The 144,179-nt window shown below is 37.1% G+C and overlaps 2 protein-coding genes across 3 annotated transcripts; one reads left to right on the top strand and one right to left on the bottom strand.

Annotated features, from left to right (window-relative positions):
• Window positions 1-28,412: 28,412 nt before the first annotated feature.
• On the bottom strand, window positions 28,413-57,208 carry SLC25A46 (solute carrier family 25 member 46). Of its 2 annotated transcripts, none has more exons than XM_072597377.1 (8): window positions 57,154-57,208; window positions 53,691-53,733; window positions 52,390-52,447; window positions 50,767-50,844; window positions 50,192-50,292; window positions 36,891-36,947; window positions 35,500-35,557; window positions 28,413-30,763 (listed from the first exon to the last, which is right to left on the bottom strand). In XM_072597377.1, exons 1-8 carry the CDS (start codon window positions 57,191-57,193, stop codon window positions 30,185-30,187), a joined length of 1,014 nt encoding a protein of 337 aa, XP_072453478.1. In that variant the 5' UTR covers window positions 57,194-57,208; the 3' UTR covers window positions 28,413-30,184. The 2 variants fall into 2 exon arrangements, with proteins under 2 accessions (XP_072453478.1, XP_072453477.1); XM_072597376.1 differs by lacking the exon at window positions 57,154-57,208 and adding an exon at window positions 56,131-56,573.
• A 24,308-nt stretch (window positions 57,209-81,516) lies between these two features.
• ISOC1 (isochorismatase domain containing 1) lies at window positions 81,517-140,830 on the top strand. Its single transcript, XM_072597374.1, has 5 exons — window positions 81,517-82,396; window positions 107,472-107,591; window positions 107,697-107,900; window positions 108,102-108,218; window positions 140,247-140,830. The coding sequence occupies exons 1-5, from the start codon at window positions 82,088-82,090 to the stop codon at window positions 140,391-140,393; spliced, it is 897 nt and encodes a 298-aa protein (XP_072453475.1). The 5' UTR covers window positions 81,517-82,087; the 3' UTR covers window positions 140,394-140,830.
• Window positions 140,831-144,179: the final 3,349 nt, after the last annotated feature.

The following is a 144,179-nucleotide window of genomic DNA, read 5'->3' as shown; positions in this document are numbered from 1 at the left end:
CATTTCTAGTACCATATTGAATAGTAGTGGTGATAATGAACATCCTTTTTTCATCCCTGATCTTATTGAAAATGCATCTAGCTTATCCCCATTGCATATAATGCTTGCTGAGGGTTTTTAGGTAGGTACTGCTTATTATTTTATGGAAAGTTCCATTTATTCCTATGTTTTCCAGTGTTTTCAATAGGAATGGGTGTTATAATTTGCCAAAAGCTTTTTCTGCATCTGTTGAGATAATCATGTGGTTTCTGTTAGTTTTATTGTTGATATGATCAATAATGTTAATAGTTTTCCTAATATTGAACCAGTCCTGCATTCCTGGTATAAATCCTACCTGATCATAACCCGTTATTCTCATGATAAGTTGCTGTATTCTTTTTGCTAAAATCTTATTTTAAATTTTTGCATCTATATTCATTAGAGAAATTGGTCTATAATTTTCTTTCTCTGTTTTGACTCTTCCTGGTTTAGGTATCAAAACCATATTTGTATCATAAAAAGAATTTGAGAGGACTCCTTCTTCCTCAATTTTCCCAAATAGTCTATAGAACTATTGGAATTATCTCTTCTTTAAATGTTTGATAGAATTTACTTGTGAATCCATCTGGCCCTGGAGATTTTTTCCTAGGGAGTTCATTGATGATTTGTTCAATTTCTTTTTCTGAGATGGAGCTATTTAAGTATTCAACTTCCTCTTCTGTTAATCTGGGCAATGTATATCTTTTAAAGTAATCATCCATCTCATTTAGATTGTTGAATTTATGGACATACAGTTGGACAAAGTAATTTCTTATTATTGTTTTAATTTCCTCATTGGAGGTGAGTTCACTCTTCTCATTTTTGATGATGGTAATTTGAGTTTCTTCTTTCATTTTTTTAATCAAACTGACCAAAAGTTTATCAGTTTTATTGGTTTTTTCATAAGTCCAACTCTTTGTATTATTTTTTAGCTCAATTGTTTTCTTAATTTCAGTTTTATTAGTCTCTCCTTTGGTCTTCAGTATTTTTAATTTGGTATTTATTTGGGGATTTTCAATTTGTTCTTTTTCTAGCTTTTTCAGTTCCATGCCCGATTTATTGATCTCCTCTTTCTTTATTTTATTCATGTAGGCATTCAAAGATATAAAACTTCCCCTAAGAACTGCTTTTGCAGTATCCCATAAGATTTGGTAGGTTGTCTTAGTATTGTCATTCTCTTGAATGAAGTAGTTGATTGTTTCTATAATTTGTTGTTTAACCCATTCATTCTTTAGGATTAGATTGTTTAGTTTCTGATTAGTTTTTGGTTTGTATTTCCATGGTCTCTGAGTACATATAAACTTTATTGCATTATGATCTAAGAAGGATGCATTGACTATCTCTGCCTTTCTTCACTGGATTGTGAGGTTTTTACAGCCTAGTACGTGGTCAGTTTTTGTATATGTTCCATGTACCACTGAGAAAAAGGTATATTCCTTTCTATACCCATTTGATTTTCTGCAGAGATCTATCATATCTACCTTATCCAGAGTTCTATTCACCTCCTTAACTTCTTTCTTGTTTATTTTGAGGTTAGATTTATCAAATTCAGAGAGGGGGAGGTTGAGGTCCCTTACCAGTATAGTTTTGCTGTCTATTTCTTCCTGTAACTCCCTTAACTTCTCCTCTAAGAATTTTGATGCTATACCACTTGGAGTTTATATGTTTTGTAATGAAATTGCTTCATTTTCTATGGTGCCTTTCAGCAGGATATAGTTTCCTTCTTTATCTCTTTTGAGTAGATCTATTTCTGCTTTTACTTTGTCTGAGGTTAGGATTGCTACCCCTGCTTTTTTTACATCAGCTGAAGTAAAATATATTCTGCTCCAAGCTTTTACCTTTACCCTGTGTGTATGCCCCCATTTCAAATGTGTTTCTTGTATGAAATATGGTTTTTAAGCCATTCTGCTATCCATTTCCATCTCATGGGAGAGTTCATGCCATTCACATTCACAGTTATGACTGCTATCTGTGTCTTTTCCTCTGTCCTCTTTCCCCTGTTCATGCTTTTAGTCCTCCGTTCTCCCTTCCCCTCCACAATAGAGTTTTAATTTTTGACCACTGCCTCCCTCAGTCTTCCCTCCCTTTTTTCAGTCCCCCTTGCTTTTAATTCCCTTTTCCCTTACTACTTCTTCACTTCCTTTTAGCCTCCCCTCCCTTTTCTTTCCCCCTTCCCCTCCTACTGACTATGGAGCTAATTACATTTCCATACTTAACTGAATTTGTTGTACCCTCCTTGAATCCAGTCAGATGAGAGTAGCTCTCTAACAATGCTCATCTCCCTTCCCTCTTTCCCTCTACTGTAATATGTTTTTGTGACTCTTCCTGGGATGGAATTTATTTTTTTCTGCCTCCTCCTTTTCACATCTTCCATTACAATCCCTTTGCACCTTTAAATCACACTTGTTATCATCACATCATTTAATTTATACCCACTCCCTCCATCTATGTATGTCCCTTTTACATTTCATAATAAATATGCAATTCTCAAGATTAACAAGTATCATCTTCCCTTATAGGGACGTAAGCAGTTTGCCCATATTGTGTAAGAAGTTTTTTTTTTTCCTGTTTATCCTTTTATGCCTCTCTTGAGACCTACATTTGAAGATCTAGTTTTCTATTGAGATCTGTCCTTTTCATCAGGAAGGTCTGGAAATCCCTTATTTCATGGAATGTCCATCTCCTTGCCTGAAATATTATGCTCAACTTTGCTGGGTAATTAATCCTTGGTTGCAGTCCCAGCTCCTTTGCCTTATGGAATATCATATTCTAATTCCTTCAGTCTTTTAATCCTGTGTGATCCTGACTGTAACTCCTCAATATCTGAATTGTTTCTTTCTGGCTGCCTGCAGTATTTTGTCCCTCATTTGATAGTTCTGGAATTTGGCAATGATATTCCTTGGTGTTTTTAGTTTGGGATCCCTTTCAAGAGGTGAATAGTGGAATCTTTTAATGACTATTTTGCCTTCTGGGTCTAGGACTTCTGGGCAATTTTCCTTGATGATTTCTTGGATGATATTGTCCAGGCTCTTTTTTTCATCATGGCTTTCTGGTAGACCAATAATCCTTAGATTTTCTCTCCTGGATCTATTTTCCAAGTCAGTTGTTTTTACAATTAAATGTTTTACATTTTCTTCTGTCTTTTCATTCTTTAGATTCTGTTTGACTGATTCTTGATGTCTCCTAGATTCTTTAGCTTCTACTTGCCCTATTCTAAGTTTTGTCAAATTATTTTCTTTAGTTGATTTTTGCATCTCCTTTTCCATCTGTCCAAATGTTCCTTTTAAGGAGTTATTTTCACCAGTTAGGTTTTGTACTTTCTTTTCCATTTGTCCAGTTGTCCTTTTAAATTCTTCTGTGATTTCTTTTTTCATATTTTTAAAGCCATTGGTCAGTTTTTCTTCTATTTCTCTAATTTGAGTTTTAAAATCCTTCCTGAGCTCTTCCAAGAAGGCTCTTTGTGCTTCAGACCAATTCATATTCCCTTCTGAAGATTCAGATGGGAGTACAGTCTCAATGCTGCGCTCTTTGGTATTTGTTTTTTGGTCCTTGTCCCCATAGAAAGATTCTATGGCCTTTTCTTTTTGGCTTTGCTTCTTACTCATGATAATAACTGTTTTCCTGACTTTTGAAGTGGATCTCCACGTCTGTGGCACAGGGAGTTCTGTCCCACAGTTCTTGTGCCTAAAACTTGAGGCTTTGTGTGTTGTGGCCTCTGGTTCATTCAGCTAGAAGCTAAAGTGCTGCAGTTTACCTGGTGCTGAGCTGGCTGGTGTTGGAAAGTAGAGGCCAGGTGAGGTCTTTTGGGGTTTCCCTGAAGTTACCCTGGAGGTAGCTTGTTAAGTGTGTGTGTGTGGTGGTGGTGGGGGGGGGTCTGGATGCCAGAGGTCTGCTTTGCTGAGCTAGAGAATAGATAATCTCAACTTCTATGCTAGTGTCTTCCCAATTCCCCTGGGTTGCTGAGGCACACCTGGGGTCCTGGTGTTGGCAGTTGCTGGCTTTACCCCCCTGGGGCTCAGGATCTTCTCCCGATTTGTTGAGGTGGGGTTGTCTGGGACAGCTCTCATTGTGCACTAGTCCCTTCAGCTACAGCAAGAGGAACCCTCCTTAGTAATCTTTCTAGCCTCACAGGCTAAGAGTCTGCTTACCCCTTCTGCTGTTCCAGGGTTTTTCCCAGGGAGATATTCTCTGGGCTCATCAAGGTCAACAAGGGGAGGAGGATAGAAATTACAGATCACTCCACCTTCTTCACTCCCAGAACCAGAAAATCCAAAACAACTATCAGATGGGCTAACCTGACAAAAGTGGAAAATTATAAATGCTGCAGAAGACATAGGAAAATTGGAACACTAATACATTGTTGGTGGAGTTGTGAACTGATCCGACCATTTTGGAGAGCAATTTGGAACTATGCCCAAAGGGCTACAAAAATGTGCATACCCTTTGACCCAGCAATACTGCTTCTAGAGTTGTATCCCAAAGAGATCATATAAATGGAGAAAGAATCCACATATACAAAAATATTGGTAGCAGCTCTTTTTGTGGTGGCCAAGAACTAGAAATTGAGGGGATGCCCATCAAATGGGGAATGGCTAAACAAGCTGTAGTATATGAATGTCATGGAATGCTATTGTGCTATAAGAAATGATAAGCAGGGAGACTTCAGAAAAACATGGAAAGGCTTATAGGGATTGATGCTGAGTGAGCTGAGCAGAACCAGGAGAACATTATATGCAGTTAGTCATACTGTGCAATGACTAACTTTGATAGACTTGACTCTTCTCAGCATTGCAAGGTTCTAAGATAACATCAAAAGGCTCATGATGGAAAATGCTATCCACATTCAGAAAAAGAACTATGATGCAGCCTGAAGTATACTACATACTCTCTCTCTTTTTTGTTTTGTTTTGTTTCTTCTTTCTCATGATTCATTCCATTGTTTATAGTTCTTCTTAGAAACATGACTAATGTGAAAATGTGTTTAATGTGACTGAATATGTAGAGCCTATATCAGATTACATGCCATCTTGGGGAGGAGGGAGGGAAGAGATGGGGAGAAAATTAAGAACTGAAAAGCTTGTGGAAATGAATTGTGTAAACTGAAAATAAATTAATTAATTTTTAAAAAGAGAGATAGACATCCTTATCTCCAGAGACTTCTCTAATTGTTAGTTATGGAACTCTAGGACACATCATGTTTTACATCTTCTTGTCTTATTGTTTGTGCTCAAATCTTGAACTATTGGGCTGATCTGTGTATCAAAGGTCTACATATCTGACCCTGGAATTCCTTATTTCCCCTTCTGAATCTCCCCTTCCTTGGGAGATCCATTCCTGCCTTTCTCCACAAATTCCCTGCCTATTTTTTTTTTAAAGGCATAAATATCTCACTCTTTCCAACTGGGCCTTGAATGTGTAGGAACAAACATTATTCCAGCTTGCAAGCTTATTCTCAAGCAATAAATGCGTTTGTAATTCTGTAAACTGTGATTGGACTCTGGTTCATTCCAGCTTCTCCGTTTTGGGCCTGGGGATTCTTCCATTTAACAGTTCACAAGGGCTTTTCTTTAGCACCACAAAGATTGAAAATGTCTATTTTAGACTTTCTTATATAGGTATAAGGAACAAAAATATAGAAAAAGAAGGTGACCAGAGACTCTTCTCTGTCAATACATTTGCTCAAGCTGCCATGTGTGAATAGTCATCACTTCTGTCAGGGTCCAAGTGGGTATCTAGGAACTGGGCTAGAGCCCCTCACCCACGTCTTAATGGAAGTCCTTGAATGAAAGAGTTACAGTTCATAGGAGTAAGAGAAGAAGCTGCTCCTGATTAGGATCAAGCATCTTCCTTTCCATTGTCTAAATCTTATCAAACAGACTACAGATACATCTCCCCCCACCCATTCCCACCCTCCCCAAAAAGAGCCTTCTTCTTCTGGAGACTTTAACAAATTTAGATGGATATGTAAAGTTTTCAGAAATCCAAAGCAGAGAGCCTTTCACTACTGGCTCCATAAGACCACACCCTCAAGAGTCATTGACTCCTCAGGTTTCAAATTTGAACTTCTGCAACCACCTCATATCTTTTGTGGAGAGGGTCTGTAAAGGCAACTACACTGGCATACCCAGGATGGTTGCTAGGACAGCTTCTTAGATCTGCTTTACTAGGAAAGATAGCTTTTTAAGGGGGTCAACAATCCTTTTAAATTACATCCAGAAAATACAGAGAAAATATAAACAGAAAAATAAAGACCAACAGACAGGGCTTCTAAATTGTCTGACACTAAGGAATACATACATCACAGATAATCAGACAGCTTCAACTGTCAGATCATTACATATATCTGGCATATGAACCTTTCAGAAATTGAGCTCCAAAGCAAAACTTCACCTCAGAGTATATATAGCAAAGGTTCAGCTCCTGATTGACTCAGAGTCAGTATGCATGAAACCTAAGTGACTTGATACAGCTGTGAACTTTCAGGGTTTAAAGGAAATTGAGCCTTCAGATGATCACAATTTAGCCTGAGTCTGGGAAACTGAACTCCAAAAAGAGAAACAAAAAAATCCCACTTTGTTTGCTGTTACAGGGTCCCCCTACCACTTGCTTCCTCAGAGGAGGAAGCTACTGCCTCTTTTTGAATATAGTGATAGGATAAGCCTGGGACTTTGCAAAAACTCATGGAGGTCCCACTGTGTCTTTCTCAAATCAAATTTGGGAAAGCCTTGATTCTTATAGATCCTTCCTCAATAGGAACTGGATTCTGTGGATTAGAAACTATAGTCTAAAGCCCACTTGTTCCCCAACCCCTTCAAGAGAGAACTCTTTATTTTCCAGGTCCTTCAGCTTTCATTGCATGGTCTCTAAAAGCAGAGTTCTCCGTCTCCATATGCTGAATGTACCAGAGTACTTTACTTTCAGTCTAAATATACAGCTATGTCTAGAGAATGCCAGTCTCGAAGCTTTCTTTACCCTCCTGAACAGCCTCCTATAGCATTCCTACAGCTCATCGGTCTGCTTCAGTGGGATCTTCTGCCTTAGTGAAAATTTGCTACCTGTCCACAGAGAGGTCTCTCCAAACATGATCAGGAGGGCTCTGATGACAGGGAACCAAAGGACTGGTCCACCCTCCAGCTTAACTATGATATGAGTCCAAAGACCATCTCCTCTTTCCCAGCCTGCCAAGACTATGCCAAATTTTGTAGGCATGGCTCTAAAACCAGTTCCCTTAGTTTAGGTTCCAAATTAGAATGAAATGAAGGATTCACAAGTCACTGATATTTAACAAAGGAGGAAATTTACTTTGCCCTAACACAGGCAAAAATCTACAACATGGATACAGTGGCATGTAGCTTCTCTGAACAAGCTCCTCTCCACCTAGAAACTGCATCTGTTTAGTATGAAATAAAGGTAGACCTAAATAACTGGAGAAATTCTCATTGTTCATGGGCAGGCTGAGCCAATGTAATAAAAATGACAATACCATCTAAATTAATTACTTATCACTATCATGTCACTCAAACTGTCAAAGGATTACTTTCTTGAGTTAGAAAACAAAGGAAATTTATATGGAGGAACAAAAGATCAGAAATCTTGAGGGAAATACTAAAATGTAAGAAGGAAGAGATCCTAGTAAAACCAGATCTGAGACTATATTATGAACCTATACTCATCAAAAACAATTTGGTATTGGTTAAGAAAGAGAAATTAGGTACATAATACACAGAAGTAAACAAGTATAATATCCTAGTGTTTGATAAACCCAAAGATCCTGGCTGTTGGGGTAAGAATTCACTATTTAAAACAACTGGTAGAAAAACTGGACAGCAGTCTGATGCAAACTAGACAGACTACCATTGCATACCACATACCAAGATAAGGTTCAAATGAATACATGTCTTAAATATAAAGGGTATCATCATTTAAAAAAAAAAAACTTTGGGGGGAAAGGAAAAAAAATTTAAATTATAAAAATTTTAGCAGAGATTGGATGGGCATTTATTGAATTGATTAGATGGCTATGGAGTACCCTTGCAAGTATTGAGATTCTGTGATTCTGACTATTTCTATGGGAACTATGATTCTAGAGATTGTAGTTGTATATGATTGAAATGAAGAGATATTGTATATCAAACAACATAGAATAGATATGTCATATTCCATATTATCCACAAGCATCTGAATTAATTGAAAGAATGAATGGATTACTGAAAGATGAGTTAAGGAAGTTAAGTTCTAATAATTCTTATCAACATTGGAAAGATAATTTGTTCATTGTTTTATGTAACTTGAATAATAGAGCGTTGGAAGTCAGTACACCTTTAGCCAGAATGATGACCCTGAATCTGCATATTAGAAAACAACAAATACATAAGATCCAAAATGTTGAGTATTGGACTGTGAAGTCAGATGTTCCAGCACCGTATCTAGGTACATGTGGTTTAGCAGGATATGATTTACATTATTTAGAGGACGATTGGTTGGATAGGAAAGAAATAAGAACGGTCTCTACTGCAATATGTATGAGAATCCCAAAAAATCATTTTGATGGATATTACCTAAATCTGGATTAGCAGTTTGAGGAATACATGCATTGGCTAGAGTGATAGATTCTAATTATCAAGGAGAAATTATTGTAACATTCCAAAATTTAGGTGATGGACCCATACAGTTTTGTAAAAATGATAAGAATAGTACAAGTGATTATTATTCCTTGTGAAACAACACCACTTGTAGAAACTGACCATCCTTCTGAAATAACTAACAGAAGAACTGAAGGACTGGGTTCCAGTGATAGATTAAAATTGGGAGTTAAAGGTAAAGGTAAAATGGAAGCCAGACAGCATTCCAAAGACTGTGGAAATTATAGCACGTGGGAAAGATAATACCGTAACTGTTGTTTATTCAGGAGAGGATGATTACCAAATTGTGCCCTTAACTCATATATTCTACCATGAATGAGGCTGTGATAGGGGGTTTATGGACTCCAGAACCTCTATCTGACCTGCTGACCCTATATCTACCCTGCTTCTGATTATTGTTTCCTTGTTTTGTTTGTTTGGTTTTTGTCTTTTCATCTGTTAAACTTGTTTGCTAGATTTGTATCCTATAGTCTTAGTACCCTCCACCTGCAGATGCCTGATCGCTTAAGCTGTATGTCACCTCCTATCCAAGACAGTGATGTGTCATCTCTGGACCTGAAGCTAACCAAACTCCAGATGCCAGCTAAAGAACTGATCTCTCAAATGGGACCTCTTGGGGCAGGAACAGCTCTACGTCCAATCTCAGCTGGAAGTAGTTGGGCAAGAAGAGACCTTCGCCCCTTACCCCTAGATTTTGGGCCCCATTTGTTGAGGGGGAATGATGGGATGCTTGTAATACCAGTTACCCCATGGACCTATGTAATAAATATGAAAGACCTTGGGGCCGAATGTAATAGTAATTTAAGATGGAAAGATCTTTCTCATTAATTAATAGGCCCATATGATCTGGAAGCCTGGGTTACATGTGGTGGGAGGAGCTTGCTGAAGACACAGAACAAGAAGGGGGAATGGGGAGGAAGTGAGTGAGTAGGGTCAGGTCAGAAGGGAAAGAACTCAGATCAACTGATACAGGCCCAACATTGTGACAGTTGATAGTGAGAAGGCCCTGGTTGGGGGACAGGAGGTTTGAGAATGGTTTTGCCCTCTGCTGTGATCATGTTTATTAACTTCTTGGTCACCATGATGGATTTTGTTTTCTGGTTCTGGGATTTGACTTTCTGGTGTTTAAATAAATGTTTGTCTTCTCCCTTCTATATGGAGAGTCTTTTATATTTTGCAATTGAGAACTACTCTGGCATATTCATAGTCACCACCACTGCTGTGAATATCGCCTTGGCGATACAATGATCTACCATATGAGCAATATCAACAGTGTATTCAAAGGATCACAAGGACACTTGAATGTGATTTGTATAAACTATATCTAATTTGTGTCTTTGCTTTAAGGATCTGTGATTTTAACTAAATACTCCCTCCACTGGTACAGATCACAATCCCTCTTTGCTTCAGCAGTCTTCTTGAGTGATCAATCATTCAATATTAGCTGATCCTTAGACAGCATATAGAGAGTCCATTGCAGGATCCAATTAATAATAATGATATAAGAAGAAGAAGAAGACTTATATAGCACCTACTATAGATTAGGTGCTATGTTAAATGCTTCACAAGTATTATCTCATTTGATCCTTACAACAACCCTAGCAGGTGCTAATATCCATCCCCATTTTATAGTTGAGAAAGTTGAGGCAAACAGAGGTTTAAGTGACTTGCTCAGCATCACACAGCTAATAAGTGTCTGAGGTCAAATTTGAACTCAGATCTTCTGACTGCAGGCCCATTATGCAGTGTGTCACCTAGCTACCCAGTGATGCCTTTCCAATTTAGCAGTCCTTGCCAGGGCTTATATTCTGCTGACATGGTCTTTTAGAACTCTTGGTCACTTTTAGAACACAATCAGGGATCAGAGTAAGGACTTAGTGGAGACTATATGCATACATATATACATATACACACACACACATATATATATAAATTGTGTTTATTTCCACACAATAAACTTTAAAGTGTTATGGCTAATTGCTTCCCTTTCTATTCTAAATTACTATCATTATCTTCATTCTCTTCCATGAAAATGGGATTAGAGTAGGAGTATACAAGGAAGAATCAGGCAAAGATGTTCAGCCTAGAGGCCAAAGGGCTACCCGAGTCTTACCTTTTCACTGGTCTTTGGTGGCCAACCGGATAAATGTATTGAGAGAAGAGACTTTCCAGAGTTGAACAAGGGTGAGGCTTTATTCAGGGTCTTGGTTACATGTGCAGGGTGAATTCTTCCTCAGGAGAGAGGAATCCTCCTCCTCCCAAGGGGCAAGGATCATACAGCAAGAGGATGGGAGCAGAAGAGGGGGGGTACCCTCTTCCCTCCAAGGGCCCCTCAGCGCGAAGAAGCCTTCAGGCTTTCCTGTCCCTGCTTAAGCTCTCCTGCCACATAGTTTGTACGTGAATACCGTGCGTGCTCTCAGCCCCTAGCTAGTCAACAACAGGTGTGCTCAGACCACGGGCCAATCTCAAGGGTGGGATGCTCTCCCCAGCAAGTTTCCCACTGAGAAGAGGTGGAAATGCATGAGATAGACCGTGTTTCATGCCTCAATTCCCAGCTGTTCCCTGGGGGGCCTCATGAGAACTCTGAGGTTTAGAAGTCCTCACCTTTACCTGCCCGAGACTATCCACGTGAAAACTGAGCTTACACCCCCAACACAAGGACAAATGGGTTTTCTAACTACCTCCATTTCAAACTTTGGAGAAAATTAGTCTAGTTAGTTTAGCAACATAATTTTTATGTAGCTGTTAAGGTGATGCCTTTGTCATAGATTCTCACCCCACATATAGTGTCTAAAGGACATTTTTAGACTTCTCACTTCTTGGGCTTCATGTCTCCATCCACCTGGATAATTAAGTATCTAGAATTCCCCAAAGGTAATTATCAGTAATTATCATCTCCTTTCTCCTGAACTCAGACTCACAAGGCTTCAACATATATCACCATAAAGGGCACATGAAAGACCCACATTGGAGTTTGTAGAGAATCAAGAAACCTCCCCCACTCTAGGCCAACCTTAACCAGAGATTTGTGTAGCCTCCACAGCTTGGTGCATTCCAGGCAATGGGAGGGAGGCTGTTTAATCTTTATTTTTAACATTCCTCTCTGAGGTTATCTGTGTTGCATTTCTTTTTTGATAAAAGGTACTTCTAGTTACTATCTAGTTTCTGTTTCTCATCACAGTACATCTGTGTCATGCCTTTGCATGGGTAGATTAGGTCCTCTCAATATTGTCACTGTCTCTTATTGCCAATAGGTTTAGTGGGTCCTCTCACCAATGCTGTTGCTCAACTTTTCTTTGCTGCTCCTAGCAATTCAGCTCTCTTCCAACAGATACTGATTGTTTTCTCTCCAGCTTTCAGGCAGAAGTCCAATGGAAATAGACTAATAGCATTTTTACTCTTTTATTCCTTTATGCCAAATTGCCTTTGAAATTTTCTGGGTTGTTTACAACCAAATCCTATAGCTCTACCTTCTACTCAAATATTATTCAGGCAGCTACAGGAATGACTTCTTGAATCACTGGAAAAAGCCTCTGTTTTTTTTATTCTGGGACAATTCATGGTGGATCTGTCTTCACCCAGTGCCTAGGACCTTCAGATCAGCACCTTCCACTTACTTGAGATTTAGAGCAACATTTCCATTCTTTTTCCATCATCCATCTCTCATCTTCATCTTGCTTTGGAGCAGCTAGAGCCTGGTTATTACAGATCACCTGAGACATTTTCTTCAATGATCTTCCAAAGTGAAAGGATTAGGGCAAATGGGGATTTCCAGTGGTTGCTCCAAGTAGGAGAGAGTCAGTCACAAAGTATTTGTGCATTAAGTACAGTAGGGACATCAGCAAGCAATTAAAAAGAAAACAGTTACAGGATGACTGACTGACTCAATATGCATACCTCACACTCCTCAAAGTAGTGAAGATAGCTAAGAAAATACTCTTGAAATGCCTCAAAGTAGAGAACTGACCCCAAAGTAAGGCCACTGAAGACCAAGAAATGCAAAGAATGAGTCAGAAGTCAGAATGAAGGCCAGATAAAAAGTCTGCGAAATCATCCTCCAGTAAAACAAGTGCATGGTTGGAAGTCAAGTGGAACTATCTTGGGGAGTAGTTTACACAACATTTAAGTAGTCTTTGAAACTCTTCCCAGATCTCTGTCTCTAATGCTATGATACTTCATAAACCCTGATGTTTAAAAAATAATAACAGCAGTAATGGCATTTGAAGATCAAAGTCAAACTCATTTTTAAATGTTGATTTTAACTCATCAACAAAAATGATAGCCAATTTCATACAATGATGTAACTGAGCTCAATATTTTATCAGATGAAATGGCTGCCAAATACATCCAGGGCTATAAATATCCAACACTTGATTTATCTGGCTGCACAAGTCCCTTGACAAATTGTTATGGCCCAAAGAGCAAACAGCTAATACCATACTAAAAACATCACTGAGAATAAAAGCATGTCCAATTGAACTATGACATGCCTTCCCATCTCCTTCACTCAGTCCAGCGTCTTCTTCTCCACCTCCTCCACTTAAGCCAGCTTCTTCTGTATTTCCTTCTGGAGAAAGAGAGTCTGTTTAGAGAAAGGAGGCTGATACTGACTTGACTTTTCTTCAACTTATAGTTTCTCTCTAATAGAAAAAACTTAGGATTCATAATTTATAATAGAACATAATAGAATTCATATTCATAATTCCCCATGTAGGATTCATATACATGAATAATCTATAGTACATACTAGTGGTAACATGGGCCTGAGAACTTCCTGACACACTGGGATTTGGAGTTCAGAGAAACAAGTATTTCCCCTCAGCCTTGAAAATGATTTAAGACTCTCAGCTGGAACATTTACTTGAGTCATGCCTGAGAGCTTGTAAAGGGACAAATATATTCTGTAAGAGAATAAGGGGATTTTTCTTCAATGAAATTAATTTCTTCAATGAAAGAGTGGATGCTGCCATATTTTTAACTGAAATTATATAGACTTTTTGTTGCTATATTCTCTTTTAGAGAAAGAAGTATTTGCCTACAACCAGTGAAAAAAAACCTCTAGTTTTCCTGTCTGACTTCAAAGTCCAGCAGGAAGAGATAGAAAGAGAAATTCTATTTAAAATAAACAGAGACTACGTAAAATACTTGAGAGTCTACCTGTCAAGACATACTCAGGAACTATATGAACACAATTACAAAACACTTTTCACAAAAAATGTAGATAGCTCTAAAATAGAGAAATATTAATTACCCATGAGTAGGCTGAACCAATATAATAAAAGTTACAATTCTACTTAAGTTGATTTACTTATTCAATGCCATGCCAGTCAAACTAAAAAAATATTATTTTATAAAGTTAGGAAAAAATAGCAAAATTCACCTTGAAGAACAAAAGATCAAGAATAACAAGGGAATTAATTTTTTAAAATGTAAGGGAAGGCAGCCTAGCAGTATCAGATTTAAAATCCCACTACAGAGCAGTGATAGTGAACGACTAAGAGAGTAGTGGATCTGCAGAATAGATTAACTATGCAATACACAGTATTAAATAAACATAGTAATCTAGTGTTTGATGAATCCAAAGATCCAGTCTTTTGGGACAAAAACTCACGAGCTGATAAAAATTGCTAAGAAAATTGGAAAGTAGTTTGGCAGAAGCTAAGTATAGGCTAATATTTCATAATGTATATCAAGATAAGATCAAAATGGACACATGATTTAGACATAAAGGGTGATATCATAAACAAATTAGAGGAATATGGCATAGTTTATCTGTCAGATCTAAGGATAAGGGAAGAATTTATGACCAAACAAGAGAGAGACAGAATCATGGAAAATAAAACATAATTTTGATTACATTAAATTAAAAAGGTTTTGCCAAATAAAATCAAAGAAGCCAAGATTAGAAAGAAAGCAGGAAACTGAGGTGGGAGGGTGCCAGGCCTAGAGGCCTGAGGGCTACCCGAGTCTTACCTTACCTGTCCCAGGTCTTCGGTTGGCCAAACCAGATAAACGTATAAGAGAAGAGACTTTCCGGAGTCGAACAAGGGTTAGGCTTTATTCAGGGTCTCGGTTACATGTGCAGGGGAAGCTCTTCCTTAGGAGGGAGTGAGGAATCTCCCAAGGAGGCAAAGATCTTATGATAAGAGATTGGAAGCAGAAGTGTAAGTGGGGAGAGAGGGGGAGGGGAGAGCGAAGAGAGGAAAAGGGAGGAGAGGCCTTCTGTCTGTCAGGGCCCCTCTGCGCTAAGAGAGACTTCAGGCTTTCCTGATCCTAATTAAGCTCTCCAGCCGCATAGTTTGCATCTGAATACCGTGCCTGTTAGATAACAATAGGTGTGCCCAGAATCCGGACAGTCTCAAGGGGGATGCTCCTCCCATCACGTTTCTCACGGGAAGAGGCGGAAATACACGAGATTGCTCGGTCTCACTCCTCGATTCCCTGCTGTTTTCTGGGGGGCCTCATGAGAACTCTAAGATTTAGAAGTTCCCACCTTTACCTGCCCGAGACTGTCCACATGGAATTGAGCTTCCACCCCCAACAGGAGGGGAAGGGAATATTACAGTAAGTTTCTCTGATAAAGGCCTCAACTATTTCTTAAAATGACCTCAGTCAAATTTATAAAAATAAGAGTCACTTCCCAATTTGTAAATGGTCAAAGGATATAAACAGGCAATTTTCAGAAGATGTCAAAGCTATCAATAATCATATGAAAATGCTCTAAGTCACTAATAATTTGACAACAAACAACTCTGAAGTACTACACATTTATTAGATTGACTACCATGATAGAAAGGAAAACAACACACTGGAGGTGATGTGGAAAAAATTGTAACATCAATGCATTGTTAGTGAAGTGGTGAACTAGTCCAACTATTCTGAAGAAAAATTTGGAACTATGCCCAAAAGGCTATATATAAGATATGCATATTCTTTGATCCAGCAGTACCACTACTAGGTCTATATCCCAAAGAGATCAAAGAAAATGAAAAGGAATCTATCTGTACAAAAATATTTATAACAGCTTGTTTTACAGTAGCAAAGAATTGGAAATTGAGTGTATACCCGTCAATTGGGGAATGGCTGAACAATTTGTTATATGATTGTGATTACTATTATGCTATAAGAAATGCTGAGGGGATGGCTTCAGAAAAAGCTGGTAAGACGTATGAACTGATGCAAAATGAAGTGAGCAGAACCAGGACAACATTGTACATGGTAACAGCAATAATGTGTGATGATCAATTGTGAAAGACTTAAAGTTACTCTGATCAAGAATATGATCCAAGATAATTCCAAAAGACTGTTGATGAAAAATGCTATCCTCTAGGGAGAGAAATGAGGAACTCTAAGTGCAGATTGAAGCATACTTTTTTAACTTACTTTATTTTGCTTGCTTTTCTTTTTGCAACATGGCTAATATGGAAATACATTTTTCAGGATTTCACATGTATTATTGATATCACATTGCTTACCTTTCTCAGTGAGTTGGGGAGGGGCAGCAGGGTGAAAAAGAATTAGAAACTCAAAATTTAAAAATTATTTAAATTTTAAAACAAATAATCAAATATACTATGATCTTTTTGAAGAAAAAAAGTTTGTAAGTTTTCTATTTCTTTAAAGATCCATTATTTTTCTCCCCAGAGCATTATGCTCAGTTTTGCTGGGTAAGTTATTCATGTTTATAAACCCAAATCCTTGTCTCCTGGAATATTGTATTCCAACTTCTATACTCCTTTATTTTGGTGGCTACAAAATTGTGTATTGTCCTGACTGTGACTCCTCAGTGCTTGAATTCTTTCTTTCTGCTTGCAGTTTTTCTTCTTTGACTGGAACCTCTGTGCTTTGGCTATAAGGCACTTGAAAGTTTCCTTCCTTCCTTCCTTCCTTCTCTCCTTCCTTCCCCCCTCCCTTCCTTCCTTCCTTCCTTCCTTCCTTCCTTCCTTCCTTCCTTCCTTCCTTCCTTCCTTCCTTTCTATTGGTATATTTTTTTTTCACCTCCAGTTCAAAGAAATCTAGGAAGGTTTCCTTTATGATCTCTTGAATACGTTATCTATGCTTTTGGGTTATCTAGTCATTCTTAAATTGCCTTTCCTTGATCTGTTTTTCAGGTCAGTTTTTTTTGGATGAGGTATCTTACATTTCTCACCCCGCCCCCCAATCTTTCAACTTTTTTTGAACATTTCTTATTTTCTCATGGAGTCATTAGTTTCTATTTGATCCATTCTAATTTTTAGAGAGTTTGGATTTTTTGGCAATATTTTGTTCCTGTTGTGGCAAGCTATTAATTCTCTTTCTAGTTCTTTCTTCCATAGCTCACATTTTTTCTTTTAGTGCTCTCATTTCATTTATAAAAACATTTTTAAGTTCTTTTTTTTAATGTGTCTTTTCTCACATTCTAATTGAATTTGTGCCTAAACTGTGTTTTTCTTTTTAAAAATTAAATTAAAACTTTTTTTAATCACATTTGAATTCCAAGCTTTTTCCCTCCTTTCCAACCCCATACTAGAGAAGGCCACCATTTGACACAGGTGCATACGTGTGTGAGTGTGTGTGTGTGTGTGTGTGTGTGTGAGAGAGAGAGAGAGAGAGAGAGAGAGAGAGAGAGAGAGAGAGAGAGGCAGTGGATAGACGGTGGATAGATACTGAGCATGGAGTCAGGAAGACTCATTCTCTTGAGTCTGAATCCAGACTCAGACTCCTACTAGCTGTGTGACCTTTGGCAAGTCATTTAACCCACTTGAACACCTTGCTTTTCTCCCTGTGCCACCCTTGGATGAATGGATTTTGTAAATCCAGTTTGTTTGCTTGTGTGTTTTTGTTTGTTTGTTTGTTTTTTGGTGAAACCAGTTCATTGGGTGTGGAGGGAGGGGGAGGTCTCCCAGCTAGTCCTGGTTACTTCCTTCTGTGGCCTTCATGTCTTTGGTTCTTGTGACTCAGGTTAGGTTTTTATCCCTCCTACTTTACAGCAGAAAATAAGAATTAAAAACAAACAAACCTGAAGAGGTAGAACTAGGTAGGGAACAGACATTACCAGTGCAGTGTTGGTTTGGAGAGCTAATGTATCTCCATCCCTTTGTTTGCAGGAGGGGAAGACATAGGAGAGTTCTCTCACTGGTGCTTTTAGGGTTCCCTAATCTCTAGGGGAAGTACCAGCTCTGGACAAGTGCCATCATTAGCACAAGATGCTCTGAAAAGTCAAGCTTTTGCTAAGCACTGGATACAGCTCCATTACTCAAAGAGACGGAGGTCTGAAATTCACTTTGTCAGGGCCACTACTAGTTATATCTGGCACTTCAAGGGGATGTTGGGTACTTTACATGATCAGGAACTATAGTTAGAAAACTTAGTGGAAAACATTAAACCTGTGGCTGAATGGGTTTTTCTGTCATTTTTACAGTAAGGTTGGGGGTCCAGCACATGTCAAAAAATTTGTACAATATAAAAGAAGAAAAAATTAAACAAGTAGGAACTTCTGGTTTCTCACAGAAACAGACATACTGTGAAAATCATGAGGTTTATAATGGTATTTAAGGAACACAAGGTCTTGTTTGGGTTCAGAAAAAGGGAATTTAGAGTAAATGGGAAATTTATTGTACTAAACGTAATTGATGGGAGATGGTTCTGCGAAGTGTTGATCTGAAACTCAGGTCTCATCTCTTTCATGTAGTTTATAGACGGGGATTGGCTTATGTCCACTCATTTAGTGACTGGTTTTCAAAAACTGATGAGTTTGGAATTGGTGAATTCACTTTTGTGTGTGTAAAGTGTCTTTATGTATGTACATTTCTGCTGTATATGTTTCATAAAAGGAGAAAGATCAATTTAGTGTTCCTCATGCATTAAAAATTCCCCTAAGGCAAGGGAAAAAGATTAAGCATCTTACTTGAAGCATTAAGAAAGCCTTTGAGGGGGGCAGTCTGTAACATAACTGCTCTTGGTTAGCAGATGAACCTCTTTGGTGTATTCATAAGAAAATGTTAAATAAAATGCTAGAGCTGTCCACAATTGTGGGTGGGTGATTGAGAGTTTTTTGGAAATTATATACAATGAGAATTTGTGCACAAGAATTATTTGTAAAGCATATGGTTAAAGACATCTTGGGCTATTTCAATACCTCCGGTATGTTCCAATAAGATCATTTGTGGTTTTGACAAAACATTTCAAGACAGCATTACAAAGAACTACAGAACTTTCCTTGCAGTGGTTTGGGAGAGATAGTTTTAAGCCATCAAGTACTTTCGTAATTTGAAAAGTCATAATATAAACTTTTGAAATTTTTTTTCACAATAAAATGAACCCCTTTGGAAGCAAAAAAAAAAAGAATACTATATCGTGAAGACAGGACAAAAGGTCATAAAAGAGGGTTGTAATAGTTAAATATTGTATATCTGCACCATCTGTATGTACTCTTTCAGAAATGTATGTTTGCCTCTCCTTATCTTGGAATATAGCCATGGTGTCAATTATCCTAAGTAAAAGTTGACTCTTGAAGTGTCTCAGGGCAGTCACTTGCTCTCAAACCTGCCCAGGCTTTGCTTTGAGCAACTTGGTATGTGTTCTTTCTCTCGCATGCACTCTTGTCCCCTTCTAGGTTTTCCCTGTTCAAAACCCTGCTGTGTTGGTATATGCACAATATACACTGTGTAAGAGCTACTAATTGTGAGAGGTTAATATACATCTGATGTATATCTCAGAATCTCTGGACCAATTTACAAGTTTACTAGACATAAAAGAATTGGAAATTGAGGGGATGCTCATCAATTGAGGAATGACTGAACAAGGTGTGATATATGAATATAATGCAATACTATTGTGATATAAGAAAGTATTGTAGTGGTAAACACCCTGGCACACACAGGATGGCCCTGCTATACAGGTTTTTAGATCTGCTTTTCTAAAAGGAAAGCAACTTTTGTGGAGTCAACAATCACTGTAATCAAACACATATACCAAGAGAGAAAATACATGCAGGACCAAGAGATAGGCCTTCCAACTGTCTGACCATGGGCAATACATACATCATTACCAGAGAGAGAAACACCATTTGGGTTTTCAAAGCTGGGGGGGCTTCTTAAAATGGCTGCCCAGAATGTCATCTGGCACACAAACCTTCTTCCAAAAGCTAAGCCCCAAAGTAAAACCTCACCTCAGCTTACTCTTTTCAGAGCTAGAGGGCACGACCCCTTGTGACCCAGTATCTCACCAGCAATCAGCAAAAGGTGTGGACCCCCATACAAAACAAGCCTCTCCCAATCAAGCCTCCCTCAATAGCCCCACCTGAGGCTTATCAATGAACGGGGAAGATTTTTAACTCCTATTACAATGAGGAGCAGACTGTCGTCAGAAAAACCTGGAAAGAATTAGATGAACTGATAGATGCTGATAGATGCTGAGTGAAATGAGCAGAACCAGGAGAACACTGTAATAGTAATAGTCACAGTGTGTGAAGACTGACTTTGATAGACTTGGCTCTTTTCAGCAATGCAAGGATCTAAGGTAACTCCAAAAGACTTGCACTGGAAAATACTATCCAAATCCAAAGAAAGAATTTTGGAGTCTGAATGGAGATGAAAGCATACTATTGCTCTCCTTTCTTTTGTTGTTTTGTTTCTTCGTTCTTGTGCTTCTTCCCATTAGTTCTGATTCATCAGAATCATCATGACTTGCCAGGCCTAGAGGCCTGAGGGCTACCCGAGTCTTACCTTACCTGTCCCAGGTCTTCGGTTGGCCAAACCAGATAAACATATGAGAGAAGAGACTTTCCAGAGTCGAACAAGGGTTAGGCTTTATTCAGGGTCCTGGTTACATGTGCAGGGGGAGCTCTTCCTTAGGAGGGAGAGAGAAATCTCCCAAGGAGGCAAAGATCTTACGATAAGAGATTGGAAGTGGAAGTGTAAGTGGGGAGAGAGGGGGAGGGGAGAGCGAAGAGAGGAAAAGGGAGGAGAGGCCTTCTGTCTGTCAGGGCCCCTCTGCGCTAAGGGAGCCTTCAGGCTTTCCTGACCCTAATTAAGCTCTCCAGCCGCATAGTTTGCACCTGAATACCGTGCCTGTTAGATAACAATAGGTGTGCCCAGATCCGGGACAGTCTCGAGGGGGATGCTCCTCCCATCACTTTTCTCACGGGAAGAGGCGGAAATACACGAGATTGCTCGGTCTCACTCCTTGATTCCCTGCTGTTTTCTGGGGGGCCTCATGAGAACTCTAAGATTTAGAAGTTCCCACCTTTACCTGCCCGAAACTGTCCACATGGAACTGAGCTTCCATCCCCAGCAATGACTAATGTCAAAATATATTTAATATGAATGTATAAGTAGAAAATATGTTGGACTGCATATGCTGTCTTGGGTAGGGGGTAAGTAAGGGAGGGGGAGAAAATTTAAAACTCAAAATCTTATAGAAGTCAATGTTGAAAACTAAACATAAATAAATTATTTAAAAAATAAATATAATTATCAAGTAAATACATATATACATACATGTATATTTTTACACATAAACATATATATGCACACATATATTTATGATAAAGTTTTTAAATGTTAACTAGGCATAGTGGCTAATTTTTATCAGACATTTCTGTAACTTTGTTTTGACTTATTATGGGCTACCTTTTTCCAGATGAAGGACATCTGTATTTTTAAAGAAAGGCAAATGAAGCATTAGTCCAGAAGCAAAATACAGATTGTAAAAAGTTACCCATTTTCTTGGGAACCTGTTTAAAAATTTAGTTCAAAATAATTTAATTCATTGAATAAGATGTGAACTTTCTTCACATTTTTGTGAGAAATTTGGTCCAACATCAAATCTGACTTTGACACCTCTTACTCTAAAGAAACAATCTCCTTCCTTGTGTTCTTTCTTTTCAAAGAGAACTGATGATATAAAAAAAGTGAATTAAACAAATTGTTATTTGAAGAAAAATGGCAAAAGTAATTGCATCCTCTTTCCATTTTAACCTTAGTATAAAATCATTCATATCTAAAATAGGCTACAAACATTCTTAGAGCACTGGGGCACTGTCCCAGTTGATGTCCTGATACAATAGTTTTCTAAAAATTCTAAAGAAAATATTGATTGCCACTTTTAAATAATTTTGAACTCTCAAAATATGAGTTTCTATAAGCCAAATAAATGATCTTATAGGTCTTTAGCAGAAAAATATTCCAACCAGTTCAGATGAAGTTTATCTTCCCTGTAGATAGCACTATGCAATTTTAGTCATCAGTTTAATATGTTGTAAACATATGAAGAAATTAGTCTTCAAAAAAAGTTTTTTTAGTGATGGCAACAAATTACAGGGGACCCTTTCCTCATGGTTCAGGACCATGTTGCATTGCCTATACACAGCTTCAGGTTGTAGACCCAGAGCAAAGAAAAGCACTACTGGGGAACAGGGACCCTGCTCAGTGTTTCAGGGTGGAGAAGAGTGTTTGTGGTCACTTACAAGGGAGTAGGGACCCTGGTCTCAATTCCAAGGCAGAAAGGAAGACTAGTGATTACTGCTGCAGGAAAGCAGAGAACCTAGTTACAGTTCCAGGGCCAAAAGGAGTACTGGCATTTGTGGATACAGGGAAAGTAAGTCCTGGGTAAAGACCAGAGTACAGGTGAGGAGGGGAGTGACCACACCTTTCCTTATATCATATCATCTTGGAAGCACCAAAAGCCTACTGACTCCCAGAACAAACTCTGAAAAGAGTAGCACAGAAGAACTGACATTAAGAAAGAGCACCATTTACCCCAGGAACAGAGGCGGATTTAACATAAAATTAAAAGTTAATAAGTAGAGTGGACAATGAGAAAATAACAAAAAAAGAAGCTGACTATAAAGATTTGCTGTGGTGAGAGAAGATCAAGACACAAACTCAGAAGACAATAATGTCAAAACAAGCTACAAGGAAAGCCTCAAAGAAAATGTGAATTGGACACAAGCCCAACAAGAATTCCTGGAAGCTCCAAAAGGATTTTGAAATTCAAGTAAGAGAGATATAGGAAAGATTAGGAAAAGAAATGAGAGAGAAGTATGAATATTATGATAAGAGAGACAAGAGCTAGGCAAAAAGAGGTGCATGAACACACACACACACACACACACACACACACACACACACACACACACACAAGAAATACTAAAGAAAACTGAGAAAACAGTATAGGCCAAATGATAAAAGAGGCATAAAAATTCAATGGAAGAAAGAACTCCAAAAAAAAAGCAGAACTGGCCAAACAGAAAGAGGCACAAAATCAGACTGAAGAATATAATTCCTTAAAAATTAGAATTGGACACATGTAAGAGTAATGGTAATGGAATCTGAAGACCTTTCCTGCCCTTTAATAGGCCCATGTGACCCGCTTTGAGACCTGACTCAGCCCATAACCTGATTCATATGGAACTCATGGTGGGAGGAATTTGCTAAATGAGTACAGAAGGAAGGGTGCAACAAGAAGAGAGAATGAGGTGAAATTGAGAGAGCAGACAGAGCAGAGAAGAGCAGTGAATGAGAAAGGGAATGATTTTTGCCTCAGGGAGCTTGTTTGTAGGGAGGACTGATGAAGAGAAGGCTTGGGGATGGCCATGCTCCCTTATTGACAATGTCTACAAACTTTGTTGTTACTGTGGTAGAATTGGCTTTCTGGAATCTGAATAAATATTTTGGTTTCATTTTTGAAGAAGAGAGTTTGTGTTTTGTGAATTTACCCTGGAAATATGCATGCATATCCAGAACAGCTGCTGTGGGTATCATATTGGCATTACAGGAAGCTAATGACTCCATGAGACATTGAGAGACAATGAAACACAATTTTAAAAATAAAAAAATAGAAGAAAAAGTGAAATATCACATTGGAAAAACAACTGACCTGAAAAACAGATGAAGGAGAAGTAATTTAAGAATTATTAGACTTCCTGAAATTCATGATTAAAAAAGCAACTTAGAGGGACAGAGCCAAGATGACAGAGTAAAAGAAGAGACTCACTTGAGCTTTCCCCCAAACCTATCTGAATATGTTAAAAAATGACTCTAAACAAATTCTAGAGCAGGAGAACCCACAAAATGAGAGTGAAACAAATGTCCAGCCCAAGACAATCTGGAAGGTCAACAGAAAAGAAAGGTCTGTTGTACCAGGCTGATAGAGTAGCACAGTATATGCAAAACATGCCAGTACAGACCAGGCCCCCAGCAAACCTGGAGCAGGGTTCAGAAGACTGATTCACAGACAGCTGTGGCAGTTTCCAGACTTCTCAGCCTACAAACACCAAAGACAACTTAGAAGGTCAGTAGGAAAAGTCTGTCCAATCTGGGTGAGAGAGGAGCGTGGTCTGGCTCCAGCCCCAGGGAGGGGGTGGATGTGGCAGCAGAAGTGGCTGCTTCCAGAGCTCTTAGCCCACAGATGGTGGGGGGATCAAACAGCATATCAGAGGGGATTGCAGGGATCTCTTTCCTGGCACTGAGGCAGGATTCACTTGCTTTGCCCATGCTTGGATCTGGGTCACAGTCCTGGGTGGTGGTTCTGGGGCAAGGAAGAGTGCTGGTGTGGTGGAGCTTGTGATAGTTGTGGAGAAGGAATCTTCCTTACAGTTCCAAGGCAGAAAAGAGTGATTGTGGTCACTGACAAAGCACAGACCAGGAGAGCAGCAAACACCTCTTCTTTGATCCTACCACCTTGGAAGAAACTGAAAATTACAGATCCCTAGAAGTATCTCTGAAAACAGATGCACAAAACTCCTGAAGGTTGGGACAGTACACCCTCCACACTGGAAGCAGAGCCCAACCTTAACAAAGAGTTAAAAAGTCAAATAATTGTCTGGGAAAATGAGTAAACACCAGAAAAAAAAAACAGACCATAGAATCTTACTTTGGTGACAAAGAAAAACAAAACATACAACCACCAACAACAAAGTCCAAGCTTCTACATCCAAAACCTCCAAGAAAATTATGAATGGATCTCAAGACATGGAAGAACTCAAAAAGCATTTTGAAAATCAAGAGAAGTAGAGGAAAAACTGGAGAGAGAAACTAGAGTGATTCAAGAAAACTATGAAAAATGAGTCAACAGCTTGCTAAAGGAAACTCAAAAAATACTGAAGAAAATAACACCTTAAAAAACAGATTAACTCAGATAGCAAAAGAAGTCCAAAAATCCAATGAAGAGAAGAATGCCTTAAAAAGCAGAACTGGCCAAATGGAAAAGGAGGTCCAAAAGCTCACTGAAGAAAATAATTCCTTAAAAATTAGAATGGAAAAAATGGAAGCTAATGACTCTATGAGAAATCAAGAAATTATAAAACAGAACCAAAAGAATTAAAAAATAGAAGACTGTGAAATATCTCATTGGAAAGACAACTGACCTGGAAAATATTCCAGAGAGATCATTTAAAAATAATTGGACTGAAAGTCATGATCAAAGGGGAGGTGGAGGTAGACATTATCTTTCAAGAAATCATCAAGTAAAATTGCCCTGAAATTATGGAACCAGAAAATAAAATAGAAATTTAGGGAGTCCACTGATCCCCTCCTGAAAGAGATCCCAAAAGGAAAACTCCTAGGAATATTGTAACCAAAGCATTCCCAGGTCAAGGAAAAAATATTGCAAGTAGTCAGAAAGAAACAATTCAAGTATTGTGGAAACACAATCAGGTTAACACAAGATTTAGCAGCTTCTACATTAAAGGATCAAAGGGCTTGGAATATGATTTTCCAAAGGTCAGAGGAGCTAGGATTAAAAACTAGAATTGCCTACCCAGCAAAATTGAGTATAATCTTTCGAAGGAAAAAATGGACATTCAATGAAATTGAGGAATTTCAAACATTCTAGATGAAAAGACGAGAGCTGAATAGAAGATTAAACTTTCAAATACAAGACCCAAAAGAAGCATGAAAGGGTAAACAGGAAAGTGAAATCATAAGGGACTTATTAATGTTGAACTGTTTATATTTCTAGATGGAAAGATCATATTTGTAACACATGAAACCTTTCTCAGAATTAGGGTTGATAGAGAGCACAGGGTGATAGCTAAAAAATAAAATTAAGGGGTGAGAGAGAGGAATGCACTGGGAGGAGAAAGGGAAAGATAGAATGTAAATTATCTCACATAAAAGAGGGAAGAAAAAGCTTTTACAGTGGAGGGGAAGAGGGGGAAGGTGAGAGGGAATGAGTGAACCTTATTCTTATTAGATTTGGCTTAAGGAGGGAATAACACACACACTCAATTGGATATGGAAATCTAACACCGTCCAGGAAAGTAGGGGGGAAGGGAATAAGAGAGAAGGGAGGGCAGATTGGGGGAGGGAATAATCAGAAGCAAATACTTTTGAGGAGGGACAGGGTCAAAAGAGAGAAAATAAATGGGGGCGGGATAGGATGGAGGGAAATATACTCTTTTACAATATGACTATTATGGAAGTGTTTTGCATGACTACACATATATAACCTTTATTGAATTGCTTGCCTTGTCAATAAAGGTGCGGGGGAGGCAGGAAGGGAGAGTATTTGGAACTCAAAGTTTTAAAAACAAACGTTAAAAATTATTTTTACATGCCAATGAGAAATGAGATATATGTATAGAAATCTCTCTTGTCCTACAGGAAAATAAAAGGGGAAGGAGATAAGAGAAGTGGGGGGTGGTGATAGAAGGGACAGCAGATTGGGGAAAGGGGTAATCAAAATGCACAGTCTAGGGGTTGGGGGAGATGGGGAGAAAATTTGGAACTCAAAAATCATGTGGAGGTGAATTTTGAAAACTAAAAATAATTAAGTCTTAAAAAAAGAACCTAGACATCATATTTCAAGAAATTCTCAAGAAAACTTCCCTGATATCCTACAAAGTGGTAATCAACAAAGTAATCTGGTACTGGCTAAGAAATAATACCATACACAGTAATAAATGACCATAGTAATCTAGAGTTTGATGAAATCAAAGATCCAAGTTTTTGAAACAAAAACTTATCACCAGTTGACAAAAATTGTTAGGAAAACTGAAAAGCAGTTTGACTGAAACTAGGTATAGACCAATATCTCACATAGTGTACAGAGATAAGATCAAAATGGGTTCATGATTCAGACATTATACATAAGATTATTAAGAGAACATGGAAATTAGGAGAACCTGGAAAATTTTACCTCTCAGATCTATGGATAAGGGGAGAATTTATGACAAAACAAGAGATAAGAGAGCATTACAGGATGTAAAATAGATAATTTTGATTACATTAAATATGGTTTGCACAAACAAAACCAATATAGCCAAAATCAAAAGGAAAGTAAGAAACTCGGTGTGGGTGGGAGATTTTACAGCAAGTTTCTTTGGTAAAGGCCTCAAAATGATTTGTCAAATTTAAAAAAGAAGAGCCACCCTCCAATTGATAAAACAGTCAAAGGATATGAACTAGCATATTTTAGAAGAAATCAAAGTTATCTATAGTCATATGAAAAAAACAATCTAAATCACTAATAGAGAAATGCAAATTTAAACAACTCTGAGGTACCACTTCACATTTATCCAACTGGCTAATGCAACAAAAAAAGAAAATGACAAATGTTGGGAGGGGGTGTAGAAATATAAGGACACTACTTCAGTTTGTGAAATTGTGGACTAATTCAACCATTCTGGAAAATAACTTGGAGCCATGCCCAAAGGGCTACAAAACAGTGTATATCCTTTGACCTGGACAGCTAGGTGGTACAGTGAATAGAGCACTAGTGCAGGAGTCACCTCTCACCTCAGACACTTGATACTCATTAGCTGTGTGACCTTGGGCAAGTCACTTAACCCCAATTACCTCATCTCCAGTCATCCTGATGAATATCTGGTCACTGGATTCAGACGGCCCTGGAGAAGTGAGGTTGGTGACCTGCACAGCCCTCCCTCGTTCAAAACAAAGTCAAGTGTGAGTCATGTCATTATTTCTCTGATGACATGGTCTTCTTCAGCAATGAAGGAAGAACACACATATCCTTTGACCCAGAAATACAGCTACTAGGTCTGTATTCCAAACAGATCAAAGAAAAAGGAAAGATATATGTACAAAAATATACATAGCAGTTTTTTAGGGGGGCAAAGAATTGGAAATTGAGGGGAGCCCATCAAGTGAAGAATGGCTAAACAAGATGTGACATATGATTTTGAAGGAATATTGTATGCTATAAGAAATGATATACTTGTTTTCAGAAAAATCTAGGAAGATTTACATGAACTGCTGCAAAGTGAGCAGAACCGGAACACTGCACACAATAACAGCATTAATGTATGATGACTAACTGTGAACGTAGCTATTTTCAGCAACATGATGATCCAAGATAATTCTGAGTAACTTAGGATGAAAAATGCTATTCACCTCTGGTGAAAGAACTGGTGGAGCTTGAATGTAGTTTAAATAAAGCACACTTTAAAAAATTTTTTTTTCTTGTTTTTGGGGGGATCTGTGTTTCCTTCTGAAACATAGCTAATACAAAAATGTTTTGCACAAATGCACATGTATAATCTATATCAAACTGCTTGGACTTCTCAAATGGGGGAGGTAAAAAGGAGGGAAAAATTTGAAACTCAAAATTTTAAGAAGATATATTTTTAAAAATATACATGTAATTGAGAAAAATAAAAAACTAAATGTTTAAAAAAATGAGAGCAACTCAATTATGGAAGCAACTAGACTAAAAATATAAAGAGGTTAACCAAAGAAAACAGCATTTGAGCATTATTTCTTAATTTTTTTCTTTCCCTTTCTGAATACGGCACATAAAATGGAAACTGTGTATGTTTTAATAATTTTATTTTTTTTTTTTAAAAACATTTTACATGGACAACTTACAAGACAGTAGAGAGAGTCCTGCTTTACATACTTTTATGCCATCTGGATATCATCATTTTCTGATTACATCACATTCTGTGGTTACATGTTTCCATTAAACTTTCAGTGAATTTAACTACGAGAGTCAAAATAGTAATGACAAGTAGCCATTCCCCTGACGTTTAACAAGTAGAAGAGAATTTCAGCTTTCTTGCATCCATGAATTTATGGATTTCAGAGTGTTAAATGGTTCCCACTTAAATTATGGATCATTAACGGGAGAAATAAATTGTAGAGTGCTTAATGACTAGTAAGTTAAATACACATCAATGTACTCCACAAAGAGCCTACTCACCAAAACTAATTCAGAAGAAAGGCAGACTTTGCTCTTACTCAAAACTGATTGCTTCAAGTTTTTTTCTTTTCCCCCTCATTTGGTTTTGAAGTGTGTTCTCCCATGAAACTGATCAAGAAAAAATGAAAACTCATCCATGACCAAATTCCCTTTCAGGGTTATGGTGTGTTATTTCAGTACTCATCCAAACGTCAGATTAAATTTTTAAAAATGGAAATAGCCTTGCTTTGCTCTTTATGCACTTGTAATTTGAAAAATTTTAAGCAAAGTCTCAAAGACTAAATTTAAAAAAGGAAATTAATCGAACAAGACTATACGAAAGGCAAAGGGCAACAAATACATTAATTTTAGTTTTGTTTCTTGGAGGTCAAGTAACTCTGAAACCAAATATTTTGAGACTTTCTTCAAAACACAATTTGTAAATATGGGCACTAAAAATAATCAGTTCTCATGATTATTCTACATCTTATATATCTTCAAGTGTAGTTAATGTTTGAAAAATGGCTCTAAGAAATAGTATCCTGATAGTTCATATAGCTATACAAGTAAATCATACCTGCATGTAGTTGCTGGCAAAACTAGAATTAGTGATAACACCAGATCACTACCATGGACATGGAAAAACCAATTAGTCTATTCTGCCTTGTTGTTACCAAATGATTGAGTTTATATACCGTACATTTGAATGTTGGTGAGATACAAGTAGAAAGTACACGATTAGTTTCACTGTAGGCTAATCCTGCAGTATGGTAAATTAGGAAGGAGATGAGAATGATATGGAGAAAAGTTTTGGAAATACCAAGTTGTCTGGACATACAGCCATTACTAATTACTATTTTATAACTACACTTTCACAACACATTTAAAACACACACAGTCTCAAACTCCAGCTCATAATCTGCGAGGTAACTGACCTTTTCATGGTTGACTAAATGCAATTGCTATCATTAAGACAGAATCCATTTACCTTGTGTTAACTCAGATGGAAATCTTTGAGATACCATTCTAACATCAATCTAGATGCTTAAACAGATAATAAATATTGAGGCCAGATAAAATCGTTTATGTCCCAACAAGTTTTCATATTACAAGAAAAAAATATGCTTCTGTTCAGAATGTTATTTTTCAATCCAGCATATAAGAGCTCAGCAACACCATTGTAATTCTATGAGTACTTTTTTGTTGTGATTTGGGAATTTAGGGTATTTTTGATCCAAAATAAAGCAATTATGTCTTATAATAAGAATTGTCATCATGGACTCTTTTTTCACCAATTTCATTTTCCTAACCAATTTTTTCAATATTCATTTTTTTCTCTTAATTTCATAGTAATAAAGAGCCCAGATTATGTTTCCTGGACTACTGAATGCTGGATCTCCACTTTAAACATTACTTTGAAGTAGTGTAGAGTAAATAATTTTGGTAATCTGAAGAACAGCTGCATGCAGGGTATATTGTACTATGATAGCTCCAAACCCTTTATAAAAACCAAGCATTCCTTCTTCTTGCTTTATACTATTGATACAGTCTCTCATTCCCTCATACTGAGTATTGATTGGAAGCACTTCATAGCCAAGGTCTGTATTGTCAATTATTGTACGTGTTCCTTGAATATGAAGACGGTGCAAAACGGTTTCCAGTGGGTAAAGCATAACATCGGAGCACAGGCTGGCAGCAAAACTTGCAATCAGTTCAGGAAAATAAGCATCCAACACACTCTGTACAGGACTGGCACTTTCAGTTGGATGACTATGAGCATTTTTCCTTTTCAGAACTAGTAGGACAAACTTCTGGATGATAGAACTTATGATATAATGAAGAACTCCATGCAATACAGTGGGAAAGGTCAAGGCAAGAAGTGGGAGCAATCGCTTGCTATGAGGTACTCCCATGCCTATCACTCTGCCAATCCCTTCTTTTACACATTCCAAAATTCCAGTATTATCTCGAATGATCTCACTCTGCAATCAAAATAATTTTAAAAAAAAGGATTAACATCTCATTTTTATCAAGCAAGTATCATATAAACTCTTAGAGTTCCTTACAGCTCTAAAATTCTGTTATTCTAACTCAGGGTACTCCCCTAAAAAGAAGGTCACTGAGAAGAACTGTTTGCTCAATTCTCACTAAGGTCAACTGGGAAGGAAAATGGTTATGTAGGGGAAGCAGCTAAAATAAATGATTATTAAGAGCTAAAGTATGGCACAGACCACAGAGTTCTAAGAATTGAGGGAAGGAAAAGATCACTGTGCAGTTAAACAACAAAGTAAAGTTATACAAATGAGACTAGACTTGTGCTGGGGCCTTCAATGACAGTGGGAAGTGAACTGGTAATGAGTAGGAGAAATGACAGTACAGACAACCAGAATAAGCAATCAAAGTATAGGGGAAAGCAAAAACATCGGAAATGTAGGGGAAACTGGACTGAGTGGAACACAGAGTTTGAACTGAAGGGTATTGGGAAATAAGTCAGAAAAGCAAGATGAAGCCACTAAGACTTTGAATACTAGGCTTAAGAGTTTAAAATTGATTTCACAGTCAATAAGGGAATACTATAAAGCAGAAAATAAACTGATTAAAGTAGCTTCTTAAATTGATCTGAAAATAATTATGTAAAATAACAGAAGATGACTTTAAAGTACTACTTAAAAGTTTTACTACTTAATGTTTCATATACGTTATCTTATTTCTTTGAAGTTAAGCATGACAATATTACTGTTTCCATTCTACAGATAAATTGAGGCTCAAATATGTTGTGATTAGTCCAAAATTATACACCTAGTATGTATCAGAAAAGGGATTACAATCCAGGCCTTCTCCGAGTCTAGAATTCTTTCAGCATGTTATCTCTGGGATAGAAGAATGAGACAGATGAAAGAAGATCTGATTTGAGGAGTGATGCCAGGCAGGAAGATAAGTTAGGAAACAGATGAGGATCTGAATTAGGGTGGCAGCTGTGAAATGGAGAAGAGAAACAGATCTTAAGACACTGAGAAGGAAGAATCAATAAGATTTGGTATCAGATCGGCTATTAGAGACAACTAATGGAGAGTGTGATGACTCAGTCACAACCTGAATTCAACTCTAAGTTGTCAGCTGTATGACCTTGGAAAATTCAGGTAATCTATCAGGAAGAGAATCAAGTTCTACAACAATAAAATGAAAAGACTAGACTAGATGGCTAATGAAATTCATTCCAATTCTAAATCTTTGGTTAGGCAAAGGAAGAGAAGCAAAAAGTTAGTTGGAAAATCAGAACCACTCTGAAGTTTGTTTTTTCATCTAAAAAATGATAAAGTTGCATTAGTTAGTTGTTCTCTAATCAATTCTGGAATTATAAGACCAAAACATGAAGCAAAAAGAATGGTAACAGCATTGACAGTAAAGAAGAAATCAGGAAGGGAAATCAGTTGTGAAGGGGACTGACTTTTTTTGCATTATATTAAGGTAATGGAACAACAAAATGGTGATCTTCTGTAGGCAGTTGGAAATGAGAAAATGGATACTGGGTGAGAGGTATGAATAGAAAATAACTTCCAAAACCACTCTGGAGAACAATATGGAACTATGCCTAAAAGGTTATAAAACTGCATAGTCTTTGACCTAGCAATACCACTACTAGGGCTATATCTCAAAGAGATCAAATAAAAAGGAAAAGAACCCATCTCTTTTTGTGGTGGCAAAGAAATGGAAATTTAAGACATACCCGTCAATTGGGGAATGGCTGAACAAGTTCTGGTATATGATTATACAAGAAATAATGAGCAAGGAGGTTTCACAAAAACCTAGAAAGACCTATATGAACAGATGCAGAGTGAAGTAAGAAGAACCAAGAGAATGTTGTACATAGAACAATATTTTAATGATGATCAATGATTTAAGAGTTAGCTACACAGAGCTATGCAATGATTCACAACAATTCCAAAGCATTTATGATGAAAAATGCTACCCACCTCCAGAAAGAGAACTGATGAACTCTGAGTGCAAAATGAAGCACAGTTTTCCACTTTATTTTTTCTTTTTTTTGAGGGCAGAGGCAACATGGCTAATACAGAAATATATTTTACATGTCTTCACATGTATAAAGCCTTCTCAATGGGCTAGAAGGAGGGAAAGAATTTGGAACTCAAAAAAACTGAAAATAGTTTCCAAATGTTTTGGAAGTCATCTGCAGGGAAAATAAAAGATGACTGTTGAAGGTCATCATGGATGAGATATCTGAAGGAATGATTAGAACAGTAGAGTATCAACTTGACTTAGAGGATATACCTAAAAATTAGTATGCTGAAGAACCATTAAAGGAAAAAGAAAATTAGAGAGTAGAAGGAGAAGCAAGAGATCAGTGTCATGGAAACGAAGGGAAAAAAGTAAGAAAGATAAAAGTCTGGGACAAGATTACAGAATTTAACTAGGAAGTCACTAGTGACTATAGAGGCAGCAATTTTAAAGATGAGATAGAAGCAAGACTGCAAGGAGGCTATAAGGTGAGGAAAGAGAGGACTCAAGCATACGGAGAACTTATTTACTGAGTTTTGTAGAAACAAAAGAGGCAGGAAGAAGTTGCTAAAGATGGGGAAATATATATATATATATATATATATATATATATATATATATATATGCTCAAAGCAAAAGAAAAATCAGTTGAGAGTATAAATGAAAATGCATGATGGTGGGGAGAAAAGGGAAGGGAGAAGAACTTTAGAATGAAATGTCCCTAAGGAATTAGAAACGAATAGGTTCTAGAGTATGTTTGAGAGAAGAGAAAGAGTATCTTTGTAATAAAAGTTGTTACCAATCTGAGTTAGCTCTATTTCATAATCATTGTAGCTGAGTCGCCACCTTGTGGTGAAAAATTACCCTGAAAAAGGATTTTTTTATTTCTCCAAAAATTTATTTGGAAATTTTTCATACACTTTCAGATGACATCATATGTAAATTAAAAGCCTATTTCGAATGTGTTGCCCATGGGGACCACTCTGAGAGACAAAAGTGAGAGATGATAAAGGCCTGAACTAGGGTTGCAGCAGTATGAGTGGTAAAGGGAAGGTAAAATGAACAAGATCTGGCAACTGATTAGACATAGGAAAAGATGGAGAGGGATGACTTCAAGATGATTTAGATTTCAAGCCTGAGTAACAGTACCAGAATGATGGTACCATCAAGAGTAGTAAGGTCTGTGGAGAGAAAGACAGCTTAGGGATAAGGGGTTGTGGGAGTGATGAGTTTAGTTCTGAACATATGTTTGAGGTTATTAGTAGAAAATCAAGGTAGAGTTAAATTTTTAGCACGCTGCTGGAAATGAAGAACAAGAGACTGGGGAAAGGGAGAAGGTGAGATATATGGATTTGGGAGTCAACTGTATAGAGATAAATATTGAAGAAAGGAGTTGAGGAATAAGTGGTCATCAAAAAGTGAAGGGAATGAGTATAGAATATTTTTTCTGTTAGTTCCATAGTTAATTGGTGAATGGGATGAGGGATGTAGGTTAATAACTTGGAGTGTCTGAGTCAAGCAAAGGTTTTTTATTTTATTTTAGTACAGGACAGACATGGGCATGTTGGCAGGTAGAACAGAAGGAGCTAGTAAAAAGAAAAGATTAAAAATGAGAGATACAGAATGAGTATATGGATTTAGTCATTAATGGCATCATGTAAGGGAAGAAATAAGAACTATCCAAAAGAATGAGCTGCTTTTGTAGGAGGTTGCTTCTCAGAGGACTCCAACAAAAACTGGATGTTCAATTGTGGATGTTGTAAAGGGGATACTTGGACAAGTACAGGTTGGATCAAACAGCTACTCACTGATAGAACAAAGTCCTAGATTAGATAAGATTAGACACACAAGTAGAATGGGTTGGCCTTGGCTAAGGAGGAAGACTACCAGATCCTCTAAGACTAGAGGAAAGGAGTGAAGGATAGGTAAGAAGTCTAGAGGTATAGAAGGCAGATGAGAAAGTTCAAGACATGGCTTTAATCTCCTCAGTAAAGAAGGCTAGGTCCTCTACCTATTGGGATGGGGGAGAAAGAGAGGGAATATTGTTGGGAGCTTGAGGAAAGAGAAGAAAGTTTACAACAGCTGTTGTTATGGAGAGTATTAATAAGGAATCAACTAGAAATAAATAGGACTGTTAGGCTCCCTTAAGACTAGGGAGTCTTTATAGTGGGTCTAGACACTACTGTGTTTTGACTTCCTCCAATAGAGCTCAGCAAATTGGAAGTGGGCTAAAATACAAGTTCAAGACCGAAAGGAGAGAAGTGAACAAGTAATTTGATTCTTGTGGCAAATAACTATTTCTGAGAGTAATAAAATGACCATAAAAAGACAAAAAAACAAAAAAACCCAAAAAACTGTGGACTACCTGCACCTATGACAAATCCCAAATGAGGTTCTGATTTCAAAGAGAATGTGAAATGTGAAAGAGAACGGAATGGCTAAGGCACAGAGAAAAGACTCAAAATTAGAACTGTGAGACTAGCCTGACTTGCAACCTTTGCCTAGAAAGATGTCTATGGTATAACAATGTGGTGAGAATACCAGCTGGGAAATACTATATTAGTCCAAATGACGAAATGCTAATCTATACTATTCTTACGTTTTCACATAAAATTCAAGTTCATAAAATATATCATCTGTATGTAATAAGAATTATAGTTAAAAGATACACACAAAAAGAATAAATATGTTGATAATTTACCTGAACAGTTTCAATCAGGCTTGCGGAATAAAAAGGCATTGCCACCACGTAAGTTAGGCTGCAGAGATCAAAATAAATTTATCACTGTCTTGTAAACAAGACTTGTTTATGCCAGCTTAAAAAAAAAAAGCTAAGCATAATTATTAACAACTTGCATTAAAGTAGCACAATTTTATGCAGTTTTTCAACTGTTCATAGATATAATCTAGAGAAATTAACTTCTGAAGGCTTGAATTATTATATACATTTTTTAGTAATGAGAAAAAAACAAACTTAGGAGTAGTGACAACATATTAACAGCCTTTAAGGAATACAGAGTCTATTTCCTGCCAGTTGGGATTTAGTTTATCCATCTATAAACCTTTCTTTCACGTGACCTATGTAAGCCGTATGAAAGATTCATTCCACAGATTCAGACTCGGAAGTACAGCTTCAGAAGTAGAGTTCACTGTCATTATACCACTCTCATTCACTCATACCAATCCAAGTCCTTGAATTTCACCCAACAGAACTAAAGCAGTCTATAGAGGTAAATGAAGTCTCCTTTTACTTAAAAAAAAATGACAGATTTGCAAAGTTTTCATGTCACCAATGCTTTATCAAACAACTCTGGTATAAGACTACACCATCTAGCTATTATACAAATTCCAACATAGGCTTTCCTAACTTTTATAGGACAGGTCCTCACAACTAGTAGTTTTTCTGTTGAATGGAACACGAACACCCAAATATACACACATATATATATGTAATGTATGCATGTGATTAGAATTTATGGTAGGTCCTGTCACTACTATGTTTTGATTTCCTCCAATATGTGTTCACACATATATACAGTATATATGTACATACTATATATACATGTATACCCAACAGACATGCATGCATACATAAACACATACACATATACTCTCACAATGGAGGCAAGCAAACACATAGGTTTCCACTTCACAATCTTCAAATAAAAGTTTGTTGTTGTTTTTATGTGAAAAGTAAAGTTCTAATCTACAGAACTGGTCACTGTTATGCTAGTACAGCATGTTGATTGCCATTAAAGTGACAGGTTTGCTCTTAGCTCTTCACACACACACATGCATCTACGCATGCGTACGTATACATATACGAATATCAATCAACTATGAAGGCTTTTATTAATTTCCTAAAGAATAAACAAAAAACTCAAGCTTACAGTCTAAGGTATGGTGAAATTTCTTTATTAAGGGAAGGCTATAATAAATACCTATTTCCTTTCCTCGTCTGAAGTGCTTTTGCCACAAATATTTGATCAACGTTAAAAATTTAGAAACAATCAGTAATCCTGCTACTTATTATGAATTTTTTCAAACCTACCATAATAATAATAATATTGATAGTTTTTGGCAAGTACTTACGCTTTAAGTAGAAGATGTTCTCCCACTTTTTTAGGACTCCACTTGTGAGAAAGTTCTCTAAAAAAAAGAGTTTAATTTATGTAGTTAGTTCCTGAATTAGCCTTAGATTCTGTCTCATTTTCCTATGTGTGGTCATGATATTACAAGAGAAACTGATGGGGACTGCTTATAATTAGGTTAATTTGCCTCAGTGTTTCTAAGTTCTAAATATTCTCCCAAAACCATGGTAGTGTTCTATGGTGACAGAAAGGGAAGGAAGATTAAAAAGGGAGAGTGGGTTAAGGATGTAGGTGACAATATTTAATAATTTGGATAGGAACTGGTAGACAGCAGACAAGAAACTTGAAGCAAAATAAAATAAAATGAAAATGGTGAGAAAGGGAAGATAGGGGTTTAAGTAGGAAAGTAAGAAGTGGAAAAGAAAGAAAGAAATGGGGAAGGGAGGAAGGGCAAAAGCAGAAAGGGAAAAGAAAATATAGAAAGATGAATAAAAAAATCAACTAAATTAAGAAGAGAAGACAAAAAGGGAAAAAATAAGGAAAACTAGAGAGCACAAAAAAGAGAAGGTAGAGAAGAGAAAAAGAAATAACTGATCTGTTTACTCAGCCCTATCCTGTATTCCTGTTGTGTCCATCTTGGTGATCTACAACCATGGGTTAGTCATACATACCACTAATAATTCCACTCCCACTCCTGCGAATTACAGTTTAAGTCACAAAATTCTGTTGAACTAGATCCACAACAAACTCAACTAGACCTTGCAAACGCATGGTAATTTTTTTAATGTCAATTTGTTTAGTCATTTATATGTAATCTATACATCTCACTTTCATCATATACAATTTTAATTCAAATTTCTACATGTAAAATTTAAGTTTTAACTAGTGGAATGGCCTCATGTTGCTATTTTTTTTAAACAGTAAAAGACTTCTGAGATTCTGAGAGATAAAAAAATACTTTCATTCACCGGCAACAATGGTGCTAAGAGAATTGATTTTAGTTAAGAGTTTTAGTTAAAACTCTTCACTGATGGATAACAGGAAGATCATGATCCTCAAAGAGTCATCCTTTCTACAAGAGAAGTTCCTTATACAAGAAATAAACTGTTTAGTCTGTCATTACAGTGGGCAGTAAAAGACCTTGGGAAATCATCATGACAAAAAAATATTTCTTATGTTGCTGCTATGAAATCAGTACACTGGGTTCATTTTTTTTTTTTTTGCACATAACACTGATTTTTCTAACTTTAAAAGGTCTTATGGGTTCTTTAACTTTTGGCACTGGTATCTCAAGTCTGCCAAACAAAGGTATAATTAAGAGAATATATCTTTGTCCACAGTGCCCTGAAGACTAAAATGTATGACTTTTCTGTAGTCTGGCACACCAGACTTCCTATTCCACTTTATGAAACTTATCCTTTGGTTTCTTACAGTTTTTCTGTGAGTCTGTCCTCCGCTTCTTCTATTTTTTCCCTATGGTAAGCAATTTTGTTTCCTCCATTCTGTCCTGCAAGTACTCCAATTGGAGGCGGCATTAACATGTAGATACAGGTATGAACATACTTGACAGTAATGGATAGTCTTTCTAAAATCACAGTATTGCAATCTAAAAGATGGTATATGCAAGTAGTACATTTCCACTTTGGAAATTTTTCAAAATGTCCATTATGCTGTCGGGTAACCCAATGAGTTCCAGAAAAGGAACAACATTTACTTCTTTTATGCTTTGAGAGTGCCCACTGGAACCAGCCCCATAGGAGACCCTACAATATCCTCTGAACTACCAGTATCTGCTGATTTCACTGTGAGAAGCAATGACCTGGTATACTACCCAAGGCTTTGATTATGATTCTAAAACTCTGGAAGTTGACAGTGTTAGCTGTCTAAAAGATACCCTCACCTCAGACAGACTCTTGGATGAAAGTACCTTCTCTCCTGTCCAAGTTTTTCTTGCATCTGATTAATGATTTTCTCCCAAAACATGCAGGTCTCCAGGAACTGAAATCAGCAACCACCATTCATCAAAATGCAGTGGAATTTAATATGGACTGTGTCTCAACCGGCAAATAGGACATGTAGGGTCTCCTGTGGGGCTGGTTCCATTGGGCACTCTCAAAGCATAAAAAGATGTCCAGTCTTATGTACCTTTTTTCACAACATATCTCAAAGAAAAGGAAACAGGTAGATGTTTCTTACTGTAAATAGCAAAAACACAAAACTTCTTTAGAGAGAGAGGGCTGTGTTATTAAAAGGAGTGAATGTTGTTCCTTTTCTGGCAGCCTAAGCAATCATTTGTCCACCTCAGCCAACCAGGACCACACACAAGGTACTTGCAACTGCTGGGTGGTCAGTTCAGAACCTCTGCTGGACATGCCAAATGTTTGATAATTCATTCATTCGCTCTCTTTCTTTCTCTTAAGTTTCCAACTCTCTTCCCTTCTCTCAGTAAATTACCAGACCTCCTGCCTCTTATCTTATTGAGAACATTGATGTAAGTATGAGTTCCCTCACTGTCCTATATCATTACCTGCCCTCTCAGGTTTCAGAAGATGTGCCACTACCAAATTTAACCACTACACTTCTTAATCCCTTACAGTTGAGCTTCTTTTCTCACCTCTAATGGAACTGCTCTCTACAAGTCTATAAGTTACCTGTTTTTAGATCCAATGGTCTCTTCTTTGACCTCATTATCCTTGACCTTTATATAGCACACTGGACAATCACTCCTTTATTTTTGATATTTTCTCCTTAGCATCCATGATGGTACCATCTTCAGGTCCTCTTTCTACCTGTATGAATGCTCTTCTATTGGTGGTTCATTCTCAATTTCTCAGCCTCATGCCTGGAGTGAATTCCCTGCAAGTCTCTGCTAAAAATCCTTCTCTAGTTTCAAAATCCAGCTTAGGTGTCTACTCCTGGTCTGCCCAGGATAACAGAATCTATAATCTTTCTCTATAGTCAGAATTACACAGCTCTGATTCAGAGGGCCAGGAGGATTCACCTCTGTTGCATAGTTCCTTCCCTGGTCTTTTATCCATGGATTTAATTTTTGATCTTGGGCTAGGAAAATGAGCCATTGTGGTTTCTTCCTGGATATTCTTATCACTATTTGGTCTGGTGCTCCTCCTAAGATCTATATTAGAATAGCTGCAGGACAAAGCTCAACTACACTGCTGAATAGTATCTTTGCTGGCCTCCCTATAATATTTTTTTTTCCAGTGATGCTATCTGATTACAACTCTTGAAATGCCATAGTCTCCAAAGTTCATGCATAACCACAGTACTGCATATTACCTGTGAAGAATTAACCTAGAAAAATGACATAAGGGATGTCATCAGAGAGATGTATGACCAAAAAAGAAAGACTGATCATATGGTCAGAGCAAGGGAAAACTAATGGACATCCTATATTTGTATCTGTATAATACCAAGGTATCTAGCAGCAGTCCCACAGCTTGAGGGACAGAATCCCCTAAGGAGGACTTACAAGATGTGAACAAATTATTCAGGATGAGAAGGTATGAATGGGTTGTTCTCTGTATTATTAAAAGTAATATCCACATTTACCGAAGTATTTAAGTTTGATAAGAAGATTAGTTTGGAAAGAAATGTTTAACAAAATGAAAATTTCTTAATTTCAGAGAAAAACGCTTTCAACAAGAGATAATCATTTTAGCTGGGAAATTCCATGAATGATTTATACATAGAACCATAGAATAATGGAGTAGGAATGGACTTTGGAAGTCATTTAATCAAATCCTATCATTCTTAAGATCAAGAAACAGAGGGCTAGATTAATAAAGTAACTTACCAAAATCACATAAATAATCAATTGGTAGAAGAATTAGAATGTAAACATTCTACTATCTTGTACAGCCTTCAAACCCTTCAATATCAAGTAATGAAAGAGCCAAGGCAATATAATGATGATAATTTGGGATAGAATCAAATTATGCAAAACTTAGAAATGGCTCATCTTTTCCTTCTTCCCACAGCTATTCCAGTCACCACTCTGCACATTGCACCTCACAGGTAGGGAATAGTTAGGATTACTTATAAAAAAGAACCTAAGATGCCATTCCAGGTAAAGATATTGCCTTAGGAAGTAGTCAGTTTCCCCTTCACTGCGAAGTAAAGCTAAGAAACATGAGATTTGCCCAAAAGAACTTTCCCTCATCATGGCTGGTTTCAAATCTAAAATGTAAGCTTACTTTTTAAGTCTTTTTAAAACCACACTGAAAATCAATCTTCGGGGCAGGTAGGTGGCACAGTGGATGGAGCACTGACCCTGGAGTCAGGAGGACCTGAGTTCAAATCCAACCATAGTAGCTGTATGATGTTGGGCAAGTCACTTAACCTCAAATGCCTCATTAAAAAAAGAAAGAAAAGAAAATCCATCTCACCAACTGACGAAAACTATCTCAGCTTTGAATCCCCCCCCATTCTATTGACTTAAAAGCATGCCCCACTGATCTACAAAAGCAATATGCTAATAATTACAAAAGCAAGGAAGGCACAGGAGTTTAACCAATGAGTTAGGAGAAGGGCATTTTAGTGATAAATAATGTATCTTGAAAGAAAACAAAAGACAAGAGCAAATATATGGGTTCCTTGAAAATGTCAAAATGTTCCCAAAGGGATAGAGAATCCTATTAGGTAATAAGCCCTCATTACACAATGAAAGGATGCTAAGGCCATCTTCTGGTGTGAGGTAAGTAAGACATTTATCTGAGAGCCTTCGTGGAAGGAAACATCATATCTAATAGTGATACTAATAAAAAGTATGAATAAAATTATTCATAAGTAGTTGATACTTAGCAATATAAAATAATAGATCTGGAAGGGACCTCATAAGTTATCTACTCCATTCCTTACCAAATTTGTATTCTTCCATAATATTCTGGACAAGAAAATAACTAAATTCTAATTAAGTAGCTGCAATGACCAGCTCTGCCTTTAGCCCTCTTTTCTTTCTAAACACATTCTTCCAATGTCACTCCTGCAAGACTTCCAGGGTCAGAGCCAAGACAGTAATCTACAGCCAAGCTTTGCCATTTCCCTCCAAATGACTTCCAAATAATGCCTCAGATGGAATTCTGGAGCAACAGAGACAACAAAAGGTCAGGGCGAGACATTCTTCTAGACAAAGACAATTTAGGAGATTGAAAGGAGAGATTTGTAACATGGAAGTAGAGGTTGATATAGTGCCCAAATAGATGGAACGCCATGGTGGGACTTGGTGATGGAAAAAGCAACAGCTACAGTTTTGGTAGTACTCAAGCTGGAGAAGATAAGATGACTGGGCAATTGGTCAGAATGAGATTACAAGGGCCGCCTATGCTAGCAGCAGACAATGTTTGGCAACTCTGTGGCCTCTACCCACCTCTACTCACAGTTCAGGGGGGGAAAGAAGCACTTTTGGTTATGAAAGAGGGCGGGGGGGGTGCTAAGAAACAGTCATATGCTATCCCAAAGAATTGGGGCCGTGAGGAGCAGTTTTACTTGCAGGCCCACACAGGGACCATGGGGAGTAGAATTACTTCAGGTCCTAAGGGATAAGGGGTCCTAAGGAGTCCTTCCTGAGTAAGGACCAGAGACCAGACCAGAAGAGCAGTGACCACTCTTCTCCCAAAATCGTACAAAAGCACCAAAAACTTCCAGCCCCTCCAGAATTTGCTCTGAAAAAGAGTAAAGCTTGTGCCCCTTCCCCCTAATGCCAAGAACAGAGCCCAACTTTAACACAAAGTTGAAAGTCAAGAAATAGGCTGGAAAATATATGGAAACAAACAAAAAAAATAACCTGACCATAAAAAACTATTATGGAGACAGGGAAGATCAAGACACAAACTCAGAGGAAGATGATTCAAAACAGCTACAAGCAAAGACTGAAAGGAAAAATAAAACATTAACTGTATACATGCCAACAAGAATTCCTGGAAGAGTCAAAAAATGATTTTAAAAATCAAATAAGAGTGGTAGAGGAAAAGAGAGTAAAGAAATGAGAGCAAGGGAAGAAAATTATGAGAAGAGAATTAAAAGCTTGGTAAAAGAAGCACAAAAAATATTAAAGACAATAACATCTTAAAAAACAATGTGGACAGAAGTAGAACAGATTGATAAAAGAAGCTACAAAACTTCAGTGATGAAAATAATTCCTTAAAAGGCAGAACTGGCCAAATGGAAAAAGAGGCACAAAAGCTCACTGAAGAAAACAATGCCTTAAAAATCAGAATTGTGCAAATGGAACCTAACAGCTCCATGAGACATCAAGAAACAATAAAACAAAGCCAAAAGAATGAAAAAAAGTAGATGAATATGTGAAATATTTCACTGGGAAAAAAAAAAAAACCTGACCTGGAAAACAAGCTGAGAAGAGATAATTTAAGAATTATTGAACTACATGAAAACTGTGATCAAAAAAAGAGCCTGGACATCATTTCAATAAGTTATTAATGAAAACTATTCTGATACCCTTGAACCTAAAGCAAGACAAAAACTGAAAGATTCTACCAATCACCACCTGAAAAAGATACCAGAGTGAAAATTCCCAGAAATAGCATAGCTAAATTCCTGAGTTTCCAAGTCAAGGAGAAAATACTGAAAGTAACCATAAAAAAACCATCCATATACCATGAAGCCACAGACAGGATCACATAAGGTTTAGCAACTACCATGCTGAGGTATAAAGTGTGTTTAGGGAAGACTAGTACCTCTGGTGTGAGAGCTTATGAGCATTTTTCAGAGCTGCTTTTCACCTCTGATGTCCACCTGATCTAGCCAATTCTCACTTGCATCTCCAATTAGCTGTTGCATGCACAGTGGCCAAACTCCAATAAATTGTTTCAGCAGACAGGCAAAACCAAGTTGAGGGTAACTAAGGAATCTCAAACCCTTTGATGAGTTAGCGGGGTGTCTACGCCAAGTATGTAAAGACTTTTCCTGGTGGAACTGACAAATGAGAACAATTTGTTCCAACAGTCATGAAGGTGGCTAAAGTAAGCACTGTGGAGAGCTAAGAGTTTGGTTAGATATCAAAGATGGCAAGGCATCCACTGTATTCTGAGTCATCACCAGTCATTTTGACTTTATTTTACCACTAGACTTTGATGACAGGCAGATGACTTCACACAACTCTGCCTCACCACTTAAATCCAATTTATGCACAAATCAAAAGATTATCACTTGTACTATCTTACCATTTTTATGTAATGCAAATTCCTGTGACAACAGGCAAGTAACAAAGCAGCAGATGTGGATACACTGGGAGCTGTAGTCACATCCTACACACAAGTGGCCCAGAGCACAGGTCATATTCTTGCTGGAAACAGCAGTGGCATTTGGCAGTCCCCTGGGTATCGGAGCAGTCATTTTGAACAAATTGCACTGCTCACCTCCTGGTACAAAGAAGGAACTAGAAAAGGTGCCCTAAAAATTTTCTGCTTTACCCAACCCTGACCTGCTTACCGTAGTATGTGAGGATCCCACTTTGTGGTTGAAACACAAAAAAATGTACAAAAACTTTTGCAAAATTGCTTCCACTCACCATCAGTACATGGAATGTGTGCACACTTATGGATAACATAAAATCCAGTGGACCTGAAAGACGAACAGCTCTTGTCAGAGAACTTAGCAAGTATCAAATCCAAATAGCAGCCATGATTACAATAAGGCTAGCAAATGAAGGCCAGCCTTTTGAAGTCAAGAGCTGTTTTTTATGGGGTGGCTGCAGCAAAGGGAAGCACCATCAATCTGGCATAGGTTTTGCAATCAAAACTAATCTAGTCAACAAGCTTGTATGCCCTTCAAAAGCAGTGAATGACAGGCTCATGGCAATGTGATTGCATGAAAGTGCCATGCCACCATTATCAATGCATATGCTCCCACCATGATGAATCCTCATGAAATCGAAGAAAAATTTTATGAAGACTTAGAGACCCTTATCTTCAGTGTGCTGAAAGAGGACAAGCTTATAAGTCTGGGTGATTTTAATGCAAGAGTAGGCACAGACTACAAGACAGGGCAATGGAATCCTTGGGAGGAATGGAGTCAGAAACAGGAACAGCAATGTTCATTTACTATCAAAGACTTGTGCATCTCATCATCTTCTTATCACCAACACTGTCTTCCATTTACCTAAATGCAACTAACTTCATGGATTCATCCTTGTAGCAAACGCTGGCATTTAATAGAGTATGTCATTGTAAGGAAAAGAGACAGATGGAATTAAATATAAGAGTGATGAAGGTGATGTGTGGCTCAGACTGCTGGACTGATCACAGACTTATCCTCTCCAAGTTAAACATTCATATTTAACAAAAGTGGTGTCCTCAAGGCAAACAACTACCAGATCAGAGAGCTTCTCTGAGTAGAAACAATTAGTTGCCAACTTGGAGGGAAACCTGAGCCAACACAAGAGTTGGCAACAGCAGAGCAGAAAGTCAGCGCACAGCTTTCAGAGATTTGGTACACCAGACCGCATTTACTCATCTGGGTCAAAACACTTGCAAACATCAAGCAGGACAGTTCATCTGTCTCTCAGAAGGCAGCATTTAACTCCATCAAAAGCAAAACACAAATAAAGCTTAGAGATGCAGGACTCTTGGATCAGTAAGAATGTAGATGAAATTCAGTTTTCCATTGATAGTAAAAACCCAAAGCATTTTTATGATGCCCTAAGACTATTTATGGGCCAAAGTCCTATAATACATCTCAACTACTCAGTGCTGATGGAGCCACATTGATTAGTGATAAGGACATGATCCTGGAGAAAAGGCCTCAACACTTCCATAGTATTCTCAACAAAACATCATCAACCAATGCTGAAGTCACTGACCATATACATCAGGTTAAAATCAATCTCTCTCTAGCCCAATTTCCAATTAAAGGAGAGGTTTTAAATGTAATTAGGCTCCTCTCATGTGGCAAAACGCTTGGTGTGGGTTCTATCCCAATCGATTTACAAGGCAGGTTGTCTATTACTCATATAAAAGCTGCCTGAAATTTTCTGGGTTATATAGCAAGAAGAGGTTATTCCCCAGAAGTTCAAGGATCCTTCCACTGTCCATCTCTATAAAGGAAATACACTGTCCTGTGACAAATTGGGGCTGGGGGGGAATGTGTCTCTCTCTTCATCACTAGTGGCAAGATTCTTGCCGGAATCCTCCTTAACAGGCTGATCCTTCACCAGAAAGACTGTTACATACCTGAGAGCCAGTATAACTTCACAAAGGGCCAAGGATTGGTCAATATAGTGTTTGAAATGCCAGGAGCAGAATAGAGGTCTACATACAATATTCATCAGTCTGACCAAAGCCTTTGATACTGTTAGCCATGAGGGCTTATGGAGAATGATGTCTAAATCTGCTTGCCCAGGGAAGTTCATCAGTATTATTTGCCAGTTTTATGACAGCATGCCTGCAAGGGTTCTTCATAATGAATGATGCTGCTGTGCTTTCCTAGTCACCAATGAACTGAAGCAAGGCTATGTCCATGCTTTTTAGTATGATGCTTTCAGCAATGATGTCAGATGACTTCAGCAAGGACATCAAGGTCAGCTACTGCACTGATAGTAAATTATTTAACCTGACAAGGCTCCAAGTCAAGACTTAAGTGGAAGGAGAGTTGATGCATGATTTTTTTGTTCCCAGATGATTACACATTCAATGCAACCTCTGAAGCTGAGATGCAACAAAGTATGGATTGATTCTCTGCTGCTTGTGCTCTTTTGGCTTAACAATTAGCATTAAGAAATCATAGGTTCTTCACTAGCCAGCATTATGCCATTGGATGGAACCATCACTTAAAGCAAATGGAGAAATTCTGAATACTGTGGATAACTTCATTTACCTTGGCAGTATACTTTCCAGGATGTCCACATAGATGATGAGGTTGACTATGCATTGTAAGAGGTAGCTCAGTGTTTGGGAGGAGCCAAAGGAAAGTATGGTAAAGAACAGTTATTACACTGCTAGAAAACTGAAGGTCTACAGAGCCACTACAATAACCTCATTGTTGTATGCCTATGAAACTTGGACAGTACACTGAAACACTTCCATCTGAACTGTGCTGGGAAGATTCTAAAGATCACCTAGCAAAATAAGTTACCAGACACTGAGGTCCTTTCTCAAGCTCAACTGCCAAAATATTCAAACTCTACTGTAGAGAGCACAACTGTGAAGGGCTAGCCATGTTGTTCCAATACCCAACATACATTTGCCTAAAAGATTATTTTATGGAGAACTCACACGAGGAAGTTGCTCACATGGTGGTCAGAAGAAGTAACACAAGGACAGTCTCAAGTTCTCTCTGAAGAGCTCTGAAATTGATTTCATGACATAGGAGACACTAGGAAAGGACCATCTAACATAGTGTGCCAGCATCAGAGAAGGTGCTGTGTTCCATGAGCAAAGCAGAATTGCAGTAGCTCAAAAGAAACATGATATGTCAAATTTAGAGACATTCCAAATGTTCATATGAGCTATTTGTGTCCAACCCATGGTAGAGCCTTTTGAGCTTATACTGGTCTGATCAGCCTTAGTTGGATATGTTGTACCTTGACCCCAACGTAGTGATGTAATTTTGGTCCTCTTTGAGAACGAAGGACAACAGTCAACTATGTTAAAGGAACAGAGCACTTGGAATATGATATCCCAAAAGGCAAAGGAACTAGGATTACAATCAAGAATAACCTACACAGCAAAACTAAGTATAACCTTTCGCGAGGAAAAATGGATATTTAATGAAATACAGGACTTTAAAGTATTACTGATGAAAAGACCAGAGCTGAACAGAAAATGTGACTTTCAAATACAAGATTCAAGAGAAGCATAAAGAGAAAAACATGAAAAAGAAATCATAGGGGATTCTGTAAAGTTAAACTGTTTACATTCCTATATAGGAAGATAATATATGTAACACTTAAGAACTTTATCACTATTAGGGCAGTTAATAGGGCAGTTAGAATGACTCAACATAGAAAGCACAGGACTGAATCCACTATGTTGGGATTATCTAAAAATAAATGAATGGGTGAAAAAGAAGGATGTACTGGGAGAAGGGTAAGGAAGAGTGGGGAAAATTATTGTACTTAAAAGAGGTATGAAAGAACTTTAATAGTAGAGAGGAAAATGGTGGGACATGGGTGGGGGGGGGCAATGCTTGAACCTCATTTTCATCTGAATTGGTTCAAAATGGGAAGAATATCTATACACACTCAAATGAGTATAGAAATCTATCTTACCCAACAGGGAAGTGGAAGTGAAGGGGATTAAGAGGATAACGTGAGGGGGTGATAAAAGAGAGGGCAATAAGGAAGTCAAAACCAATGAATACTTTTTGATGAAACCATTAAATTTATTACAATGTTGCTACTTCTCTCTCTCTCTCTCTCTCTCTCTCTCTCACACACACACACTCACACACACACACACACACACAGTTTCCACATAAAAAATTTCAAGAACACTTTGCATTCACAAGAAAGTGAATTACAACAACAATGCACTTACATATGAAAATAAATACTGAATGATGTCCCTCTGTCTAATATTACAAAATATTTTTCTTCAATGGAATCAACTACCATATTTATCCAAACAGAAGAGTAAATTTTCTTGGGCAACATACAAAATGAATTACAGAAATCATAGCTGTGTGTTATTCAGTTGTTTGAGTCCAGTATGACTCTTCATGATCCCATTTAGGGTCTTCTTGGCAAAGATACTGACTGGAGTAGTCTGTCATTTTCTTCTCCAGCTCATTTTATGGATGAGGAAACTGAGGCAAACAGGGTTAAGTGATTTGCCCAGAGTCATACAGCTAGTAAGTGTGTGAGGCTGAATTGGAACTCAGGTCTTCCTGATTCCAGGTCCAACACTATTCACTAACTGCCCTGTGTGTACATGCATACAAAATTTTGATTTATTCAGCAAATATTTAATCATTACTAATATATACAAAGCACTATGGCTAGGTTGGAAGGGAATACAAAGAAGAATAAGACAGTTTGAGCTCTCAAAGAGCTTCCCATCTATAAACAGGAAGAGATTCAGGCAATTAACTTTCATACTGTGATAAGTACATAAGAGAAATACAAAGTACTAGGAAATTCAGGAGAAAAATAATTTCTGCTTCCTTCACCCTTTACTTAAATAAGATCACAACCTATACATGGAAGAAAACTAATACACTGAGCCTGGAGACTAAAAACTCAGACTGGAAGAGTAGTAAGAACTTTATTAAAATGATGTGTTGTCTATTCAATCAGCTTAGCAATTTCTTTTCTTCCATTCTGTCTTTTGAAATTCAATACTACTACTCTGAAATCTATATTATTTCTCTTTTGTGGCTGCCTCTTGAGGGCAATGGAAATTTTTTATTTTGGGGGAATACTTCCCACAGTATATATGCTGAGCCCATTATAAACAGTCATAAATATTTATTCTTTTCAACATTACATTATATTTTCATAGTTTTCATAGTTATCACTAAACTTCTGAGGGTATTTAGCTAATGAGTATTAATTTATTTTTCTTTCAATGTAGCAATATACAAAAAAGATTATGAAGGATACCAAAACAAAACTTTTTATTTTTAAGCATGCACATTCTGATGAAAATATTTGCCAGCCCCAAAATTTTAAGTTAAAATTTAAATGTATAAACTTTAAGTCTTTTTTGTATTACTATATTTAAAAGAATTTTAGGACCACAAGCTGAGGAGACCGGAACTAGACCTGAATCTGTGATTTCAATGGTATATAAAAAATTTGAGAGAGAAAACTCACTGTAGTCTGCTTTAGCAAGCAATGTGAAACTTTAAAGGTGTATTTTTAGGAGGCAAAAGTTGAAGTTATGGTTTAATATGAATAGGCTAAAAATCTTTTAAGTTCCTTTCTATTTGTAAGGGACAGGAATACGAACTGGATCTGTGATTTCATTAACAAAGGGAGCTTCTTAATAAGGAAATTCTTTTTACCAATTTCAAGTTCATACCGTCTCTGAAATTTATAGTATTAAAGAAGTGCCTAGAGCACTGAGAGGTTGTGACTGGCCCAAGGTCAAATAGTGTGTATATATCTGACACAGGACTTTAACTAGGTCTTCCCGGCTTTGAGGCTGGCTCTCTATTCACTACACCATGGCTACTTCCCCAGTTCAAAACAATTCATTTAATTCTATCATTCACTGGACTATAATGTTATAGGCAAATTTTTATTTTGGCTATTTCATACCAGATATCAGATTCAACATGGACACTTAAATTTTTTTTCTTACACTGCACTACAGATTTTAAAAAGGATACCTTGGCAAATGTGTGAATTCACTGATAATTCCTTCAGCTCCAAGTGTGATGCCCTGAACAATAAATGTGCTTCCCATTCCTTTCCAAAGGGCTCTTGGACCCTAAAATGCAACACAACAAAAAATGTATCCATTAGAGTCTACATAACATGGATAAATACTTAATTATATTGTAATTGTTACTGATGCTTTCCCAGAGAAAATCTTAATAGAGAGTCTTGACTTAATTTCTTTTCATACTCTTTAAAGTATTAAATTCAGTAAGAATTAATTAAGCATCTACTATGTGTCTGGAACTCTGCTAGATGCTGAAGATACAATGACACAATCAAAACAACCTTCTAGGAGCTTACGCTATATTCTTACAGATAAGAAGTTTGAATTGGGGTCATGAAGACTATGCAATTAAATATAAATACATATATTTCAAAGTTTCCCATTTTTAAAAACTTTTCCTTACTGTCCATCTAAGTGGACAAGAACAGTTCTCTTTAAAATTAAGGTAAATGAGTTTACATAACACAACTTCAACTTTTAAAAGAAGTATCAAACAAATCTGTAGACTGACATTCTCACCTGGGTTTTGTTGAAGCTATACATGATATTGATGACTGTAAATGGAGTGAGGTGATAATGTCGAGCATGATAGTTAACCTGTTAGGAAGATTTTTAAGTCTGTCATCAGTGTATTAGAAACTTCATTTTCCCTTAAATACATGTAAGTTGCCTAATGAAATATTAAATCATGTTAATGCATTTCTATCTTAGGGAATATAGAAATATATTTGCAAAGCAATAATTTTATTTTAAAAAATCAGGAGGTAATTAAAATGCATTTAAATTATACTTTTACAACAACAGAATATGCTTATTCCATTAATTATGTAATTAACTATGTATGAAGAGATTCCTAGTCAAACTAAGTTCCTAAAATATTGATGTACTAAGTTCAATTCATGCTCAAAGAATCTATACATGGGTACCTTATAAGAGGAAAGATCCATTCATGTGCATGACTTCCCCTAAAAGAACTTAAAAATTCGCAAGTGAAAACAGGTTGAGCCCTAAAGTGTCAAGTCTTCCTTTTCTATTCTAAGAGCACAACCTTTGCCTATCTCATCTGTCCTTTCTAATCTTAATCTTTTTTTCATATAAGGCTTCAAAGACAATGCTTCCCACACTCCTAAGTGACCCGAAGAAATTACGGAGACTTAAAAAAAGTCCAAGAGCTAAACTGCAGAAAGGCAACCACTTCTATGGTTCCTCTCCTGGGATCTGTCTCCAGTACAAAGTACATTATGGAAACAAGGAACTTCACAAATCATCATAATCACTGTTTCTAGGAATTACAAGATTTAAAGGGAGAAAGAAAAGGACTACCTAGAAAACAGGGATACATGCTGTGACTACATCAAAACAAATTATTGAAGATGAGACCGTTTTCCATGCTTAAAGTCAGAATATTTTTAAAAATGCATTTTCCTTTAACTGTATATGGGTAAATCCACAAAACTTGAAATAAATTAAGAATTACATTTTGAAAAGCACCATCTTTATGTTAAAACATTTGTTTTAAGAAAATTTAAAAGCAAAAGTAAGCTTTGATTTCTGTTTTGAAGTATGAGGAGCCCTTCTGTAACCTATTTGGAAAATTCACTCTATCTCTAAAGTTCTTATAGTTCTAAAATTCTATGCATTTATGAATCTAAGATGAAAAAGCTAATGAATATTACAGAAGACAATGGCAACTTTATAGTTTTGGTCCTATCACATGATTTATCAAAAAATAATAGTCTTTAAAGGTATACTAAGACAATGAGTTATAGTGCCTTCATTGATATACAACATACAGAAAAAGGACACTAGAATGAGAGTCAAAAAAATGAGTTCTGATCCTGACTCTACCATTTGTCAACCATGTGACTTAAAAAAAGTTATTTAAACTCTGTCCTGTTTCCTGTTCTTAAAAATAAAGGGATTGGCCTAGAGCGCTAAAGTCCCTTGAAGTTCTCAAATTCTAGGATCCTAAATATTAGCACAGATTTTAGGAAAAAAATCACTTGAAATAAGAGAGCAAATATTTATAGCCTGCTTTATCAAAGTTCATTATAAATCTTGGAAGTCTCACCTTCATCCTGACCTATACTAAGTCAGCATTTAATTAAAATTTTCGAAAGGCAACTGAAATTATGTAATTACCTGACACTGGCGACGGAGAACAATGCAAGGATGGGCCAAAACATTTTCTGTAAAGAGACTACAAAAATAATTTTGAACATTTGTGGAAATACTTCAAAATTTGTCTTTCTAAAAAATTATACAGGATTACAATATACAATTCTAAAATTGTTAATATATTTATTATCAAAAAGATCTCAAAGGCACATAAAAATGTACTTCAAAAGCAAGGCACTATTACTAACAAAAGCACACAATTGGACTATGTATGTGTTATGTAACTGAAACAATATATACTACCCATTTATGAAAAACAAATCCTAATGGTGGATGTGTGCTAAGCCAAGTAGATCCTTTCTCTTTTAGCCTTAAAACATCCACCTTCATTTCTCTAAATTTTTATTAGCATATACTATGGAGTCAGAATATATACCCCCAAAGTCCTCCTCGGATTCATCATTTTGGTATGAAAGTGAAACTGAGTTCTCTGTTGTTTAAGAAACAACACAGTTAGGTTTGGGAAAGTGTATACACATGATAATCACAAGGTGATACATTTTGAGGCCAAAGAAACTCTTCAGTTGCAGAGGGTTATCACAACTCCAAGAGAAAGGAATTCCCACATCAAAAAATTCCATACAGGTTCCTGAAGTATTGAAATAATCATAAAATCGTAACAATAAGAAGCAAAAATAAATTCAGTATTTTGCCCTTTACTGAATTTGACGGAAATGTGAAGAAATGTCCTGTATGTACAGCCAAGTTGATGTCCAATTAAAAACTATTAGTAAATACAAGGCTATGTTATAGTTAAAGTCTCCAAAACAATAAAATCATACACTCAATTAAGTGTATTCTACAAACATGGTACTGACTGTAGATTATAATCTCAAATTGATTTTAAGTAAAATCAGATTTTCTAGTGCTTAAAACTTTTTTTCAAATGTCGGGCAAAACTACAAAGTTGTTTTTTGATTTTAATTTTATAAGTGAATCAGCTGAGGTTCATGAACTTGGATAAGAAAAAAATACATATTTTTATTTCAATAAATCTAATTTCCTTTGTAATCTTGTGTATTTTAATTTATGCATTTAAAAACAATATTTTGCAAAGAGGTACGGAGCTTTCATTAGAATGCCAATGGGGTACCTGACCCAAAAAAATTAGGAACCCTTGATCTAACCTGTCTTCTTCTGATCATAAACTCAGAATCTTGATTCTTACTGTCCAAAACAATTATCACTTATTCAATAAATTCTTCATCTTCGCCATTACTCATTTTCTAATTAGCTTAAAAGCATATATTCCACAAAACTAGTACCTTGCAAGTCCAATACCAAATCCAGCAAATCTATTCAACTGTTCTGAAAGAAATGAAATAAGATTATATATCACTTATAGTTGGGTAAACTATAGCAATTTAAGACTAATTTCTATTTTTAGAATGTTCGCATAAATGATGAATCTGTACTGGAGACCCTGAAGTATTCCATGATTCCTGGTAACTCATGAATACATTTCTTGTTGTATAAACTATACCATTACCCACTGGCTCCTGTCATTGCCACAATAGTTTCATATACTATTTTCAGTGTAAGAAATTGACAGTTAAGATAAACTTCTACACTCATCCAAAAAAATATAAATTATTTCAAGCTGAAAAAAAGGATTTGTATCTTCAAAATATGAACAGAAAAAGAGCTCTAACAAATAACCGTATAAATGGTTAATTATTTTCTCAGCGACTGACCGGGATTGGATTATCACTTCAGACATGGGAGGGATTTCGGTTGTCTAGTTAAGCAACTTCATTTTACATACGAGGAATCTGAGATCCAGAGAGATGAAGTGAATTGCCCAAACTCACATATGTAGATGGCACAACTGAGACTGGAAATCAAGCCCTCTCAATGTCACATCCAGGGCTCTTTCAACTGCACCACAAATGTTTTCTAGTACAGCAAATAAGTACTTTAAGCATACAGGAATGACAATAATGTGTTTAAACCAATTATCATCTGTGGCTTACAAATTCCAAAATTTTATAATCGTTGTATATTTATATATTTACACATATATATATGTATCTAGCACAACGTCTTAGTGTCAGGCACATAAGGACCCTTAATAAATACTTGTGTGTTGGGGAAAAAAGTATCTATGAGACAGCAGCAGCACTACAAAATTTCAGAAGACCACAAAAGGAAATCTTTTAGCTTTACTTGAATAGGAATTCCCTCTGTAACATAATAGACAAACAGATAAGACTTTCTAAAGAGAAATCCACTACCTCTCAAGGCAGCTCACTCTTCTGGATACCTTTCATTGTTAAGAAGCTTTCCTTCAGAGTGAGCGAAAACTTGTTCTGCTGCCACCAAATGCTCCTATTTTTGACCTCTGGGACCAACGAGGTCCCTGTCACACAATAATCTTCCCAATAATTGAAGGCAGCCATCAAAAAATACTCCCAGTTCCTTCAAGAGATCCTACCATGGCATTGCTGGACAGTTCTCTCACCACCTTGGTTACCTTCTTCTACATGAACTCCCTTTTGTCTATGTAGTTTCTAAAATGAGATATTCAGAATCAAACACAGTTCTGTAGACATGGCCTAACTAGGGCAAAAAGAGGTCGACCCTGTTCAGGACCCTATGCTTTTCAATGCAGTCTGATACCAAATTAATATTTTTGGCTGTGATTCATATTACTGACATATTTTTAACCAACTGAAACTCCCTAACTTTTCTTACTTATAGTTATAACTACAATTACATGGCTACAGTTAAAACAAATCATTCAAATAAAAGTAAAATATATCCATATTACAAAACTTTGGAGCCACAATTCCAAATCTGGAATCAGCTTTGGTATAGGGATGTTATTTACAACCTCAAATATATACATTTTGGTATTCAGCTGTGCAGCTTTACCATTATTATAAAGGCAAATGAGTTTTTCAACTCAGGCTAAAACTGTAAAATTAGATTTTAAAAAGCATCAAAATAAGCTTCGAAGATTTTCTTTACTGCATGGCAAGTGCAAATAACAGGTTTATATTCACCTAAAGATGTTTCTATCCTAATGGGGATGGAAATTCTATAAAAGCTAAGAGTTCAAGAGGAAAATGAAGATTAAAAAAACTACTCTTAAGAAGGAAAGGAGAGCACTGAAAAATGTCTTTCAATTTCAAGCTAAAGGTGGCTCCAAAAGAAACAGTTTAAGACCAACTCTTCCACCCAATGAATACAAACTGTTGAATAAAATTGTTAAATAAAAAATGAAGAATCACAGACATATCTGATGGAAATTTTAAGTGAAAATAACTGGGTACATAATCCATAAAGCTGGGAAAGAGTAGCTATTACTGACATTTTTAAAATGAAAGTTTTAGTGAAGTCCCAAGGTCACGTGGTAGGGCATGGCTGGGTAAGATAAAATTTTAGCCTGTGGACCTCCTACTCCCAGTGTTCGCTTTAAGGGCTACCAAAGTGATTTCCTAGCACTTTAACACACCCTCCTCTCGGAGGCTTCGATAAGGAAATAAGAAAATGAGTAAAGTATGCTAAGTTAAAGAATGGAAAAGACCAGGTGTGGGGTTTGGAGGGCCCGGGAATGAAAATTAAAAACAAAAACAAAAACAAATCCAGGAAAGCGATCCCGCGGGAGGAGCCAGCAGCCACCAGCGGCCAAGCCGCTCCCTCCCCGAGACCAGCCGCCCAGGCCCAGGCTCCGGACGCTTCTCCCGACTCGCCGGCCCTCACCACTACTAGCCCCCGCTCCGCTGCTGCAGCTGCCGGGGTAGGGCTCCTCGCCGGCCCCCCCGAGCGGGGCGGGGGCTGCTCCCGGGCCGTAGTGCGGGGTCTTCTCCCCCCAGTGCAGGTTGCGGCTGCCGGGGATGTCGGGCGGGGTGGTCACCCAGTGGCTCAGGTCGGAGCTGGAGCTGAAGGACTTTGCAGCGAAAGTGCTGCCCCCGGCTTCCTCGCGGCTGCCGCCGCCGCCCCCACCCCGGTAGCCCAAGCCATCGAAGCCGTCAGGACGCCGCGGATGCATCGAATTCGACGAAGAAAGACGGAGCCCCAAGTGCCAGAGGGCACGTCAACCATGGGCGGAGGCCCTGCCGCCGCGACCACCGCCGCTTTCTCCTCGGCGTCCAGATTCTGACAACCGGAAGTCACCCGCTGCTCCCGGAAGCGGAAGTTCCGGGACATGACTCTCGCTTTTTCTGCTCTCCGTTGCCGCGTCGGTTGCTGGGGTGACGTAGGGGTAACGTGGGTGTATCCGAAATTGAGCCCAGAGGGCTGGTAAAAGTTGTGGTTTAAAGGAAGGAGGGGGTGGAGGAGGTGGGAGGGGCGGAGGAGGTGGGAGGGGTTAGGCCGCGTACCCCTGCCGGGAGGAATCTGTAGGAAACGGGACCAGTGGTGCTTTCGGAGGCGACGCCCGGCGGGTGTGTTCAGGCAGATGGACCGGGAGGGCCGCGCTCAGAGAGATCAGCCACCACGCTGTGGGAGGAATCAGGGCATCATTCCGGGCACCCCCTGGGATGCCCCACGATCGCCACAGACGCTTCTTCGAGGGCAAGACCACCTGGGCGCAGGCCAGGACATCGGGCTAATTCAAGTTATGGTTAGAAGAAAAAAAACCAGCCCACTAGGATTCAGAAACTGGGGGCCACCACAGAGCAAGTAGGAGCCATTTGGGGGCGCATTTCCGCCTTGCACCTGGAACACACTTCCTCCAGGCTAATTAAACCTAACCCTGAGCCATTATACAGGTGTCAAGGTTACCTGTTTTCATTAGCTCCAAGAGCTCCTGGAGCAAAGTCATACTTTCTGAACCTGAACTTGCTTTCCCTCTGTGCTTGACTCTCCTCTTGGCTCCCCCTGCCCAAGATTCTGAGTGTCTTCATAATAGAACCTTGGTCCCTCCTCCGTTCTTACCTGTATATCCGTTACTGGTCTTAATTTAAAAGGGTAGACAAGTCAATCGATGAACATTTGTAAAGCGCCTTTATGCCAAGCACTCTGACGAACGCCGGATTTACAAAAAGGCAGAAGACCATCCCTGCCCTCCAGGAGCTCGCAGTCTAACTGGAAAGACCAAAGACAAACAAATGGACAAACAAGCTATGTGCAGTGTAAATAGGAAATAAAAAAAAAAAGCAGCTAGGTGGTGAAGTGGCTCAGGAACTGGGCTTGAATTAGCAAGACTCCTCTTCCTGAGTTCACATTGGGTGTGGGACCTTGGGCAAGGCACTTTACCCTGTTTGCTTCAGGTTCTCATCAGTAAAATAAGTTGGAGAAGAAAATGACAAACCATTTCAGTATTTTTGCCAAGAAAACCCCAAACGGGGTCATGAGGACTCAGACACAACTGAACCACTAGAATTAAGAAGGGTTGGGAAACATTTCCTATAGATGCAGAAGATGAAATTTTAGTTGATACTTAAAGGAAGCCAGGAAGGCAAGTAGGGGGAGATGAGGGAGGAAAACAGCCAGTGCAAATACCAAGAGAAATAGTTGGAATGTCTTGTTTTTGAACAGCAAGGAGGCCAGTATTGAATCGAAGAGTATGTGTTGGGGAATAAGGTTTAAGAAGCTTGGAAACGATAGGAAGGGGCTAGACTATGAGGGCCTTTGGATGCCAAATAGTGGATTTTGTATTTGGTCCTGGAGGCAACAGGGAGGTACTGGAGTTTATTGAGTAGGGGGGTAACATGGGAGAACTTGTGTTTTCGGAAAATCACTTTGGTGGCTGAATGGGGGATTGGAGTGGAGAGAGACTGGAGGAACTACCAGCAGCCTATTGTAATAGTCCCAGCATGAGATAATAAGGGCCTGCACCAAGGTAGGGGCAGTATCATCCTTTTTTGACTTGGTGGAAATTAATGAATTAAACTGAAATATAATACACTCAGACACAGGTGACAGACTTCATTCAAAAAGTGACAGACTTAATACATACTCAGACACAGGTGACAGAGTTCATTCATTCATTCATTACTATTTTGAGTCGTGCAGTATTGGGCGCTGTGGGAGATATGAAAGCAGACAAAGTGTTTTTGACACAATCTATGTTTAAAAGAGCAACAAAGCAATATACACCTATTCTTTTTCTTCAGTGTTTCTTTTGGGTGTCCACACCATTCTTCAATCCTAAAAATGGATCTTCCCTTCCTCTAAACTCCAACTGTCAACTTTTAAGGTTTAGAAAGTGCTTTTCTCACAATCATCATTTGAGGTAGGAAGGAGAATAATGCCTATCAGTCAAGCATTAAGCACTTAACATGTGCCAGTCACTAGGAAATAAAAAAGGAAAAAAATGCTAAACAGCTCCTCTCAGAGGTATGCAACTTTCTATGAAAGTATACCACATGTTAAAGTATGCTTTTGCTAAAATTATTTTCTGTTATATTAATCATCCATTATTAATTAGGATTCAGGCATTTTATTTCATCATTCAGGGATATTGTCCTAATCCTCAAGAGTATATGCTCCTCAGTCTTGAGCAGGACCCCACCCAGTTAGGAGACTTCTGTTTAAAGTGTAAATAGAATCTAATCTAAGTGAATTCCTGCCTCAAAGCAATAAACTCTTGTCTTTGTACCCCTCCTTTGGAGGTTAGGTTAACCCAGCTCATTCAGGAGAAAACCAACCAGATTGGTCTAGTAGAGATGGATTCCTTTGTCCAGAAGGCTCCAGAAATTACTGGAGGCTTTTGGGTCTGGTGATCAAGCCTCATTCTCAGCAGGATATGCTGAAGACTCTTGCCTCACCCTCTCACTAGTTGTTCACCAATCAGGGTTGATTTTAACCTGTCGGGCACCCCCTTTTCTAAAAGTATATTAAGGCATCCAATTTCTTCATGTCTTTGGTTACCAAGAGAAAGAGAGAGAGAAATAATCATTTAATATCATTTTTTGGACCTTAATGAGAGCCAGATCCTGAATTAATCAACTGGAAGAGCCTGAACCTAACAGCTTCTTTGTTCTTTGAATAAACTCAGAGAATACCTCTTCCCATATCAACAAGGCTAGATGGGGCTGACTTCAGAGCATTCTTTATGACGCCCTTAACCAGAGACACTATCTTAATACATAATCTATGTTATGGCATGTTAATGGTAAAGAAAACACAGATATCCTGGGTCATAATTTCAATGGACACTTTGTCGACTCTCTTATTTTATTTACCCCTTGAATTCAATTAAGACAATTCCTTTCTCATAGTTAATAATACATGGGGATCATAAATTTGAGTGACAACAAACATGCTGAGTTGGGATTTATTCTGAAACATATTTAAGCCTAGTCATTCTTTTATCAGATAGTCAGAACTTAGGTTTTAGCTCCTTGTATGATCAAGCTCTCTAGCCTCGGGCTAGCTTTAAGGGAATAAACAATATGGATTTCATATCACCTAGCCTGTTTACCTCCTTTAACCAAACTTTCAGGTCGACAATATTCACATATGTGTGTGGGTGTGTGTATAAATATGTGCATATTTATAGATGTATATGTATGTGTGGAATTTATTGAATTTATTGAACATTTATTGAATAAGGGAGTGACATGGTCAGAGAGAAACACTCCATAAGGAGTATTTCCAGAACCTCTCCTTCAAACAATACCACATCTCCCTTACCTACATGTCTGTTCACCAAATCTTTGCAACAAGTTTCTCTGATACAAGTAATAGAAGGAACTGATCCAAATTTATAAAACTTGAGAACCATTTCATAATAAATGGTCAAATAATATAAGTAGGTAATTTTGAAAGGAAGAAATCTAAGCTATCATATGAAAAAATTCTTTATAAATCACTATAATTAGAGAAATAAATTGTAAGGTTCTAGCTCACAGCCATCAGACTGGGCAAGAAAACAACAAAAGGAAAATGTTAAATGTTAGAACAAAATATCAAATTTTCTTGTAGGAAATCATATATACTAGTTTTAGCACAATGCAAGTAGTACAGTTTGACTGCAGGATATAGTATGTGGAGAATAATAAGAAATAAGGCAAATGACATTAAATTTTAGCTAGGTGCATTTAAATCTCACAAATTCAGAGAAGAAATATTTGAAAATATCCTTTAATGACTAAAATGCAATACAAATAATAAAGGACTACTGAAAAAAAATTAATTGGAGACTAAACCCTAAAGAATTGATAGGTCAAAGGACAATCAAAAAAAAAGACCTAGGGTTCTTGCCTTATTGTAAGGTCTTTACATACTACTAGGCAAAACATATAGAACATAAAAATATTATGTATAAAGTTGTGGCTATGTATTGTCAAAAAATACGTTGTCATACTTAAATGAAAGTTTAATGGCAAAAATTTATTTAAAGCAATTAACACCTACATAATATTATTCTTTACATAAACTATTGACCCTCTAAATTTACCCTAACAGATTTGGAAAATATCCTAACAATATGGTATATTAGTGAAATAGCCTAAGGCAGATGTTGTAGGATTCAGCTTCAAAGTCAGGAAGGAATGAGGTACTTGTGAGTCAATGTACATTTTATAAAGGAGGTTTACTTTGCCCAAACACAGCAAAGATATGCACAATAAGGATATAGAGCAAGGCTACAACACTACCCTGCTTCTATGGAAAGCCCATTATCTCCATTGCATCTGGTCAGTTAGTCATGCATGATTATGGGAATCCACCAAGTCTGAGAAGTCTTGAGCTCACATGGCTTGGACTTTTTATTGGCCATGGACTTCTTATGTTGGGGGTATAAGCTCAGTTCCATGTGGACAGTCTCAGGCGGGTAAAGGTGAGGACTTCTAAACCTTAGAGTTCTCATGAGGCCCCCCAGGGAACAGCAGGGAATTGAGGTGTGAGACTGGGCTATCTCGTGCATTTCCGCCTCTTCGCCTCTTCCCGTGGGAAACGTGCTGGGAGAGAGCATCCCGGCCCTTGAGATTGGCCCGGGGTCTGAGCACACCTATTGTTGTCTAACAGGCAGGGTATTCAGGTGCAAACTATGGGGCAGGAGAGCTTAAGTAGGGTCAGGAAAACCTGAAGGCGCTCTTTGCACTGAGGGGCCCTTAGAGGACAGAAGGCCCCTCTTCCCTCTCCTCTCTTCTTTCTTCCCTCTCCCCTCTCTCCCCACTTCCACTTCCGCTTCCATTCTCTTACTGTAAGATCTTTGCCTCCTTGGGAGATTTCTCTCTCCTAAGGAAGAATTCCCCTGCACATGTAACCAAGACCTTGAATAAAGCCTAACCCTTGTTCGACTCTGGAAAGTCTCTTCTCTCATATGTTTATCCGGTTTGGCCAGCCGAAGACCTGCGATAGGTAAGGTAAGACTCGGGTAGCCCTTAGGCCTCTAGGCCTGACATTCTTATATAAATGAATTTATTACATACCAAGACTACATCATAATATAATTTTAAACATCTAACAGATATTGGTATAGCATATCAATGAAGGGAAATTATAAGGGAAAACTGTAGCAGATGTCCTGCATCCCTACACGGCTTGGTGATGTGGTGAATAAGAAGGACACCGGGAGGCAGGAGAAGAAAGACCAACTTGGTTTATTGAGCTGAGGGTCCGGGTATTTATAGACAGAAACTGCAACCCTAAGAGACATTCTGCTTATCTCCTGCCCTAGTGAATTAATCAGTGTTATCTTAAAGACTGTGAGCCTAGAGGGCATCTATTTTACATATCCCTTGTTTTCTGTAATTCTCTTGTTTGTCTCACGAGACAGCAACATGGGCGGGGGGGGGGGGGGGGGGGGGGGGGAGGGAGGAAAATATCCTGGAACTTAGAATGTAACAAAAAATAATAATTGAAATGTTTTTAAAAGCAGCACATGCCTATTTTATAAAAAATAACACCAGTGACTTCTCCAAATATAAGCTAATTACATGTTTATATATTCTGAGTCTTTATCTCTGAAACTTCCTAGAGATCCCTGAATTACTCTCAGATCCAAGCCACTGTATTCTGTCTTTTTCCCAGGGCAAAGTGCTCTGGAGTTTTCCCAGATCAGAACTCCCTCAAAGTACCAGATGCTATCTCCCATGAAGACTGCCTCAGGGCTTACCTTTGCCTGCTTCTCTCTTCTCTAAGTTGGGTGTCCTGGAACTCACAGAAGACTCAATATTACTACCTGTTATCAGGTTGGGCCTTGAAGGAGGGCCTTAAAAGTTTAATTACCTGCCTCTCCCTCAATGGACCTCTCATCAGCCAAAATAAAATGCTTGTATTCATACCTTAATGGTTAGCATACACTGACTCTGTCTTGGGGCAGCTAGGTGGTACAGTGGATAAAGCACCAGTGCAGGAGTCAGGAGGAGCTGAGTTCAAATTTCACCTGAGACACTTGACACTCACTAGCTGAGTGACCTTGGGCAAGTCACTTAACCTCAATTGCCTCATCCTGGGTTATCTCCAGTCATCCTGATGAATATCTGGTCACTGGAGAAGTGAGGCTGGTGACCTGCACAGCCCTCCCTCACTCCAAAAAAACAAAACAAAACAGTAAAGTGCAAGTCATGTCATTATTTCTCTGATGGCATGGTTTTTTTCGGCAAGGAAGGACGAACACACACACACACACACACACACACACACACACACACTCACTCACTGACCCTGTCATACTCTCCCTATCCCAGTGAGTCTTCTCCCCCAGCTAGGTGGTACAGTGGATAGAGCACTGGCGTGGAATCAGGAAGACCTGTGACACTATTTGTGTGATGCTAGGCAAGTTATTTGACCTCTGTCTGCCTACATTTCCTCAACTGTAAAATGGAGATAATATTTGTTAAGTGCTTAGCACAGTAGCTGGCACATAGTAGTTCTCTTCCTATTTCCCATTCTAAATTGTTCACTCTTGTCATTCCCATCCCCTCAATTTTGTTGTTGTTTTGTTGTTCAGTTGTGACTGACTTTTCATGATCCATGGACCATAATACATCAACCCATTTTATCCTCCTCTGTCTCTCAAAGTCTATCCAAGTTCATACTCATTGGTTCTATGCTACGATCTATCTCATCCTCTGCCATCCCCTTTTCCTTTTTCCTTCAATCTTTCCCAATATCAGAGTCTTTTCCAGTGAGTCACATCTCATTATGTGGCCAAAGTACTTAAGCTTCAGTATTTGACCTTCTAGTGAGTAGCTTGAATTAATGTCTTTAAGTATTGACTGATTTGACCTCCTTGCTGTCCATGGAACCGTCAAAGTCTTCTCCAGCACCATAAATTGAAAGTGTCAGTTCGGTGATGTTCAGCTTTCCTTATAGTCCAGCTCTGACAGCCATACATTTTTACTGGAAAAACCATAAATCTGACTATATAGAACTTTGTGGCAAGGTGAAGTCTCTGCTTTTTAGTATGCTATCCAGATTTGCTTTCCCTCCAAGGAGCAAGTGTCTTAACTTCATGACTGTAGTCACCATCTGCAATGATCTTTAAACCCAAGAATATAAAATCTGACACTGCTTCCATTTCTTCTCCCTCTATTTGCCAGGAAATGATGGGACCTGTTGCCAAGATTTTAGTTTTCATGATGTTAAGCTTCAGGACAGCTTTTACATTCTCTTATTTCACCCTCATCAAGAGGCTTCTTAATTCCTCTTCACTTTCTACCATGACAGTAGTATCATCTAAATATCTGAGATTTCTCCTGGCAACCTTAATGCTTTTGATTCATCCAGCTTGGCTTTGCTGTATAAGTTAAATAAATAAGGTGGTAATATACACTTTTCATACTCCTTTTTCCAATCTCAAACCAATCAGGGGTTTCATATTTAGTTTAACTGTTGCTTCTTGGCCCACATACAGGTTCATCAGGAGAGAAGTGTGTTCGTCCTTCATTGCCAAAGAAGACCATGCCATCAGAGAAATAATGACATGACTTGCACTTGACTTTGTTTTGAGTGAGGGAGGGCTGTGCAGGTCACCAGCCTCACTTCTCCTCCAGAGCCATCTGAATCCAGTGACCAGATATTCATCAGGATGACTGGAGATGACCCAGGATGAGGCAATTGGGGTTAAGTGACTTGCCCAAGGTCACACAGCTAATGAGTGTCAAGTGTCTGAGGTGAGATACAATCACAAAACTGCAAAATGGATCCACTACAAATTTATGTTGTATAATATCAACGGGACCCTCACTGAAACAAGAGAATCCTTTTACATTTCCCTAATGGATTTGCAATCTCACTCATCTCAGTGATTATTTCAAACCCATTCAGCGTTCCTTAAGCTTCTAGTAGAACCCTTCCTCCAAATCCTCTCAACTGAAGACTTTGCCTTATTGAAAAGTTCATTGAAAAAATTGAGACCATTTGTCAAGAGCTCCCTCTTCTTCTCTTCTCATCTCATCTCATCAATATCTTCCCCTATTATCTCCTTCTTACTCTTGTCTCACATTAAGATATAACCCTTATCCTGGCCAAGGCAAAACCTTCTAACATAGACACTTGATCCAATTATGCCCCTTCTTCTCCAGCATATTACCCCTGTATCATACCCATTTTTTATGACTGCTTCCCTGCTGCCTACAAACATGCCATGTTTTACTTATCCTTAAAAAAAAAACAACTCTGCTTTATTCAGTTACCTTTAGCTATAGTCCTATATCTAGCCTCTCTTTCATGTCAAAATTCCTTGAGGATGCCACTAACAACTAATTAGTGCCTCTGTGTCTTTCCCTCTCACTTGTTCTAAACCCTTGATAATTGGTTTCTCAACTTAATGTTTAGCTGAAAGTACTCTCTCCAAAGTCACCATTGGTTTATTAATTGCCAAAATTGATGACCTTTTCTCAGTCATCATCTCTTCAGTCTCTAATACTGTTAATCATATTGTTCTAGATACTCAATCTTTTCTAAGTTTCTGACAATTCTTTCTCAAGTTTTCTTCCTCTCTGACTATACCCTTGCAATCTTTTTCCCCACATATTCATCCTAGTATTATACAATAACTATGGATGACCCCCAAAGTTCTGTCCTGGAACTTCCCCTTTCCCTCTGTGCTCTCTTGCTTGGTGATCTCATCAGTTTCAGTGAATTCAATTATATCTAGCTAGGTGGTGCAGTGGATAGAGCACTGGGCTTGGAATCAGGAAAATTCATCTTCCTAAGTTCATATCCAGCCTCAGACACTTATGTAGCTGTGCTACCCTGGGCAAGTCACTTAGTCCTGTTTGCTTCAGTTCCTCAATGAGTGGAGAAGAAAGTGAAAAACTACTCTAGTATCTTTATTAAGAAAACCCCACAAATACGCACAAAAACAAAACCCCAGATGTGGTCATGAAGAGTCAAATATGACTAAAATGACTGAATGAAAAAAACAAAGATCATTTTTAGATCTCATATCTCAACTATACCCTCAAGATGATCCAACAAAATCTCTCCATTAAATTTTTTTTAAATGCACCAGACTGAATTCTGATCTAGAAATAATTTTATAAGTCACCACAATTAATTATTTTTCCAGTCCAAGTTGGCTTGAGGAGATAGAAAGGTGGGCAAACACTGGGTACAAAGTCTGGCTAGAAGCCCAGAGATTAAAAGAGTCAAGACTGGTCACAAGGACCGAAAGCAGTAGGACAGGAAAAATCACAGGGAATCCCTAAACAAGCCTATGGTTTAGGAACAGGTGCCATTTGGCAACTCTGTCACCTACTACCCAGGTCCAAGTTGTACTGAGGGGACAATCTGCACATAAAGATGGTGGAGAAGAGTGGTTACTAGAGGATCCTAGTACTGAACAAGGAACAAGTTTAGAAGCAAACAGCAGCTATAAGGCTTTGATCCCAGCAGAGCAAGAACTCAATTGTAGGCTCCAGCTCAGAGTGAAAGCCAGAAGTAGAATAACCAGGGCAGGAGTCCTAAACAAAAGAGGACCCTGCAGTTGAGTTTCTCTGAGCCTGCAGAACCTCCCAGTGACCTAATAATGGCTGAGTCTAACAACAGTCGACTGAAATTCCCAACCAGGAACAAACTGATATATTAAAATATGGGTCAGGAACTTGCAAAGTTCAGAAGAGAAGAATAGTGAACAGACTCCTCACTGAACAAATCAATTTGACAGGACAGAAAGTTTGCAGGGCACCAGAATGAACTGTGAAAATAGCAGAAGTATATAAAAGGACCCAAGTTTAGCCAGACATTCTCCTCAAAAGTATGTGGAGCACAACACTAATATAAAATTCAAAGTGAAAAAGTAGACTGGAAGGGAGTGAAGGTAAGATAGCAGAGTAGAGGTAGGGACTTGGCTGAGGTCTCCAAATTCCTCTCTGTATCAGTAAGCACCCCAACATATACAGGGGGAACGTGTTATCTCAAGTTCTTAGACCTGCGTTTATTAAAGGAAGGGCCACTTTTGAGAGGTCAACAATCACCTTAATCAAGCACATGTATCATTCACTTAGTTCAGGGGGAAAAGTCAGCATCCTGGACTTCAGAGAAAATATAGAAAATAGAAAACATAGAAAAATAGAGAAAATCAAAATCAACAGACATTCTTCTGCCAGGCCTAGAGGCCTGAGGGCTACCCGAGTCTTCCCTTACCTCTATCGGAGGTCTTCGGTTGGCCAAACCGGATGCTCATATGAGAGAAAGGACGTTCCAGAGTCGAACAAGGGTTGAGCTTTATTTCAGGGTCTAGTTACAAGTGCAGGGGAATTCTTCCTTAGGAGGGAGCGAAGAATCTCCCAAGGAGGCAAAGATCTTACAATAAGAGATTGGAAGTAGAAGTATAAGCGGGGAGAGAGGGGGAGGGGAGAGAGGAGAGAGGAAAAGCGGAGCCTTGTTGTCCTCACCACTCCACGCCCCTCCGCCCAAGAGAACTTTCAGGCTTTCCTGATCCTACTTAAGCTCTCCAGTTGCATAGTTTGCATCTGAATACCGTGCTGTAGGTGTGCCCAGATCCGGGACAATCTCGAGGGCGGGGAGAGCTCTCTCCCATCACGTTTCTCACGGGAAGAGGCGGAAATACACGAGATAGCTTGGTTCACCTTGATTCCCAGTCGTTTCCTGGGGGGTCTCATGAGAACTCTAAGATTTAGAAGTTCCCACCTTTACCCGCCTGAGACTGTCCACATGGAATTGAGCTTCCATCCCCAGCATTCTTCCAAAAGTCTGACATAAGCAATACATACATCATAGATCAACAGACAGATCCAACTGTCTGACCATAGTTACCAGAGAGGGAAGCGTCAATATCTGGGTTTTTATATCCTGGGGGGGCTCTTTAGCTGCTTCCCAGAGTCTCCTCTGGCCAAACAAACACTTCCAGTTTTCCAAAGTAAAACCTCATCTCAGAGTCTTTATATACTTTTTAGAGCCAGGGGGCATCACAACCCTTGAGAACCAGTGCCTCATTAACAAAAGGTGTGGGCCTTCCGACAAATCTTCCCAGGCTCATTAATGGGTGGGGAAGATCTTTTTTAGTCACATTAAAATAATTAACAACACAAATACATATACTGTTTCCAGTTAAAGAAACTCTAGTTTCTGCACTTTTCTCCTAGTAAAGACTCTTGGTTGATAAAGGCAAGATTCAATCAGAGGCACTTGATTATACTAAAACAAAAACAGTGAAAGATCCTACTTTGCTTGCCACCATACCTTCCAAACAATTTTAACACCCTCAAAATGAATTCTGGAGTAGCAAAACCAATAATAGGAGGAGGTAAAACAATTCTTCCTCTCATGCCTCATTTGTATAAGATAATTGCTCCTTTTTACCTTTTCCTACCCAATTTTGTCTTTTAGACAGCCTAGCCCCAACCTTTATTTCAAATTGCCCAAGTACTAATGACAATTTTAAGAATACTGATAACATTTTCATATATAAAAAATAAATAGTTGAACCTTGTTGAGTCCCTTGTAAGTGGTCTTTGATATTTACCTTATATTTCTTCTGATTGTATGTGTCAAATTTTCCATTAAGTTCTGGTCTTTTTGTGACACCTGAAAGTTTTTCAATTCATTGAATGTCTATTTTTCCCCCATTGAGGATTATACTTAACTTTGTTGGATAAGTTATTTTGTGCTGCAACTCCAGCTCTTTTGCTCTTTGTCACTGAAACCCCAGCTGTTTTGCTAAAAAACCTACAATTTTTCTGATTGTGGCTCTGTAGTATTTGAATTGTTTTCTTCTTGTTGCTCATAATATTTTCTACTTAACCTGAGAGTTTTGAAATTTGGCTATGATATTCCTGTAGGTTTTCATCCTGGGATCTCTTTCAGATGGATTTTATAAAAGTTCTACTTTACCCTCTTGTTCTAGAACTTCAGGACAATTTTCTTTAATTATTTGTTGTAATCATATCAGGATTCTTTTTTTCATTGCACCTTTCAGGTAGTCCAATGATTCTCATATTGTCTCTTTTCAGTTTATTCTTCAGAAGAGTTGTTTTTCTAATGAGATGTTTCACATTCTCCTCTATTTTTTCATCTTTTGATTTTTCTTTATTATTTCTTGGTGTCTTATAACATCATTTGCTTCCCCTTGCCCAATTCTAGTTTTCAAGGAGTTGTTTTCTTCCTTTAGATTCTGGATCTGTTTTTCCACTTGGTTGACTTTCTTTACATAATTTTCTTGATTTCTTAGATTACTCTCATTTTTTCCCTCTAATTTTTCTTTGACCTCTCTTATTTGATTTTTAAAGTCATTTTTTAAGCTCTTCCAAGAACTCTTTTTGGTCTTGTGACCATCTGATGTTACTCTTTGGGGTAAGACTAACTTATTTTTAGCTCCAATATCTTCCTCTGAACTATCTTCCTCAAAATATGAACTCAGACCTTTTCTATCCACATAGTAGCTGTCTACGATTACGTTATTTCTCTTATTCTTACTCATTTTTATTTTGTTTTGTTTTTTAGAAGCTTATTATTTTGATCAGATCTAGTCCTGGAATGTGGGGAATGGTGACTCAGGCTTCAGGTCCTTCTTACTGTTATTTTTTGAGCTCTGTCTGTGGCCCAAACTTGGTACTTCTCCCCACCCCAAGCCATGGCTAGGGCCCATAGCCAAGCTGGGCTCTTGGTCCCTGCACACCCACCAGTAGCTGCAACCTTCAGCTCTCCCCTCTGGCCTTGAACTAAAACCAGGGACTCAGCTCTCCTGCAAGTGCCCACAGTCAAATGTGTCCTTGCCGCATAATGACCACACTCACTGAATGAGTGCTAGCTTCTCCCAGTCAACCCCAACCCCAGACTGCTTCTAGTCAGCACAGCTAGGCCTCATATCCCTCATCCCTCCACAGCAGAGGGTCCTTCAATCTTCTCCTGCTCAGACATCTGATTGCCACACTCTGAGGTGAAAATTCCTGTGGCCAGGGCTGCTAGCAGGGCTTAATGTTTGGTGGTTCAGCCGAGAAAGCCTGGGCCAAACCTCTGACCCTGCCATCTTTCTTCAGATATTCTCCAGTTGTCCCAGGAGGACCACTGTTCTACCCAAACTCTTGCTTATTTTTGCCACTCTCAGTTCACTGTGAGGCACAGTTCTGTCCTGTTTGGGAGGAAATTTGGAGAATTTTCTGACCTACTCTGCCATCTTCCCCAGTTATATTTCAATAAATCTAACAATCTAAGTGAAATGGATGAACATTTACAAAAATAAAAATTTCTCACCTTAACAAAAGAGGAAATAAAATATTTAAATAACCCTATGTTAGAAAAAGAAATTGAACAGTCCATAAATGAGCTCCCTAAGGACTAATCTCTAGGGACAAATGGATTTACAAGTGAATTCTACCAAACATTTAAAGAACAATTAATTCAAATACTATATACAAATAATATTTAGGAAAAAAATAGGCAAAGGAGTCCTACCAAATTCCTTTTTTGACACAAATATGGTTTTGATACATAAGAAAGAGAAAAACAAAGAAAGGAAACTACAGACCAATTTCTTGATGGATATTGATGCAAAAATGTTAAATAAAATACCAGCAAGGAGATTACAGCAATATATCGTGAAGATCATACACTATGACCAGGTGGGATTTGTACCAGGAAAGTAATGCTGATTTAATATTAGGAAAAACTGTCATCATAATGTACCATATCAATAACAAAACCAACAGAAATCATATTGTTATCTCAATAAGTGCAAAAAAAACTTTTGACAGAATAAAACATTCCTATTTAAAACACAAGAAAGCATAGGAATAAAGGGAGTGACCTTAAAATATAAGTAGCATCTATCCGAAACCATCAACAAGCATATCTGTAATGAGGATAAGCTAAAAACTTTCCCAATAAGATCAGGGGTGAAGCAAAGATCACCACTATTATTCAACACTATACTATAAATGCTGGCCAAAGAAATAAGAAATTGAAGGAATTAGAATTGGTGGTGAGGGAACAAAACTATTATTCTTTGTAGATGATGGAATAGTTATAGAACTCTAGAGAATTAATTTAAAAGCTAACTAGAATAATAAAAACTTCAACAAAGTTGCCAGTTATAAAATCAACCCACATAAATTATCATCATTGTTATATATTACCAGCAAAGTTTAGCAGCAAGAGAAATTTAGCAGAAAGGGAAATTCCACTTAAAGTCATGGTAGATAATAAAATACTTGGTCATCTACCTGCCAAGGACAAACCTCAGAATTGTATGAACACAATTATAAAACACTTTACACACAAATAAAATCAGATCTAAACAATCAAAGCAGCATTAATTGCTTAAGGGTAGGCCAAGCTAATTCAATAATAATGATAATTTAACCTAAATTAATTTATTTATTCAGCACCAAACCAAACTACCAAAAATGTGTTTTGCAGAGCTAGAAAAAATAATAACAAAATTTATCTGGAAGAACAAAGGTCAAGAATATCAAGGGAATTAGTGGGAAAAAATGTTTGAAGGAAGATAGTCTAGCAGTTTCAGGTTTCAAAATATATTACAAAGTTGTAATTTTCAAAATAATCTAGTACAGGCTAAGAAAAAAGGTGGTGGATCAATGGGATAGATTAGGTACACATGCACAGTAGTAAGTGACCATAGTAGCATAGTTTTTGATAAACTCACAAACCCAAATTTTTGGGAGAACTCGCTATTTGACAAAAATTGCTGGGAAAATTGGAAAGCAGTTTGGTTGAAATTAGGTATAGACCAACATCTCACACTGTATATCAAGATAATATCAAAATGGGTACATAATTTAGAGATAAAGGGTGATACCATAAGCAAATTAGGGGATCCTGGAACAGTTAACTGTTAGATTTATAATTAAGGGAAAAATTTACAATCAAACAAGAGATATGGTGCATTACAAGATGTAAAATGAGTCATTTTGAGTATATCAAATTAAAAATCTTTTCCACAAACAAAACCAATGCAGTCAAAATGAAAAGGAATGCAGGAAACTGGGAGTGGGGAATTTACAGCAAGCTTCTCTAACAAAGGCCTTATTTCTCAACTACATAGAGAACTGAGTCAAATTTATAAGAATACAAATTATCCCACATCTGATAAATGATTAAAGGATATGAACAGGCAGTTTTCAGAAGATGAAATCAAAGTTATCCATAATCACATGAAAAAAATGCTCTAAATTATTTTTTATTAGAGAAATGCAAATTCAAACAGCTCTGAGGTACCACCTCACATCTATCAGATTAACTAATATAAAATGATAAATATTGGAGGGACATGGAAACATTTGGACTGCATTGTGAACTGGTCCAACCATTCTGGAGAGCACTTTGGAACTATACCCAAAGGGCAATCAAACTATGCACACCCTTTGAATCTGCAATAATACTACTAGGTTTATATCCCAAACAGATCCAAAAAAGATAAAAAGGATCTACTTGTACAAAAATATTTATAGCAGCTCTTTTCATTGTGGCAAAGAATTGGAAATTGAGGGGATGTCAATCAAGTGGGAAATGACCGAGCATGTTGTGGTATCTGATTGTGATAGAATACTATTGGGCAATAAGAACTTCTGTTTAGCAGGCAGTTTTCAGAGGAAGAAATTAAAGCTATTTATGGTCATATTAAAAAAATGCTCTAAATCACTATTGATTGGAGAGATGCAAATCAAAACAACTCTGAGGTACCACATCACACCTATCAGATTGGCTAACATGACAAAACAGGAAGATGAGAAATGTTAGAGAAGATGTGGGAGAATTGGAACACTAATTCATTGTGGGTGGAGCCGTGAGCTGATCCAACTCTTCTGGAGAGCAATTAGAGAAATGCAAAGGGCTATGAAAATGTGCATACCCAGCAAAACTGCTTCTAGGGCTGTATCCTAAACAGATGACAAAAATGGGAAAAGGCCCCATATGTACAAAAATATTTATAGCAACTCTCTTTGTAGTGGCCAAGAATTGGAAATTGAGGGGATGTCCATCAATTGGGGAATGGCTAAAAAAGTTGTGGTATATGAATGTGATGGAATACTATTGTACTATAACAAATGATGAGCAGGTGGACTTCAGAGAGGCCTGAAAGGACTTGTATGAACTGATGCTGAGTGAAATGAGCAGAACCAGGAGAACATTGTACACAGTAACAGCCACAGTCTGTGATGACTGATTTTGATAGACTTAGCTCTTCACAGCAATGCAAGGATATAAAACAATTCCAAAGGACTCATGTTGGAAAATCCCATCCACATCTAGAAAAAAACTATGGAGTCTGAATGCAGAGTGAAGCAGACTATTTTCTTTTTTGTTTTGTTTTTTCTTTCTCAAGTTTTCCCCCATTCTTTATAATTCTTATATACAACCTGACTAGTATGAAAATATGTTTAAGAGGAATGTATATGTAAAGCCGATATAGGATTTCAGGCCATTCTGGGGAGGGAGGGGGCAGAGAGGGGAAAACATTTCAAATTTATGAAAGTAAATGTTAAAAACCAAAAATAAATAAATTAACTTGTAAAGAAAAAAGAAATAGTGTTAAGTATGCTTTCAGAAAAACCTGGGAAGACTAACATGAACTGATGCAAAATGAAGTGATCAGAAGCAGGAGAACATTGTACACACAGCAAATATTATATGATGATCAACTGTGGATGACTTAACTATTCTCAGCAAGACAATTCCAAATGACTTACAACTAAAGCTGTTATCCATTTACAGAGAAAAAGTGAAGGAGTTTGAATACAGATTGAAGTATACTTTTTTTACTTTATTATTCTTGGGGTTTTTTTGGTCTTCATTTTCCTTTGCAACATGGTCATAAGGAAATGTTTTTATAATCTATATCAAATCACACTCTCATTGAGGGAGAAGTAAAAAGGGGAGAAGTGACAAAATAATTTTAAATGTAGGTATTGGTCTCTAACCTGTGAATGTCTGGAGCCTAACAAAGCAGGTCAGAGGCAGGTGAGTCAGGAATCAAATAGCAGTTTAATTACAGAGTGAGGAAAATGGTTTGAAAACCAAAGTCCCCCTGAGAAGGAGAGCTTGTGGCAGGAGTAGGGTTTTAAAGCATGAAAACCACAGAAACACGGGACCCAACACAGTCACTCTCAGGTCTTGAGTAAACAGTTCTCAGGGCAGGCCCATGTGTGCAGCCATTTTGGGGACAATATGGGCGTTCTTGGGTCCTGTGGGAACAGTCCTCATGTTATTAGAATCATTGAACCTTGTTATTGTCTCAAGTCATAAGGGTCATTGAAGCCTGTGATTGTTCATTGGGATACAGAACCAGAGTTAGTGTGGCAGGAACAGGAGTGCAACGCCTGGTTTGTTTCACTTAGCAGTTATAAGTACAGGGCTTATTAGAATTTTAAGAGATGTGATTGATCACTTTCTGCTGCTTCACATTGGCTGTAACTCCAACTCTTAGGCTAGGATCTCCTGGCAAATAAGAAAATCATAAGTACCAATTCTGCAGTTTTTTCTATGGCTAAGATCATCCAGAGGTTGAGTGCAAAGGATTGCTATTATGCTAAGCTCAAGGTAATGCCTGCTTGCTGGGCCTCAGCTCTGAAAACAGGGTGTCTCCTAATATTTTGACAGGAGAGAATATGAAACTCAAAATTAAAAAAAAAGAATGTTAAAACTTTTTTACATGCAACTGAGAAAAATAAAAATTGAATGTAAAAATAGGGAAAAATAAATATTTTTGTACAGAAAAACCTTAAACTGTAATCAATAGTACAGGATGAATAGGAAATAACATTTCAAAATGAATGTACTATATTCCTAAATCTATGGTAAACTTTACTCAGAAACTAAAGCACACATTTTCAGTGCAATCCAGAAACACTCGAAGTTAAACTCAGTAGTAAATAGAGGTCAATAGGATATATGTATGTGTATATAAAATCTAGTGAAAAAAAGGACTTCCTAATAAATAAGAACCATCAAAAAAAATGGAAAATGGTTTTGCAAAAAAGGTTAAGAACAACATTTTATTTCACATAATATACACAATAAATTCCAAATGGATATGAAACCTAGTAGACAACAGAAGGAGGTACTTTACACAACTATAGGTAGGGGCAAATAACAAAACAAGAGATAGAAATGTTCACAGGAGATTAGACAATTTTGAGCATGTAAAATTTAAACACTTTTTACATGATCAAAATTCTGCTAGAATTAAAAAAAGCAACAAAATCTTAGTCAAAACTTTAAATGGATCTTTAATCTTACTGGTTTGGATGCTTCTTCAAAGGCACAGATTATAACTTACCCATTCCTGTCCCTCCTATGTGACACCCTGTCTTCCTATAAGTTCACCATGGCTCTGAATAGGAAATCAATTAGTTTGACTGCTTTGGTTTACTTTTAGTTTGATTATAGGATTAAATTTTCTTTAGGAAAAGCTAGTCCTAACAACTAAGCTAGACTAACACAGATAGTCTCTTTAAGTTTAGGTTACCTACAGACTTAGTGAACAGATAGATAGATGAGACACTATCATTTAGTAGCACATACTTTAGAGTAAGACAAACTAATCATAGGATTATAAGACTTTTCAAAGGGTTGGTCTCCTTTTCTGGTAGAAAAGGAGGGTGACTAGAGGCTAAGATCCCCTTTCTGGAAGCTGAAGAAAGGTTGGTTAGCAGTTAAGTTTCTCTTTCCAGTCTTAGTGGATAAACTCCCTTTTTTTCAGCTAGAGTCTAAATTGAGTAATGAAATCTTCTAAGCTTGGTCTGTCTGTGTTCATCCTTCATTGTCGAAGAAGACATCAGAGAAATGATGACATGATTTGCTCTTGACTTTGTTTTGAGTGAGGGAGGGCTGTGCAAGGTTACCAGCCTCACTTTCTCCTCCTGGGCCAGATATTCATAAGGATGACTGGAGAAAGCCCAGGATGCAATGGGAGACCTTGGCCTATTCAGGTTCTCACTTAGAGTGAGGTAAGGCCATTCAGTGAATAAGCCTCTCTAAGAAGTCATTAGCTAATGGCCCCTTTAATGAGCAAAAGAAAAAAATAAATAAATCAAGTTGGGAGGGAAAGAGCAACAGTTACTATTGATAAGCACTCTGAAGCCAGGAGGGTCCAGAAAACAGCCATTAAGTGGAGTTTGGGCAGCTGGAAAATAAGAAGTGACTGCTAACTACAAACCACAAGTTCCTCTTTCTCAGGGAGTTTTTCTGGTTACAAAAGATACCACCTGTAAGGAAGGATTTCTGGGTGGGATTAAGAATGCCTGGGAGAAGCTAACTAGTCAGGTAACTTGCCTCATCCAATTGAATTATGTCCAAAACAAGTTTCTGTATTTTTTGTTTCTCTTTTCTGTTATATAAGTCAACTATGTAAATCACTCCTTGTTTCTATCTGAGAAGTCAGATGACCTTATTTTATATGCAAATGCTAGCTTTGCAAGTTAAACCATAGATGTTCAGTAACTTTGTCCCCAGTTTCCTTTTATTTCACATAATTAATTTTAACTGGTCAACTAAATATTCTGGAGACACGTAATGTCTCTGGACATTACATGGTTGTCTCCCAGAGGTCCCTTTCCCTTACTACATGACCAACACTCCTTTATGACATCCTTTACTTCAATCCTACTAACATCTATTAAATTTGTACTTAAAAGATAGATCTTTGGCCATTGATTGACAATTTGGTGATGAATTCTTGAGACACAGCAACCCATTAAATAAACTGAAATTTGAGAAAATAAATCTTCACATCAATATTTCTGATTCAAGACACCTAGGGATTTGACACCAAATCCTGTATAGCTTTGGTGGAAATATAAACTGGACCAACTGGACCAACCATTGCAGAAGACAATTTGGAATCATGAGAGAAAAGTCACTAAACAGTTCATAGCCCACTGCTTCAAGGAAGTCAAAGGCAAGGGGAGAAATGTCCCATAGTCATCAAAATATCCATAGCAACATTTTTTGTGATATCAATATAACTTTCAACCTAATGACCATTGGTATGCATCTTTCCTCATTGGTGGAAATCAATGCTCTGTGGGCCAGGGCAAAGTTGGTGAGAATGGAAGAAAGGAGAGCTCTGGTATCTTCAGTATCTTCAGGCTCTACAATCATTTAGGGCATTTTGGCTTTCAGCTTTGAGAAAGAAGGTGGAAGATGCTAATCCCATTTCAAATTCCTGCAAGGAGAATAAGATTCTAGGAAGAGAGCATCAGGAGAGGAGTTAGCAATGTCCATCATGTCCTTATGCCCAAGGGTTCGCTACACTTGCAACTGGGGAATTTCACCTTGAGTGAAATCTGGGGCTCTCTTTCTTGGTTAAGCTGAGTTACCTCACTCTGGATGGGTGAGTTTTTTCTTTCTGCGTTGTTTGGTATATATATCTTTCTTTATATACTTTCTCTGATTTCTGTCTTGCTGTTGACGTGGATAAATAGAGTTTCACTGCTATTTGTTATGTGTGAGCTCATTTTGGAACTATTTTTGGTGGGAGGTCAAATCTTAAATATAAAGTTTGTGGTCCTTCTTTCCCTGTTAAAAAAAAACAAACAAACAGTGATCAGGAGTTTAGCTTGAACCTGAAAACTACATACCATAGATTAATAATATTTTAGAGAGCAGATATAATTGTAGTGCAGTACTCCTCTCTCAGAACAGTAGTCTCTGGTCCCAAACTTCTGCTTTACCTCCTGTCAGGAATTAAGTCTCCCTTGGATAAGGGTATGGGAAGTGATTGAAAGATGTATTTATTTTTCTTCCTTTCTAGATATACATGACATCCCATCTGGGGAATGGTCTTATTACAGAAAAAGCTAGGAACAAAATGGGTGTCCACCACTTAGGGAATGACTGAACAAACTATAGTTTGTGAACATAAGGAAATATTAATTCAGCATAAAATGACAAATATGAGTAATTCAGAAAAACAATGGAAAAATATTTTATGACCTGACAGACAGTGAAGCAAGTAAAATGAGGTCTACAATAATGCAAATGAAATATTAAAAAAAAGTTAAATTCTAAATAATTGTGATTAACTGTGCCCTTAGGGAACAGAAGATGAAACAAACATCCTTCCTTTCACCTGAGAGGTGAGGGAATATGGTTATAGAAGGCTAAATGCATTGTCATATATGATTACTATATCAGTTGATTTTAGTAAACAGTTTTTCTTATCATCGAGACCTCATGAAAGATGGAGTTAGTAAACTCAGAAATGACTAAGGTGAAAGCAAAAGGCATCAATAAAAGATTTTTACAGAATCTATGGTAGCTAGGTGGTACAGTGGGTAGAGCACTGGTCCTAGAGTCAGGATGGACCTGAGTTCAAATGAGGCCTCAGATACTTACTAGCTGTGTGACCCTGGTCAAGTTACTCAGCCTCAATTACCTAAAAAAAAAAATTGTAATGGAACTTCTTGGTCACATGATCAATAATACAGAAGACTAGGTATTTTCTCTGGTTCTCATGTCCTTCTAAATCCTCCAAATAAGAACTATTTCAGGTCTCTCCATAGGCTAAGTAATTGCAGCTGTCCCTACTGGATACCTCAAGAACCCTAAAAGGTAATTATCTGAAGAATTAATAGCAGAGAAGGATAAACTCTAATTCCTCAAGTTGTTAAAAATAATTTTTCCTTTCTTTCCTTTTTCTAAAATAAAATAAAATAAAATTGTAAGAAGAAAGAATATTAAGTCTAATCTTTTTTTTTTTTTCCAAATTTTAAAGTGACCCAGCAATATACCTCAAGGAGAAAAAAGAACCAGGAAAGTCCTATATTTACAGAAATATTTAGAGTGGCTCTTTTTTGTGGTAGCAAAGAACTGAAAATAAAGGAACATGTCCAACAATTACAGAATAGCTGAATAACCTATGCTATATAAATGTAATAGGATGTTACTGTAAGAAATAAAGAAATAGCTGATTTCAGAGAAACCTAGATATTCTTGTATAGTCTGATGAAAAATAAAATGAGCAGAGGCAGAAGACCATAACATTAGTGTTGTTTAAAAAAAAACAATTTTGAAAGACTTAAGAATTCATATCAACACAGTGATCAACCATAATTCCAGAGGACTAACTATGAAGAATGATACCCACCCCATGACAGAATGGCATACATGAGGATGACCCCACAGGGATTTTGCTTCCTGTGTAACAAAAAACCATATCAATGGCTTTCCTCAACTTGAACCAGCAGGCGTGGGTTGGAGTGCTTTTTGGCCTCTGACCCACACTTACCCAGCCTTCTAGCACACACATAGAAAGCAAGTGTGCAGCCATCCAAGTTTCTTTCACACTTCCCTCTTTAGTAAGTGAATGCAGGCTGAATGCACCTTTTCCATCTTATTATCTATGTATGACCCATATAGATGCAGTCTGGTGCTCCTGAATAACATCAACGATTTTTTGCAAGTGTTTGTTAATGAAATCATAGGTTCAGTGGAGGACTTTAATACTGAGGTCCATGCACTTAGGGCTGGGGATTTACAAAATAGTCTAGCTCTAGATTTCCTCCTGGAAGAGGGAAGGAGTATGCATTCTCATAGGACAGAAGGAGTGTTGCACCTGGGTTCCTGACAACTTTGATGATATTCATACCCATAGGGACTGGGTTCAGAATATCTAGAACAAGTTCCAGGAGGATTGGAAGGAACCAGGTTGCCATGGGAATGGCTAACCCCTTGGCTCCCAAACCTCTCATAGCTAAAGTATCTGTTTGTGTATTTTCTCTTGTGTTTCCTCACAGAGATTGTATGTTGTTTGTGTATATAGCACCTTCCTTGGTACAAAGAACTGATTCTCCAATTATTGATTTCCAAATTATAAACAGCAGAGATTAAGATGGTGCAGCTGAAGATAGAGGACTGATAGAGGTCCAACTGTGGTGCTGCACCATAAGTATGGTTAGAACCAAAGGGGTGATTGTGCCAAGTCAGCTACTTGCGCAGTCAGTCTGAGTGACCTCATTTTTCAACCTTGTTTTGACTTTGGCACATATGAAACCAGCCTGCAGAAAATGGTGGTCTGGAAATACCCTTGTACATACACACTAATCCCATCTCACTATGATACTATTATGAGGGAGGAGATGAAGTGACACTAACTCCATCTCCTCATTCTTATGTGTACTTTTGGCCTTATATGGAAATTGTTTACTTCTCTCGATAAAAAAGCAGCTATTTGAATTGGGCAGCAGCACCCAACTCGCTGTTGCCTTGGTTTGCTAAATAAAATATTTTTATCTTTCTTTCCTGAGTTTGCCTCACTGACCTGGGAGAGGCCTGAACCAATATTTAACAACACAAAAAAAGACAAGCAAATAGAGTTCAAATCCAGCTTCAGACACATACTAGCTATGCAATGCTGGGCAAGTCATATAACTGCTGCCTCAGTTTCCTCATCTGTAAAATGAACTGGAGAAGGAAATGGCAAACCACTCCAGGATCTTTGTCAAGAAAACCCCAAATGGGGTTTCACAAAGAGTTGGAGAGGGCTGAACAACAAAAACAACAATACGGCAACAAAGAGGTAGAAATGTCAAATGAATTCAGAGTATTAGGTTAATTCCCTCTTCCTAGGTCTCCCATTCACTTCCACACCCCATGTCATGAAAGACTGGACCAATAATGTAGCTAGAAAGGGGAGACACATCGAAAGCAAACATGGTAGCTTCAAGAGGCATGACTGGCCTTGTTCTAGATAAGAACACTGGTTTGCTACGGACTCAACGAAGGACTTCTAGTAACTAGAAGATGTGAGTTTATTCTTTGGCCACACGTTCTCCAAAAGCGTCTTGCCATTACTGTATCATTTGTTCCAAGTCACCCCATGGAATGTGTGTGCATTTGTGAGACAGTGTGCCCCAGATTTTTCAGGGGATTGGTTTTGTATTAACTCTCCGTGTGATAGCTCCTTAAAAAGTTTTGCTTTTTAAAAAGTATTTACCTTCTCAGGGGTTGATTAACTCTAGCTGACAGTCAACTGAGAGTACACTAAACTGGGCTGGGGAGTTAAAGTGCTACAAATGGAGCATCTCAGTTCCCCTAGTACCATGAAAGGAACAGTAAGTAGCCTGCCATTCCAGTGGGAAGTGGGAAAGCAACTTGCAGAGACTCCCCATGCCAGCCACTTTCACTTTTCACCTGGCTTTTTTCTACTTTTCCATTGCTATCCCAACAACCAGCAGTGGAACTCCTTCACCCCTCCCTCTCCCACTTCTAGCTGTTCCTCAGCTTTTAATGATTCTTCTCCCTTAGTTTCTTGAGGGCAAGGGAGTGTCTTGTTTCTTGCTTACATTTGTGTTCATAGCATTTAGCATTGTGTCTGGCTCATAGTTAAGTGTTTAATAAATTATCTATCATCCATCCATCCATCTACCATCATCATCATCACCATCATCATCATCATCTGTCTATCCATCCCCAAGTACTGCTACATGTAGCATATGTTCTTGCCCAACTGAACAATGCACTATAATAAAGTACTGGGGTTAAATCAGCCTGGGATCTGGGCTCTGATCGTTTGGAAAAAGCATCCTCTGTTGCTTGAGTAAGAAAGTGAAAAGTGGTAATTTTGTGATATCTAGTAAGTCATGTTCATAACTGTTCTAAAGGCATAGTAACTTCCTTTCCTAGCATCCCCTCTTCTCTTCCCCTCCCCCAATTTTATGGATGAGAAAACCTAGGCCCAAAATAGCCCTGCAGGGATTCGAATTCGGTTGCGATTTCCACTGCATGCAGGTTAAAAGTATTCTGCCGAGGAGAGAACTCAATACATAACGGTCGCTAGCATTATTTATCTGTAGTTTAGCTGTCGCTCCAAACATGATCGCCATTTCCCAGTAGCAGCAACAGGGGTCACACATCTCTAGAAAGCGGCCTTGGAAAAAGGTTCTAAGAAGAAGGCACAGAGAGGCGGAGACACGGCTCAAGCCACAGTCCCAAGCGGTCTTCCTTGCGTCCTTTGTGCAAAAGAACAGAAGGTGACGATGAGCCCTGCTGCCCAGGTGGAAGTGCAGACAGCCTGCACGGAGCCTGGAAGAGAGGGCTCAGCCCCAGGACGTGGGAGATTCTTCAACAGGAGGGCGGACGCACTTTCTGGGCCACCCTGCCCGGACCTCACGCCCTGATCAAGCTGGGGTGGCGTGGGGGAAGAGAGGGAGGGGCAGAGGGAGAGGCAGCTGAGGGGCTCCTCCTCCTCTTCTCCTCTCCGCTCGCTGGGCACTGGGGCCCTCTCCTGGTGGCTGGAAACCGAGAGGAAAAGGAGGAGCTGCGGGCCGGTGTTGTTCCCTCAGCCAGAGGAAGCGACGAGAGCGTGCTCGGCGGAGTGCTGGAGCTGCCCAGGAACATGGCGGCGGCGGAGGCTGCTTCCCTGGCACACTTGCACGCCGGCGGCCCGGGGCCGCTGTCCGCTGGGGGTGCCGTGCCCGTGCTCTTCTGCTTCTCCGTCTTCGCCCGGCCCTCCACCGTGCCGCACGGCGCGGGCCACGAGCTGCTTATCCAGAAGTTCCTGAGCCTTTACGGCGACCAGATAGACATGCACCGCAAATTCGTGGTGCAGCTCTTCGCCGAGGAGTGGGGCCAGTACGTGGACCTGCCCAAGGGCTTCCTGGTGAGCGAGCGCTGCAAGGTTCGCCTGGTTCCGCTGCAGATCCAGGTAAGCCCCGGGAGACCCGGGAGAAAGAAGCGCGCCGCCCTCCCCTCCCGGCAGACGTGCGTGCTCCTCAGGTGTCCTGGTGCCACCAGAGCGGGCAGCCCTTCCCCCGGGGACGTGTGCCAGGACTCTGGTGCTTGTGGACCTCCCGGAGAGCGAGCGAGCGAGCGAGCACATGTTTGTCCGCGGCGTCTCCGAGCAGCCGTGGAAACGTGCCCCGGGGTAGGTGGGTCATAAGTAGGGGCTGTAGCGGTGCCCTCCCAAGGCGCTCTGCAGCCTACGGCCCTCTGTTTGAAGATTTCCTGGCAGTCTGAAAACTTCATACAAGTTTCTACGTGGAAACGAACTCTCGCCCCGTCTGGGTTTGGTTTTTCTGCGTAGTTACCCCAGTGTTCTCCTCAAGAACTTGAGAGAGCTTTCTTTTTTTGATTGGGAGAGAAGGGTCCAAGACTTGGGAAAGGGTTGCTAGGTGTAATCTGCTCCCTGGTGTTCATCTTTACTCGTAGCTTTGTTTTGAAGACCTGCTGTTGGCAGTCGGGGGTGGGGGGTGAAAGAAGGATGGAAAGCTTGGAATAACAGGTACATCTTCTGATACCTAAGAACTATGTACATCTTAAACTTGGTTTATGTTTTTTCACTTTTATTTTCTTTTTGTATAATTAACAGAAACTAGCCATTCAGGTTGAAAATGAAACAAATGTAGAATTCAGATCTTGGAGGTATGCAGAGCTCAGGTGTCTCCCTCTGCCAAGTGCTCTAAAGCAGCGGTTCTTTAACTGAGTTATCCGTGGCCTTTCTTTCCTGCCTTGTAATCCCTTGAGCATCCTGATTAGAAAGTTCATAGGTGGTTTGCTAAATCCAGGAATGTTCCCTGGATCTGAAAGATTCGGGGCTGATCAAGTTTCTTTCAGGGGCCTTGACTAAGACATTGAAAGTCTCTTAGGCAGCCTTGGAATGATGCCCTAAATGTTGCCCCCATCTTTATGTCTAAACATTTTTGTGGTTACCTCAGCAAGTCTCCTTGAGACACTGTTTCTGAGAAAGTGAATGCTGGAGGAGATACCATTGATAAATGGTAACTCAAACACTGCTAAAGAATCCTGAAAAAACAAGTGCAATAAAGTAGCAGTGGGTGAGGGGGTGGGGAGAGAGGAGCACGTTTGTTTGAGTTAATTCAATGTTGTCAATTTCTTAACTTTTGAGAGTCATAAAAAATATTTTTATTGTTAAAGTGATCATCCAGTGTCATTTATAACAAATACATCTTAACTAAATATTTTGAAATGTGTCAAAGTACATGACTCCTTAATATTCCCTTTAAGTGTTAATTAAACCTCATTGGGAAGATCTCTCATAGAATTAATTGTGAATTTTGAATTATGTTCTATCTGCAGGAGACAATCACTGAGTACTTATTTTGCTTTAAAAGAAAAATTCCTTCCACAGACATTTTTAGAAGTTACATTTTTTTTCTTGGGCTAACATCAATTGAATTAAAATGCACTTTTTTCTACATTTGTGTTCTTAGCAATTAAAAGTTGCTGAGATACACAAAATTCCTTTCCTTTGCAATCACTAATATTTTTTAGCACAATAGTGAGATAGTGCTAGAGGAACATGAAAAGATAAATAAGGCTCAGCTTCCTATCTCAAGAAATTTATATTCCATTAGAAAAACTTTCGAGTTTATAGTTTTTTTATTCTTTTAAGTAAAGTAATTTAGTATCTATTAGCTGATACTGATAGGTTTTTTTTAAAAACTACACTTCATGTTATTCATGATACTCTTTGGTCATGCCCAGGAATATTTCATTGTTTTTATGTTTCACTTTTGTTCAACTATTTCCCAATTGTTTAAGAGGTATTCTAAGATACCACTCCAGATTCTAGCTTGTACTCTTTTCTTCCCTCCCTTTTAAAACAAATTTTTATTCATGTCTTTTGTTGTTTTTTTTAACATCACCAAATTTCCCCCAGTTTCTTTTCCCACTCCCACCCCTTGAAAGCCATTCCATTTCACAAATACTATTTTAGAGAAAAAAAAAATCAGCAAAACTGATTAATGTACAAAAATGTCTGAAAATATTTTTAATGTACCACACCCAGTGGACCTCTTACCTCTGCAAAGGGATGGGGGAGAGGAGGATGTCTTACATCTCTTCTGTGGAGCCATACTTGTTCTTTGTAATATCATAACATTTTCTTTTGATTATTTTGTGGTTCTTTTCACTTACTTTTTTGAATTGTATATTTTATATATTTCTTTCTTCACTCTGCTTCATTCTTCATCAGTTTGTGTAAATCTTTCCATGCTTCACAGTATTCATAAATATCCATCATTCCTTATAGCAGAGAAATGTTTTATTTTATGGAAATGGAGATGAACAAATTTAAAGACATCTTCACTCCAAATGAATTATTTGTCCCCAATCTGCAGTAGAGCCTTCTGAGCTTTTATTGGCCTGAACACACTGTACCTTGACTGGACATAATGATGTCATTTTGGTCCTCTTGGAGCACAAAGGACAATCACCATTCTATTTTATTTATGCATCACATTTTGTGTACATGATGGATGTATTTTGTTTCCAGTTCTTTGCTATCACCAAAAAAAAAAAAAAAGCTTTTGTAAATATTTTTATTTAATTTGGGGACTTTTTTCTTGGTCAAAAGTTATCAGCATTGCTTTCTAGATGGTTGTACTGATTCACAGATCCACCAGCCAGTATTTTTTTCTTTGATGAGCTTTGGATTTTGACCATGATATATTCCTGGGGCTTCTTCTCTTGGAGCTTCTTTCAGGAGACAATTGGTAGATTCTTTCTGTCAGGTTCTGATAGGTATGAGCAGTTTTTGTTTGGCAGTTTTTGAAATGCAAAGTACAGGCTTTGCTTTTGTCATAGTTTTCTTAAAGTTTTTCCTTATAATTTTTGTTTGATTTATTGTAGTTTCCAAAAAATCTATTTCTAAGATAAGGTTTTACCACTTTATCTTAATAAACTACTAATTTTCCTTTCAATTCTTTTCTCTAGATATTTTATTTTATTTTTTAATTGTCTTGCTTCCTTTCTTCTAGGTATTCATACAGTCCTTTTGGAAAATCTATTTTTTCCTTAGAATCTCTCCTTGAAGTTATTATAGAGAGTTGTTTTCTCTTTGGGGGATCTCTGGATTTGCAATATTTTTTTATACTGATGGTATTTTCTCAGATTTATTCTTCCCACCTTGCTGAATTGGGGCTTTGGGTGTGCTTTTCAGAAGGGTAGTCTGTCTTGCTTGGGGTCACTAGAGTTCCTGTGTTACCCCACTCTACCTCCATCCAGATCTTTGAGGATGGGAGTGCTGAATCTTCTGTCTCTCTGTGGCACCTCAGGACATCTCAGAACTTAGGACCACTTGCCTGGGCTGGTCTCCTCTGAATATACTGGCGCTGCATTGGTTGTTTGCCCTACTTGCTACTCTGGTACTTCCAAAGTCCCCAACATTGGGCTTGCTGACCACCTTTGGGCTTTTTAAGTCTGTAATTTCTAATTGAATTTTTTTTTTTTTTACCTTTTTTGGTGTGCTGTGAACTAAAGAGCTATATATGAGTAAATATGTGGCAATCTGCTTTTTTTGTTTTGGCAGCCATCTTAGACATCTCTAGTTTAGCTTCTGAGAAGCTTTGGACTGGAGGCCTTGCAGTAGAACATAATCCAGGAACAACCCAGCAAAACTAGGAATTAGAAGGCCTGTATTCTGATCTCTGCTGTGTTGGCATCCCTGACTTCTTCCTCTCACACCATGAGAAGACCAATAAATAGCTTCCGATTTTCTCTTCTTCCTCCTCCCCTTCAGAACATGGGGTGATCTGGTTTTTCCCTAACAGACAAAAGCTAGCTCTTTTATCTTTGTTTGAATACCCTTTCCATGTTAGGGCTAAGTAAATACCTTCTTAACTGTTCAGTGACCTATGAGTTCTTCATTTTATCCTAACATTGAACCTGAACTCACAAATGCTGACCTATCTGGCCATATTTTCTTGTTATTGTTTTCAGTCTTGATGTTTCTACCTTCACAACATCTCCTTTTCTTCTCATTCACATAGCAACCGTGTAGTTCAGACCCATGTTAGCTCTCTTTTGGACTACTGCCTGTTTGGTCTACTTGCCTCAAATCTCTTTTTAAAAAATCTTAAATATTTTTTCCAGTTACATGTACAAAATTTTAATATTCTTATTAAAAAAATTTTGAGTTCCAAATTCTCTCCCTCTTTCCTTCTCTTTCCCCCACATTGAGAAGGCAAGCAATTTGACATAGTTTATACATGTGCAATCATGCAAAACATTTTCATATTAGTCATGTTGTAAAAGGAAAAAATCCAAGAAAAATAAAGTTTAAAAAAAAATTATGCTTTGATTCCAGCACTTCTTTCTCTGCAGGTGGATAGCATTCTTTTTTTTTGTCGTGAGCCCTTTGGAATTGTCTAGATCATTGTATCGCTGAGAATAGTTAAGTCATTCACAGATGATCGTCATACAGTGTTTCTGTTTCTGTGTGCAATGTTCTTTTGTTTCTGCTCATTTCACTTTGCATCAGTTCATGTAAGTCTTTGAGGTTTTTTCCTGAAGCCATCCTGCTCATCATTTCTTGTAGCACGGTAGTGTTCCATCAAAATCACATACCAAAATTCGTTCAGCATTCCCCAATTGATGAGGATGCCCTCAATGTCCAATTCTTTGCTACCATAGAGCTGTTATGAAGTTTTGTACAAAGAGGTCTTTTTAAAAAAAATCTCTTTGGGTTATACTTAGTAATGGTATTGCTGTGTCAAAGGGTATGCACAGTTTAATAGCCCTTTGGGCATGGCTCCATATTATTCTCCAGAATGGCTGGATCAGTTCACAGTTCCACCAAGAGTGCATTAGTATACAAATTTTCTCACGTCCCCTCCAGCATTTGTGATCTTTCTTTTCTATCATATTAGTCAATTTGATGGGTGTGAAGTGGTACCTCAGAGTTGTTTTAATTTTCGTTTCTCTGATCAGTAGTGATTTAGAGCATTTTAAATTAGCTATAGATAGCTTTAATTTTCTTCCTCTGAAAGTGAAAACTGCCTGTTCATATCCTTTGACCATTTATCAGTTGGGGAATGATTTGTATTCTTATGAATTTAACTCAGTTCTCTGTATATTTGAGAAGTGACTTATTAGGGAAACTTGCTGTCAACAAATGTCACCCAGTTTTCTGCTTTTCTTCTAATCTTGGCTACGTTGGTATTGTTTGTATTAAGCCTTTTTATTTTAACATAATCATAATTATTCACTTTTTAAATGCTCTTTATCTCTTGTTTGGTCATAAATTCTTCCTTTATCCATAGATCTGACAGGTCTATTCCATGCTCCCCTAATTTGTTTATTGGATCACCTTTTGTGTATAAATTGTGTACTTATTTTGACCTTATCTCAGCATATGATATGAAATGGTGGTCTATACTTAGTGTTTGCTAAAGTGTTTTCTAGTCTTCCCAGCAGTTTTTGTCAAATAGTGAGTTTGTGTCCCAAAAGCTTGGATCTTTGGGTTTCTCAAACATTAGATTACTCTAGTCATTTACTGCTGTTATTATATATTTAATCTATTCCACTGACCTACCACTCTATTTCTTAGCCAGTACTAGTTTGTTTTGATGATTACTGCTTTGTAATACAGTTTGAGATCTGGTATGACTAAGTTACCTTCCTTCATGACCTTTTGTTCTTTCAGATGAATTTTATTATTTTTTCTAGCCCTATAATGTAATTTCTGGTAGTTTGATTGGTATGTCACTGATTACTTATGTAAATTAATTTAAGTAGAATTGTCATTTTTATTATATTAGCTTGGCTAATTTTTTCCAGTTGTTTAGATCTGACTTTATTTGGGTGAAAAGTGTTTTATAATTGTGTTCATGTAGCTCCTAGGTTTGTAATGGAACAGTAGGCTCCCAAGTATTTTATACTATTTATGGTTATTTCAAATGGAATTTCTTTGTCTCTTCCTGCTGGGCTTTGCTATTGTGTGAATGAAATTCAGCAGAAGTGTAAACCAACGCAATTCTTCAAGCAAGATGTCATTTATTAAAAGGGGCATGCCACCTGGTAATAAAGGATGGGTCAAATGGCCCTGCTCTGGCCAGAAGACCCTGAATTGAGGGTGTGATACATTTCTATAACCATAGAACAAAGAACAGAACAAAAATTGTGTAACTGGCCAATCGAAGAAAGCAGACATGGCCTCCAGGTGGGAATTACAACCAACTCTCCAAGAAATGCTTTAAGAAAGAACCTTTTATGGGTTCTGGCTCCATCCTGAAGTTATTGTTAAGGTTGGATTTACTGGCAGCTAGGGAAGTAGATAAGATGGCCTTAATTGTTGAAGATCAGACAAGGTCAGGTACAAGGTCATCTTAGCTTTTCAAAGACACCTCACAAACCTTGCAGGAAATGCTGAGATAATGTTTTATGAGAGCACTGAGAACAGAATTTTTCTTTAACTGGCAGTCATTGTAGGAAATCTTAAATTTTGATACCTAACTTCGGAAAGGCTGAACTTTAGCACATTTAAACTTCTTTTCTCAGATACAGTGAGAAGGCTCGGGGTTTTTATATAGAAAACAAAATGTGATTACAGGATAAAATCCAATATGAAATGTAGGATCAGGAATTAATTTCTCATTTGGTAATATGTATAAAAATGCTAATGATTTATATAGGCTTATTTTATACCCTGCAATTTTTCTGAAGTTGTTAATTATTTCAACCTGTTTTTTTAAATTGATTCTCTAGAGTTCTCTAAGTATACCATCATATTATTTGCAAAGAATGATTGTTTTGTTTCTCCATTGTCTATTTTAATTCCTTCAATTTCTTTTTCTTCCCTTATTGTGATAGCTAGCATTTCTAGTACAATATTGAACAATAGAGGTGCATGATGGACATCCTTGCTTCTCCCTTGATCTTACTGGGAAGGCTTCTAGTTTATCCTTATTACAGATAATCCTTGCTGTTGATTTTAGATAAATATTGCTTATCACTTTAAGGAAAGCTCTATTTACTTCTATACTTTTTGGGCTTTTAATAGGAATGAGTATTATATTTTGTCAAAAGCTTTTTCTATATTTACTGGTAGAATAATACAATTTTTGTTGGTTTTGTTATTGATATGGTGGATTATGCTGATATTTTTCCTAATATTGAACCAGCCCTGCATTCCTGGTATAAATGCCAAATAGTCATAGTATATGATCTATATGATATATTGCTGTAATCTCCTTGCTAACATTTTATTTAAATTGTTTTCATCAATATTCCTTAAGGAAATTGGTCTCTAGTTTTCTTTCTCTACTTTTGCTCTTCCTGGTTTAGGTATCAGTACCATATTTGTGCCAGAAAAGGAATTTAATAGGACTTTTTCTTTCCCTGTTGTCCCAAATATTTTATATAGTACTGGAATTAATTGTTCTTTAAATGTTTGGTAGAATTCACCTGTAAATACATCTGGCCCTGGATACTTATTCTTAGGAAGCTCATTGATGACTTCTTCAGTTTCTTTTTTAAGATTTGGTTATTTAAGCATTATATTTCCTTTTCTGTTAATCTGAGCAATTTATACCTTTGTAAATATTCATCTGTTTTGCTAAGATTGTTAGACATATTGCCATGTAATTAAGCAAAATAGCTTCTTATAATTACTTTAATTTCCTTTTCATTGGTGGGGAATTCAATCTTTCCATTTTTGATACTGATAATTTGGTTTTCTTAATTTTTTTCATCAAATTAACCAATGATTTACCTATTTTATTCCCCCCCCAAAAAAATCGGTTCCTAGTTTATTTTAATTAACTTCTCCTTTGAGTTACAGGATTTCCAATTTGGCATTTAATTTGGGATTTTTAATTTTTTCTTTTTGTAGTTTTTTAAGTAGCATTCCCAGTTCATTCTTTCTCTATTTCATTGTTGTAAGCATTTAGAGATAAAAATTTTCCCCTATCTGATGCTTTGGGTACATCCCATACATTTTGGTTGTCATCTCATAGTTGTCATTCTCTTTAAATGAAATTATTGATTATTTCTCTGATTTTTTCTTTGATGCACTCATTTTTTAGGATTAGACTATTTAATTTCCAGTGAATTCTTAATCTGTTTTTACAGCCCTTTATTGAATATAATTTTGTTGCGTTAAGATCTGAGAAGCACGCATTTAATATTTATGCTTTTCTGCATTTCGTTATGAGGTTTTAATGCCCCAACACATGATCTGTTTTTGTGTAGGTGCCATGTACCACTGAGAAAAAAATGTATATTCCTTTCTGTTTCCATTCAGTTTTCTCCAGAGGTCTGTCATATTTAACTTTTCCTAAAATTCCATTCATCTCCTTAACTTCTAACCTGTTTCTTTTCTGATTAGATTTATCTAGTTCTAAGAGTAGAAAGTTGATGTCCTCCACTTATATTATTTTACTGTCTGTTTCTCTTGTAACTCATGTAACTTTTCCTTTATGAAGCTGTTTGCTATACTGTTTGATACATATATATTTAGTTTTAATATTACATCATTGTCTGTGGCACCTTTTAGAAAATGTTACTTCCCTGCTTATCTTTGTAAATTAGATCTATTTTTGCTTTTGCTTTATCTGAGATTGCTATCCCTGCTACTTTTTTTTTTTACTTCAGCTGAAGCATAATATATTCTGCTCCATCCTTTTACCTTTACTCTCTGAGTGTCTCTCTGCATCAAGTGTTTTTTGTTTTTTTGTAAACAACATGTTATAGGATTCTGGTTTTTAATTCACTCTGCTCTCCTCTCTACCCTTATAGGGTAAGATAGACTTCTATACCCAAGAGTGTGTATGCTATTCCCTCTTTGAGCCAGTTCTGATAGAAGTCCAAGCATTGCCTGACATTTCCCCCATTTTCCTTTCCACTGTAAAAGCTTCCTTATGCCTCTTTTGTGTGAGATAATTTACTCTATTTTACCTTTCTCTTTCTCTTCTTCCAGTTCATCCCTTTCTCTAGCCCTTTAATTTTTTTTTATTATCATCTCATCATAGTCAGTTCACACCCAGATCTTCTGTCTATGTACACTCCTTCTAATTGCCCTAATAATGCTAAAGTACTTAGCATTGAGAAGTATTATTTTCCCATATAGGAATGTAAACAGTTTAACCTTATTGATTCCTTATAATTTTTCTTTCCTGTTTACCTTTTTATACTTCTCTTGAGTCTTATATTTGAAAATCAAGTGTTCTATTCATCTCTAGTCTTTTTATCAGGAATGTTTGAAAGTCTTCAGTTTCATTAAATATCAGTTTTTTCCCTTGAAGGATTACACTCAGTGTTGCTGGGTGGAGATTTGATTCTTGGTTGAAGTCCTAGCTCCTTTACCCTCTGGAATATCCAAGTCCTCAGAACCTTTAATAGAGAAGCTACTAAATCTTCTGTTATATTGACTGTGGCTCTTTAGTATTTAAATTTTTTTTCCTGTTACTTGCAGTATTTTCTCCTTGACTGGGGAGCTCTGGAATTTAGCCATAGTATTCTTGAGAATTTTCATTTTGGGATCTCTTTCAGGAGATGCTTGATGGATACTCTCAGTTTCTTTTACCCTCTGGTTCTGGTATATCAAGGTAGTTTTCCTTGATAGTTTCTTGCAGAATGATTTCTAGGCTCTTTTTCTGACCATGGTTTTTGAGTAGTCCAGTAATAAGTCATTCCTAAGGTCTCCCTTCCTGGTGGCATGCCAGGGCATGGCCTTCTGGGTTAGACAGCATTCTAATCTCACCCCAGTAAGGCAGGACTTTCCTGATGACTTTCTAAGTTGCCTTGGGCTGGAAAATTGTTTCACCTTGTCCTTTTGTTGTTTCTACCACTCCAGAATTTGTTTGGAGGCATTATTTTGACATTGTTTGAAAGGAAATTTGGTAAAGCTCAGGTGAGTCCCTGCCTTTGTTCTGCCATCTTAGTTTCACCCCACCTCAAATCTCTTGATACTCAATTTCATCCTTCTATAAGATGCAAAAGTCATTCTCCCCCTCCCCAAAGAGTAGGTGTAACTGGTCTTCCTGATTGGTGAGCTCCCTTTTCTGTCTTTCCAGCCTTCTTACACCTCACTCTTCTCCTTGACTTGTTCTGGCTTACTTTCAGTTCTTCATTTCCTGATGCTGTGCCTTTAACATTGCTGTCCTCCATGCCAAGAATTCCTACTGCTTCACCTTTGCCTCTTAGTTCCCTTGCCCTTCTTATAGACCTAGCTCACATCCTCCCCTTCTCTAGAAGACCTTTTCTAACACCCTTACCATCTGGCTTCTAATGCATGCTTCTTTTTAATTTAATTAGAATATCTTTTTTTCAAATAGCTACCTTCACCTTCTCTGTATTTATCTTCTGTATACCTAGTTTTAATTTACATTTAATCTTCCCCATTAGAATATTTTTTTTTGAGCAAGGGATTGCTTTTTGCCTTCCCCCCTCCTTTTTCTAAAATCTCCATTGTGCTTAGCACAGTGCCAGGCACATAGTAAGCACTTAATCAATATCTTTTGGCTTACTGTTCAGTTATTTAAATAGTCTATTTCTTGTTTTGTTATTTTAAGTTGTTAGGGATGGGCCTGATTTCAACATCCACTTAGTTCAGGTTTGAGGCATTATGGACAAAATGAGGCACTTCTAAATCACTGAACAGTTAACAATAGGAGGTTTGCACAGCCCTAACATAACAAGGACATGCAACAAGGATATAGTGGTATGTAACTTCTGTAAGGCATGATGACTGGCATGGTCTTCAGATACCCACCAAGTCAGAGGAGCCTTGACCCCATTTGGGTGAGACCTTTATGGCCCTAGGTGACCAGAAAGCTGGTTATGATAGAGGCCACCAGAAAGCTGAATCATGAGAGGCACAGATTGAGGCTTGCCCAGCCTAGGCCAATTGGAGAGAAAGGAGAAATCTTAGTAGATAATGATCCTATCACACATCACCCTCATGGTGGCTAAGTCCTAAGGCTTTTCTAGAGTACCTTCTACCATTTAAATGCTGTCAGGGCTCTTACTGGACAAATCCTCCTGGCATAGGCAGTACTAAAGGGAAGTGAAAAAGGAAAAAAACATAGAGCTTCCAAAAGAATAACTAAAGAAAAAGAAGAGAAAAATGTTGAGAAAAACAAAAACTAGCAAACCTAAGCTATTCCTATTAGAAGGACTAAGTCTCAATATTAGATCTCAATATTCTAGTTCAGATGGTGAGTGATGGCAAATCTTTGCAGTTCACATGAAGCATTATGGTGATGTTGAACCTAGAGAAGCATCATGATTATCAGAGACACAGCACAAACGATGACACTTGTATTATAGTTAGTCACATATTCTTCTCCTCATAAAAGATGGTGACAATGAATAGGAGTCGTACCAGGAACATCAGGGCCACAGGACGGATAATAATACTTCTGTTACAGTTAACAATTTTTTATATTAAGAAATGTATGGGGAATGGGGGGCATTGAGCCAAGATGGCAGAGAGAAGCCAGGAAGTTACCTGAGCTCTTTCCAGTTACCCTCAGAAACAATGTTAAATCAGGTCTCTAAAAGAATCCTGGAGTTACAGAATCCATAAAAAAGACAGAGTGAAGCAATTTTCCAGCCCAAGATAACCTAGAAGGTCTTCTGTCTTCCTTAGAAGGAAAGGTCTGTCTCACTTGGATAAAAGGAGAACAGAAGCTCAGTGCAGGCAATGTCTGGGTAAGCCAGCGAGATGGCTCTTAACCATAGCACAGATTAACACCTGAGGTCCCATGGTCCTGGCTCAACAGGCCAGTGGTACAGCAGGTCAACTGTGAGGCAGAAGGCAAACTGCCATTCCTGGAACCCTGGCATAACAAACATGACTAGGCTGAGCCACCACAGCACAGTGGGCAATTCTGCCAGCACCTGAGGCCATGGTGTCAAAAGCCAGTGACCAGGCCCCTGGTCCCCAACAGAAGAAGTTTGGTACAGTGCCTCCTGTTGTACCCCAGGACCCCACTTAAACTTTTAAAAATGAGCAAAAAAAACCAAAAAAAGAGCCATGTGCATACAGAAAGCTACTGTGGTAACAGGGAAGACTCAGACTCATAATAGGACAACTGTCAAAATGCCTAAATGTGAAGCCTCAAAGGGGAATATGAATTGACCTCAAGCCAAAAAAATCCTCTTGGAAGAACTCAAAAAGGATTTTAAAATCAAGTAAGAGAGGTAGAAGAAGAACTGGGAAAAGAAATGAGAATTATGAAAGAAGAATCAATGGTTTGGAAAAAAAAAGGTCAAAAATTGACTGGAGAAAAACAGCTCCTTAAAAAAATAGAATTAGCCAAATAGGGAAAAAAATCCACTGACGAAAACAACTCCTTTAAAAGTAGAATCGGTCAAATGGAAAAGGAGGCACAAAAACTAACTGAAGAAAATAATTCCTAAAAATTAGAATTCAGCAAGTAGAAGCTATAAAAGTAAAAAGTATAAAGTAGAACTCTATAAAACATCAGTGATCAGTCAAACAAAAGAAAAAAGAAGAAGAAAATATAAAATACCTCATTGGAACAACAGCTAACCTGGAAAATAGATTCCAAGAGAGATAATTTAAGAATTATTGTACTATTTGAAAGCTATTATCAAGAAAAGAGCCTGGACAGCATCTTCCAAGAAATCATCAAATAAAACTGCCCTGATATGCTAGAGCCAGAGAGTAAAATAGTATTGAAAGAATCTATTGATCACCTCCTGAAAGAGATCTCAAAATGAAAACTCCAAGGAATATTGTAGCCAAATTCCAGAATTATAAGGTCAAGGAGAAAATACTGCAGTCAGCCAGAAACAACTCAAATATCAGGGAACCACAGTCAGGATTACACACTTTACTTAACACAGGGGGTGTAGGGATAAGTTTGCTTTGATGTGATGATAAAAAAAAAAATATTAAGGGGTGAAAAAAAGAATTGTATTGGAGGAAGAGGAAAAGGAGAGGCAGAATGGGGTTAATTATATTACATGATGAAGAGACATGAAAGACATATTACAGCAGAGGGAAAAAAGGGAGCAGGTGAGTATAATTTGAACCTTGCTTTCATAAGATTTGGCCCAAAGAGGGAATAACATGCACTTTCAGTTGGGTAAAGAAATCTGTTTTACCCTGTAGGGAAGTAAGAGGGGAAAGAAAAAGGAGGGGTAATAGAAGGGAGGGAAGATTCAGGAAGGCAATGGTCAGAAGCAAAACACTGGTGAGGATGGACAAGGTGAAAGGAGAGGAAGAGAAAAGTATAAATGGGGAAAATAGGATGGAGGGAAATACATAGTTAGTAATCATAACTGTGAATGTGAATGGGATGAATTCTCCCATAAAATGGAAGCAGATAGCAGAGTGGACTAAAAACCAGAAACTTATAATATGTTGCTTACAGGAAACTCACTTGAAGCAGGGAGACACACAGAGTAAAGGTAAAAAAGCTGGACCAGAATATATATTATGCTTCAGGTGATGTGAAAGAAAACCAAACAACAGGGGTAGTAATCCTGATCTCAGATACAACATAGAACTAATGAAAAAAGATAAGGAAACTACATCTTGCTAAAAGGTAACATTAGATAATGAAATAATATTAGTACTAAACATACACACACACACACACACACACACACACACACACACACACACACACACACACACACACACACACACACACCAAGTGGGATAGCATCCATATTCTTAGAGAACTTAAGTGAGCTGCAGGAAGAAATAGATAGCAAAACTATATTAGTGGGAGACCTCTCAGAGCTAGATAAATCTAAACACAAAATAAACAAGAAAGAAGTTAATGAGGTTAGAAAAGTTAGATAGGAAAGAACTCTAGAGAAAATGGAATGGGAATAGAAAGATATATCTTTTCTTCAGTAGCATTTACACAAAAATTGACCCTCTATTAGAGCAAAAACACTTCACATTCAAATATTAAATGCATCTTTTTCAGATTATGGTGCAGTGAAAAGCAGATGTAGTAAACTGTTGAATTAATAAAGCTAAGAGCTGGTTTTGTGGAAGAAAAGCAACAATAAAATAGATAAACCTTTGGTTAATTTGATTACAAAAAAAGAAAGGGGAAGATTCTGGGTAGATGGTGGAGTAGGTCAGAAAATTCCAAGTTGTCAAGATTTTCTCCCACAAAAGAGATGAAATAGTGCCTTAGGGTGAATAAATAAGAATGGTGCACCACAGGGGTCCTCCTAGGATAATCAGAGAAGATGTGAAAAAAAAAAAATCCCAGTAGAAGTTTTGGTCAGGGTGAAGAGTAAACACCTCCATGCTAGGTCCTACCTTTGCTTAAACAAGTGGAATGCTCTGGGGTTAGTTGGGTTGGGAGGCTGTCTCAGCCCCAGCTGCAGGAACTTTTACCCCCCAGGACAGTGAGGGCTTTGGGGCATTTGAGCTGGAGAAGATTGAAGGGATCTCTGCTGACAAGAAATGCCAAACTCAACTATGCTGCAGATACATGACTAGGGATGAGAGGGAACTGGCACACACCCAGTGAGTGCAGAAGCAATGGAACAAGGATGCTGCTGGCTGTGGGTACTTACAGAAAACTGGAGGTTTGACTCCAGTTCCAAGCCAGAGGGGAAAACTGAGGGAGGATCTGAGGCTGAGTCATCAGTCCCCCATACCCTATTACTTGAGGTTGTTGTAAAAACTAAGTTATTACAAATAAAAAAAAAAAGATGCACAGGCAAAGGAGAAAGAATCTGACCATAGAGTTATCATGGGAATAGAGATCAGGGTTCCTCTTCAGAGAAGGATACTGAAGCAAAGAAATCCTCTTCAACCCCAAAGATTAGTATCAAATGGTTACTTGCTCAAAAAGAATTCGTAGAACTTTAAAAAGACTTTAAAAATCAAATGAGAGAGATTGAGGGAAAACTAAAAAAAATAAATAAAGATAATCCAAGAAAAACAAGAATATGAAAAGGAAATTTCCTTAGAAAAGGAAATCCAAAATCTTAAGGAAGAAAACAACTCGAAAATCAGAATTGGGCAAGGGGAAGCCAGCAAAGTTATAAGAGATCAAGAAATAATAAAGCAAAATCTGAAGAATGAAAATATAAAAGAGAATGTGAAACATCTCATAAGAAAAACAGCTGATCTGGAGAACAGATCAAGAATGGTAAACATAAGAATAATTGAACTACCTGAAAGCTATGATTAAAAAAAAAAAGAATTTTGATAAAATAATACAAGAAATAATTAAAGAAAATTGTCCTGAAGCATTAGAACAAGAGGGGAAAGTAGAAATAGAAAAATTCCACCAATCACCACCTGAAAGGAAAACCCATAGGAATATTATAGTCAAACTGTGAAACCCCCAGCTCAAGGATAAAATATTAAGAGCAACAACAGAAAACAATTTAAATATAGCAGTGCCACAATTAGAATTACACAAGAACTAACATCAGGGACACTAAAAGACTACAGGTCTTGGAACACTCTATACTGAAGAGCAAAAGAACTGGGGTTTTGGCCTAAAATATAGAATCCAGCAAAGCTAAACATAATCCTGAATGAAAAAAATGGACATTTACTGAACTGTCAGACTTTCAGGCCTTTGTTAAAAAAAACAATAACAAATCTGATCTTAATAGATTCGACATACAAGAGCAAAGAGAAACATAAGGTACCTACCAAAGACTAATTACAGGGGACTGAGTAAGGACATATTGTTAACCTTTGACGTATGTAAAATATGAAACATATATCTAAGATTGTTATTGGGTAGTTATTGGATAGTTCATAAGAAAGATTGGGGTAGACCTGAGCATGATGTTACTTTAAGAAACAAAGCCACATAGGAACGGCTAAAAAAGAGTGATTATTTTATACAAATGAGATGGTGAGAGGAAGAAATGACACAGAGGAATTAGATGGGAGAGGAGGGCTGTTAGTTCTGGAAACCTACTTTTATCAGGAATGAGTTAAAGAAAAAATAATACATATTTATCTAGAAAAGTATTAAAGTCTTCTAAATTCAGAAAGAAATAGAAGGCCAAAGGGATAGGGAAGGGGGAGAGGATAAGTGAGAGATTGTCTAGAGGAGAGGGTGAGGAACTAGGTTAAAGGCTGGGGTATAGAGAGGTGTTTGGATTTAAGGGAATGGGAGGATAAGGGAGGGATCCTTGAATGGGGGGCTAGGTTAAGTAAATAGGAGGGCAAGGCAGAGAGTAGAAGTAAAGTAGAGGAGTCAGGAGGGATAGAAAATAAGAGATACGTACAAACATAAAAATAAAGATCAGAAGTAGAATTTGTTAGGGAAAGTATATGTCTATATGTGTATTATGTATGTGTATATAAATATGTGGGTATCTACATCAATATATAAACATATCCTCTCTTAATTGTAGCTTTCTGGGGTGTAGGGAGACAAAAAAGAACAAAATAAAAAGTGCGTAGCAGAGAAGAAAAGAGAACTAACAAGGAAGCAAAGAAAAGACAGGCAGCTGTCAACACAGCGTGTAGTACTTTTTTCATAGGTTTTTTTAAAATGGAAATTATTGCTATATATTTTGAATTCTCTCATACGTTCTGCTGTGCATGACATGCTTTTATTCCTTTTCTTACTTTGTGTTTAAGTTTCCATATTTAAGTTTATAACGTTTCCTTTTCTTATTGTTAAGTTTCAGTAATAAAGAGAAAAAAGTAAAACAAAAGAAAACCAAATTTCTAGTACCAAAAATGAAAAGGGTGAATTTGCCACCAATGAAGAGGAAATTAAAGGAATAATTGGGAGCTATTTTGCCCAATTGCATGCCAAGAAATCTGACAGTCTTAAGTGAAATGGATGAATATTGACAAAAATATAAATTGCCCTTAATAGAAGAGCAAATAAAATACTTCACCTCTTTTAGAAAAAAGAAATTGAGCAAGCCATCGATGAACTCCCCTAACAAAAAAATCTCCAAGGCCAGATGGATTTACTAGTGAATTCTACCAAACGTTTAAAGAACAATTAATTCCAATACTATATAAACTATTTGGAAAAGTAGGCAGTGAAAGAGTCTTACCAAATTCTTTTTCTTGACACAGATATGGTGCTGATACCTAAATCAGGAGGAGCCACAACATGGAAAGAGAATTACAAACTAATTTCCCTAATGAATATTGATGAGAAAATTTTAAATAAAATACTAGCAATGAGATTACAGCAATTGATCACCATTATGACCAGGTGGAATTGATACTAAGAATGTAGGACTGCTTCAGTATTAGGAAACTATCAGCATAATTGACCATATCAATAACAAAACCAACAGAAATTGTATTACTACCTCAGTAGATGCAGAAAAAGCTTTTGACAAAATACTACACTCATACCTATTAAAAACACTAGAGAGCATAGGAATAAATGGAGCTCTCCTTCACATAAGTAGTATCTATCTAAAACCATCAACAAGCATTATCTGTAATGCTGATAAGCTAAAAACTTTCCCAGTATGATTGGGAGTAAAACAAAGATGTCCTTTATCACTTAATGTTATACAGTGTTGTATTAGAATTGTTAACTTCAGCAATAAGAAGAAATAATGAAATTAAAGGGATTAGAATAGGTAATGAGGAAACAGAACTATTATTCTCTGTAAATGACATAATGGTATGCTTAGAGAATCTTAGACAATGGAAAAACTACTAAAACTACTACTAAAACTAAAAGAACTACTTGAAATAATTAACAACTTTAGCAAAGTTTCAGGATATAAAATAAACCCACATAATTCATAAGCATTTCTATATATTACCAACAAAACCCAGCATCAAGAGATATAGAAATTCCACTTAAAATAACTAGGCAGTATGAAATATTTGGGAGTCTACTTGCAAGACAAACCCAGGAACTATATGAACGCAGTTACAAAGCACTTTTCAAACAAATAAAGTCGGATGTAAACAATTGGAAAAGTATTAATTGCTCATTCAGTGCCATGCCAATCAAATTACCTAAAAATTATTTTACAGAGGTAGAAAAAAATAATAAAATTCATCTGGAGGAACAAAAAGTCAAGAATATCAAGGGAATTAATAATAAAAAAAATGAAAAAGAAGGTGACCATACCGTACCAGATCTAAAACTGTACCTTAAACCGTAGTCATCAAAACTATTTGGTGCTGACTAAGATATAGAGTAGATCGGTGGAATAGATTAGGAGTAAATGACTACTGTAAAGTCCTGTTTGTTAAACCTAAAGACTCCAGCTTCTGGGATAAGAACTCACTATTTGACAAAAACTGCTGTAAAACCTGAAAAATAGTATGGCATAAACTAGGCATAGACCAACATCTAATATGCCAAGTTAAGGGTAAAATGGGTAAATGATTTAGATGTAAAAGGTGATACCATAAGCAAATGAAAAATGGATAATTTTGATTACATTAAATTAAACATTTTTTGTTCAAACCAAACCAACACAACCAAGATTAGAAGGAAAGAAGAAAGATAGGAAACAATTTTTGCAGCCAGTGTCTCTGATAAAGGCCTCATTTCTAAAATATAAAATATATATATAAAACACAAAATAAAATAGAGAACTGAATCAAATTTATAAGAATATGTGTCATTCCCCATTGATAAATGGCCAAAGGATATGAACAGGCAGTTTTCAGATGAAGAAATTAAAGATATCTATAGTTATATTAAAAAATATGAATCATTGATTAGGGAAATGCAAATTGAAATGACTCTGAAGTATCACCTCACAACTGTCAGATAGGCTAATGTGTCGGAAAAGAAAAGTGATAAAAGTTGGAGAATGTGTGGGAAAATTGGGACACTAAGGCACTGGTTGGTGGAGTTGTGAACTGATCCAGTCATTCTGGAGAACAATTTGGAACTTTGCCCAGAACAAACTTTGCATACTCCTTTACTCAACAATATCACTACTGGGTTTGTATCCCAAAGATACCATCAAAAAGGGAAAAGAATCTACATGTACAAAAGTATTTATTGCAGCTCTTTATGTAGTGGCAAAGAATTGGAAATTGAGAGGATGCCTTCAATTGGGGAATATCTGAACAAGTTGTAGTACATAAATGTAATGGAGTATTATTGTGCTATAAGAAATGATGAGCAGGTAGATTTCAGAAAAAAAAACCTGGAAAAGGCTTACATGAGCTGATGCTGAGTGAAGTGAACAGAACCAGGAGAACATTATACACAGTAACATCAACATTGTATAATGACCAGCTTTGATAGACTTCAGTCTTCTCAGCAGTGCAGTGATCTAAGACACTTCCAGGAGACTCAGGATAGAAAATATTATCCACATTCAGAGGAAGGACTATGGAATCAGAATGCAGATCAAAGCATACTATTTTCACTTTTTTTTTTTCACCCCCATGACTTTTCCCTTCTGTTTCTTCTTTCACAACATAACTATTATGGAAATATATTTACTTGATTGCATTTATATAACCTATATCAGATTGCTTGCTCTCTTGGGGGGGTTAGAAGGGAAGGAGGGAAAAAATTTGGAACTCAATACTTCATAAAAAATGAATTTGGAAAACTAACTTTACATGTAAGTAGAATAAATACTATTTCAAAAAAAAAATACTGGATTTCTTCCTAGGTGATGGTATGCTGCTCTAACTGATGCCAGTAACACCATACCCTTTACCCTGCACCTGAGCTACCTGGAATGTAACATTGATGAGATCCAGACCACCTTTAGTGTTGGGTGTAATGACTTTGTTCAGCTCCTTGCAGTCCTGCTCAGGTGCCATCTGTCTTCCTCACAGGCCACACAAAGTTGTAAAGGGAGTTAAAAAGTTTAAACAAATCTGTTTTAACACTTTTCTTCATCTCCCTCACTAGAAGAAATGTCTTTTACTCTCTCTTTCCCAGCTCCCATTTTATCTTCTTTATTCTTAATTATGTGGTATGGTTTGGGTAACTCTTAAGTGTGTTCATTCACCCTTAACCATATGCAATGTAATAATGTTGCTGAAAGGGCCTGCATAGACATTGCGTCCTGAGAGCCCATAACTCCTCCATGGTGTTTCCTCTGTAGCGTCCCTTGAATGATACAAATGGGGCTAGGGCTTTAGAGAAGGCCTTAGGCTTAGGTAGGACTGAAGGGTCTCTGCTGTCCTAGAATTGAATTATGCTGTATGGTTTTATTAGCACCCCCATAAGCCAGCCATTTATTGCTTTCTTGTTTGTCCCACATTTCCAGAACCCAAAGTTTCCTTCAGGAGGGGATGTCATTATTCTCTGTCCATTCATCCTGCAGAGGAGTAGGCTTTAGGACTCCTCCCCTCATTCCCAGAGTGCCTATTTACACTGATAGCAATATTTGCACAAGTCACAGCTGACTCAGTTTACTATTTACATTTCACCGGTTGCTTAGCCTACACCTGCATAGTTGTGTGCTAGAGGAAACCTAGAGATAAAATCTGAAAGCATTCTATAGGAGACTGGAAGTACCCAAGGCAGGCCAGTCATTACAGTTCATGAAGCTGTGTGAATGTGTGTGTAGATCCAAACTCTCAAACTCATTTCCTTGAGATATTTCATGCCCTCTCTTGAAGATTCCCATCAGGTAACTAGCTACAATAGGAATTCACCTTTATGGGATCAGGTGTGAATAATTCATCTCAGTCACCCAAAAATGGCGGGGAGGAAGATTGTTGATCTTCATTTGGAGCCTATATCTGATTTTTCTGACCATAGTAATAAGTCTTCAGAGAGCTCTCTAAATCTCTGGAACTCAGCTGCCGATGAAGGTCTAAATATTGGCTCCGATGATTTATCAGGTTTGTCATGCAACCTACCCAGTGCCTACTGACCATATATTTCCCCAGTGGAGGAAATCACTCTCCTCCCAGGAGAAGTAATACCTTTTTTTAAAACCACCATTTGAAGTTCCTAAGTTTCATACTCACTTCCATTCTCATTCTTCTTTGATCTCAGCATGATGCATCAAAACTGGAACCTCTGAGTTGGAGAACGTATTCTGGTCTTTTATCTATGGCTTGTCCATCCACAGCCTTGTCAAGAAAGATTTGTTTTTACAGCTGCTATTATTTGCCCCTCAGCTTTCATTGAACAGTCCCTAAAATCAGAGAACTTTGGCTATGGTTTCTGAATGTAGTAGTCAAGTTCGCTTTCAGTCGTATTATGCTGGCAGTTTAGTCTCTGCAGGACGGTTAACATCACCAAGGATATTCTGGACTTCATCCTTTATCTTCTCTTGCAGCTTTTCCCAACACCCACTGAGCTGTTAATGTTGATGTGAGCAGAGTCCAGCTCATAGCCATTGAGAGGATTCCCCATAAATGTCTTAGGAGGGCTCTTGCCATCTTCTGATGGCCCCACCTTCCCGACTTGCAGTACTCTTCTCCCAATTCAGTCATGATTTGAGTGACATTGATATCTCAGTTACCAAATACACTAAATTTTAGTGGCAGACTTGTCGCCAGTACTTTTTTAGTTTAGATCTGATGATGAAACAAAATGCACTAAGCAAAAAAGAGTTAACTTAGCTCTAACAGAGCAAGGATATGCAATGAGGACACAGTGGAAATTGACTTTTGTGGATGTTTCCTGATCTCCCCACCCCATGTCTCAGGATGATCTGTACAGTAGTGCAAGATGTGGTCTTTTTCTTTACAGTGGTAGCTGCCAAATCCCATGTGATATTTACTGTGGTTCCTTGGTACTTGATTTTTTTGTTTTTGGCCATCTGAAATTTTTTTTAACTCTGAATTTTTGCTATAAGATACCTAGGAATTTTGATCTTGAAATTTCTTTCATCAAGTGATTTGGTGAATTCTTTATATTTTTTTTACTTTCTGTAGATAGAAGTTCAAGAGGTAAAGAGAAGAGAGTCCAAGTGTAGATCTCTCTCTCTCTGTCTTTCTCTTTCTGATTTTAAGACAAGGCAAGGCAGGAGGCAATTATTAAGTGCTTACTATATGCCAGGCACTGTGCTAAATTCCAGTGATAAAAATACAAAAACAAAAAGAAAGACAGTCCCTGCTCCTAAGTAGCTTACATCCTAATGGGGGAATACAACACACTGAAGGGACCAGAAAAGCAGAGGTGTCTATGTGTGGAAAAAATAAAGGTGCTCATGTAGGGGCATGGTATTGTAGCACAGCCAGAAAAGAAATGAAAGTTTCCTGACCTGATGCTCTCTCTAAAACAGAGACCCTGGGAGCAGGAAGCTCTCATGGTGGGTGAATATTCTTGGGTTAGGAAGCCCCAGGCAGAGAGGGAGGTTCCAGGTGACCCTGCAGTAGAGTTATGGTATTGAAGTAGGGGAAATCAAGAATACAGATGCCAAAGGAATTAACATCTCATGGACAATCAGAAATGTCCATGTTTGTACAATTCTCTTGTTTGGGTAAATGGCCAGTTTCTCTGTTTATCCCATTCTAATTTTCAGTAAGTTCAATTCTTAAGTAAGGCTTACCACTGTCTCCTTGTCCTTTTTCCTCCCTATATATTTTTCCATTTTTGTATCTTTTCTTTCATTTCTTCCTGGTAACTATTGTAGTCCTTGACAGAAGGCTCACTTTCTTTTCTCTGAGAACTTGGACTAGTGAAGTTACTTTATTCTTTTTCCTTTACCTCTTGGACTTCTCTCCTTCCATAGGACTGACTGTCTTTGGCATTTTCTTCTGCTTATTCATATCTCCATTCTCTTTTCTAGACTTGGTATTTGAAAGGTCAGACTTAGCTCTCACCTATCCTCTTAGGTGCAGTGGACAGGTCCCTGTTCAGTCCTAGATGAGTAGTGACTAGGCCCCATCTCATCTAGGACTTCTTGGGTCTAATTTCAGTATTTTGGCAGCTTTACTTAAAGTGTTGGCCTTTTCTCTGTGTTCATCTCTTGGCACAGTCCCCAAGTAGTTACTGATCGACAAATCTCAGGAGTTTTGCTTCCCAAGTTCCGCGGTGGCCTTGTCTTCTGCAATACCTCAAGCAGGGCTGCCTGGGTTCCTGTTCAGGTCCTGCCGTAAGTCCACATTGCCTTTACATTCTGAGTACCCTGGCTTTATTTAGAGGTTCTGCAAGATTTTGGCAGTCTTTTTGTGCAATTTTAGAGTGCATTCAAAATTTTGCAGGAGTTTCCCCTTGCTTTCCTTTATCTAATTGCCCCTTCTGTTGCATTTTTAGAACTGTACTGAGGTGTTTATAGATATTTGAAGTTCCTTTATTTTCTAATATGTCTCCGTTTTCCTGTTGCCTTTCACATGAACCTTGCTCTATCTTCTCCTTCCCCTATATTGTGTACTTGATTTAAAAAAAAATACAGGTATGTCCTTTTACATTTGCAATCATTAAATTTAATCCAGTTTTATTTGGTTTTTATGTTAAATCTAGGATCCCATTCATTCATGTATCATATGACTATTGAGTGTCTAGTATGTGTAAAGAATAAAATTATTATGGCATGCCCCTGCTCTTAAAGTTTTTTAATAAATAGCATCATTACCCCAAACAGGACAAATTCCATGTTGCATTCTAATTAGAGGATAAAGTTGAAAAAAAATTTGTGGGGCAACAGGATAATTAAGAAAGATTTGTGGAATATGTGTCTGAGGGATTATTGACTTACTTTTTAGAGATATTGTGAAGAAAGTGCCTTATAAACTTCAATGTAAATTAATGTGTATCGTTATTCAGGGTAATTGTAAAGGTTGCATTCACCACCCAGTTCTAATCCTTGAGATAACCCTGCAATCCAAAACCTTGGCAATTAGCAAAGGCTCTCTCCCTAGGCAGCTAGGTGGCACAGTGCCAGGTCTGCAGTTAGGAAAACCTGAGTTCAAATTTGGCCTCAGGCATTTACTAGCTATGTCACCCTGGGCAAGTCATTAACCTTGTTTGCCTCAGTTTCCTTATGTGTAAAATTATCTGGAGAGGGGAATGGCAAACCATTTTGGTATCTTTGCCAAGAAAACCCCAAATGAGGCTGCCAAGAGTCTGATGTGACTGGAAACCAATACACAAGAACACACCCTCCTTAAAGGCTCAGTTGACTCTTGAAGGATTCCTTTAGTGGAATCTGTTGTTAAACGTGGCAATATAAAATAAGGCAGTGTAATTTTCAAAAGAATCTTAATTCATTGGATTTCCACATTGTCCTAATACATATTTAATAACAGGAATATTGCTTTAGACTTTTGTTCTCATGGAGTGTTGCAGTTCATTTAGCAGTGGTTAGATGTTTCTTTCAAAAGTGAAGCTCTATTGATTAAAAACCTTTATTTCTCCCATTTTTGCTGTCTTCCTAAAAGTTGCATTGTTTAATGTTGAAAGAAAATCTTTGTTCACCCTGATAAAAGAAGGAAAAACTCATGTAGAGAAAACTGACAGGAAATTTTATTTAAAAACATCTTGGTGGGATGGCCACAAAGGACAACAGGCATCTCAAACCGCTAGCTGCTTTTTAAAGATAGCTTTTCTAATACAGGCAAGGTAAATCCTGATAGGTACAGGTTTTTAGAAAAGGGGTGAGCTAGTGTTATCTCAGAGACAAGTTCACCATCCAGGAAGATGCATACTTCGAAAAGATGATGGGCCACTGGGCTTCAGCTCCTCCTGCATTGCCTCATCATGGGGAAATGAGAGTAGAGGTGGGGGGATGGGATGAAAGTCCATGTTGCTTTGTGCCGATTCCCTAGTAGGAAATGGGATCAAAGTTCATGCCTGCAGACTGTCTGACGCCTCTCCAAACAGACTCATTAATGCTAGCTGCAGACTCGAAGGTACATACCAAAAGACAAGCCAGACTGAAAACATGGGGTCACTTAGGGCACACATTTCAATATTAAAAAGTTTCTAGTTTTTATAATTCTACTTTTATAATTCATTAGCAAAGCAACATTTTTCTGGCTTTCTCTCTTTTCTAAATACTCCTTGCTCTGTCACAGTTTATAATTCACCTCATTACCTGCTTTAAGTTTTAAACTTTAAAAATGTGCTATTGAATATATTCCAGAATTAAAAAGTTGAAAATGAACTGCTAATTTTTTCTCCTTTTTCTTTTTCCAGCTCACCACACTGGGAAATCTTACACCTTCAAGCACTGTATTTTTTTGCTGTGATATGCAAGAAAGATTCAGACCAGCTATCAAGTATTTTGGTGATATCATTAGTGTAGGACAAAGATTGGTAGGTTTAAAAAAAATAATTTGTGTGATCTATTAAATTTCTGTTCTATTTAGTTGAGGCATGGTATATCTTTTGACAAAAATGTCTTTTTTTTTTTTTTTGCAGTTGCAAGGGGCACGGATTTTAGGAATTCCGGTTATTGTGACAGAACAGTATCCCAAAGGTCTTGGCAGTACTGTACAAGAAATTGACTTAACAGGTGTTAAATTGGTACTTCCGAAGACTAAATTTTCAATGGTAATACCAGAAGTAGAAGCAGCATTAGCAGAAATTCCTGGAGTTCGTAGTGTTGTCTTGTTTGGAGTAGAAGTAGGTATTTTTCATATTAAATGTTATTATATTGATTTGTGTTTATCTTTTCAGATGTGATCTTGACAAATAGAAGTGCTAGTTTGTGTCTATTAAACCTATTTATGTTCAGTTCTTTATTATTTTTAAGAATGGAGGGGCATCAAAACAAATTATGTTGTGTTTTATTGTTCTGTTATAATCTCAACACTTTTCTATTAGACTCATGTGTGCATTCAGCAGACAGCTCTGGAATTGGTTGGCCGAGGGGTTGAAGTTCACATTGTAGCTGATGCCACTTCATCAAGAAGTATGATGGACAGGATGTTTGCTCTTGAGGTAACATGACCCCTTTAGCATCCCTACTTAATTGATGTATCTCTTGTAGTAGATCCTATTCAATTTTCCAAGTAAACCTGCTTTTGAAACAGTGTTTAACAACCTAACAGCTCTATATTATTATATTTGAGTTCAGAATTGTTGCGAAGCTAAAAATTTATGTGAATTCATTTAGGGCTTCACCAGTACGCACAATGTAATCATATTAAATACATGATTGCTGATGTCCTAAAGAGCTGACTGACCTCAATTTTACCACCATAGTACAAACTTGAATATCTTGTTCCATCCTCTTTAGGTTTGTTGAAACCAAAAGCTGGTGTAGTTTCATCCAAGTATATACTCCTAATGGAGGGCATTGAGAATGCAAAGTACCTGTGCTCGTTTCAGATGTCTACTCTCACCTCTAGACAAACACTGTACTTCTTTGACATCTGGGAATTAAATATAGACTAAATATGACCACAAAATTAAAAGAAATTAGTAAATAAAGGGGAGATTTATGATACAGCAACTTTTGGAAAAGATGATTCTTTTCACTATAGGATACTTCTGATGGGAGGAAGACCAGAGGCAAAGAGACTGATAAGAAAGGTAGAATTATATAGGTCAGTGGTGGAAAACTTCAGAGTAGAGAGATTGGTTTGTAACATATAACAGACCTTCATATGATATTCTGGGATTGAAGTCTCCAAAGAAAAACAATAATTTCAGTTATAGTACGGTGCTGCACATAAAAATAAAAAATGAAATTTGAGTTTTTTTCACTGGTATAGAAAGGTACAATCCTTGGTCTTTGAGGTATTATAAAGTAAGTTTAAAAAAAGATGGAGGCAATAGAACTATTCATTTAATGTTTTATTAAGCCCATGATAATGCAGAAGAGGAAATACTACCTCTGAGAGGGGTGGAGAGGAATGGGGTTCCAGGAATTTAGGAAATAAACAGGTTGGTCTTATTTTTGCCTTGAATTCTAGACTACCAACTGCATCATTAGGAAGAGAAAGAGAATAGGGAAAGTATAAATAAGCATATGAAACATGCCTACTTATGAAATAAAATTGCTGTTAATACCATTAAGTAGTAATGTAGTGACCCAAAAGAGCGAGCATTCCTTTTTACCCACATGTCTTAGTGGAAATGATTTAAATACAAATGAGATTTAGGGTTAGGGTTAGAATCCCTGGGATACTTAAGTAAGTTTTTTTTAATGTTTTATTTTTTTTTCCAATTACATGTAAAAATATTTTTTAACAAGCACTTAAAAAAAATTTGGAGTTCTAGAATCTCTCCATCCCTGCCTTCCCCTCTCATTGAGAAGGCAAGCAATTTCATATAGGTTTTACATGTTTAGTCATGCAAAACACTTTTCCATATTAGTCATGTTGTGAAAGGAAATACAGACACCCCCCAAAAAATCCCATGCAAAGAAAGGAAATAATAGTATGCTTTTATCTGCGTTTGGACTCCATTATTTTTTCTCTGGAGGTGGATAGTATTTTTCATAAGTCCTTCAGAATTTTCTTGGAACTTTGTATTGCTGAGAATCGCTAAGTCATTCACAGTTGATACAACATTCTGCTCACTTCACTTTGTATCAGTTCATGTAAGTCAACAAGCCAGTTATTTTAAATGAGAAGACAAAATTAGTTTGCAAAGGAACATCATTTTCTTTGAAAATTTGAAAGATTTATGAATATTTTCTCCTTTGATACAGTTTGTAATGTTGCTTCACTTTCTCATCTTATGTAACTCTTGGTCATTCCTAACTCCCCCTCAATGTTCTGTAGATGAATCTGAGGATTCAAGCTTTGGTAACTGGTAGTCATCAATAGAGAGAGGAGTTAGAAGAAAGAGCAGATTTGGGGGATTAGTCTTATTACTGAAAGTCTGTCTGTAGCTTCCTACTCTTTGATTTTTTTAAAAAGTTTTTTGGGAGAAGATGTAACTGTTCAGATTGCCGATCTTCTATAAAAGAGATTTCCCCTATAAGCTGTCTATACTGCTTGTAGGGTCTGTACTGTGTCCATGCTGCTGGAAATGTAAGCTTATCTTCATTCAATAAAAGTTCTTTTTTGCTAACACATTGTGGTTCTCATTCTCTTGGTGCCCCTATGATTTGAACCCAAGCCCCGTGGATTACAAGAGGTCAAATCTTGATTCCTAAGTTACCCTTTGACCCTGGCATTAGAATCAGCATGACTATGTGAAGAGAATGCCCTCAATCACAAGCAGGTCAGACACCAGAAAGGAATATTAGGAACTGCTAGAAAGGTCTTTTCAGTGTTAACAAAGTAATTATTCTTAAACCAGAACAATGAATCTGACTGTAAACTGAGCAATATCTCCACTGATGATTAAGCATAGTTGGGGAAGAGCGGTAGAGACACATTTTTCCTCTCTACATGAAGGAACTGAATGTTCCTTTATGTTATCTACTCACTTTAGTACCTCACTTCTTTTCTTTCCTTGTCCATCTGATTCAAAGGCTGCTAAAGGGACTCAGGAAGTTTTAGTCTTTGCCTAAAATTATCACTTTAATTTCTAAGCTATTAAAATAGGATAAAACCTATTGGCCAGCTAAAACCCAAGCTATTTGTTGCATTTTACTTAATGCTAACATAACACCAGTTTTGGCAGCTCCTCTTACAGGGAATATTGATTCTCTTACGTTTATCTTTAAGATAGAGTTATAGTGTTCATTGTCATTCGAGGAGTAAATCTGGATTTTGGAAGGCTATGACAATGAAGTGTAAGCTTCTACCATTCTTGAAAGACTTCATATTTGACCCCTAGAAACAGCAATGACTAACTAACTAGTCACAGAAAAGTATATCACAAGTATAATGGTAATTAATTACCCCCCTCCCCCCACCGGGGACAACCAGTAAAACAAAGAAAAAAATTTTAAATGGTCTTCATACCTTTCAACTTCTCCTGTGACAGTGGCAGAGTAGTGGGAAAAGTTGCAGAGGGTGCTAAAAATCAATTTTTAGTCCATCAACAAACTTTAATTTGATTATTCATTCTCTACATGTGAGATACTTATCCAAAGACTGTTGAGTTGAGTACTAGAAGAGCTGAATCATATCAATCTTAACAGCTTTCTTATGAATAAAATTAGAAGAAAGGTCAGGCTCAATCTTGAACGTAAAATTTCCATTTTCCATTTAACAATATTAGGCCTTTTGTGCTCTACCTATTCACCTCTGAAAGAGGGTTTGTCTTTTATCACCACACCCAAAGAGGAAACTCTGGGTAATAGTGATAAGCATCATCTGCTTAGTAACAGCTAGGGTCCAGTAGTGGGAAAGTAATTGCATTTTGAGAAGATAGTTGATACAGAGAATAGAGCTCCAAGGCCTGGAGTCAGGAATTCAAATCTGGCCTCAGACACTTACTAGCTATGTGAACCTGGGCGAGTCTAATTTAACCCTGTTTGCCTTAGTTTCCTCATCTGTAAAATGAACTGGGGAAGGAAATGAAAAACTATTCCAGTATCTTTGCAAGAAAATCCCAAATGAGATCATGAAGAGTTGGACAGGACTGAAAGAACTAAACAACTGCTTTTTTAAAAGTGGTAGAGTAAGTGGCAGTTTCAGGAAGCTTTCTGCTACAGAAATGAAATGGTCATTTGATTTTATCACCCCTAGGGATGCCACAACTATGATTGCCACAGGGGATCTTCCAAAGACAGAAGTTCTGTCTGAACAAGAATGTTTTTCTCCTCAATAGCTTGCCCCCTGAAGTTTTCTATGGATCAGTGAGTTGATGTATCCATTAGTATTCCTTCATATAATAGCAACCTGTCTGCCAGTGTACAGCAGCCTTCTTTGTACTTGTCACCTCACCTCCTTTCCAGGTCATAATATGGCATATGACTTGTAGACCCTCTGAGATACCACTTCTAGGATGATCATTCAGGGGAACCTTGACCTTGGCTCCAGGCAAACTCATCTCAGATTTACTCAAGTCTGAATACAGAGGTTTGAGTGGCCTATGTCAAACTTCTCACAAATCTGGCTTATTCATTAAGAGATATAAATCGGTTTTCAAGTGGTTGAAGATTTGCAATTAAGTAGTAGCATGGCTAGGAGAAGTATATTTACCACAGTCCATTGCTGTAGGGAATAGGCCATTTAAAACAAAACAAAAATCTCTCCTACAGACTTAGTTTAACTCAGAGTTTTGATGTGTCTTCCAAGTTACTTGAGTACAAAAAGATATATTAAGCTTCAGCCTGTCCCAAAGGGTTTTGCCAGTGAATTGCCATGGGTAACATAGGTGCCAGAAAGTTGGGCCTAATTGAGTCAGTGTATCCTGGGGTAAATATCTTTTTCCTGTTCCTTAATATTCCTTCCTTTCTATGGCTAAGTAGCCAGTTCATTGATAACTATAGTAAACAGCTCAGGGCCAAGCCCAGATCCCCACACATCTTTCCTTTAACCGTTAGATGGATTACGAATGCCCTCCTGTTGCACAAGAATAAATTTCAACCTAAATCTTTGGAAAGAACTCTAGAATAGATCAAACCACAAATCCTTTTAAGAAATTTTACTGGAGCCAGCAATATTTATATGTAAGCCTATTAGGTGAGGGGGTTTTATAGAGAGATGAGCAAAAGTTTATGAGGAAAGAGGTTTCTCCGGTTTATTTCATATTTAATAAAGTGAGGATGGGCTTCAGAGCAAACTGGTAAGAGTTGTGCGGTTCTGTTAAGTAGGATTATATGAATATATCCCTTGATTTCCTTAGAATCAGGAATTACAGTTACAGAATCACAGTTTGAGAGCTGGAAGGGATCTCAGAGCCTCTCTAATCTTTATATAAAAGGAATCCCCACTATAACAAAACCTGGTAAGATTTTGTCTACTTCTCACATGAAGACCTCCAAGGAGTGGCTGTAGATTCCACTTTTGGAGATCTATCATTGTTAGGTATTTCTTCCTGACATGTGGTCTACTTTTGCCTCTTTGCAACTTTAACCCATTGCTCCTTGTATTGTTCTCTGGGTTCAAATAGAACAAGTTTCTTTTCTCCTCTTTATTGTCAACCTTTCAAATATTTGAGAAGATACTGTCCTTATCCTCCCTGAATCCTCTCTTTTCCAGGCTAAACTTGCCCACTTCCTTTAACCAACCTCACATGATGCTGTCTCAGAACTCTTTGCCATCCTCATTGCTCTCCTAAAAACCCTAACCACTCTGACAATGAATGTCCTTCTTGAACTCTGGCCCCCAAACTGAACACTGTTCTCCAGATAAGCTCTGATGAGGACAGACTACTTTCATCTTACTATTCATGGAAGCTGTGCCTGTCAATGTAGCCTAAGTTCTCATTACCTTTTTTGGTTGCCACATCATGCTCATGATTCATATTGAGCTCACAGCCCACTGAAAGGTCCAGATTTTTTTTCAGAATGAGAACTGTCAGATCATGCCTCCCCATTTTAAAACTTTTTAATTTGATTCAATATATTGTATCCAAATGTAAGACTTTACATTTATTGCTATTGAATAACATCTTAGTAGATTTCAAATCTAGCCTGTGAATATACTTTCAGAATCCTAACTCTATCATCCAATATATTAGCTATCCCTCTAGTTTTGTGTCATCTACAAATTTGATGACTATGCCAAATATGCCTTTTTCCAAGTCATTGGTAAGTATGATAAACAAACAAGGCAGAATACATATCCTTGGGGTATGCTGGTGAGCAGTCTCTGCCCTGCTGATATTGAACTCATCAATAACTGCTTTTTGAATCCAGCTGTCCAGGTAGTTATGAATTCATCAGATTTTATTGTCCTGTAAGCCATATCTCTTCATCTTGTCTAAAATAAAAGTATGAGATTCTTTATGAAAAGCTTCACTAAAACCTAGATAAAGTATTCATAGCATTCCCAGTATTTACTACTTTAGAAATGCTTTAATAAAAAAAAAAAGAAATAAGGCTATTCTGACATGACCAAAATAAAACTACTGGGAATTGGAGGTGAGTTAAAAACACATATGTAAAGAAGGCCACAAAAAGAAGATTGTATATGAAACTGAATCTTATAACCTTTTAAATATATATACATATATGTATATATAATTTTTAAAGTTTGTTGCTATTTGCCTTGTGGCCTTTATTTGCATCACTATCATTAGTTCTTTACTCTTCCCAAATATGTCCCCTTGCCAGCAAGAGAGAAAAGAAAAACAATTCTTTGTAACAAATAGGTATACTCAAACAAAACAAGTTTATATTATTGGTTGTGACCAAAAACATGTCTCATTCTGCACTTGTAGACTGTGACCTCTCCACCAAAGGGTGGGAAAATATAATTGTAGTCTTTTGGAATCCTATTTTGTCGTTATGTTACTTAGGGTTTTTCAATTCTTTCAATGTTTTCCTTTATATTGTAATATATAAAATTATATATTACACAATAGCTCTTTTAGCCCTGCTCGTTTGACTGTCAGTTCACAGAAATCTTCCAAAGTCTCTTTGAATCTGTCCACTTTTTTATCAAACATTTTAATCCATTTTTGATCAAACAATAGCATCCCATTTTAATTAAATTTTATTTTTTCAGGTAATAAGCAATTATTTTCTCTCGCTCTCACCTACCATTCCTTAACTAGAAAAGAAAAAAAGAGATAATTGAAACTTCTATGATAAATATATGTAATCAAACCAAATATAATCCTGCTGGCCATGTCGATGTATATATGTCTCATTTTTTACATTGACTCCACCTAGGTGTTGAGTAACATGCTTCATCACTGATCTCTGGAATAGTCCTTGGTAATTGCATTGTTCAGAATTATAAAGTCTTTACAATTCTTTTTAAACAATATTTTTTTTTTATAAAGTGTTCTTGTGGTTCTGCTCATTTCACTCAGTTCATGCAAGTCTTTATAAATTCTTTTGAAGACATCCCTTTTGTCATTTCTTATAGCACAGTGTTACTTATTACATTTATATACCATATTTTGTTTAGGCATTCCCTTGGTTTCAGTTCTTTGGTATCACAAAGAGAGGTACTAGAAATGTTTTTATACATAAGAGTCTTTTGTTTTCTTTTTATCCCTTTTGGTATAGGCCTAGTAGTTGTATCACTGGATCAAAGATTATATACATTTTAGTGAATTTTGGGGCATAGTTACAGATTGTTTCACAACTCCACTACCAACAAGTGCATTAATATGCATTTCCCCCCAGCCCCTCTAATATTTACATTTTCTTTGTTTGTCAGCTTTACCAATCTATTAGATATGAAGTAGGAGGAACTCAGGATTGATTTAATGTACATTTTGCTAAATTATTAATGATTTGGAAGATGATTATTACTGTTAATAGCTTGAATTTCTTTTCTTGAAAACTGCCTGTTCATATCCTTTGATCATTTATTTGTTGGGGAATTGCTCTTGGTCTTAGACATTTGAATTAGGTCTTTATGTAACTCAAGAAACCTTTAATCAGAGAAATTTGCTTCAAATATTTTCTTCCAATTAACTATTTTCCTTCTACTCCTTTATTTATGAAAACTTTTTCTTAATTATGTATAATCAGAATTGCCCTTTTAGTTATCTGTGATCTTCTCTATCCCAGTTTGGTTATGTTCTCATTCCCTTTCCTTTCCCCTCCCTCCATCCTTCTCCTATTTTGTTTATGACGTTTATGTATCTCAGTTATATAATCATCAGGTCCTAGGTTCCCCCCACTTTGGGTGCTCATTCATGTCTTTTTCAATTTATTTTTCTGAAATTAGGTCATTGTCTCTTGTTCTGTTAATCTTGGTGTTTATATTTTTGTAAACATGCATCCATTTCAGTTAAATTTCACTAGTTTCTAACAATTTTCTTTGTTAGAAAGATTTCATTTGTTAGGAATTCTCTTTATTTTTGATACTGGTAATTGTTTTCCTCTTTTTTAAATCAAATGTACTAATGTTATATTATATTGGTTTTAAAAAACTCCCAGTTTTACTTATTGATTCTTTTATGTTTGTCTGTTTTTAGTGTTCACTTTTGTTAATATAGATCTTCTTTGATTTTTCCAGAATTTTTATATTTTGGTGTTTATGTTTTTGTTGTTGTTGTTGTATGCTTTATTTGTTGATAAATGTATTTAGAGATAAATTTTCCCTAAATATCTGATTTAGCTACATCCCAGACATTTTGGTATATTATCTTCATTATCTTCAACAAAATTATCTATTGTTTCTACAAATAATTCTTTGACCCACCAGTTCTTTAGGATTAAATTACCTCAGAAGAGCTGTAATAAGTGTAATTTTTTTGTGACTAGTAATAAATTTTTAATGTTCCTGTTTTTGTTCACATGTGAGGTTTTAATGTCCTAGTTCATGGTCAGTTTTTGTAGAAGTGGAATGCAGTGCTGATAATTACATGTACTGTTTTTAAATGCTCATTTAGTAATTACCAAATGGACTTCTTTCTTATTTATTTTTTGGTTAGGATTTGTCTAGCTCTGACAGGGGTACATTGAAATCCCCTGCAGTTTTTTTATTTCTCCTATTAATTCATCTGCCTTTTTCTTAAGTATTTAGATTCTTTGTTATGCAGTACATATGTTTAATATTGCTATTATTCCATACCTTTCAGCATATTGTAGTTTTCCTGTTTATCTCTTTTAATCCCATATATTTTTGCTGTTTCTTTGTTATAGATCATGACTTTTTGAGTTGTAGCAAAATAGCTTTTCCCCCAGTGCATCTCTGTGTTTATAGTGAGGTTCTAGTAAACAACATATTTTTGGATTCTGCTTTCTAATATATTCTTCTATCCTCTTCCTTCTTATAAATTAGTTCATCTCATTCTTGGTGACATTAAAATTTGATTTTATTTATATCCTCTAACATGTTCATTTTACTTATATCCTGTAATATTCACCCATTCCCACATATTTACTTTGATACTACTTCTTTCTTGCAATAAAAGTTTTGTCTTAAATGTTTTTGCAGATGTGGGCCCATTCTTTTTATCTTTGATCTCTTTGGTATACCTGTATCTATATATGTATGTATAGATATATAGATATATGTGTATATACAGTGACTTTTGGGATACAGTTCTAGATTGCTTTCTAGCATAGCTCGTCCAATTTACAGTTTCTCCACAGCATTTAAATATTCTTTTCCTGCATGACCTTTTCTTGATGAAACTTTCCTTGATGAAGTGGTACCTATGCTCATGAAACAAACTATGTTTCCCTTCCTAGGTGTTTGCCAAATATCCCTTACTGATCTCTTCTCGAATTTTCCCAAGAATTGTCTAGTTCTGTTTTGCTGACAGTGGCTCAGCAATTACATCTGACAGTACTTTTATTATCTAGGGGTGTCATTCATCTAAGCCAGGGGAACTTGAATTCATTTGAGGCAAATGAATGTTCTACTCTTTCCTTATTTATCTTGGGTAGCAAGATACTGTTGGGTGACTTGTCAATAATCTTTTTTTATTTACTTTCAAGGTAAATTATTTCTCTTGGGAGTGCAAATAAGAACAAAATAATTGAATATGGCTGCTTTCACTCTACTGTCAGTTGTCATAGTCCCTTCTAGTCTAAGCAAAGATCCTAAAACACACACACACAAACATACACACACACCACCACCACCACCACCACCACCCTTGTTATTGTTTCTAGCATCTAACACCAGCATCAACCTCATTCAAATTTTAGCATTTCTTTACAAGTCTGTGCCATACTCTCATATTCATCCTCTGTTATCTCACCTTGCTTCCATCTTCTATGTATTTCCTTTTAAAATCTGTGTTGATTAATGAGGTATATCCACATTAGTCTCTTCATTTTTTCTTACTGACATTGTTATATTTTGTTGTCTTCTGAATTTCATTTTTGAAAATCGCTTCAGGGCTTACTTCCCCTGTAATAGATAAAAAGATAAAATTCGAGTTAAAGTCAAATCAGTAAACATTAAGTGTTAAGTTCTAGGAATACAAAGAAAAGCAAAAATACAGTCTTTTTTAAGGGACTAACATTCTAATGGGAGACAACATTTAAATGGATCAATATAATGTAAGGAAACCCAAAAGTCTTGATGTAGTATTACCCTATTAAAGTGACTCTGGCAGGCCTTTCTTGGTACATTGAGCTACTCCTGACTTTCTTCTCTCATCTAATTCAATCATACCCTGTCTAAGTTACTAAAACCTAAGTTTTAGTAACTTAAAATTACACCAGAATTTTGTAGGCAGTTGGTATAGAGTAGATGGAAGATACTGAGTGTTGTGAGTGAAATTCAGCAAAGGTAGGCTGAGACACATTCTCTCCAAACAAAATAAATTTATTAACAGGACACAAACCTGTTAATAAAGGGGTCAGTGGTTTACCTCAATTTATGCCAAAGACCCCAACATGAAGACTTAACTCATTTTTATAAGGTTAGAACAAAGTATAGAGGAGGGTAGATGACATCACGTGTTGCAGACAATGTAACTGGTTGCAAAGCTGAGGCATGGGAGACAATATGATTGGTTGGAAGTTGGGCACCCCTTCCTTCCTTTCTGGTACAAATTCATTGTTTTGAATCCACCTTCAAGGTCAGAGATTTAGTGGACCAGACATCCTTGAAGGATAGCTTGGTGGTGCACAGGTACTGGATCAGACTCTCTGGGTCCACACATATTCCTCAGGGATAATAGGTTTTCCTTGAAGCGAGAATAAAACTATACTTAACAAAAGGGTTGGATTTCTAAAAAGCTCATAAAGGCGTGCTGAATTTCAGAATTAAGTTAAGGAACAAAAAAACATAACTTGGTTACAGGACAAAATCAATTAATTGTAAATAGTGTCAATAAAAAAAGATACAGAATCAATTTCATTTTCTCAGTTTCCTGCTATGATTAATGAGAAATACATATAGCTGTCACAGATCACTTATCTATAAGCTAATTCTGTAAGATCTTTAACATAGTTATTACCAGTAAGGGACGTTAACACAAGCTTTTTTGGTGTAAGGTCAAGCTCTGATATAGCAACTAATACAAAATCTAAAAAGGATAAGACAGAGAGCCACAAGAGTCTATTCATCAAGGGTAGCTAAATTACTCATAGTACAGGCCACAGCAAAAGTATCTAGAACCATGGACTAATTTTAGAGGGGAGATTCACATATTGTTAAGATATACAAGAAAACTCATAAAGCATAGGGACCATGAAATAGTAAGCCAGAGGAGTACAATATGGATCATCAACATTGCCTAACATCAAGCCTCCCAATAACTCATTCCCATAGTCTGTTTAATCAGTATATTTCATCTTGAATCCCAGAAAGCCCTTGTAGTCATGTGGTGTTTGGAAACATCTTCTCTAGGACATTCTAGAATAGGTCTCATTCTCAATGTGGTTCTGAAGAGATCCCTCCTCAGTAGATTTGCTAATTTTGTTCCATATCACTTGCAGAGGGTCTTTTAGTGGTTCTTGCTGAAATATTTTGCAGGATCTTAATACAATTTAATATAGCCTCTTAAAATTTGCTTTTTGAACAACTAGTTCATATGGTGAAAATAAGCTCAAGTCTTATGATGTTGATTTTATTAACAGTAGGGCTTCTATAGAGAGAATATCAAATAGGAATCCATAATTCACTTGAAATTTAAGAGAATTTAAGTTTTACACATCCCTTGCTGTTTCTGTCTCTATCTAAACCCTAAAAGTATAAGTGATACAGACACCAACAACAACAGGCTGAGGGAAAAATCTCTACAAACAATGAAAATCTGACTTGTAGAATGAACCCATCTGGTTAAAGATTTAATATTTGTCAAAGTTGACATATAAGGTGTTATCATTTAACTTCTTTTGATATAGGTTAGCAAATTGTGGTGTTGATATATTTATGAAATTCAAATAACATCTGAGACATCAAGAACTAAACAATTAAAAACCTTTTAAGTTTTAAAAGAAATTAGAAAGTGTCTGGTTTATGCAGAGGGTGAACAATACAATTTTGTATATACATATATATAAAAAAAAACCCTGAATTGAATTTTAGAACTTGTTATTAAAAACATGCTCAAGGTATGCATAGACCATTAGAATCATTTACATATGACATATATAATCATCTGATCTTGTTGCTATCTCAAAAATTTTTTATTCCAATTATTCAAACTAATTTCCACTTTTGGTAGAATTCCAGTTAATAATTAGAACTTCAGTTAATTCCTCCCCACCCCATTTTAGGAGGATTAGAGACTGATAAGGATCTAATTCTCCTATGAAAACATAGGCAACAATACACTTTGTAAGGGGATGACTTTCAGTACAGAAATGAATTTACTTAAAGGTTGCTAATTTACTTCAATTGTAATAAAAATGCAAGCATGGGATGTGTAAATATGCTAAGTAATCAATATAGATGCATATAGAGAACAATGTATCTTTCTACCAAGTGATATACATTAAAATTATTGTTCTATACAGAGGTGTCAAATAATAAACCTATGTAAATTTGGATTTTCCTTCAAGGTTAGACAAGACAGTTCATAAATTTCACTCCTCTAAAGTAACTGATTATAGCAAATTCCTATCCTTAAGATAAAATTGAAGATGATTCTGATTTAAACCACACTAAAGAATAGATTTATATTATGGTCCCAAACTTCAGCATTGTCTAATCATTCCCAAAACATTCTGAGATAATTATCTAATTGATAATAATTTATTATTATATTATCTCTGAATTAGGGACCCTAACTTATACAGAATTATATGACCATTAACAGGCAGATGACAAGCCCAAATACCCCTCTAGGGTATGGATTTAAGATATGGATACTACTTTAATTTCATTTTGAAAACCAGTAAGATCATATAAACTTGCTTCACATAACTGTGTATAGGTGCTAAAGTATTGCAACAAGATTCGTTATATTAAAAATAGATGTATTACAGCTTTACTTGCCCCCTTTCAAAGAGATTTGTCACAAAAGGAAGAAGTAGGGAAATGAATATAATGGTATGAGTTCTGGTACTCCAGGCCTGGGAACAAAATGACTCAAAAAAAATGTATAAGATAAAATAGTCTTAATTCTGTTTTATTTCAGGTAAGTTTTGGAATAGTTGATCATTTAGTAAAGTTCAGCATCATTTACAAGACATCATAGTCATGCTCAGGATTAACCAGGTGGGAAACATTTCTGTTCAAAAAAGAAGTAACACAATAGGGAAACTGAGTTAAGAGGATCCTACTTTCCGCCATGCCATGGTTGTCCCGTCAACCCAAGGACAAAAATCCACCTGTAACTATTCTCAGATTGCCTTCGTCTGAGCAGCTTTTGGCATTTCCCTTAAATGGTGGATTACTGACTTTAATGACCAATCAAACGATCATACCTGAAGTCAAAATTTAGGATAATATCAGATTGTAGTCCCACAAAATTTTACCTTAAACAACAAATTTGCCTAATTATTCTTAGGATATAGTTTATTATTCTCATGTTGCTGCAATAAATTAGTTAGCAATAAAAGGTTACCAGGCCTTCCAAAAATCACTCAATTTTCTCCCTCCCACTCTCCCCTTTTCCAGTTAAAACTCGTCCTGGATTAAAATCAGTCATTAGAAATTAATAAAACAATTACATGCAGTAATCCTACATAGATAATGAATATGTTTACTCAAAAAGAATCCTTCAGAAAAAACTGTAGGTGATCCCCAAACTAACATTTATCTCCTAAAGTATTATATGTTAATCCCTAAAACAAAAATAAACCCCTAAGACTGTGATCTGTTAAGACCAAATTGATTCAAAATTTAACTTAGTAATATAACTGAATAATTTTAATAATCACAAATTGTTACATAAGACATTTCAATACTATCAACAGATTTAAATTTACCTCCATTTGCCCAGGAGTGGAGAAGAACTCATTATTCTAAAGTAAAGTAAAAATTCATAAATGCTTTCACAGGACTGATAAGATATTATGACCTGGCTCAAGCAGATGGTTCCAAGAAATTTGGAAGGTATAAGATCTTTTTTTCTCTCTCTTGTTCTTTTCTAAAAAGTAAATAAATATATTCAGTTAAATGATTATATGACAGTAATCTCTAATAGCACAATAATTTCATAGTATCCGAATCAAAAGGAAAAACTTTATCATCCTCTTCACAGTATTTTTTAAACAATGGTTCCTCAGAATTTACAGTACAGGAAAACTTAGAAATACAGTTATAACATTCACAGCATCATGAATGGGAAACATGAAACAAGACATTACTAATCAGATGACATCAATTCAGTCAAATAAATTTCCAAATCATATAGAGAAAATCACCCACTTTACTACCTTTAGCATTTTGCACCAATCACATTTAAAATCTACTAGAGAGTCATCCAGCATGAATTGCATTCAATAGGAGAAACAACAGCAATTGACAAGCATTTAGTGTTTGCTGTATGCCAGTTCTTAGGTTGAACACTTTTTAATCAGTATATCATGTTGATTCTCACAACAACCTTGAGAGGTAGATACTAACGTTATTTTTTTTAACTTTATAGTCTCAAGTGGTGTGACCTTTCTTGTTGCAGTAAAAAACATTCTTTCATCCTACGTGTTATGTGATATAGAGCAACAAGGGAGGTTGGATTGTATTTAGGGCTTGTAGGTGTATAGTTGGTACTAGGAACAAGTGGTCAGGAATAGGGGACCACAGAGGGATATAACCATCATGGGGAGTGTGGTAAAGATAATGGTTTAGATTTTCCCTTCCCTTGCACTCTCTCATACCTCTATGGCAACGCTCCATGAACAAATGTATCCTTCTCATGCCATCTAGGGCAGAAAACAGATATACTACTTAATTCTTGGCAGGGATTATTTAACAAAAACAGAAATTTCTACATCACGTGGTCTGAATAGATCTAGGTCCAAATTCCACCTAGCCCTTTTACATAATTTAATATAAAAATAAGCAAGAGTGTCATGTTCTTCGTAGCACATTGTTTGAAATCTACTCCAATTAATATCCAAATCCAATGAGGGGATCCTAATATTATTTACAGCAAAATTTCTAATTGCTAGATACACACCAACTTGAAAATTTCCTTCTAAATCGACTAGTACCTGACTTTTATTTGTAAAACTCAAGTTTTAAATAGAAGGCCTAATCAAACTTACTTTTTAGTTGTTCCCTAATTTATACAAACTTCTTTTTGGGAACCAGGAGTTACTAATAAGCGGGTAGTTTTAAAGTTCCAACTCTTTACAATGTAAGCTGCAGCCTCCTTTTTTTTTTTTTTTACACTTTGAAATTTCAGCGATAACTACTTTCAAGTCAGCTTTTTTCTAATCAACTAATAACCTTCCTCCCTTAGCTATAAAACAATAAATCTGTTGCTTGGCAGGAAAAGAGTGATAAGAGAACTGAGTGTTAGTTTCTTTGTTAACTTTTGCGATTATTTACTCAATTTTCTTAAAGCAAATCCTAAAGAATGTTAACCCCAAACTCACTAGAATATATCTGCATGTATAAAAACATTCAAACTATAACATGGAGATTTATAGTAGGGAACTTATACTTCAGTCATAAATGCAGTATCTAATTAGTTTTTGATGTCATAAAATCCTACAAAGTGAGGAAAAGACCTCATCCCTGTCTCCTGCCTACTTCCTACTTCTCATAGACATAGACAAAACAGACAAAGGCATAGAAAACCACAGAAACATAGACAAACAAGCACATAGCAAAATAAACACACACCTATGAGGGAGTGTTTAGGGAAGGGGTGGGGAACTTGCAGCCTTAAGGCTGCATATAGCCCTCTCAGTCCTCAAGTGTGACCCTTTGACTAAATCAAAACTTCACAAAATAAAACCTCTTAATAAAAGGATTTATTCTGTAAAACTTGGACTTGGTCAAAGGGCCACACTTGAGGACCCAGAGGGCTATGTGTGGCCTTGAAGCTGAAGGTTCCCCACCCCTGCTCCAGGGTATTTCCTTATTGATTCTAACGTGAGGCTTCAGTGACCAGCCTTCTACCTAAACCAATTAAAGATATATTGATACCTAAATGCCACTGACAGACAAAATCACCTAAAAGTGTTACTGTCCTCAATTTGGTCACTATATATTACCCAAGCTGATGCTCGCTCACTTTACCCAGACTGACCTGGAGACGAAATATTCATCAGAAAGCAATTTAATTCTTAAATATTTTTTTACTTCATATGAGTCTTTCCAGGATTTTCTGAAATCTACCTGCTCATCATTTCTTATTGAACAATAGTATTCTATCACATTCATATAGCACAACTTGTCCAACCATTCCCGATGGGTGTCCCCTCAATTTCCAATTCCTTGCCACCACAAAAAGAACTGCTTTAAATATTTTTGTACAGGAAAGTCCTTTTCCCTTTTAAAAAAATCTTTTTGGGATACAGAACTAGTGCTGGTATTGCTAGATCAAAGGGTAAGCATAGTTTGATTGTTCTTTGGGCATAGTTCCAAATTGCTCTCCAGAATGGTTGGATCAGTTCACAACTCCATCAACAATGCAACAATCCCAGTTTTCCCACATCCCCTCTCAATATGTGTTATTTTCCTTTTCTTTCATATTAGCCAATCTGATAGGTATGAAGTTGTACCTTAACTTGCATTTCTCTAATCAATAGTGATGTAGTGCATTTTTTCATATGATTATATATGATATATGAATATTACTTTCTTCATCTGAAAACTGCCTATTCATATCCTTTGACCATTTATCAGTTGAAGGATAACTTGTATTCTTTTTTTTTTTTTTTAAAAACAATTCATACGTGTTTCATCTGTTGTGTAACAGAGCAAAAGTCATAGTGATTACATTATTTTCCAAATAAACAAACAAAATACAAGTTGTAACCAATTAGTGGCCAAATCCTCTGACAGGTCTTAACAAGCAAATGTTGGCAGGTGAGCATGCCATGCGTTGTTGGGAAGTCTAGCATACATCAGCAGGAATATATGTATGTAATGACTTGTTTACAGTGCAATACTATACAGTTACATGATGCAATATTGCATCATCAAAATTTCCTTTTTTTTAAAATTTGTATATTTTAAGTTTTCAACATTCATTTTCACAAAATTTTGAGTTCCAAATTTTCTCCCCATCTCTTCCCTTCCCTCACTCCAAAGCGCCAAGCATTCTAATTACCCCTACCACCAATATACCCTCCCTTCTAACATCCCTCCCTTCCCTTATCCCCATCTTCTCTTTTGTCCTGTAGGGCAAGATAAATTTCTATACTCCATTACCTGTACTTCTTGTTTCCCAGTTGTGTGCAAGAACAATACTCAAGAGCTGTTCTAAAACTTTGAGTTCCAACTTCTCCTCCTTCCTTCCTCCCTCCCTATCCCCATTGGGAAAACAAGCAATTCAATATAGGCTATATATGCGTAGTTTTGCAAATGACTTCCATAATAGTCATGTTGTGTAATACTAACTATATTTCCCTCCATTCTATCCTGCCCCCCCATTTCTTCTGTTCTCTCTTTTGACCTTGTCCCTGCCCAAGAGTGTTGACTTCTAATTGCTCCCTCCTCCCACTGCCCTCCCTCCCATCATCCCCCTCACCCTGCTTATCCCCTTCTCCCCCACTTTCTTGTATTATAAAATAGGTTTTCATACCAAAATGAGTGTGCATTTTATTCCTTCCTTAAGTCAAATATGGTGAGAGTAAGCTTCATGTTTTTCCTCTCACCTCCCCGCTTTTTCCCACTGCTGAAGTCTTTTTCTTGCCTCTTTTATGAGGCATAATTTGCCCCATTCCATTTCTGCCTTTCTCCTCCCAATATATTCCTCTCTCACCCTTAATTTTATTTTTTAGATGTGATCGCTTCCTATTCAACTCACCGTGTGTGTGTGTGTGTGTGTGTGTGTGTGTGTGTGTATGTGTGTAATCCCACCAACTACCCAGCTACTGAAAAAAGTTTCAAGAGTTACAAATATTGTCTTTCCATGAAGGAATGTAAACAGTTCAACTTTAGTAAGTCTCTTATGTTTTCTCTTTCCTGTTTACCTTTTCATGCTTCTATTTATTGATTCTTGTGTTTGAAAATCAGATTTTCTTTTCAGCTCTGGTCTTTTCATCGAGAATGCTTGAAAATCCTCTATTTCATTGAAAGACCATTATTCCCCCTGAAGTATTATACTCAGTTTTGCTGGGTAGGTGATTCTTGGTTTTAGTCCTAGTTCCTTTGACTTCTGGAATATATTCCAAGCTCTTCAGTTCCTTAATGTAGAAGCTGCTAGATCTTGTATTATCCAAATTGTATTTCCACAATACTCAAATTATTTCTTTCTAGCTGATTTCAGTATTTTCTCCTTGACCTGGCAACTCTGGAATTTGGCTATAATGTTTCTAGGAGTTTCTCTTTTTGGATCTCTTTCAGGAGGTGATCAGTGGATTCTTTCAATATTTATTTTTCCCTCTGGTTCTAGAATATCAGGGCAGTTTTCCTTGATAACTTCATGAAAGATGATGTCTAGGCTCTTTTTTTGGTCATGGCTTTCAGATAGTCCCATAATTTTTAAATTGTCTCTCCTGGATCTGTTTTCCAGGTCAGTTGTTTTCCCAGTGAGATATTATTTTCCATTATCTTGTATTTTTTCATTCTTTTGGTTTTGTTTTGTGATTTCTTGGTTTCTCATAAAGTCATTAGCCTCCATCTGTTCCATTCTAATTTTGAAAGAACTATTTTTTTCAGTGAGCTTTTGAACCTCTTTTTCCATTTGGCTAATTCTGCTTTTTAAAGCATTTTTCTCTTCATTGGCTTTTGAACCTCTTTTGCCAATTGAGTTAGCCTATTTTTAAAGGTGTTATTTTCTTCAGCATTTTTTGGGTCTCCTTTAGCAAGTTGTTGACCCGGTTTTCATGATTTTCTTGCATCTCTGTCATTTCTCTTCCCAATTTTTTTTCCACCTCTCTTAACTTGATTTTCAAAATCCTTTTTGTACTCTTCCATGGCCTGAGACCATTAGATATTTATTTTGGATGTTTGGGATACAGAAGCCTTGACTGGTAAGCATCGTTCTTCCTCATCTGAAAGGATGGGAGAAGATATTTGTTCACCAAGAAAGTAACCTTCTATAGTCTTATTTTTTTCCCCTTTTTTGGGCATTTTCCCAACCAGTTACTTGACTTTTGGGTCCTTTGTCAAGAGTAAGGTATACTCTGGGAATCTGTAAGATCTCAGTTTCTCCAAGGTGGCACAGTCAAGTGTGTTCACTGGTCTGGGAGCAACCAGAAACTTTTGTGCCCAGAATCTGTGAATAGTAGAGTTTCCTCTCCACAACCATCTGGTCTCCTGTTCCACTAAGCCATCACTGGGGGCTGAGATTCAGATAAGCTTCTCAATTCACTCAGGGGCTTTTGTCGGGGGCAGGGCCGCCATTCAGTGTGAGATAAAGATCAGCTGCTCAGTTCCCACAGGGGCTTTACGATCCAACAATGGATGCAGGCTGCTGTGGGAGCTGCTGCTTGTCGATGCTGATTCTTCCTCTGCCTCCTGAGGCTGGAGCTGTGGAAAGATCCTGCTACCCTCTCGGCCAGCTGAAAAAATCCTCTCACTGACCTTTGGCACTTGTGGATTGAGGGATCTGTGAACCTCTGCTACTGCATCTGGGGATTCTGCCCCCTAAGGCCTGCTTGGGTCCTCCTCCTGGCACTGTGCCTTGTGGCCAAGGCTAGGCTGGGCTCCACTCTGCGTCCAGTGAGAGAGACCTTTCCTGTCGACCTTTCAGGTCACCCTGGACTGGAAATCTCCATTCCATTGTTCTGTGGCTTCTGCTGCTCTAGAATTTCTTGAGACTCTTTTTTACAGGTATTTTATGGGCTATGGAGGAAGAGCTAGTGTGTGTGTGTCTTTCTATTCCGCCATCTTAGCTCCACCCTGATACCTGGTAGTCTTATAAATTTGACTCAGTTCCATATATATTTGAGAAGTGAGGTCTTTATAAGAGAAACTTACTTTAAAAACTTTCCTCCAGTTTCCTGTTTTCCTTCTCTTCTTGGCTGCATTGGTTTTGTTTGTGACAGTACTTTTTAGTTTAATTTAATCAGAATTATTCTTTTTACATCCCGTAATTCTATTTCTTATTTAATCATAAATTCTTCCCTTATCCATAGATATAAGGGCAATTTTTTTCCATGTTCCCCTGTTTTTCTTATGGTAATACCTTTATGTCTAAATCACATACCCATTTTGATTCTTATCTTGGTATAGGATATGAGATGCTAGTCTATACCAAGTTTCTGCCAAACTGATTTCCAGTTTTCCCAGTAGTTTTGTCAAATAGTAAGTTCTTGTCCCAAATGCTTGACTCTTTGCGGTTATCAGACTATATCATGTACCTAATCTATTTCACTGATCTGCCACTCTCTTTCTTAACTAGTGCCTGATTGTTTTGATAATTACTGCTTTGGAATATAGTTTGAGATCTGGTATGGCTAAGCCACCTTCACATTTGAAAATGTTCTTGGCCTTTTGCTTCTAGATGAATTTTGGTATTTTTTCTTCTAGTTCTATAAAGTAATGTTTTTGGTGGTTTGGTTGGTATGGCACTAAGTTAAATGTGTTATTTTAGGTAGAATTTTCATTTTTGTTTTATTGGCTTTGCCTACTTATGATCAATTAATATTTTTCCAGTTGTTGAGATCTGACTTTATTTGTATGAAAAATGTCTTGTAATTGTGTTTGTATATTGTAATTGTGTCCTCTTGACAGGTAGAGTCCCAAGTATTTTGTATTGTTTGTACTTATTTTAAGTGGAATTTCTCTTTCTATCTTTGGCTGCTGGACTTTGTTGGTACTATATAGAAATGCTGATGATTTGTGTAGGTTTATTTTTTTATCTTGCAACTTTGCTTAAGTTGTCAATTATTTCCATTAGTTTTTTAGTCGATTCTCCAGGTGTACCATCATATCATCTATAAAGAGCAAGAATAGTTCCTATTCTAATTCCTTCAATTTCTTTTTTTCTCTTATACATATATATATACATATACATACATACATAGTATATATATATATATACATACATCTATACATATACATATATATATACACACATATATGTATATACACACTTTAGCTAGCATTTTTAATGCAACATTGAATAATAGTGTTGATATTGGCTATCCTTGTTTTGTTCCTGATCTCACTGGGAAGGTTGTAGCTCATCTCCATTGCAGATAATGCTTGCCTTTTGTTTTAAATAGATATTACTTATAAAAGCTCCATTTATTCCTATGCTTCCTAGTGTTTTTAATAGAAATGAGTGGTGTAGTTTGTTAAAAGCTTTAGAAAAAACATCTGTTAAGATAATATTTTGTTGGTTTTATTATTGATACTGTCAGTTATGATATTTTTCCTAATATTGAACCAATTCTGCTTTCCTGTTATAAATCCCATCTGCTCATAGTGTATGATCTTTATGATATATTGCTATAATCTCCTTGCTAGTATTTTACTTAAATTTTTTGCACCAGTATTCATCAAGGACATTGGTCTATAGTTTTCATTCTCTGTTTTTGTTTTTCCTAGTTTGGGTATCAGCATTATATTTGTGTCCTGAAAGAAATTTGATAGGATTCCTTTTTTGCTTATTTTGCAAATAGTTTATATAATATTGGAATTAATTGTTTTTTAAATGTTTGGTAGAATTCACTTGTGAATCCATCTGGTTCTGGGAGTTTTTTTCTTAGAACAATTTGGAACTGTGCCCAAAGGGTTATAAAACTCTGTATACCTTTGATCCAGCAATATCCCTACTAGGACTGTATCCCAAAGAGATCAGAAAAGAGGAAGAGGACCTATATATACAAAAATATTTATAACAGCTCTTTTTATTGTGGCAAAATATTGAAAATTCAGAGGATGCCCATCAGTTGAGGAATGGCTGAACAAATTGTGGCGTATGATTGGGATAGAGTACTGGTATGCTGTAACAATTAAGGAGGGGGATAGTTTCAGAAAAACCTGAGAAGATTTACATGAATTGATGCAAAATAAAGTGAGCAGAAACAGGTAATTATTGTACCATCCATATTATACAGTAACCAACTGTGAATGACTTAGCTGTTTGACCAGTTCAGTGATCTAAGACAGTTGTCAAAGACTTGTGATGAAAAATGCTGTCTACCTCCAGAGAAAGAGCTGGTGGAGTCTGAGTACAAGACTGAAGCATGATTTTTTTTACTCTCTTTACTTTTCTTGCTTTTTCTTGCAACAATGCTAATATGGAACTGTTTTGCGTGATTTCATATATAATTGATATCATGTTTATTGCCTTCTCAAAGATGAAAGGGGGGAGAGAATTCAGAATTCAAAAATATTTTTTAATGAATGTTAAAAATAAGGAAAAAAATTTAAAAGAAACTTAAGTGCTGTAAAACAAAGATAAAGATAAAAAACAATGAACTTTTTAAATAATTTTTTTAATTAAAAAAAATTCTGTCTTCACTTCAGCCTAGGAACTTCCCCCTAAAAAATCCTGGCTTCTCCCTCCACCCTGGTTTTTCCACATTTAATACCTTTAGGTTTGGCCTTAGCTAGCTACATTCTGCCTTTCATTTAGGATAATGAGAAAGCATCCCTTGATTCAACTTATCCTTTATAATACAGGATCCAGATCTCCATTTGAAGTAGAGGCACTATTCATAAAATTAATATCCAGGCAGAATTCTAAGCTGTATTACAGTAAGCAAACAACAGAAATTACTACTGCTATTACTATCAACATCACTACCACCACCAGATCACTACTACTGCAACCACTACCAGTCCTACTCCCCAGAGAATACACGGATCCAGTGTCCTAAATACCTTTCTCTAAAGCTATCTTTTAACTCTCATTATGGATCTTGGGGAAGATGCTTTTTGGTTCCTTTTATCAGTGTAATCTGGTAGATGATGTTAGGAGCAAAATCATCTATTCATGCAGAGCTGCCTATTGCAACACATATTCCTTCCTCCTTTGCCAGTATAAAAGGGCAAATGCTTCTTCAGAGGGATGAATTGATGTTGCTTGGCCTGATGTGTTTGAAGTTGTACTGCAGAAACAGTCTTGTTTATGAATGTCTCCAAAGTCAGGGTCAGATTTATAATATCTAATATAGTTGTTGATTGCCACATATCTGGTGGTGCAAGGGGAAGAATGGTAACTGGCTTGCAAAGTCTGTGAGTCAATAGTTGTGAAATCTTACTACATTTTCTACATATTGTGTAAAATCCATATCCTGGGAGTGGTGGGGTACAGGCCTAAATTGAGACCTTCACCCTTTACCCCAAAAAACTTTGAATCCCATTTGTCCATAGGCCTTTTAAAATCCCACCTTGAATTCTCCTTGAATCTTCTCACTTGATTTGGTTTTTCATGCCCAAATCTGTTACCCCTAACCTAGCCTAGCCCTTCATTATCAGTTACCTCTGGATTGCCTCTGGCTACTTCCCACTCTTGATTCCATCAAAACCCCATTTTCTTGGTTCCTAGTATCCGACCTTTATTCACCTCAGCTACTGGCCCATCAAGACTCTCCTAAACCCCTCCTATAGTTACCCTAGACCATTTGGCCAACCCCACAATCTTTGTGTTTATAAGATCCATCTTGCCTCCGTGAAAATGCTCAGATTCAATCTAGCTCAGATTCAGTCTGGTCCACTGGCATTAGCATTACGAATGCTCAGATTCCTTAAGAGTCTACCCAATATGGCAGATCTTTAATAAACTTTGTTTTTCTTTGGCTGAGAGAAGGCTTGAGTTGAATTCATTCAGGCAGGACCTGGTTTGTCAGTATTTTGGGATCTCAAGCACTCCTAAACCTCAACAGGAGCACTCTTTCCCAGTTATATGCAACCCAAGGTGACCAACCCTACTAATCTGGGTCTACTGTTGAAAAAAGTTGACTGTTCAACAAAAGATATGTTTGAAACATTACTAGAAAGAAAACTAGTTCTGAAAGTATTAGTTGCTTTTTAAACACCTGAGAATAGAAATATAAGAGTAAACAAACACAATAACCTCAAACAGCAAATAAAAGATAACAACAAAGATACCACAAAGAGATTTCTTTTTAAATAAGACAGTGAAGACAATGGAGAAAGCTGAAGTCAATTAGAAACGATGGTGGAAAAACAGATCTGAAACATCAAGGACTAAATTGTCATAACACTCTGTCTATAATTGAATCAAAGTATTGGATAGACTAAATTATGGAAAAGGAGGTAGCATAAGGGAAGTGGAGGAAGAAAACTGAGGGGAAATATGTGATGTTGCCTAATTATATTGAAGGCTAAAAGTGAAGGGAAGGAAAATCTTGTAGTCACTCTGGAAGAAGAAACATATAGGAGAAAGGTTAGTGGGACAAAGGGAGAATTTAAAAGAGGGGGGAAGAAAGGGAGAAATATTGTATCAGTGGTGGGACATGATACCAGTGATGAATGTTCCCATGGGAGAAGAGATATTAAAAAAAGGAGGTTGGAACCCTACAATGGATGTAATCTGTAGGGAGTTGGTGCTTAGAGAGAGTACTCATGCACTCTCAGGAGAAAGGATATCAGAGTTTTGGGGGCAACTAATATCCAGAAGAGTTGAAGGACAAGGTCCCTTGGAGGACACTTCCAAACAAATGGGAAAAAAAATTAAAATGGAGAAGGAAAATGTCAGTAATGAATGCACAGTCAGGGACATGGAGAGATTATTACTATGAAACAGTATTCTCCCTATCACCTACATGAATTAAATTTTCTAAGAGTGAGGCACAGCAGAAAAAGAGGATAGTGAACAAGACCACAAAGCAATAAACATAGAAGGTATTTAGAAGGAACCGAAAAGTGATGGTATAGAAACTTTAATTCAATGAGGAATACAGAGCTTAAAGAATGATTCCAAAAAGTCGAGAATTGACAGACAGGGAAAGTATATAGAACGAGTGAAGGAAATTCTTTTTAAACAAAGACGCGGCAAGTGAAACTTTAAAGCTAACAGACAACATGATATGAAGATGGGAGGAAGGGGGGTTTTTTACTTGACTGCTTAACTGAGGAGCAGAGAGAGAGAATTAAATATAGACAAAAAAGAACTAAATAAGAAAAATTCAAAGACTAAGGTATTGGTGGGGGAACACTTGAGGGTAAGGGAATATGAGCAGGTCAAAACAGTTGCCCCAAAATAAGGAAGGAAGGAAGGAAGGGAGGGAGGGAGGGAGGGAGGAGGAGGAAGGAAGGAAGGAAGGAAGGAAGGAAGGAAGGAAGGAAGGAAGGAAGGAAGGAAGGAAGGAAGGAAGGAAGGAAGGAAGGAAGGAAGGAAGGAAAACAGCATTTGCTAAGTGCCTGTTATATGCTAGGCTGTGTCACATATTATCTCATTTGATCCTGAACAATGTTGTGAAGTAGGTGCTGTATTCCCATTTTACAGTTGAGAAAACAAAGACAGAAGTTAAATGACTTGCCCAGGGACACATATCTAGTTTCTGACACTAGATTTGCACTCAGGCCCAGTGCTCTATCCACTGTACCACCTAACTAAAATAACTGAAGATACATAATATCCTTTGGAACAAAAAGAACAATATTAGAACTTGAGAAAAATATTAACCTAATTCTTACCATTTTAAATGTTACTAGGTTAAATAATCCAACGAAATGAAAAACAGTGACAGGTTAATAAAATAATCTGTTGCTTACAAGAAACACATTTTTTTTTTTTTAATGACAGAATTTAAAAAGGAGTTGGAAGAATTTTTCTTTGCATCAGGTTAATCCAAAAAAAAAAAAAAGCAGGAGTAGTAATCATGGTATCAGACAAAGCAAAAATATTCATAAAAAGGGATGAATATAAAAAGAGATTAGCAAGGAAACTACATTTGATTGAAAGGAGTCAGGAAAGAAGTCATGATTATTATTCAACTTCTATGCTCCAAATCCTTAGCAGCTACATTCATATAGGAAATATTAACTGAATTACAAGAAAGCATAGATATAACACAATAGTGCCAGAAGATTTAATGGTCCCTCAGGTTTAGATAAGTCTAACAGAAAGGTAAGCAAAAGGGAAAAAGTAGAACTGAACAAATTGCTGGAGAAAAACTAGAGTTAAAAGATTTCTAATACTTCTAGATGGTACTACCGAAGAATATTCTCTGCATTAAATGGGACATTTACAAAAAATGACCATGTATTAGGTCACAGAAATGTTGCAAACAGATGTAAAAAGTTAAAAAATAGAAAATGCATCCTTTATAGACTATCATAACACAGTAAAATATTTAGTTGGTTGACAGATTACAAAAGGAACAAACTCAAATAGAGACTTAACAATGAAACCCCAAATAATGACTGGATCTTTCATAAATGAAATTTAACAGAAGGGTACTCTGAGTTATTTCTCCTGGCAAGATATCATTTATTAACAGGGGCATGCCACCTGATAATAAAAGATGGATAGAATGTCCCTGCCTCTGGCCAAAAGATCCTTAATTGACAGTGCAATACATTTTTATGAACATAGAACAAAAAACAGGAAAAAAAATCATCTAACTGGCCCAGCATTACAGAGGTGAGAGATTATGATTGGTTGCATCAAAGAAAGTGGGCATTCTCCCAGTGGGGATGACAACCACCTCTCTGTCTCTAAGAAATGCTTTTCTGAATTTTATGGGTTCTAGCTGCATCTTGAGGTTACTGATAAAGGCAGATTTACTGGCTCCTGGGGAATTAGATAAGACCTAAATTGTTAAAGATTGGATGAGGTCAGATGGTCCTAGCTGCTAAAAGATACCCCACAAACCTTGCAGGAAATTTTGAGATGATGTTTTATGCAAGTATTGAGAACAGAAGTTTTCTTTACCTGACAGTCATTGTGGGAAAGCTTAACTTTTGGTATCTAACTTCAGAGAGGGAGATTATAACACATATAATCTTCTCTCAGAGACAGAGAAGAGAAATATGATCACAGAATAAAATCAGAGTAAAATTGAATATATAATGCAGGATCAAGAATTCATTCTCTCAGGTCAAAGAATAAATCTTGGAAACAACAATTATTTGAAAGAAAGTGAAGTTGAAACAACATACCAGAATTTCTGGGATGTAATGAAATCTCTTCTTAGAGGGGAACATCATATTCTAACACATGTACAGATTTTAAAAAAACTACTGATGTAACCACTGTATAATTAAATATGCAATAAAATTTGAAATCCAACAAATGAACATAAAAAAGCACTAAAAAGGAGATATTAAAAATAAGAGAAATAGATAAATTGGAAACCAAAAAGCAGTAGAAATGTTGAAACTAAAAGCTGGTTCTTTGAAAAAAAAATAAAATTGCTAAATTTTTAACCAATATAATTTTAAAAGACAAGAACAGAAAACCCAATCAACATAACCAGTAAACAAGATGACTTCACAATAAAACCAAAGAAATAAAAAGATTAATCAGAACCTATTATACACAAAGTAGAGGAATACCTTCAAAAATATAAAGTGATGGTAGTGGTTGTCCTTCATCTTCAAAGAGGACCAAAATGACATCACCATGATATAGAAAACTGAATATAGTTCTTAAACACCCATTCTCAGAAAAGAAAATATTACTTATAAAGTAATTACTAAAGAAAAAAAATCCTGGAACTGATGAGTTCAGAAAACTCCATAAAACATTTAAGGAATGATTTGTTCCAGTACTACACATATTATTCTTAAAAATTAAGGAAAAAAGAATCCTGAGATTCTTTTTATAAGACAGATAATCCTAATATCTAAACAGGGAGAGACAAAGCACAGAGGGAGAACTGTAGAATAATATCATTAATGAGCAGCAATTTAAAATTTTTAAAGGAAATCCTGTGAAACAGACTACAGCAATTCATTGAAGAAATTATCCTGACCAATTTGGATTTATATAAGGAATGAGAGGATGGTTCTACATTAGGAAAACAATTAAAATAACCATGCTAGAAAAACATATTCCCTGTCATCCAGGCTCTAAATCTAGGTGTTATCCTTGATTTCACTCTCATTCCCCAGATCCAATCTGTTGCCAAGGATTATTTATTTTACCTTACTACCATCTCACACATGCCCCTATTTCTTCTCTAACACTGCTGATACAAGCCTTTATCTCCTTACTGCATGTCTCTCCATACTCCAGCACTCAGCTGTCAAAGTATAGGTCTGACCAGGTCACCCCTTCCTCCTACCTCCATTTATTCTACTCTAATGGCTCCCTCTCATCTCCAGGATCAAATATAAAATACTCAATTTGACATTCAAAGCCCTTCATAAACTGCCCCTTCCCTCCACACTGTTCAGTTTTCTTATATATCATACCTCTCCAATGCAGCCCACCTCCTTGTTATTCCTAGAACAAGATGCTCTGACTCCAGGCATTTTCATTGGTTGTCTCCTAATACCTAGAATGATCTGAAATGATTTCCATCCTCATCTCTATCTCCTGGTTTCCTTTCAAGTCCCAGCTAAAATCTTACCTTCTACCGAAAGGCTTTCCCAATTCCCCATAAATCTAGTGCTTTCCCTGTTGATAATTTCTAGTTTATCCTGTATATAGTTTGTTTACATATTGTCTTCCCCATTGAGTTGTGAGTTCTTTGTGAATTAGATTATCTTTGCCTTTCTTTGTATCCCCAGTGCAAACACCAAGCCTGGAACATAGTAAGTGCTTAATAAATTTTTATTGATTTTTTTTTTTTTGGTAATAATTGTGCAATACCTATACAAAGCACAGGCATACCTCAGAGATCCTGTGGGTTCAGTTCCAGACCACCACAATAAAGTAAATATCAAGTCACACCTATTTTTTGGTTTCCCAGTGCCTGTAAAAGTTATGTTTACATTATACTGTAGTATATTAGGTGTGTAGTAGTATTATATACAAAAATATAAATACCCGAATTTAAAAGTACGGAATTGCTAAAAAAAAAAAAATGCTAATAATCATTTGAGTCCTTAGTAAGTTGTGATCTTTTTGATGGTGGAGGGTCTTGCCTCAGTGTTGATGGTTGCTGAAGGATGAAGTGACTGTGGCAACTTAAAATAAGACAATAATGAAATTTGTCCCATCAATCAACTCTTCCTTTCACTTTTATACTTAAAGGCTGTTGTAGGGTTATTAACTGATCTAATTTCAATATTGTATCTCTGGGAATAGGGAAGCTGAAGAAGAGGGAGAAAGATGGGATTGGCCCTTTGGTGAGGCAGCTAGAACATTTTTTGATTAATTTCACCATCTTATATGAGCATGGTTTGTGGTGCCCCAGAACAATTAGAGTAGTAGCGTAAAAGGTCTCTGATCATAGATCACCATGACAATAATTAAAAAGTTTGAGATATTGTGAGAATTACAAAAATGTGACACAAGAGATATGATGTGAACACATGCTGTTGGAAAAATGGCTCCAACAGACATGCTTGATACAGGGTTGCCATAAACCTTCAATTTATAAAAAAATGCAATACCTGTGAAGCTTAATAAAGCAAAGCAGAATAAAACAAGGTATGCCTATATAGGCACTGAGGGATTTTTTTTTCATATCAGGGAAAATGTCTAAATAAAATCAAATGGCTTATTCAAGGAGGTATAACTGGAACATTTCCTAATAAAAATAGGAGTAAAGCACTTTTTATTTGATATAATTTTGGAAATTCTAGCAGTAACAGTAATACCAGAGTCTCAAAATTAAATGTGTAAAGATAGGTAGATAAGAGATGAAACTATCTACATTTGCTTCTGACATGATGATTTACTTAGAAAATTCTGGAGAATCACCAAAGATAGTAATGAATATAATAGCTTTGGTAAAGTTATAGATTATAAAATAAACTGTCAAAAATCATCAGCATTTTTATGTAAAAACAAAATTCGCCACTAAAAATATTCCTGCCCTTTAGTACCACTACTAGATCTCTATCCTAAAAGAGATAAAAGAGAGAGAGAGAAAAGGACCTAAAATAAAAATATTTCTGGCAGCTCTTTTTGTGGTGGCAAAGAATTAGAAATCTAGGAAATGGCTGAACAAATGTTGTAGAATATTGTAGAATATTACTGACGCATATTAGGAAATGATGAATGTGATGGATATAGCAAAGCAGGAATAGATTATCAGAGCAAACAGAGTATACTCACTGACTTCAGAACTATAAGCAGAAAGAAAAACTACACAAAAAATAAGATGTGATTGTCACAAAATTATGAAGAACAAGTGTGGCTTGAAAAAAGAGATATGAGAAGATGCTCCCACTTAGTAGGGGTGGAAAATCTACAAGTTTGTGCATTGCACATTGTTTCAGAATTTTTCAATATGTGACCAATTAGGTGGATTATTTTCCCCTCATTTCTTTTTTTTCTTTCAAAAAGATGCTTTAAAAAAACAAGATGACTTTCTTAGAATGGGAGAAGAGTGATGTTTAAAAAACAAGGTAGATTAAAAAGAATTCTTTTTTTATAAAGGAAGAAAAAGAAAAAATGGAATAAAATAACTCTTCTGAAAGACTTAGAGCAACAGTTTGAGTTTTCCCTGAGACTGAAAACATTAGTCTCGAGTTTTAGAGGACTAAGAAGTTTTTCTTTTACTATAGCTTCCCTTCCTCCACCTCTTTTTTTCTTTCATGCACTGAAATTCTCAGGTTCAGAAGCGTATCTTGATTTATCCCAATGTTATTATTTTTCCATCATCACTACCCATAGCTCTTTGCCACTGGATGTTATCAGCCAGTGTCAGGCAGGGTGTTGAAACCCTGCTTCATTTTTGAAATAAGAAATATTATCTGCTATTTTGGCCTCCTAGTTTGCAAGGAAGATCAAGAAGCTGTTCTAAACTTAGATATCCACCTGGAACAAATAAGTGACGTAGCACTAGCAAGGGGGTATAAGAGAATTGTTTTATCTAGCTTATAAAGATGCAAGTGCTGAATAGAGAGAAAAGACATATGCTGCTAGTTTTGATTGCTTTGAGTTTATGCAAAGACCTCCCCTTTTCTTCCTTACCCCCGTGAAAATGGCCTTTGAAATAGGGCCTGATGGCACAGGCCTTCATAGTATGAGAGAACCATGAGGTCTAAGATGGCACTTGGCCTTTTATAAAAAGCTAGATGATTTTATGTTTTGGGTTGGGAATTACGGCGACAATACCAGATACCACAGGCAGCTAGGCGATGCAGTGAATAGAGGGCCAGGTCTGACCCATCTTCCTGAGTTCTAATCTAACCTTAGATACTTCCTGGCTGTGTGATCCTGGTCAAGTCATTTAACTCTGTTTGCCTCAGTTTCCTCATCTGTAAAATGAGCTGGAGGAGGAAATGGCAAACCCTCCAATATTTTTGCCAAGAAAATCCCACAAGGGATCACAAAGATTCAGACACAACTAAAGCTACTCAATACCACCACCTCCACCAGATACCACATATCTAGGAGAAAACCTGAAGTTATACATAAAACAAAGAAATCTTTATGCTTTATCTTCCTAAGTAGGGAGAAGGGATTACTGTCTACCGTCATTCCCTAACTTCCAATTACTGGCAGTCCTATCTGCTCTATATTCTAGGGACTTCTAGAAAATTAAAATCCTAGCTTCTCCCTCCAGCCTGCTTCATACCCTTTGCGGTGTGTACAGGCCTGACCCTAGTTTGCCACAAGGTCTAAAGGGAGTGCCCTTTAATGCTCTTTCATGCTCTTTAATTTTGCTTTATTGTATTACAGTGAAGATTTAGCTCATGCCTTGCTTGTACACCATTTCTCACACTATCCAACTCCTCCCAATGGATCTGCCAAATAATAGCAAATCTACTGCCAAACATCTGTGTTTAACTTCAGGTCTATTTTGGGAATGAAGCAGGGATGGGGTTAGTTCTCATTATTGAATTTAAGTATAGTACTTAGGAGCCTTGGCTTCCACATAGAACGTATTGAAGTATAAACTGATATGCATTTGCTTTTTGGAAACAATTTTGTTTCTTATACTGATTTTATTTATTTGATTTCTTTTTTTAGCGTCTTGCTCGTACTGGAATAATAGTTACTACAAGTGAGGCGGTGCTGTTGCAGCTAGTAGCTGACAAAGACCATCCAAAATTCAAGGAAATACAGAATCTAATTAAAGCAAGTGCCCCAGAATCTGGTCTTCTTTCCAAAGTGTAGGATTTTAAAGGATTGGTTATTAATCCACCTAAATAAGAACAAAATCATAAACATAGATGTGCTGTCTTCTCACATGTACTTCAATTGAAATGTTAAAAATTGACTGCTTTTTTCTCTTCACAAAATTGATTTGTTTTGGGTACAAGAATTTGGTCTCAAAAATCAAGGGTTTTCAGTATTTGTTATTTATTTCTTTCCTTCATTTCATCATTGTTCTTTATTTTTAAAACACTACACTTGACCCTATTTGTTGTAACAGCTGTTAAAATTCATACTTCTGTGAAATTTCCCAGTTGGTCACTTTGTTAATAATAAAAAGTACCTGTGAGTGGTTTCACTTTTGGCATTAATATAAGGTTTATATATAAATGTTATATGGTTTCCATGCTTTCTTTCTCACAATGTAAACTGATTAAATGAAAATTATTTTAAAAGAATTTCAAAAACGTGAATTATTTTCAATTAAAAAAGTGTTTTATTTATTCATTAAGTAGGAACAAATTCTCAAGTTATTATACATTAATTACTTTGGGCAGCAGAAGCTGGTTGTATTTATTAATACTCATAACTGCCTTGTTACCTCTGAATAGAGAATTATCAACCATCAGTACTCTTCTCTGACCTTTATTGTATTTCTCTCCCTTGATAGCTTCTGTGGCTCTACTTTTATCTTTTCCTGGAGGACAAGCAACTTCTCTCTCATCAGGGCATCTAACTCCCTCTTCAACATGAAGAGTCTTGGGTTTTTTTTAACTCCTCATATATATGGTTTTCTTTTCTTTTTTTCCTTCTTTTCCTTCCTCTCCTACTTTACCAACATTCCTCTACCTTACAACTTCTTAACAAGGGTTATTTTTTTTCCATTACCACTTTTTTTCTCCATTGAAGCCATATCTCCATTTTCCAAGGAATACTTTATTGTCCCTGATAACTGGAAGCCTGGAAAGGAAAATTCTTCGTTTGGGCTTTACCCTAATTAATGAGCCAAAACTCAGGACAAAGAGAATTAAAAGGTGTTTATTTTAAGTACATCAAAGTTGAAACAAGTTGATAGACTTATCACTGGAGATCATCTGTTACTTTAAAGTAGACCCAGCTTTTATTGGTTAGTTCAAATCTCAGAAAAAGAGGTTGGGCCACTGCATCTTAGTTCCTCCCTAGGGTAGCAAGTACCTGACAATTTACAGGTAGGTGTATGTGACAAAAGAACAAGTATTGCAAAAAGCTGCAGACTTGGTGTCACCATTCCCAAACAGAGTCTCTTCCAACAAGCAGGTCTGGGAACATTGGGTTACTGAGTCAACATGACTTTCAATAATAGTAATTTATTAAGGGAGATAAGAATAGAGGAATGGAGTGTTTCCCAATTTATCTGAGATTGGTTAACTTGTGGAGGATCTTATCTATGATACAAGGTCTCTGGGGTTCATTGGGTCCCAATAGACACTTACCCATGAAAAACTGAATGAACCGCCTTTATTAAGCACTTGTTCCATCATTTCAATCATGTCCAACTAACTCTTTATGACCATTTGGGTGGGATTTCTTGGCAAAGATACTGGAGTGATTTGCCATTTTCTTCTCTAGCTCATTTTATAGTTGAGGAAACTGAGGCAAGCAGGGTTAAGTGACTTTCCCAGGATCACATTGCTGGTAATTGTCTGAGACACTTACTGTGTGCCAAACACTTCAGGGGTACAGACTCAAAAACAAGGCAGTGCTTTCCCTCAAGAAGTTTATATTCTAGTAGGACACAGCACATGTAAGGGAATAGGGACCAAGTCAATATTTATTGTTTACTTTATGCCAGCTATTGTGGTAAACACCATGAATGTAAATTCAATCAGAAGTCTCCGTCCTTAAAGAACTTATGTTCTAGTGGAGAATACCATGCAAAGGCATGGTAGAGGAAGTACCAAGAAAGAGTCAGTCCAGGAATTCTGGAAAAGAATGAAGTGACTGGCCTGGGTATTTTCCTCAGAATGAAGTTTCTGGGAGGAATCAACCAATCAGAAGAAAGAGCTACAGGAGGAGAGAGTGTGAGTAGTCTAGTTAACTTTCAAGATAAGGAGGTTTCTGTGGAAGAGAAGAGTACATCCACGGTGTCAATAGCCAGGAGAGAAATGAAGGGAAGGGTATTTTGGCTTGGGAAGGTGAGTGGAGCTTTAGGGAAATCGACTCCAGAAGCAATAGTTTGATTATTCTTTCTAGAGCAAGAGCTGGAAGGAAGAAAGGGTATGTGATTTGTGGCATAGCAGACAACAAGGACATTGTCCAGTGGTCAGATGAAACATAGTTTAGGTACTGTGACTGACTAGATGTGTTCCGTTTATATCTATGCTGTCTAACTCACCATGCAGGACAGTATGGTCCCCCAGGCACTGATATGAAAGAAGTTATAATTGGGGAAACAGGAGATGACCATCTTGACTGGTTTCATGGAGTAAAAGCAAAAGAAGTCAAGAAACAAAGTTATTCAAGAAAAATGGATAATAGCCAATAAATAAGGACATGAGTCTTCTTTGGGAGTTCTTTAAATACCTGGTTCTTGCCATGCAAGTGATTGGAATTATTCTCTCAAGGGAGGATCAAATGTTCCCTGATGGAGAAGTGGTTAAAGCATATTCTCTTAGGAGTCTACGTGTGAATACTATCTCAGATTCTATAAAGGAGTAGGGAATAAACTTTTAATATGTAAAGATCCTAACACGGGGAAAAAGTACCTAATGATTAACATAACTATGTGTAATTGTGTATAGACATGTATTATGTATTACAAATGTATTTACATGTCCAGAAAAAGGATAGCATTCACAATTACAAAATTCTAAGAAACCAACATATCTTTATACACATAATAACAATGGTCATAGAAAATCACAAACCAGATATTGTGAATTGATTCTATACATCTGTTTATTTGTTCTTTCTCTGGATGCAGATAGTGTCTTCCTTCATATATCATATTCATATATCCTTTGTAATTAATTTGAGTATTTATAGTCATTAAAATGACTTCGTCACTCTAAGTGGTTCTTAAAATAATATGGCTGTTATTGTATACAACGTTCTCTTAGTTCTGTGCATTTCGCCCTTTGTTATCTTGTGCAAGTCTATCCCTGTTTTTCCAAGGTCATTGGGCTCATCATTTCTTCATACACAGTAGTATTACATCATAATCATATACCACAACTTGTTCAGCCATTCCCCAATTGATGAGTATCCCTGCAATTTTCATTTCTTTACCACCACAAAAAAAGATCTCCTATAAATATTTTAGGACATAGGTTCTTTCCTTTTTCCCTAATCATCTTGGGAAAGAGACTTAGTAGTGGTATTACTGGGTAGGTAAGTAGTTTAGTAACTCCTTGGGCAAAATTCCAGATTGCTCTCTAAAATGGTTGAATCAGTTCAGAGTTGCACCAACAGTGAATTAATATCCCAATTTTTCCACATCCCCTCTAACATTTGTTGCTTTTCACTTCAGTCATTTTAGCCAATCTGATAGGTAACTGATGGTATCATAAAGTTGTTTTAATTTGCATTTCTCTAATCAATAGTGATTTAGAGCATTTTTTCACATGACAGTAAATTATTTTGATTTCTTCATCAGAAAACTGCCTATTCATATCCTTCGACCATTTATCAATTGGGGAATGATCTGTATTCTTTTAGATTTGACAAAGTTCTTTATGTATTTGAGATATGAGATCTTTATCTAAGAACCTGTCAAATTTTTTCCCCACCTTTTTGCTTTCTTTCTGATCTTGGCTACATTTATTTGTA

The sequence above is a fragment of the Notamacropus eugenii genome, chromosome 3, assembly GCF_028372415.1.
Source record: "Notamacropus eugenii isolate mMacEug1 chromosome 3, mMacEug1.pri_v2, whole genome shotgun sequence".
NCBI lineage: Eukaryota > Metazoa > Chordata > Mammalia > Diprotodontia > Macropodidae > Notamacropus > Notamacropus eugenii.
This window is presented reverse-complemented; position numbering and strand designations above follow the sequence as displayed.

Coding starts and splice junctions, on each gene's coding strand:
- SLC25A46 (XM_072597376.1), bottom strand. CDS start 56,419: ATGCATCCGCGGCGTCCTGACGGCTTCGATGGCTTGGGCTACCGGGGT. Junction 50,845..52,389: donor TTCTCCGTCGCCAGTGTCAG/GTAATTACATAA, acceptor TCTTCCTAACAG/GTTAACTATCATGCTCGACA. Junction 50,293..50,766: donor ATAGCTTCAACAAAACCCAG/GTGAGAATGTCA, acceptor GTTGCATTTTAG/GGTCCAAGAGCCCTTTGGAA.
- ISOC1 (XM_072597374.1), top strand. CDS start 82,088: ATGGCGGCGGCGGAGGCTGCTTCCCTGGCACACTTGCACGCCGGCGGC. Junction 107,592..107,696: donor TTAGTGTAGGACAAAGATTG/GTAGGTTTAAAA, acceptor TTTTTTTTGCAG/TTGCAAGGGGCACGGATTTT. Junction 108,219..140,246: donor ACAGGATGTTTGCTCTTGAG/GTAACATGACCC, acceptor TTCTTTTTTTAG/CGTCTTGCTCGTACTGGAAT.